Below are 138,740 nucleotides of genomic sequence, written 5' to 3' on the forward strand. Positions count from 1 at the left end.
AGCACGTGGCACTGGTAGCAATCCTGAGATTACTATCTTGGAGGTCCTATTTTTTAAATTTACCTCCTAACCGCCTATATTCAGCTTTTAGGACCTCATCCTGTTTTTTTTTTACCTATATCGTTGGTACCTATATGCACCACAATTGGCTGTTCACCCTCCCCTTCCAAAATGTTCTGCAGCCGCTCAGACATACTTGACCCTTGCACCAGGAAGGCAACATACCATCCTGGAGTCACGTTTGCGGCCGCAGAAATGCCTATCTATTCCCCTTACAATAGAATCCCTTATTACTATAGCTCTCCCACTCTTTTTCCTCCCGTCCAGTGCAGCAGAACCACCCACGGTGCCAGGAAATTGGCTGCTGCTGCCTTCCCCTGATAAGCCATCCTCCCCAACAATATCCAAAGTGGTATATCTGTTTGAGAGGGGGATGGTCACAGGGGACCCCTGCACTACCTGCTTGCGCCTACTACTCTGCCTGGTGGTCACCCATTCTCTTCCTGCCTGTGCAGCCTTTACCTGCGGTGTGACCAACTCCCTAAACGTGCTATCCACGATGTCCTCAGCATCGCGAATGCTCCAGTATGTATCCACTCGCAGCTCCAGCGCCGCAATGCGGTCTGTCAGTAGCTGCAGCTGGATACACTTCCCGCACACATGGTTATCAGGGACACAGGAAGTGTCAGAAGAATTACAGACACCCTATGAACTCCGCTGCCACGCTCTTTATATCACCGCCACCGCTGCTGTGGGGCCTACCTGCTCCACCACCTCGCTTTATATCACCGCCGCCGCTCCTCACAGGTCCGCCGCCACTGTGGGGCCTACCTGTGCCTCGGATAATAGATACATAGAAGATAGGAGCAGGAGTTGGCCATTCGGCCCCTCGAGTACTTGAAGGAAAGAAATTTGCAGGGTTACGGGGAAAGGGCAGGGAGTGGGACTCACTTAAGTGGTCTTGCAGAGAGCCGGCACGGGCTCACAGGCCGAATGGACTCCTTCTGTGCTGTAACCATTCTATAAAATATTAGAAAGTTTGTTCCACAGAAGCACGAGGTTTATCTGCTTTTATTGATGAATTTAAAAAGTCTCTATTAAAACCTGAGCCACTGTGTTGTGAGCCAAAGAGCCTTGTGTCCAATGAGGGGAATAAAGGCCCACAGCCTCCCCTGGCCCCGGGCCCTGAACAAGGGACTGGAGAAACTCGCTGCCCTGCGGATCAGACAATCAGCCGGCGCTAGTCCCGCCCCTCGGGCTCCCCGATTGGTTGGAGGACCCGCCGCCGGCTCACTCCTCCAGCCCCGCCCCGCTCACTCCCTATTGGTCGGAAGCTCCCATCAATCAGGCCGCGGGCCCGGGTCACGTGTCCCCGAGGAGATCACGTGCTCCGTCCAACTGACTGCGCTCGGTCCGGGGCCTCGCGGACTCTCGGGTTTTTCTATTTCTCTTTATTCTCTCCCGATCCACCCCTCCCCCCCCATGCCGTGCGATTCTCCACCCAATCGGAGCGGAGAAAACTGACTTTGCATCACCGATCGCGACTCTGGAACCGACACCAAGGCCTTTCCCCGGAATGGCCCGCGCCAACTCCATCCGGCAGGATCCGAGTGCGCAGGCGCAGCTCTGAATCGGGGAGGGGGGTTGGTGTCCTCTGGGCATGCGCAGTTATTACCCTTGGTGACCGGGAGGGGTCGCTGTGCCAGACTCGGCCCAAACCGCCGCTCCCTGTGCGCATGCGCGGACTATCGTCTGTCAATCAACCATCAGCCAGAAGAGGGCACTGGTGAGACCAGTGAAGGAAGAAAGACTTGCATTTCTATAGCGCCTTTCACCACCACCGGACATCCCAAAGCTCTTTACAGCCAATGAAGTAGAGTCACTGTTGTAATGTAGGAAACGCAGCAGCCAATTAGCGCACAGCAAGCTCCCACAAACAGCAATCTGATAATGACCAGATAATCTATGTTTTTTGTTATGTTGATTGAGGGATAAACACATTGGCTAGGACACCAGGGATAACTCCCCTGCTCTTATTCAAATAGTGCCATAGGAACATTGACGTCCACCTGAGAGAGCAGACGGGGCCTCAGTTTAACGTCTCCGCCAAAAAACAGCACCTCCGACAGTGCCGCACTCCCTCACCACCGCACTCCCTCAGCACCGCACTCCCTCAGCACTGCACTGGAGTGTCAGACTGGATTTATGTGCTCAAGTATCTGGAGTGGGACTTGAACCCACAACTTTCTGACTCAGAGGCGAGAGTGCTACCCACTGAGCCACTGGCTAACACTAAAGAACAAGCAGTTCTGACAAAAGGTCATCGACCTGAAACGTTAACTCTGTTTCTGTCTCCACAGATGCTGCCTGACCTGCTGAATATTTGCAGCATTTTCTGTTTTTGTTAAAGAAACGAGGGAGTGATTGCTGACAGGAAGAATGTTGGGTCGTCCTGCGCATGCGCACCTCCCTGGCGGCTGAGGCGAAACAATGACTCGCCCCCACCTGAGCCGCGCACGCGTACCAGATGTTGCGGCTCCGAATGCGCGCCCGATGTTCCAACCGCGGGGTTTTGTGCGCTGAGCATGCGCATTGCGGACCGATCGGGACGGGCGATTGTGGAGCAGGAGGGAGAGCGCGGGGGCCATGAGCACAGGCGCGGGACTCAGTCAACAGAGGGCTTTCTGCAGCGCCGGGGGCTTGTGGGTATTACAGCCGCCATTACTGCTGATCCTTTCAACCAACCTGTACAGCAGCTGTTGCCTGAAAATCAGCTTCACTGCCCCTAGGTTCGGAAAGGGGAAAATTAAACAACAGTTTGCCTCTGATCCTTTTCTGAGCTTGACTTACAGGGTTATAGAAGTGGAGCAGTTACAGGCAGGAAGCTCAGACCAAACATCACGTCAAGATCTGACAGTCGCTCGATTCATCAGGACCTGAATATCATCGGCCTTTGCACATGGAAGGAGAAAGCAGCGATGACAAACCGCACACGTGTTCAGTGTGCAGACATGGATTCAGCCGATCGCCTGACCTGGTGAGACACGTGCACCGTCACACCGGGGAGAAACCGGGTAAAGGTGGGGACAGTGGGAAGGGAGTCAGTTCCCCGTCTGCATTGGAAGTTCAACGGCGCAGTCACACCAGGGACAGTCCATTCACCTGCTCCGTGTGTGGAAAGGGATTTGTTTGTTCATCCCACCTGCAAACACACCAGCGAGTTCACACTGGGGAGAGACCATTTCAATGTCCTGACTGTGGGAAGAGCTTTAAAAGCCCCGGGCATCTGAAGCGACACCAGCTTGTTCACACTGATGAGGCCGTTTACAGGTTCTGACTGTGGGAAGAGCTTTAAAAGCCCCGGGGATCTGAAGGGACACCAGTGCCTCCACACTGTGGAGAGGCCGTTCACCTGCTCCGTGTGTGGGAAGGGATTCTTGCAGTCCTCCACCCTGCTGACACACCAGCTTGTTCACACGGATGAAAGGCCATTTAAATGTTCTCACTGTGGGAAGAGCTTTCAATTTCCCCGGGAGCTCAAGCAACACCAGCGAGTTCACACTGGGGAGAGACCGTTCACTTGCTTCGTGTGTGTGGGAAGGGATTCACTCAGTCATCCACCCTGCAGACACACCAGCTTGTTCACACTGACGAGAGACCCTTTAAATGTTCTGACTGTGGGAAGAGCTTTAAAAGCTCCTGGGAGCTGAAGAGACACCAACACCTACACACTGGGGAGAGGCCGTTCACCTGCTCCGTGTGTGGGAAGGGATTCGCTCGGTCCTCCAACCTGCTGGCCCATCAGCGAGTTCACACTGGAGAGAACCCCTTTAAATGTTCTGGCTGTGGGAAAAGCTTTAAAAGCCCTGGGGAGCTGAAGAGACACCGGCTCCTACATGCTGGGGAGAGGCCGTTCACCTGATCCGTGTGTGTGGGAAGGGATTCGCTCGGTCCTCCAACCTGCTGATACACCAGCAAGTTCACACTGGAGAGAACCCCTTTAAATGTTCTGGCTGTGGGAAAAGCTTTAAAAGCTCCAGGGAGCTGAAGAGACATCGGCTCCTATACACTGGTGAGAGTCCGTTCACCTGCTCCATGTGGGGGAAGGGATTCACTCAGTCATCCACCCTCCTGTCACATCAGCTTGTTCACACTGACGAGAGACCCTTTAAATGTTCTGACTTGTGGGAAGAGCTTTAAAAGCTCTAAGAACCTTAAGAGACACCAGCGTGTTCACACTGATCATAGAATCTAACAGCACAGGTGGTGGTGATTCAACCCATCGTGTCTGTGCCGGCTCTTTGAAAGAGCTGTCCAATTTAGTCCCACACCCCAGCTTTATCCCCAGAACTCTGCAAACTAGTCCTCTTCAAGGACATGTCCAATTACTGTTTGAAAGTTCCTGTGGAACCTGATTCCAGCATCCTTTCAGATGGTGCGTTCCAGATCTTAACAACCCTCTGTGTGAAAACAATTCTCCGCATTTCCCTCTAGTTCTTTTAGCAACTATTTTAAATCTGTGACCTTTGGTTACCGACCCACTTGCCAGAGTGAACAGTTTCTCCCTACTTGCTCGATCAAAATCCCTCATCATTTTGAACACCTCTATTAGGTCTCCTCTTAACCTTCTCTGCTCTAAGGGGAACAATCCCAGCTTCTCCAATCTCTCCACATAACTGAAGTCCCTCATCCACGGTACCATCCTGGTCAACCTCCTCTGCACCCTCTCCAAGGCCTTGACATCCTTCCTAAAGCGTGGTGCCCAGAACTGTACACAAGACTCCAGTTGAGGCCAAAACCCTGCAGCTGTACAAAACCCTGGTTAGACCACACCTGGAGCACTGTGAGCAGTTCTGGGCACCACACCTTAGGAAGGATATATTGGCCTTGGAGGGAGTGCAGCGTGGGTTTACCAGAACGATACCTGGACTTCAAGGGTTAAGTTACGAGGAGAGATTACACAAATTAGGGTTGTATTCCCTGGAATTTAGAAGATTAAGGTGTGATCTGATTGAAGTTTTCAGGATATTAAGGGAAACAGATAGGGTAGATAGAGAGAAACTATTTCCGCTGGTTGGGGATTCTAGGACTGGGGGCATAGTCTAAAAATTAGAGCCAGACCTTTCAGGAGTGAAATTAGGAAACACTTCTACACACAAAGGGTGGTAGAAGTTTGGAACTCTCTTCCACAAACGGCAATTGATGCGAGATCAATTGTTAATTTTCAATCTGAGATTGATAGGTTTCTGTTACCCAAAGGTATTAAGGGATATGGGCCAAAGGCGGGTGTATGGAGTTAGATTGCAGATCAGCCATGATCTCATTGAAAGGCAGAACAGGCTCGAAGGGCTGAATGGCCTCCTCCTGTCCTGATACAAAGATGGGTGGGAAAGCAAGTTGTGCAGAGGACTCAAAGAACCTGCAAAGGGATATAGACAGGATAAGTGAGTGGGCAAACATTTGGCAGATGGAGTATAATGTGGGAAAGTGCGAGGTTATACACTTTGGCAGGAAAAATAAAAAAACAAATTATTTAAATGGAGAGAGATTACAAAATGCTACAGTTCAGAGGGACCTGGGGGTCCTTGTGTATGAAACACAAAAAGTTACCGTGCAGGTACAGCAAGTAATCAAAAAGGCAAATGGGATGTCGGCCTTTATTTCAAGTGGGTTGGAGTATAAAAGCAGGGAAGTCCTGCTACAACTGTACAGGGTATTGGTGAGACCACACCTGGAGTACTGCGTACAGTTTTGGTCTCCTTATTTAAGGAAGGATATACTTGCATTGGAGGCAGTTCAGAGACGATTCACGAGGTTGATTCCAGAGATGAGGGGTTAACTTATGAAGAAAGGTTGAGCAGGTTGGGCCTATGCTCATTGGAATTTAGAAGAATGAGAGGTGATCTTATTGAAACATATAAGATACTGAGGGGGCTCGACAAGGTAGATGCAGAGAGGATGTTTCCCCTCGTGGGGAAATCTAGAACGCAGGGGCACAGATTTAGATGAAAGGGTCGCCCTTTTAGAACTGAGATGAGGAGGAATTTCTTCTCTCAGAGGGTCGTAAATCTGTGGAATTCTCTGCCGCAGAGAGCTGTGCAGGCTGGGTCATTAAATACATTTAAGGTGGAGATAGGCAGATTTTTGCAAGATATGGGAGTGAAGGGTTCTGGGGAGCGGGCAGGGAAGTGGCTTTGAGCCCAAGATCAGCCATGATCTTATTGAATGGCGGAACAGGCTCGAGGGGCTGAATGGCCTCCTCCTGTCCTATGTTCCTAACTAGTGATTTGTAAAGGTTTAGTGTAACTTCCTTGTTTTTGTATTCAATGGCCCTATTTACAAAGCCAAGTATCCCATACGTTTTCTGAAACCTCACCAACTTGCCGTGGCACTTTCAAAGATTTGTGAATATGGACCCCCAGGTCCCTGTGCTCTTGCACCCCCTCAAAATAGTCCCATTTAGATTATACGGCCTCTCCCTGTTGTTTCTCCCAAAGTGCATCACTTCACACTTATCCTCATTTAATTTCATCTGCCTTGTGTCTGCTCATTTCACAGTCTGTCTCTGTCCTCCTGAAGTCTGCTACTACTATGCTCACTATTTACTACGTTGCCAAGTTTTGTATCATCTGCAAACTTTGAAATTGTACACCTATACCCAAGTCCAGGTCAGTTATATATACAGGTAGACTATCCTTTATCCGAAAACCTCAGGATCAGCCGAGTTTCGGATAAAGGAGAATTTCGGATTTCGGAAGGTGGGTCGGCGGGGGTCCGCGGGGGGTCGTGCGCACGACTTACGCTGACACTCAGTGTAAGTCAGTCGGGGTCGGCGGGGGTCGGGGCCGGCGGTTGGTTTCCTTTTAATCTAGCATTCTGACACACTGAGTATATGACTTGCCCGTGGTCCTGGAGATCTGGTTTAAATGTAAAATCTTTGTGGAAGGTGGATCCTATTAGTCTTGAGCTTTGGAGTGCACGTCATGCCTGACGTGAGAAATTGACTGTCCGAGAGGCCGTGGTGCATTCAAAACTGTACGCTGATCTTGCAAATTCTTGTCCTCATCACAAACAGTGTTAGAGATGAAAAGTGATTGGAGTAACCCAGGTGACTCAGTGAGTAAATACATTTCTGCAAAGGATCTGAGATTAGTGGGGTTGCATAATCCGCAAAATTCAAAATCAGAACACCAAGTCCTGCTGGCGGTTGTCGGGGCTGGCGGGGTCGGCGGTTGTCGGGGCCGGCGGGGTCCGCGGGGGGGTCGGCGGTTGTCGGGGCTGGCGGGGTCGGCGGTTGTCGGGGCCGGCGGGGGGGTCGGCGGTTGTCGGGGCTGGCGGGGTCGTCGGCGGTTGTCGGGGCCGGCGGGGTCCGCGGGGGGTCGGCGGTTGTCGGGGCCGGCGGGGTTGTCGGGGCCGGCGGGGGGTCGTGCGCACGACTTACCCTTTATCCGAACCCCTCTAAAAACCGAAGGTTTTTTCGTTCAGCGTAAGTCGTACGCACGACTTACGCTGAACGAAAAAACCTTCGGTTTTTAGAGGGTTTCGGTTTTCGGAAGTCCAGATAAAGGGTAGTCTACCTGTATAACAAGAAAAGCAACGGTCCTAATCCTGACCCCTGGGGGAACCCACTGCATACTTCCCTCCAGTCAGAAAAACATCCCTCAGCACTGCTCACTGCCTCCTCTCCCTTAGCCAATTAGCAGGAGTGGGCCATTCGGCCCCTCGAGCCTGCTCCACCATTCAATAAGATCATGGCTGATCATCGATCTCCATATCCCTTGATTCCCCCAGAGTCCAACAATCTAATCTATTTCAGCCTTGAATATACTCAAAGACTCAGCATTCACAGCCCTCTGGGGCAGAGAATTCCAAAGATTCACAACCCTCTGAGTGAAGAAATTCTGCCTCATCTCGGTCTTAAATGGCCAATCCCTTATCCTGAGACTGTGACCCCTAGTTCTAGACACTCCAGCCAGGGGAAACAACCTCTCAGCATCTACCCTGTCAATCCCCTTCAGAATCTTACATGTTTCAATGAGATCACCTCTCATTCTTCTAAACTCCAGAGAGTATCGGCCCATTCTACACAATCTCTCATCATAGGACAGCCCTCTCATCCCAGGAATCAATCTAGTGAACCTTCGTTGCACCGCCTCCAAGGCAAGTATATCCTTCCTTAGATAAGGAGACCAAAACTGTGCCCAGTACTCCAGGTGTGGTCTCACAAAGGCCCTGTACAATTGGAGCAAGACTTCCTTACTCTTATACTCCAACCCCCTTGCAATAAAGGCCAACATGCCACTTGCCTTCCTTATTGCTTGCTGTACCTGCACGCTAGCTTTCTGTGTTTCTTGCACGAGGACACCCAAATCTCTCTGAACACCAACATTTAAAAGTTTCTCACCATTTAAAAAAGATTCTGTTTTTCTATTCTTCCTACCAAAGTGAATAACCTCACATTTCCCCACATTACACTCCATCTGCCACCTTACTGCCCACTCACTGAGTCTATCTATATCCCTTTGCAGACTCTGTGTTCTCCTCACAGCTTACTGTCCCTCCTAGCTTTGTATCATCAGCAAACTTGGATACATTACACTCGGTCCCTTCATCTAGGTCATTAATGTAGATTGTAAATAGCTGAGGCTCCAACACTGATCCTTGCGGCACCCAACTAGTTACAGCCTGCCAACCTGAAAAAGGTTCGTTTATCCCTACTCTCTGTTTTCTGTCTGTTAACCAATCCTCTATCCATGCTACTATATTACCCCCAACCCCGTGAGCCCTAATCTTGTGTAATAATATTTTATGTGGCACCTTGTCGAATGCCTTTTGTAAATCCAAATATACTACATCCACTGGTTCCCCTTTATCTACCCTGCTCGTTACATCCTCAAATAACTCTAATAAATTTGTCAAACACCATTTCCCTTTCATAAAACCATGTTGACTCAGCCTGACCATGTTATGATTTTCTAAGTGCCCTGATACAACTTCCGTAACAATGGATTCCAGCATTTTCCCAACGACTGATGTCAGGCTAACTGGCCTGTCGTTCCCTGTTTGTTCTCTCCCTCCTTTCTTGAATAGCGGTGTTACATTTGCGACCTTCCAATCCGCTGGGACCGTTCTGGAATCTCAGGAATTTTGGAAGATCAAAACCAATGCATCCACTGTCTCTTCAGCGACCTCTTTTAGAACCCTAGGATGTAGGCCGTCAGGTCCAGGGGATTTGTCGGCTTTTAGTACCATTAGTTTCTCCAGTACTTTACATTAAGTTCCTCACCCTCATTAAACCCTCGGTTCCCCACCATCTTTGGTATGCTTTTGTGTCTTCTACTGTGAAGACAGATACAAAATATTTGTTTTAACGTTTCTGCCATTTCCTTATTCCCCATAATAATTTTTCCTGTCTCTCCCTCTAAGGGACCAACGTTGTCAGCTATAGCTCAGTTGGCAGCTCATTATCAAGATGTTGTAAATGTTCTTAATGTTCAATAAAGTATATTTATTAAAAAAAGTTGGTAGCTCACTCGCCTCTGAGTCAGAAGGTTGTGGGTTCAAGTCCCACTCCAGGGACTCGAGCACATAAAGCTAGGCTGACACTCCTGTGCAGTGCTGAGGGAGTGCTGCACTGTCGGAGGGGCCGCCTTTCTGATGAGACGTTAAACCGAGGCCCCGTCTGCCCTCTCAGGTGGATGTAAAAGATCCCATGGCGCTATTTCGAAGGAGAGTAGGGAAGTTATCCCGGAGTCCTGGCCAATATTTATCCCACAACCAACATAACAAAAGCAGATTATCTGGTCATTATCACATTGCTGTTTGTGGCAGCTTGCTGTGCGCTGCCACATTTCCCACATTACAACAGTGACTCCACTTCAAAAAGTACTTCATCTATATCTATCTATATATAAAAGAGCTCTTCTGTCTGTCTGTCTGTCTGTCCATTCTCTATGCGTTCGAAAGTTATAGCGCGTACCTATACGCGCGTCACATCAGAAGAAAGCTTACGATTACGGACCGGTCATAGGCGTATTTACGTTTCGGCCGGACAAAAATTGTGCCCGCGGTATCCAAAAAACGTTCAAAATTCCGCTCATTAGCATCTCTTTATCCGCTCATTAGCGATAGAGTGACGTCGAGGTCGACCAATCATACGCCGGGTTCCTGGCGCGTGCGGGCGGGCCCTCCTACAGTCGAGTGATGGGATGATTGACCAATCCTACGCTTCGGTGACCTGATGGTCGACCAATCGGTGCGTGTGTGGGCGGGCCTTATCGTTCTGAACTGAGGTGTCAGCCATCTTGATTCCATTCTTTTTCCCCGCTTTCTGCGTTTTTCTTTTCAAACCTACATTTCCAGCAAAAAAAAAAAAATCGCTTTTATTAAATTGTTTTTTTAAAAATTTCATTCATTTGTAAATATTTTGCTCTAACCTGAAGATTCTTTTTCCTACCTTTCTCCGTTTTTGTAAGGCCTCAGAACCTAGGCCTCAAAGCCTGGGCCTCTCCTGCCCAGCCACGCCCGAGCTAGGTAACTGTCCCACGGCTTCTGCTAAGCTCCCCCTGGCCCCTGCCGCCCCCCCGTCGTCACGTTACCCGGGCAACGGCGTCAGCCACGAGGGTCACGGGACATACACAGGGTGCGCGCGCAGCAGGAGCAGCTGAGACGCGGCGTCTCTCTCTGTTCCCCGCTCGGCTCGGGCGGGGGGGGGGCGGGGCTCTCGGGAGTGCGGATCTCGGGCGGGGGCTTGGAGAGCGGGAAGGGTACCCCCGGCAACCAGGCCCGCCGGCTGTCTCTCACAGCCGCAATCGGCGGTCTTGAAACCAGCTCGGGAGGGCGGGGCTCCAGAGAGCGGAGAGGGCGGGGCACCGGAGGAGCGGGAGGGGCGGGGGCTTGGGGAGGGCAGGGGGCAGGGGGCAGGGCGGGCTGGGGCGGGGGGCTGGCTGGGGGGGGCGGGGGGGGCAGGACATCGGGAGATCGCGGGGGTGGGACATCGGGGGGGGGCGGGACATCGGGAGATCGGGGGGGCGGGGCTCGCGACATCGGGGGACGGGAGATTGGGGGGCGGGACATCGGGGGATCAGGGGGCAGGGCTCGGGGACTCCCCCCTCTCCTCCTCCCCCCCCTCCACTCCCCCTCCCTTCTCCCCCCCTCCACTCCCCCTCCCTTCTCCCCCCCTTCTTGCCCCCCTCCCCCCACCCCCATTGCCCCCCTTTCCCCCCCCCTTCTTGCCCCCCTCACCCCTAATTCCCTCCACCCCCATTGCCCCCCTCCCCTCCCCCCCCTTACCTCCCCCCTCCCCACCTCCCCCCTTACCTCCCCCCTCCCCACCTCCCCCCTCTAGTCGCTCTCTCTCTTCCCCCCCGTCGCTCTCTCTTCCCCCCCCGTCGCTCTCTCTCTTCCCCCCCCGTCGCTCTCTCTCTTCCCCACCGAGTCGCCCTCTCTTCCCCCCCAGTCGCTCGCTCTCTTCCCCCCCAGTCGCTCTCTCTCTTCCCCCCAGTCGCGCTTTCTCTTCCCCCCCAGTCGCGCTCTCTCTTCCCCCCCAGTCGCGCTCTCTCTTCCCCCCCAGTCGCGCTCTCTCTTCCCCCCCCCCCCCCGAGTCGCTCTCTCTTCCCCCCCGAGTCGCTCTCTCTCTTCCCCCCCCGAGTCGCTCTCTCTCTTCCCCCACAGTCGCTCTCTCTCTTCCCCCCACAGTCGCTCTCTCTCTTCCCCCCAGTCGCTCTATCTCCTTCCCCCAGTCGCTCTATCTCTTCCCCCAGTCGCTCTCTCTCTTCCCCCCCAGTCGCCTTCTCTCTTCCCCCCCAGTCGCCCTCTCTCTTCCCCCCCAGTCGCCCTCTCTCTTCCCCCCAGTCGCCCTCTCTCTTCCCCCCCAGTCGCCCTCTCTCTTCCCCCCCCAGTCGCCCTCTCTCTTCCCCCCCAGTCGCCCTCTCTCTCTTCCCCCCCAGTCGCCCTCTCTCTCTTCCCCCCCCGTCGCTCTCTCTCTCTTCCCCCAGTCGCTCTCTCTCTCTTCCCCCCAGTCGCTCTCTCTCTCTCTCTCTTCCCCCCCAGTCGCTCTCTCTCTCTCTTCCCCCCAGTCGCTCTCTCTCTCTTCCCCCCAAGTCGCTCTCTCTCTCTTTCCCCCCAAGTCGCTCTCTCTCTCTTCCCCCCAGTCGCTCTCTCTCTCTTCCCCCCAGTCGCGCTCCTCTCTCTTCCCCCCCAGTCACTCTCTCTCTTCCCCCCAAGTCGCTCTCTCTTCCCCCCAAGTCGCTCTCTCTCTTCCCCCAGTCGCTCTCTCTCTTCCCCCCCCCACTCGCTCTCTCCCTTCCCCCCCAGTCGCTCTCTCCCTTCCCCCCCAGTCGCTCTCTCCTTCCAACAACAACATGCCCTCGAAAAAAGCCTCGGCACCGCCGGGCACTCCAGCTAGTTGACTATAAAGTGCTTTGAGACGTGTGCTGGTCGTGAATGGCGCTATATAAATGCAAGTCTTTCTTTACTTATGCTACTCTCTTCCTCTTTGATACTTCTGTTTTAATTTTTAAACATTTAAGAAATTATTGCAGTGACAAAGGCTGTCTCTGAAACTGCAGGAAATTTGTCTTTAAATAAGCTTTTTTTAAATTATTATTTTTAAAATTTGCCAGGCCCGCAGTCTGCGGCCCCTCCCAGATTCCAGCCCCAGCTCTGTGCTGACTGTGGCCCCTCTCCCAGATTCCAGCCCCAGCTCTGTGCTGACTGCGGCCCCTCTCCCAGATTCCAGCCCCAGCTCTGTGCTGACTGCGGCCCCTCTCCCAGATTCCAGCCCCAGCTCTGTGCTGACTGCGGCCCCTCTCCCAGATTCCAGCCCCAGCTCTGTGCTGACTGAGCTGCTCTCACCTGGGGACAGCGCGTCACAATCGGCCCCAGCGCACCTGAGCGGGAGAGGGGGCCCCGCCCCCTTGCCGCGCCAGCATTGGTGGGCGGACCCGGGCCGCCCTCTTCCTATTGGTCAGAGCTCCCGTCAGTCACAGGCCGGCCTCCATCTTCCTCTGATGACGTCACAATCGGGCCCCCAGCCTCAGCCGCCGGGTAGAAAGGTCCCGCCCCCTAGCCCCGCCGCCATTGATTGGAGGACCAGGCCGCCCAGTTCAGTCCTCCCAGCTCAGCCCTCTTCCTATTGGTCAGCGCTCCCGTCAGTCACAATCACCTTACTCCGGCTCACTCCGCCACAGCGCGCGGCTGAATCCGCTCCGTTCGGTTGTCCATGGAGGCCCCGCCCGCCCCGACTCTCAGGTTTGGTTTTCTCGTATTTTACTTTATAATCTCACTCTCCGCTCCCCCCTCACCTCGATTTAAATCGATTCCCAAACACTTTACTTTATCCGGCCGCTGATTCCGCCTCTTCCCGGGCCCGGCCTTCCGTCTGCTGTCTGCAGTCCCCCGCGCAGGCGCACTGGCTGTCTGGTTTTCTGTGGGGCCGAATGAGCATGCGCGGCCCCGCCCCTCCACATTTTAAAGGGACACCCAACCACCCCTCCACATTTAAAGGGACACCCACCCCCCTCCCACATTTAAAAGGACACCCACCCCCCTCCACATTTAAAGGACACCCACCCCCTCACATTTAAAAGGACACCCACCCCCTCCACATTAAAGGGAGAACCACTCCCTCCACATTTAAAGGGACTCCCTCCCCCCTCTCGTGCGTTCTTCTGATTAAAGGGACAGCGACAATTCCCCCGGCCACCGCACCTTAGCAAGGATGTGAAAGACCTTGAGAGCGGGAAGAGGTTTACGCACTCATCCGATCATGGCTGATCATCCAAATTCAGTACCCGGTCCCCCTGCTTTCTCCCCATACCCCTTGATCCCTTTAGCTTAAGAAATATATCCAACTCCTTCATGAATATATTAATGAAGTGGCCTCCACTGCCTTCTGTGGTGGAGAATGCCACAGGTTCACCACTCTCTGGGTGAAGAAATTCCTCCTCATTTCTGTCCTAAATGGCCTACCCTTTATCCTTAGACTGTGTCCCCTGGTTCTGGACTCCCCGACCACCGGAACATCCTTCCTGCATCTAGTTTGTCCAGTCCTGTCAGAATTTTATAAGTTTCAATGAGATCACCTCTCATTCTTCTAAACTCCAGTGAGTTACAAGTCCAATCGACCCAATCTCTCCTCATACGTCATTCCTGCCATCCCAGGTATCAGCCTGGTTAATCTTCGCTGAACTCCTTCCATGGCAAGAACATCCTTCCTCAGATAAGGCGACCAAAACTGCACACAATACTCAAGATGTGGTCTCACCAAGGCCCTTTACAACTGCAGCAAGACACCCTTGTTCCTGTACTCAAAACCTCTCGCTACGAAGGCCAACATACCATTTGCCTTCTTAACTGCCTGCTGCACCTGCATGCTTACCCTTCAGCGACTGGTGCACAAGGACACCCAGGTCTCGTTGCACTTCCCCTTCTCCCAATCTATTGCCATTTAGATAATAATCTGCCTTCCTGTTTTTGACACCAAAGTGGATAACCTCACATTTTATCCACATTATATTGCATCTGCCATGTTTCTGACCAATCACCCAACATGTCCAAATCATCCTGGAGTTTCTCGACATCCTCCTCACAGCACACACGCCCACCCAGCTTTGTGTCGTCTGCAAATTGGAGATATTACATCTAGTTCCCTTGTCCAGATCATTTATATATATGTGAATAGCTGGGGTCCTAGGACCGATCCTTGCGGTACCCCACTAGTCACTGCCTGCCATTCGGAAAAAGACCCGTTTATTCCAACTCTTTGCTTTCTGTCTGCAAACAGTTCTCTATCCAAGTCAATACCTTGCCCCCAATCCCATGTGCCTTAACTTTACACGCTAATCTCTTATGCGGGACCTTATCGAAGGCCTTCTGAAAGTCCAGATACACCACATCCACTGGTTCTCCCTTATCTATTTTACCAGTTACATCCTCAAAAAATTCCAGTAGATTAGTCAAGCAGGATTTACCTTTTGTGAATCCATGTTGATTTTGTCCGATCCTGTCACTGTTTTCCAAGTGCTCTGCTATTACATTTTTATATCGGACTCCAGCATTTTCCCCACTACCGATGTCAGGCTAACCGGTCTGTAATTCCCGTTTTCTCTCTACCACCTTTTTTGAATAGTGGGGTAACATTAGCTACCCTCCAATCCATGGGTACTGTTCCAGATTCCATCGAATGTTGGAAGATGATCAGCAATGCATCTACTATTTCTAGGGCCACTTCCTTAAGTACCCTAGGATGTAGATTATCAGGCCCTGGGATTTATCGGCCTTCAGTCCCATCAGTTTCCCTAACACCATTTCCCTACAAATACCGATTTCTTTCAGTTCCACCCTTTCATTCGACCCTATGTTCCCCGGCATCTCTGGGAGGTTATTTGTGTCCTCCTTTGTGAAGACAGAACCAAAATATGTATTTAGTTGGTCTGCCATTTCTTTGTTCCCCATTATAAATTCCCCTGATTCTGACTGCAAGGGACCTACGCTTGACTTCACCAATCCTTTTCTCTTCACATATCTATAAAAGCTTTTACAGTCAGTTTTTATGTTCCCTGAAAGCTTACTCTCATATTCTATTTTCCCCTTCTAATTAATCTCTTTGTCCTCCTTTGTTGAATCCTAAACTGCTCCCAATCCTCAGGTCTATTGCTTTTTCTGGCCAATTTATATGTCCTCTCCTTGGATCTTATGCTATCCCTAATTTCCCTTGTTAGCCACAGTTAAGTCACCCTTTTTGTTTTATTTTTATGCCAAACTGGGATGAACAACTTCTGTAGTTCATCCATGCGGTCTTTGAATGTTTGCCATTGCTATCCACCATCAACCCTTTGAGTGCCATTCCCCAGTCAATCCTACCCAACTCGCTCCTCAGACCATCGTAGTTTCCTTTATTTAAATTGAGGACCCTAGTCTCTGAGTCAACTACTTCATTCTCCATCTTAATGAAGAATTCGATCATATTATGACCCAAGGGGCCTCGTACAACAAGATTGCTAATAATCCTTTCTCTTCACATAATACCCAGTGTAAGAAGGCAGTTGAGGCCAATTCGTTAAATATATTCAAGAAAGTGGTTGGATATATTCTTAAGGCTAAAGGGATCAAGGGGTATGGGGAGAAAGCAGGGACCGGTACTGAGTTTGATGATCAGCCATGATTGCATTGAATGGCGGAGCCGGCTCGAGGGGCCGAATGGCCTACTCCTGCTCCTATCTTCTATGTTTCTAAAATAGACTTTGCTTGCTTTGCTGACTCAGCAAACCTCATTTGCTTTGCTGTTTTTTGGCTGACTAAATAAAAGGTTTTTTTTTGGCTGCATGCAGGTATTTAATTGAGTTAGTTGATGCTTGCTGTCAGTCCTGGCCCTGGTCCCGCCCCTTCCTGCACCTCATTGGCTGACACCGCTGTCAATCGACACCACGAGGGGATTGACAGTTGACAATTGATAGAAGCGCCTGCCCGCGCTTGTGATTGGTGCAGGGGAAGGCCAGTGGGCGTGTCCGGCCCCCCCCGGGCCCACGTGGGGGAGTCAAAGGCTGGCTGGAGCGCATGCGCAAGTCCCCTGGCACCGTTGGGAAGCTTTTCAAAAAAAAAAAATTTCCCCAAACAAACTGAAAACACTCATTAATTGCCCGAACCCTCCTCCCCTCTAAAGTGCGATTATTATTATTCTTGGTTTTCCTCATTTGTGCGGCGTGTCTTTTTTTTACCCTTGCGGTGGCGTGCGCCGATCCAACCGACCCCTGGGCGTTGCGTGCTGGCGTCAGCTCGTAAGCGGTGGGGGATATGGATTGATTGACGCGAGGCACCCACCAATCAGAAGCACGGAAAACTCTGGGAGGACCGGACGGGCTGACAGTCCTCCAACCAGTGGCAGCGCGGGAGGAGGGGGGCGGGACCTCGGTGGGCTGCAGGCCGCTTCCTGCTTTCATTTCCTATTATTTTATTTCCTTTCCAGTTGAAAAAGGGTTCAACCCGAAACGTCATTCTAATTTCTCTCCCCGGATGTTGCCTGGCCTGCTGAGTTTTTCCAGCATTTTCTGTTGTTGTTTCCTGCTTTCATTGTCTGCAGGAGCTGTTAAAGGGGAGGAGGCGGAGGAGAGTGGAAAAAAAACCCAGCTTGTGAGTGTTTATTCCTTTGCATTACCTTTATTGCAAGGCTATTCATCAATTGCATTCATTTAAAAATAAGTGAACCTTTTCTCTTTTTGACTTTTATCCAAAACAAAGAGCCCTGGTGCTGTGAACATTTTGGTGGGCAGCCACTTTAAGGGACAAAGACCAGCATTCTTCCTCCTCTCTCTCTCTCTCTCTTTTTCTCTTTCTCTCGTGAGTATTTGTGGTGGGTGAGGGGTGAGTCAAAGGGGACTGCGGCCCCTTTCAACAAAAAAAATTGCTTGGCCATTTAAAGGGGAATGGGTGCCCCCCAGGTATTTAAAGGGGCAGTGCCTCTTTCTTTCTGTATCATGTAAGAGCAGGGAGGTTCTGCTTGAACTGTACAAAACACCAGTTAGGCCACTGGCTAGAGTGCTGCGTGCAGTTCTGCTCGCCCCATTGCAGGAAAGATGTGACTGCTCGAGACAGGCGATTTACGAGGAGGTTGCCAGGACTAGAGAATTTCAGCTACAAGGAAAGATTGAATACATAGAAACATAGAAGATAATCTACATCCTAGGGTACTTAAGGACATGGCCCTAGAAATAGTAAATGCATAGCTGGTCATCTTCCAAAATTCGATAGACTCTGGAACAGTACCCATGGATTGGTGGGTTGCTAATGTTACACCACTGTTCAAAAAGGGTGGTGGAGAGAAAAGCGGGGAATTATAGACCGGTAAGCCTGACATCGGTGGTGGGGATAATGCTAGAGTCCATTATAAAAGATGTAATAGCAGAGCACTTGGAAAACAGTGACCGGATCGGACAAAGTCAACATGGATTTACAAAAGGTAAATCGTGCTTGACTAATCTACTGGAAATTTTTGAGGATGTAACTGTTAAAATAGATAAGGGAGAACCAGTGGATGTGGTGTATTTGGATTTTCAAAAGGCTTTCGATAAGGTCCCACATAGATTAGCGTGTAAAGTTAAGGCACATGGGATTGGGGGCAAGGTATTGACTTGGATGGAGAACTAGTTGGCAGACAGGAAGCAAAGAGTTGGAATAAACGGGTCTTTTTCCGAGTGGCAGGCAGTGACTAGTTGGGTACAGCAGGGATCGGTCCTTGGATCCCAGCTATTCACAATATATATTAATGATCTCGACGAGGGAACTAGATGTATTATCTCCAAGTTTGCAGATGACACAAAGCTGGGTGGCATGTGTGCTGTGAGGAGGATGCCGAGAAACTCCAGTGTGATTTGGACAGGTTGGGTGACTGGGCAGAAGCATGGCAGATGCAATATAATGTGGATAAATGCGAGGTTATCCACTTTGGTGTCAAAAACAGGAAGGCAGATTATTATCTGAATGGCAATAGATTGGGAGAAGGGGAAGTGCAACGAGACCTGGGTGTCCTTGTGCACCAGTCACTGAAGGTAAGCATGCAGGTGCAGCAGGCGGTTAAGAAGGCAAATGGTATGTTGGCCTTCGTAGCGAGAGTATTTGAGTACAGGAACAAGGATGTCTTGCTACAGTTGTACAGGGCCTTGGTGAGACCACACCTTGAGTATTGTGTGCAGTTTTGGTCGCTTTATCTGAGGAAGGATGTTCTTGCCATGGAAGGAGTGCAGCGAAGATTCACCAGGCTGATACCTGGGATGGCAGGAATGACGTATGAGGAGAGATTGGGTCGATTGGGCTTGTACTCGCTGGAGTTTAGAAGAATGAGAGGGGATCTCATTGAAACTTATAAAATTCTAACAGGACTAGACAGACTAGATGCAGACAGGATGTTCCCGATGGTCGGGGAGTCCAGAAGCAGGGGTCACAGTCTAAGGATACGGGGTAAGCCATTTAGGACAGAGATGAGGAGGAATTTCTTCACCCAGAGAAAGGTGAACCTGTGGAATTCTCTACCACAGAAGGCAGTAGAGGCCAATTCATTAAATATATTCAAGAAGGAGTTGGATATATTTCTTCAGGCTAAAGGGATCAAGGGATCTGGGGAGAAGGCAGGGACAGGGTACTGAATTTGGATGATCAACCATGATCTCGTTGAATGGCGGAGCAGACTCGAGGGGCCGAATGGCCTACTCCTGCTCCTACCTTCTATGTTTCCATGTGTCCCCAGGTATTTAAAGGGGCAGTGCCTCTCTCTTTCTGTATCATGTAAGAGCAGGGAGATTCTGCTTGAACTGCACAAAAACACCAGTTAGGCCACCGCGTGCAGTTCTGGTCGTCCCCATTGCAGGAAAGATGTGACTGCACGAGACTGGAGATTTACGAGGATGTTGCCAGGACTGGAGAATTTCAGCTGCAAGGAAAGATTGAATACATAGAAACATAGAAGATAGGAGTAGGCCATTCGGCCCCTCGAGCCTGCACCGCCATTCAGTGAGATCATGGCTGATCATCCAAACTCAGTACCCTGTCCCTGCCTTCTCCCATACCCCTTGATCCCTTTAGCCTGAAGAAATATATCCAACTCCTTCTTGAATATATTTAATGAATTGGCCTCAACTGCCTTCTGTGGTAGAGAATTCCACAGTTTCACCACTCTCTGGGTGAAGAAATTCCTCCTCATCTCTGTCCTAAATGGCTTACCCCTTATCCTTAGACTGTGACCCCTGGTTCTGGACTCCCCGACCATCGGGAACATCCTTCCTGCATCTAGTCTGTCTAGTCCTGTTAGAATTTTATAAGTTTCAATGAGATCCCCTCTCATTCTTCTAAACTCCAGTGAGTACAAGCCCAATCGACCCAATCTCTCCTCATACATCATTCCTGCCATCCCAGGTATCAGTCTGGTGAATCTTCGCTGCACTCCCTCCATGGCAAGAACATCCTTGGCAACCAAAACTGCACACAATACTCAAGGTGTGGTCTCACCAAGGCCCTGCACAACTGCAGCAAGACCTCCTTGTTCCTGTACTCGAACCCTCTCGCTACGAAAGCCAACATACCATTTGCCTTCTTAACCGCCTACTGCACCTGCATGCTTACCTTCAGCGACTGGTGCACAATAACACCCAGGTCTCTTTGCACTTCCCCTTCTCCCAATCTATTGCCATTCAGATAATAATCTGCCTTCCTGTTTTTGCCACCAAAGTGGATAACCTCGCATTTATCCACGTTATATTGCATCTGCCATGCATCTACACAATCGCCCAACCAGTCCAAATCATACTGGAGTTTCTCGGCATCCTCCTCACAGCACACAAGCCCACCCAGCTTTGTGACATCTGCAAACTTGGAAATATGACATCTAGTTCCCTCGTCTAGATCATTTATATATATTGTGAATAGCTGGGGTCCTAGCACCGATCCCTGCGATATCGCTCTATAATTCTTTAAAATAGGCTTTGCTGACTCGGCAAACCTCATTTGCTTTGCTGTTTTTTGGCTGACGAAATAAAAGCTTTTTTTGGCTGCATGCAGGTATTTAATTGAGTTAGTTCAGGCTTGCTGTCAGTCCTGGCCCTGGTCCCGCCCCTTCCTGCACCTCATTGGCTGACACTCGACACCACGAGGGGGAAGGGAGGGTGATTGACAGGGGACGACTGATAGAAGAACCCGCGCGCTGTGATTGGTGCAGGGGAAGGCAAGTGGGCGTGTCCGTCCCCGGGCCCACGTGGGGGAGTCAAAGGCTGGCTGGAGCGCATGCGCAGCTCGCCTCGCACCGTTGGAAAGCTTTTCAAATTATTTTTTTTGCAAAACAAATTGAAAACACACATTAATTCCCCCAACCTCCTCCCCTCTAAAGTGTGATTATTATTATTCTTGTTTTTCCTCATTTGTGTGGGGTGTCTTTTTGTTACCTTGCGGTGGTGTGCACCGATCCAACCGACCCCTGGGCGTTGCGTGCTGGCGTCAGCGCGTAATCGGAGGGGGGTGATTGACGCGAGGCGCCCGCCAATCAGGAGCGCGGAAAACGCTGGGAGGACCGGGCGGGCTGACGGTCCTCCAACCAATGGCGGGAGGGAGGAGGGCGGGACCTCGGTAGGCTGCAGGCTGTTTTCCTGCTTTCATTGTCTGAAGGAGCTGTTAAAGGGGAGGGTGGGAAAAAAACAAGCTGAACGCCAACTCTCCGACACCTGCTCCTACCTCCACCTGGACCATGACCCCACTACCGAACATCAAACCACCGTTTCCAAGACTGTCACTGACCTCATCTCCTCTGGAGATCTTCCCCCCGCTGCCACCAACCTCATAGTTCCCCAACCCCGCACAGCCCGCTTCTACCTCCTTCCCAAGATCCACAAACAGGACTGCCCTGGTAGACCCATCGTTTCAGCCTGTTCTTGCCCCACGGAACTTATCTCTTCCTATCTCGACTCTATCTTTTCTCCCCTTGTCCAGTCTCTTCCCACCTACATCCGCGACTCTTCGGACGCCCTCCGCCACTTTAACAGTTTCCAGTTTCCTGGCCCCAACCGCTTCCTTTTCACCATGGACGTACAATCCCTCTACACCTCCATCCCCCACCCGGATGGCCTGAGGGCACTCCGCTTCTTCCTTGAACAGAGGCTCGTCCAGTCCCCATCCACCACCACCCTCCTCCGCTTGGCTGAACTTGTTCTCACATTGAACAACTTCTCCTTTAACTCCACTCATTTCCTCCAAATCAAAGGTGTTGCCATGGGTACCCGCATGGGTCCTAGCTATGCCTGCCTTTTCGTGGGCTATGTGGAACAATCTTTGTTCCAGTCCTACTCGGGTCCCCTCCCTCACCTCTTTTTCCGATACATTGATGACTGTATTGGTGCCGTTTCCTGCTCTCGCCCCGAACTTGACAATTTCATTCACTTTGCCTCCAATTTCCACCCTTCCCTCACCTTCACATGGTCCATCTCTGACTCTTCCCTTCCCTTCCTCGACTTCTCCGTCTCCATCTCTGGGGATAGGTTATCGACCAATATTTACTACAAGCCCACTGACTCCCACAGCTACCTGGACTACACTTCCTCCCACCCCGCTTCCTGTAAGGACTCTATTCCATTCTCCCAGTTTCTCCGCCTCCGCCGTATCTGCTCCGACGATGCCACCTTCCACACCAGTGCTTCAGACATGTCTTCCTTTTTCCGCAACCGAGGATTCCCCTCTACCGTGGTTGACACCGCCCTCGACCGTGTCAGTTCTATCTCCCGCACCTCTGCCCTCACCCCTGCCCCTCCCTCCCGGAACCACGATAGGGTTCCCCTTGTCCTCACCTTTCACCCCACCAGCCTCCACATTCAACGGATCATCCTCCGGCATTTCCGTTACCTCCAAAGTGATCCCACCACCAAACGTATCTTCCCCTCCCCTCCCCTTTCAGCATTCCGCAGGGACCGCTCTCTCCGAGACACCCTAGTCCACTCCTCTATCACCCCAAACAGCCCTTCCCCTTCGCCTGGCACCTTCCCGTGCAAGCGGAGGAGATGTAACACCTGCCCCTATACCTCCCCCCTCCCCACTGTCCAGGGCCCCAAACACCCCTTCCAGGTGAAACAGCGATTTACTTGTACTTCTCGCAATCTAGTATACTGTATTCGCTGCTCACGATGCGGTCTCCTCTACATTGGGGAGACCAAACGCAGATTGGGTGACCGCTTTGCGGAACACCTCCGTTCAGTCCGTAAGGGTGACCCCGAGCTTCCGGTCGCCTGTCATTTCAATTCACCGCTCCATTCCCACTCGGACCTCACCGTCCTTGGCCTCTTGTACTGTTCCACGGAAGCTCAACGTAAACTCGAGGAACAGCACCTCATCTTCCGATTAGGCACTCTGCAGCCTTCCGGTCTCAATATTGAGTTCAACAATTTCAGATCATAACCTCGGCCCCTATTTCATTTTCACTTATATTTTTCCACTCCTTTCCTTCCCCCCCCCCCCCTTTCCTTTTGTTTCTCTCTCACACCTGGCAGCTATCTTTTACCCTGCCAGTACACTTTACACCTAATCACAGCCTATTACCATCTCGTCTAGCTTCTAATCTCTTTTACTTCTTTTGGTTCTTTTATTCTTTTGTCCGATCGCAGCCCTGCCTTCGATCTAGTTCCTTTTCTCTCCAGTTTTGAAGAAGGGTCAAACCCGAAACGTCAACTCAAATTTCTCTCCACGGATGTTGCCTGACTTGCTGAGTTTTTCCAGCATTTTCTGTTGTTATTTCGGATTTACAACATCTGCAGTATTTTGCTATCAAGCTTGAGTGTTTATTCCTTTGCATTACCTTTATTGCAAGGCTATTCATCAATTGCATTGATTTAAAAATAAGTGAACCTTTTCTCTTTTTGATTTTTATCCAGAACAAAGAGCCCTGGTGCTGTGAACATTTTGGTGGGCAGCCACTTTTAAAAGGGACAAAGACCAGCATTCTTCCTCCTCTCTCTCGTGAGTATTTGTGGTGGGTGAGGGGTGGGGGGGAGTCAAAGGCGACTGCGGCCCCTTTTCAAAAAAAAAAAAAAAAAAAAAATTGCTTGGTCATTTAAAGGGGAATGGGTGCCCCCCAGGTATTTAAAGGGGCAATGCCTCTCTCTTTCTGTATCATGTAAGAGCAGGGAGATTCTGCTTGAACTTTACAAAAACACCAGTTAGGCCACCGCGTGCAGTTCTGGTCGTCTCATTGCAGGAAAGATGTGACTGCTCAAGACGGGAGATTTACGAGGATGTTGCCAGGACTAGAGAATTTCAGCTACAAGGAAAGATTGAATACATAGAAACATAGAAGATAGGAGCAGGAGTAGGCCATTTGGCCCCTCGAGCCTGTTCCGCCATTCAATGAGATCATGGCTGATCATCCAAATTCAGTACCCTGTCCCTGCCTCCTTCCCTTAAGAAATATATTAGTACAGGAGTAAAGAAGTCTTACTCCAATTATATAGGGCCTTGGTGAGACCACACCTGGAGTACTGTGTACAATTTTGGTCTCCTTACCTAAGGAAGGATATACTTGCCATAGAGGGAGTTCAATGCAATGAAGGTTCACGAGATTGATTCCTGGGATGGCGGGACTGTCGTAGGAGAAGGGATTGAGTAAACTAGGCCTGTATTCTCTTCAATTCAGAAGAATGAGAGGGGACCACATTGAAACATACAAAATTATTACAGGGCTTGATAGGGTGGATGCTGGGAGAATGTTCCCCCTGGCTGGGGAGTCTAGAACCAGGGGTCACAGTCTAAGGATAAGGGGTAAGCCATTTAGGACAGAAATGAGGAGGAATTTCTTCACCCAGAGAGTGGTGAACCTGTGGAATTCTCTTCCACAGAAGGCAGTGGAGGCCAATTCAGTAAATATATTCAAGAATGAGTTAGATATATTTCTTAAGGCTAAAGGGATCAAGGAATATGGGGAGAAGGCAGGGACAGGGTACTGAGTTTGGATGATCAGCCATGATCTTATTGAATGGCGGAGCAGGTTAGAGGGGCCGAATGGCCTACTGCTCCTATCTTCTATGTTTCTATGTCTTAAAGGCGGATAGCGAGGCGGAGAGGTTCAGGGAGGGAATTACAGAGCTTAGGGCCGAGGCAACAGAAGACACGGCCACTGATGGTGCAGCGATTATAATCAGGGATGCTCAAGAGGGCAGAATTGCAGGAGCGCAGATGTCTCGGGGGGGGGAGGAGGTTGTTTTCTTTGGAATCGAGGAGGCTGAGGGGAGACCTGATTGAGGTGTATAAAATTCTGAGGGGCCGAGATAGGAAGGACCTATTTCCCTTGGCAGAGGGGTCCACAACCAGGGGGTGTAGATTTAAAGTAATTGGTCAGAGCTTTAGAGGGGAGTTGAGGAGAAATGTTTTCACCCAGAGGGTGGTGGGGGTCTGGAACTCACTGCCTGACAGGGTGGTAGAGGCAGAAACTCTCATCACATTTTAAAAAGTACTTGGATGTGCACTTGAAGTGCCGTAACCTACAAGGCCACGGAGCAAGTGCTGGAAAGTGGGATTAGTGTGGATAGCACTTAATCGGCCGGCACGGACAAGATGGGCCGAATGGCCTCCTTCTGTGTCATAATTTTTCTATGATTCTATTGCGGGCGGCGGGTGGTTGTGAGGCTGAAGGGAATAACTAAGATAGGGAGGGGCGAGGCCAGGGAGGGATTTGAAAACAAGGATGAGAATTTTGAAATCGAAGCATTGCTTAACCGGGAGCCAATGTAGGTCAGAAAGCACAGGGGTGATGGGTGAACGGGACTTGGCGTTGAGTTATGACACGGGTAGTTTTGGATCACCTCAAGTTTACATCGGGTAGAATGTGGGAGGCCAGCCAGGAGTGCGTTGGAATAGTCGAGTCTAGAGGTAAGAAAGGCCCGGCTGAGGGTTTCAGCAGCGGATGAGCTGAGGCAGGGGTGGAAGACGGGCGATGTTACCGAGGTGGAAATAGGCGGTCTTTGTTATGCTGCAGATATGTGTTCGGAAGCTCATTTCAGGGTCAGATATAACAGCGAGGTTGTGAACAGTGTGGTTAAGCCTCAGACAGATGTTAGGGAGAGGGATGGAGTTAGTGGCTAGGGAACGGAGTTTGTGGCAGGGACTGAAAACAATTGCTTTAGTCTTCCCAATATTTAATTGGAGAAAATTTCTGCTCACCCAGAACCGGATTAGAGATTGTGGAGGGGTCGAGAGAATTGGTGGTGAGGTAGAGCTGGGTGTTGTCAGCGTGCATGTGGAAACTGAGGCTGTGTTTTCAGATGATGTCACCAAGGGGCAGCATTTAGATGAGAAATAGGAGGGGCCCAAGGATAGATCCTTGGGGGGACACCAGAGGTAACGATGCGGGAGCGGGAAGAGAAGCCATTGCAGGTGATTCTGTGGCTACGATTAGATAGATAAGAATGGAACCAGGCGAGTGCAGTCCCACCCAGCTGGACAACAGTGGAGAGGCGTTGGGAGAAGGATGGAGTGGTCAACCGTGTCAAAGGCTGCAGACAAGTCAGGAAGGACGAGGAGAGTTAGTTTACCTTTGTCACAGTCACAAAGGATGTCATTTGATGAGACTTGTTTTGACTTCAGGACCAAGTCACTGAGGTGGATTGGGCTGTTTCTGGCCCGCTGGTTATTGTGGGCATGGCTGGACACCAGTGGGACCGGCTCTACCCTGTTGGTTCTTTGAGACAAAATTAGCCAAAAAAAAACCCTTCCCCACTTACCCTTTCTACACTCCTTTTACAGGGTTTTAGAAGTGGAGCATTTACAGACAGGAAGTTCAAACCAAACATCACGTCAAGATCTGACAGAGTCGCTCGATTCATCAGGACCTGATTCAGTCGCTCCTCCAATCTGCTGGAACACCCGTGAGTTCACACTGGGGAGAGAACTTTTAAATGTTCTGAAAGAGCTTCAAAATCTACAAATACCTGAAGCGGGGAGAAACCCCGGTCCCGTGTGTGGGCAGGGATTCACTCAGCCATCCGCTCCAATGATACACCAGCAAGTTCACACTAGGGAGAGACCTTTAACCCACTCCGTGTGTGGGCAGGGATTAATTGCACCCTCCGTGCTGCTGAGACACCAGCTTATCCACACCAATGAGAGACCGTTGACCTGCTCCGTGTTTTTGAAGCGATTCTCTCATTCTGCCACCCTCCTGAGACACCAGCTTGTTCACATTAAATGTTCTGACTGTGGGAAGAGATTTAAAAGGTCCCAGGATCTGAAGAGACACCAGCTGGAGAGAGCAGGAGAGATTCTGTTCACCTGCTCCGTGTGTGGGAAGAGATTCACTCGGTCCTCGAATCTGCTGGCACACCAGCGAGTTCACACTGGGGAGAGGCCGGTGAAACATTACGACTGTGGGAAAAGCTTTCAAATGTTCCAGGAGCTGAAGAGACAGCAGCTGGAGAGAGCAGGAAAGAGGCCATTCACCTGCTCCGTGTGTGGGAAGGGATTCACTCGGTCATCCCACCTGCTGACACACCAGCGAGTTCACACTGGGGAGAGACCATTTAAATGTTCTGACTGTGGGAAGAGCTTTAACAGCTCTGGGAATCTGAAGCAACACCAGCGAGTTCACACCGATGAGAGACCATTTACATGTTCTGTCTGTGGGATGAGCTTTAACAGCTCTGGGAATCTGAAGCAACACCAGCGAGTTCACACCGATGAGAGACCATTTACATGTTCTGTCTGTGGGAAGAGCTTTAACACCTCTGGGAATCTGAAGCAACACCAGCGAGTTCACACCGATGAGAGACTGTTTACATGTTCTGTCTGTGGGATGAGCTTTAAAACCTCTGAGGATCTGAAGCGACATCAGCAAGTTCACTCCGATCAGAGACCATTTACATGTTCGGTGTGTGGGATGAGCTTTAAGAGCTCCACGAATCTGAACAGACACCAGCAAGTTCACACCGGGGAGAGACCATTCACCTGCTCCGTGTGTGGGAAGGGATTCACTTCGTCCTCAAATCTGCTGGCACACCAGCAAGTTCACACTGGGGAGAGGCCGGTGAAACATTCCAACTGTGGGAAAAGTTTTCAAATGTTCCAGGAGCTGAAGGGACAGCAGCTGGAGAGAGCAGGAAAGAGGCCATTCACCTGCTCCGTGTGTGGGAAGGGATTCACTCGGTCATCCCACCTGCTGACACACCAGCGAGTTCACACTGGGGAGAGACCATTTAAATGTTCTGACTGTGGGAAGAGCTTTAACACCTCTGGGAATCTGAAGCAACACCAGCGAGTTCACACCGATGAGAGACCGTTTACATGTTCTGTCTGTGGGATGAGCTTTAACAGCTCTGGGAATCTGAAGCAACACCAGCGAGTTCACACCAATGAGAGACCATTTAAATGTTCTGCCTGTGGGATGAGCTTTAAAACCTCTGAGGATCTGAAGCGACATCAGCAAGTTCACTCCGATCAGAGACCATTTAAATGTTCGGTGTGTGGGATGAGCTTTAAAACCTCTGAGGATCTGAAGCGACATCAGCAAGTTCACTCCGATCAGAGACCATTTACATGTTCGGTGTGTGGGATGAGCTTTAAGAGCTCCAGGAACCTGAACGGACACCAGCGAGTTCACACCGGGGAGAGACCATTCACCTGCTCCGTGTGTGGGAAGGGATTCACTCTGTCCTCAAATCTGCTGGCACACCAGCAAGCTCACACTGGGGAGAGGCCGGTGAAACATTCCAACTGTGGGAAAAGTTTTCAAATGTTCCAGGAGCTGAAGGGACAGCAGCTGGAGAGAGCAGGAAAGAGGCCATTCACCTGCTCTCTGTGTGCGAAGGGATTCACTCTGTCATCGCACCTACTGACACACCAGCGAATTCACATTGTTCTGTAGCGCAGAGCCCTGTAGACAGCTGGGGTGACATGAACGTGGAATGGATGAATGTTTTATAAATTCTTGTACTGCTGTTTAATCTTTAAGACTGTTGTGCTGATGATTCTCCTCTTTTGACAGTTCATGGTGTTATATAGAATGTACAGCACAGAAACAGGCCATTCGGCCCAACTGGTCCATGCCAGTGTTTATGCTCCACACCCACCCTACTTCAATTAACCTGATCAACATCTCCTCCCACTCCTTTCTCCCTTGAGTGTCTTCCCCATAAATCCATCGATGCTGTTCACCTCAACAACCCCTTGTGGTAGCGAGTTCCCCATTCTCACCATTCTCTGGGTCAAGAAGTTTCTCCTGAATTCCCTCCTGGATTTCTTAGTGACTTTTATATTTATAGCCACATAAATATTATGAGATTCTGTTAAGCTGACCAGTACGTTGTTGTACTTTGTCTTTTTCCGATGAATGAAACATTATTGAGCCCCTGTACCCAAGTTATGGGATGAAGTGCCAGACAAGAAAAGACACAACGTCTGGGTGTGAATCTAATAATAACCTCATGGACCGTATAGGTGTGATAACCAGACGGGCTTGTGGTTATAGTCTGGTCACAGATGGACTAAATTCCCTGAATTAGCAGGAGTTCAGGAGGCAGTCAACAGACGGGTCCAAACAATCCCATTTCCTGAGCGGTAACCAAGCTTGTGTATAAGAACAGGCCACTTAAGCCGTTGTCAGTTGGAACAGACTCGAGAAGATCGCGCGCGAATCCACTGTACTTCTATTCTCCAGATTGAGGGAATTATCACCCGATCTGTGTTATGCAGCGCTCTTAATAAAGCCTGGAGAGACAATTTGTGTTCTTCTGAGCTTGATTATCTGGTATCCGAAACCCTGGGACTCCCGATCATTAGAGTCAACCTCAGTGTGTGGAAAGGGATTCCCTGATGTATCCCACCCGCTGACACACCAGAGTGTCCACATTGTGACTGTGGTGGGTCGATTCCACTGTTTCCCATGCCTTTAATCACATCCAGGACTGAACCATGTTAATTCAGGCAACTGGGGCTTGTTAATGTTAAGAGCCCCCAATAACTGGACTGGATTTAAAGATTATTCCCTGTTCTCTCAATACTCATGTGCAGAGAGAAGCTGATGTTATAGAATCATAGAGCACAGTAGGATGCCTTTCGGCCCATCGTGCTGGTGCCGGCTCTCTGAAAGAGCGATGCAATTAGTCCCACTGCCCTGCTCTTTCCCCACAGCCCTGCAAATTTCTGCCTTTAGTATATATCCAATTCCCTTTTGAAAGTTACTATTGAATCTGCTTCCACCTCCCATTCAGGCAGTGCATTCCAGATATCACAATTCGCTGTGTAAAAAAAGTCTCCTCATTTCCTCTCTAGATTCTTTTGCCAATGATCTGAAATCTGTGTCCTCTCGTTACCGACCCTCCTGCCAGTGACAACAGCTTCTCCTTGTTTGCTCGATCAAAACCCCTCATAATTTTGAGCACCTCGATCACAGCTCCACTTAACCATCTCTGCTCCAAGTTATATTGCCATTGTTTTGTGAATTGTTGCTGTGATCGAGGTGCTGGATGTCCGTGCCTGGGGAATGGGACATTCTATCCTCGTGAGCACCAAGTGTCAGCATCCAGTAATCTCTGGTCAGGCACTGTCTTTTTAAACTGCCTCACCTGAGCTTTTTGACTCCCTGATTTCATTATTAAACACCTCAGAGTTTTTGCAGACTGACCAAGGCTGAACAGATAAATAGAAACATAGAAGATAGGAGCAGGAGTAGGCCATTCGGCCCCTCGAGCCTGCTTCACCATTCAATGAGATCATGGCTGATCATCCAAATTCAGTACCCTGTCCCTGCCTTCTCCCCATACCTCTTGATCCCTTTAGCCTTAAGAAATATATCCAACTCTTTCTTGAATATATTTAATGAATTGGCCTCTACTGCCTTCTGTGGTAGAGAATTCCACAGGTTCACCACTCTCTGGGTGAAGAAATTCCTCCTCATTTCTGTCCTAAATGGCTTACCCCTTATCCTTAGACTGTGACCCCTGGTTCTGGGCACCCTGACCATCGGGAACATCCTGCGTCCAGTCCTGTCAGAATTTTATAAGTTTCAATGAGATCCCCTCTCATTCTTCTGAACTCCAGCGAGTATAAGCCCAATCGACCCAATCTCTCCTCATATGTCATTCCTGCCATCCCAGGTATCAGCCTGGTGAACCTTCGCTGAACTCCTTCCATGGCAAGAACATCCTTCCTCAGATAAGGTGACCAAAACTGCACACAATACTCAAGATGTGGTCTCACCAAGGCCCTGTACAACTGCAGCAAGACATCCTTGTTCCTGTACTCAAACCCTCTCGCTGCGAAGGCCAACATACCATTTTGCCTTCTAAACCGCCTGCTGCACCTGCATGCTTACCTTCAGCGACTGGTGCACAAGGACACCCAGGTCTCATTGCATTTCCCCTTCTCCCAATCTATTGCCATTCAGATAATCTGCCTTCCTGTTTTTGCCACCAAAGTGGATAACCTCGCATTTATCCATGTTATATTGCATCTGCCATGCTCCTGCCCAATCACCCAACCTGTCCAAATCATCCTGGAGTTTCTCGGCATCCTCCTCACAGCACACATGCCCACCCAGCTTTGTGTCATCTGCAAACTTGGAGATATTACATCTAGTTCCCTTGTCAAGATCATTAATATGTATTGTGAATAGCTGGGGTCCAAGGATCGATCCCTGCAGTACCCCACTAGTCACTGCCTGCCACTCAGAAAAAGGCCTGTTTATTCCAGCTCTTTGCTTTCTGTCTGCCAACCAGTTCTCTCTCCAAGTCAATACTTTGCCCTCAATCCCATGTGCCTTAACTTTACTCGCTAATCTCTTATACGGGACCTTATCGAAAGCCTTCTGAAAGTCCAAAAGCACCACATTCACTGGTTCTCCCTTATCTATTTTACCAGTTACATCCTCAAAAAATTCCAGTAGATTAGTCAAGCACGACTTACCTTTTGTAAATCCATGTTGACTTTGTCCGATCCTGTCACTGTTTTCCAAGTGCTCTGCTATTACATCTTTTATAATGGACTCTAGCATTTTCCCCACTACCAATGTCAGGCTTACTGGTCTGTAATTCCCCGTTTTCTCTCTACCACCTTTTTTGAATAGTGGGGTAACATTAGCTGCCCTCCAGTCCATGGGTACTGTTCCAGATTCCATCGAATGTTGGAAGATGATCAGCAATGCATCTACTATTTCTAGGGCCACTCTCTTAAGTACCCTAGGATATAAATTATCAGGTCCTGGGGATTTATCGGCCTTAAATCCTGTCAATTTCTCTAACACCATTTCCCTACAAATACTGATTTCTTTCAGTTCCTCCCTTTCATCAGACCCTATGTTCCCCGACATCTCTGGGAGGTTATTTGTGTCCTCCTTTGTGAAGACCGAAGCAGAATATGTATTTAATTGGTCTGCCATTTCTTTGTTCCCCATTATAAATTCCTCTGATTCTGACTGCAAAGGACCTACGCTTGACTTCACCAATCTTTTTCTCTTCACATATCTATAAATGCTTTTATGTTCACTGCAAGCTTACTCTCATATTCTATTTTCCCCTTCTTAATTAATCCACTTGTCCTCCTTTGTTGAATCCTAAACTGCTCCCAATCCTCAGGTTTACTGCTTTTTCTGGCCAATTTATATGTCCTCTCCTTGGATCTTATGCTATCCCTAATTTCCCTTGTTTGCCACGGTTGAGTCACCTTTCTTGTTTTATTTTTATGCCAAACTGGGATGAACAAATTCTGTAGTTCATTCATGCGGTCTTTGAATGTTTGCCATTGCCTATCCACCGTCAACCCTTTGAGTGACATTCGCCAATCAATCCTACCCAACTCGCGCCTCAGACCATTGTAGTTTCCTTTATTTAAATTCTGGACCCTAGTCTCAGAGTCAGCTACTTCATTCTCCATCTTCTAACATATTATGATCGCTCCGACCCAAGGGGCCTCGTACAACAAGATTGCTAATTAATCCTTTCTCATTACATAATACACAGTCTAAGATGGCCTGATCTCTGGTTGGTTCCTCGACATATTGGCCCAGGAAACCATCCCGTTAACACTCCAGGAATTCCTCCTCCACAGTATTGTTACTAATTTGGTTAGCCCAATCTATATGTAGATTAAAGTCACCCATGATGACTGCTGTGCCCTCATTGCATGCTTCTCTAATTTCCCTTTTAATGCCATTCGCATTACTGTTCGGAGGTTTATATACCACTCCCACTAACGTTTTCTGCCCCTTGGTATTTCTCAGTTCTGCCCACACAGATTGCACATCATCAGAGCTAATATCCTTCCTTACAATTGTGTTAATCCCTTCTTTAACCAGCAATGCTACCCCACCTCCCTTTTTTGCCTATCTTTCCTGAATATTGAATACCCCTGGATGTTGAGTTCCCAGCCTTGGCCACCCTGGAGCCATGTTTCCATTATTCCAATCAAATCATATTGGTTTACCTCTATTTGCGCAGCTAATTCATCCACCTTATTACGAATGCTCCTCGCATTAAGACACAAAGCCTTCAGGCTTGTGTTTTTATCACTCTTAGACCTATTGGAATTATTATTTACTGTGGCCATGTTTGATTTAAACCGTTGATTTCTCTGACTGCCACTTTTATTTTTCTCCTTTCTATCTTTTGCTTTTATACTTGTTTCCCTTTCCACTGTCTCCCTGCTCAGGTTCCCAACCCCCTGCCATTTCAGTTTAAACCCTACCCTGTGAGGTATTACATTTTGGTAGGAAGAATGGGGAGGTCACTTATCACTGGGAGGGTGCGAGTCGAAGTGGGGTAGAGGAACAAAGGGATCTCGGAGTACAAATACACAAATTACTAAAAGTTGCGACACCGGTTAGCAAGGCCATAAAAAAAGCAAACCAAGCACTAGGTTTTATTTCGCGAGGTATAGAATTGAAAAGTAGTGAAGTTATGCTAAACCTGTATCGAACCTTGGTTAGACCACACAGGGAGTACTGCGTACAGTTCTGGTTGCCATATTATAAAAAGGATATAGAGGCACTGGAGAGGGTGCAGAGAAGATTTACAAGGATGATACCAGAAATGCGAGGGTATACATATCAGGAAAGGATAAACAGGCTGGGTCTCTTTTTTCTCTTGAAAGAAGGCTGAGGGGTGACCTAATAGAGGTCTTTAAAATTATGAAAAATGTTGATAGAGTGGATACAGAAAGAATGTTTCCACTTGTGGGGAAGAGCATAACTAGAGGCCTCAATATAAGATAGTCACCAAGAAATCCAATAGGGAATTCAGAAGAAACTTCTTTACCCAAAGAGTGGTGAGAATGTGGAACTCGCTGCCACAGGGAGTGGTTGAAGCGAATAGTATCGATGCATTTAAGGGGAGGCTAGACAAGTATATGAGGGAGAAGGGAATCGAGGGTTATGCTGATAGATTTAGATGAGGAAAGGCGGGAGGAGGCTCGAGTGGAGCATAAACACCGGCATGGACTGGTTGGGCCGAATGGCCTGTTTCTGTGCCGTATATCCGATGTAATCCTATGTCAAGCATCCCAGCTGGCTTAGCTCCAGGCACTTTAGCTCAGTGGGCCGCACTCTCACCTCTGAGTCAGAAGGTCGTGGGTTCAAGTCCCAGTCCAGAGACTTGAGCATAAAAATCTACGCTGACAGTGCAGCACTCTCTCAGTACTGGAGTGTCAGAGGTGCCGTCTTTCGGATGAGACGTTAAACCGAGGCCCCCGTCTGCTCTTTCAGGTGGATGTAAAAGATCCCGTGGCACTACATTGAAGAAGAGCAGGGGAGTTCTCCCCGGTGTCCTGAGGCCAATATTTATCCCTCAATCAACATCACTGAAATAGATTATCTGGTCATTGTCACATTGCTGTTTGTGGGAGCTTGCTGTTGCGCCAATTGGCTGCCGCGTTTCTCACATTACAACAGTGACTACACTTCAGAAGTACTTCATTGGCTGTAAAGCGCTCTGGGACGTCCTGAGGTTGTGAAAGGCGCTATATAAATGCAAGTCTTTCTTTCTCAGCAAGAGGGCGAGTGTCAGTGGTTGGAGGGAGGAGCTCAGTGTTGTCACTGGGTGGACACAGACAGATTGAAGCTAAAAGACAGAGAATGCTGAAGTTTGGAATGATAACACCCAAAGTCAGGAGATGAGCCCTTTGCCTAGATAAGGGAGGTGGTTGCTAAGAGACCCACAGACCTAATAACACTGCAAACTGCTCAGGCAGCAGACTTGTTGCAACATGTGAGGTCACGAGTGAGTTGGTGCCCAGACAACAGAGCCTTGGGCATTCCTGAGAGAGACAAACTGGTTCTGTAACCGGGAGAACAGGTTGAGGGAGTCACCCTACGTGGGACGGCTCGCCTGAGGTGTTAACACAGAGTCAGCTTGGGAATGGGATGATCAATGAATCATAGAAATTTACAGCACAGAAGGAGGCCATTCGGCCCATCTTGTCCGTGCCTGCCAACAAAGAGCTATCCTCCCTAATCCCACTTCCCAGCACTTGGTCCGTAGCCTTGTAGGTTACAGCACTTCAAGTGCATATCCAAGTACTTTTTAAATGTGATGAGGGTTTCTGCCTCTCCCACCCTTTCAGGCAGTGAGTTCCAGACCCCCACCACCCTCTGGGTGAAAAACATTTCTCCTCAAATCCCCTCTAAGCTTCCGACCAATTACTTTAAATCTATGCCCCCTGATTATTGACCCTTCTGCTAAGGGAAATAAGTCCTTCCTATGCACTCTATCTAGGCCCCTCATAATTTTATACACCTCAATTAGGTCTCTCCTCAGCCTCCTCCGTTCCAAAGAAAACAACCCCAGCCATCTCTGCTTATATATAAAATTCCCCAAACCAGGCAACATCCTCATAAATCTCCTCTGCACCCTCTCTAGTGCAATCAGATCCTTCCTGTACTGTGGTGACCAGAACTGCATGCAGTACTCTAGCAGCAGCCTAACTAAAATTTTATACAGTTCAAGCAAAACCTCCCTGCTCTTATATTCTATGCCTCGGCTAATAAAGGCAAGTATCCCGTATGCCATCTTAACCACCTTATCTACCTGTCCTGCGACCTTCAGGGATCTGTGGACATGCACCCCAAGGTCCCTCTGATCCTCTGCACTTCTCAGTGTCCTACCATTTATAGTGTATTCCCTTGCCTTGTTAGTCCTCCCCAAATGCATTACCTCACACTTGTCCGGATTGAATTCCATTTGCCACTGTTCTGCCCACCTGACCAGTCCATTGATATCTTCCTGCAGTCTGTAGCTTTCTTCTTCAGTATCAACCACACAGCCAACTTTTGCATCATCTGCAAACTTCTTAATCATACTTCCTACATTCAAGTGCAAATCATTGATTTATACCACAAAAAGCAAAGGACCCAGTATTGAGCCCTGTGGAACCCCACTGGAAACAGCCTTCCAGTCACAAAAACACCCTTCTGTAGGAGTCTACGTACTCCTAGCAAAAAATACTGCACTCGGAGAGGTTCAACAGAAAAGGTTTAATTGTTGAGGCTGCATGCTGAACACAAAATGGAGTCCGAGACCACACAAAGTACAACTGCCTTTCATCAGTGCACAGCTTCGAATCCTCCTCCCCTGCTCTGGGCTTAACTATATGCAGACCGAGTTTCTTAAAGGTGTGATGCTTCTTAAAGGCATGACGCCTGATTTATAGTCTACGGACCGGAAAGCGGGTTGTGTCCGTTCTGTGATCGGTACGCCACACTTCGACCATTACCCTTTGTTTCCTGCCTCTGAGCTAATTTTGGATCCAACTTGCCACTTTGCATTGGATCCCATGGGCTTTTACTTTCATGACCAATCTACCATGCGGGACCTTATCAAAAGCCTTGCTAAAATCCATATAGACTACATCAAACACACTACCCTCGTCGACCCTCCTTCTTACCTCCTCAAAAAATGCAATCAGGTTTGCCAGACACGACCTCCCCTTAACAAATCCATGCTGTCTGTCCCTGATTATTCTAAATGAAGATTTATCCTGTCCCTCAGAATTCTTTCCAATAATTTTCCCACCACCGAGGTTAGGCTGACTGGCCTGTAATTACTCAGTCTATCCCTTTCTCCCTTTTTAATCAATGGTACCACGTTAGCAGTCCTCCAGCACCACACCTGTAGCCACAGAGGATTGGAAAATGATGGTCAGAGCCTCTGCTATTTCCTCTCTTACTTATCTTAACAGTCTGGGATACATTTCACCCGGCCCTGGGGATTGAACCACTTTCAAAGATGCTAAACCCTTTAATACTTCCTCTTTCACTATGTTTATTTCATCTAATATTTCACACCCTCCTCCCTGATCGCAATGTCTGCATTGACCCTTTTGTGAAAACAGAGGTAAAGTATTCATTAATATATATAGATGATGTGAGGTTAGTGTGCCCTTACCCCTGTATATTATTCAATCAGTGATTGTCCCTTTGCCAGGCCCGCTGCCTGCGGCCCCTCTCCCAGATTCCAGCCCCAGCTCTGTGCTGACTGAGCTGCCCTCACCTGGGGACAGCACGTCACAATCGGCCCCAGCACACCTGAGCTAGAGAGAAGGCTCCGCCCCCTTGCCGCACCACCATTGGTTGGAGGGCTCGCCACCAGTCAGCTCCGCCTGCGCTCTTCCTATTGGTCAGAGCTCCTGTCAGTCACAGGCCCCGCGATCACGTGCCGCGGTTCACTCCACCACCTCGCAAAACTCACTTTCCCTTACTGATTGCGGCTCTTCACCAACACCGACTTTACAACGAAAGCCCCGTGCGGCAGCCTGGAGCCCAGGGGCCCAGCGTGCAGGCGCAGGCGTGGGGTAGGATGATTGACAGGGGCCCAGGGTGTGTGCTGAGCATGCGTGGTGTGGGCCGGGCGCCTGTGGAGCAGGAGAGGGCAGGGCCATGGGGCGTATGCGCGGGGTCAGCCACAACTCAGCGCGGCGGCCGGAGCTGATGAGAGACACAAGAACATAAGACGTAGGAGCAGGAGTAGGTCATTTCGCCCCTCGAGCCTGCTCCGCCATTCAATAAGATCGTGGCTGATCTGATCTTGACTTCAACTCCACTTATCTGCCCGCTCCCCATAACCCTTGACTCCCTTATCGTTCAAAAATCTGTCTATCTCCACCTTAAACACATTCAATGACCCAGCCTCCACAGCTCTCTGGGGAAGAGAATTCCAAAGGTCAGAGACTGGGTATCCTGTGGCAAGTGTCTCACCTCCTGACTCCCCAAAGCCTTTCCACCATTTACAAGGCACAAGTCAGGAGTGTGATAGGATACTCTCCACTTGCCTGGATGAGAGCAGCTCCAACAACACTCAAGAAGCTCGACACCATCCAGGACAAAGCAGCCCGCCTGATTGGCACCCCATCCACCACCTTAAATATTCACTCCCTCCACCACCGGCGCGCCGTGGCTGCAGTGTGTTCCATCTACAAGATGCACTGCAGCAACTCGCCAATACTTCTTTGGCAGCACCTCCCAAGCCCGTGACCTCTACCACTTAGAAGGACAAGGGCAGCAGGCACATGGGAACACCACCACCTGTGAGTTCCACTCCAAGGTACACACCATCCTGACTTGGAAATATATCGCCGTTCCTTCATTGTCACTGGGTCAAAATCCTGGAACTTCCTCCCCAACGGCACTCTGGGAGTACCTTCACCACAAGGATTGCAGCGGTTCAAGAAGGCAGCTCACCATCACCTGCTCAAGGGCAATTGGGGATGGGCAATAAATGCTGGCCTTGCCAGCGATGCCCACATCCCATGAATGAATAAAAAATGTGTTTGATGGGACAGTGTAGAGGGAGCTGTATTCTGTATCTGTATTCTGTATCTCACCCCTGCTGTACCTGTCCTGGGAGTGTTTAATGGGACAGTGCGGAGGGAGTCTTAATCTGTATCTAACCCATGCTGATCATCCACTTAATTTATGAAATATAATAATAAACTACAACAATTTAACCTCATCTTCTAACCCTTTCTAAAATTGTGCTAGTTGCCCATGCGCTGAGTGTATCCGAGCATTGCTCCAATGGACGCCGCGCGGCTCATCCCGGTGTCTGAAATCACAGGAATCAACTTTCATTGATTTTCTCCTCCTGTTGCTTGCTCTAAATGTATCTCTGCGCTCCTCAGCCGGCCGAGACAATGGCGGTGGTTGTTACCCAGAACGCTCCACGAGGAAGAATAGGCCCTATCAATGCTGCAGGGGCCTGGTGCGCAGGCGCGGGGTGGGCGGGGTGGGTCCCGCACGTGCGCAGTCAGTGCCACCAGTCGGGTGATGGCGGCGGAAGGCAGACAGAAGATTCCGGAGCGGGGAGGCGGTGTTGGGGTGCAGGGTGTTGTGTCTGTGTGTTGGTAGAGACACAGAAGACAGGAGTTGGTTTCATAGGTGTTTACTAAACAAAGTCTGGTGGGGAACTAACTGATACAACACAATATACAGGCTTTTATAGCCCGAGTGGCCATTACCAGCATTACAGTACACATGGGGCTCTTAAAGGCACATACACTACAATTCCTCCCCTTTTAGCCAACCAGTACATAATATTTTAAGTAATTATTAATTACATGTTACAAGAAAAATAATCTACACATTGCTGCAGTTAATTAATTATAAGTCAGTCTCTCTGGAGGCTTCCTGACTCGGTCCGGATAACGCCTCGGTGGTGTAATAGATTCTGGTGGTGTAGTAGGTTCTTTTGGCAAGGCTGATTCGGCTTGAATGCCAGTGTCGGGTTCATCGGGTTCCAGTATCACCGGATCGGAGGTAGATATGGGTATCTCTACTTCATCGTTAGGCGTATAGAGTTGTGGTGTATGTTGTCCCTTTTCGGATGACTCTATGATTTGGTCAGCATGGTGCCTTATTATGCTTTCTCCGATGTCCACGGTATACATCAGCGGTCCTAGTCGTGTGCAGATAGTTCCAGGCTGCCATTTCTCGATACGGTAGTCCCGGGCCAAAACTTGTTGACCTATCTGGAAGGTTCTAGTTGGCTTTTCATTCATGCCTTGAAATTGCTGGTTCTCCACGTCCCTTCTGATGTTGGGCTTGATCAAATCCAGCTGGCATCTTAGGCTTCTATTGAAGAACATCATGGCGGGAGTTTGGTTTGTAACCATATGTGTTGCATTCCTGTATGCGAACAAGAAGTTATCCACCTTGTGCTGAAGTTTTATGTCTTCATTACCCATGGCCTTTATGGCCTTCTTGAAGGTCTGGACAAACCTTTCAGCCAATCCATTGGTGGCGGGATGGTATGGGGCGGACGTGTAGTGCTTAACCCCATTGTTTTTTAAGAACTTCCTGAATTCTTCGGACACAAATTGCAGTCCATTATCAGAACAGATCTGTTCCGGCAGCCCATTCCTGGCAAATATGGTCCTTAATTTACATATTGATTGGACTACCCAAATTAGTAAAAATTCTGAGGAGGAGGAATTCCTGGAATGTTTTCGGGACGGTTATCTGGACCAATATGTCGAGGAGCCGACTCGAGATCAGGCCATTTTAGACTGGGTATTGTGCAATGAGAAGGGACTTATCAGCAATCTTCTTGTACGAGGCCCCTTGGGTCAGAGCGATCATAATATGATCGAGCTCTCAGTCGAGATGGAGAGTGAGGAAATTGAATCAGAGACTAAGGTCCAGAACTTAAATAAAGGGAATTAGGAGGGTATGAGACGGGAATTGGGTAAGATTGATTGGGTGGTGTTTCTGGGGGGATTGACAGTGGATAGACAATGGCAAGCATTCAAAGATAGAATGGAAGAATTCCAGAACATGTTTATACCGGTTTGGCATAAAAATAAACCTAAAAAGGTGACTCAACCGTGGATAACGAGGGAAATTAGGGACAGCATAAAATCAAAAAAAAGGGCATATCAACTGGCAAAAAAAAGCACCAGACTGGAAGATTGGGGGCAGTACAGGATACAGCAAAAGAGGACAAAGGGATTAATCAGGAAGGGGAAAATAGAATACGAAAGTAAACTTGCAGCAAACATAAAGACAGACTGCAAAAGCTTTTATCGGTATATCAGGAGGAAAAGACTGGTAAAATCCCAAGTCGGTCCCTTGCAGTCCGATTCGGGAGAATATATAATGGAGAATAAGGAAATGGCAGACCAATTAAACTCATACTTTGGTTCTGTATTCACAAAGGAGGACACAAATAACCTCCCAGGAATATCGGCAAACATAGGGACTAATGAGAGGGAGGAGCTGACAGAAATTAGTATCTCTAGGGATATGGTGTTGGGTAAGTTGAGGGGACTGAAGGCCGACAAATCCCCGGGGCCTGATAAACTACATCCTAGGGTACTTAAGGAGGTGGCCCTGGAGATAGCAGATGCTCTAAGGATCATCTTCCGGAACTCCATTGACTCGGGAACAGTACCTGTGGATTGGAGGGTAGCTAATGTTACCCCAATATTTAAAAAGGGGGGTAGAGAGAAAGCAGGGAATTATAGACCAGTAAGCCTTACATCGGTTGTGGGCAAAATGCTAGAGTCCATTATTAAGGATAAAATAGCGGAGCACTTGACAAATGGGGAAAGGATCGGACAGAGTCAACATGGATTTACAAAGGGTAAATCGTGTTTGACTAATCTGCTGGAATTTTTTGAGGAAGTAACTGGTAAAATAGATGGGGGAGAGCCAGTGGATGTGGTGTACCTTGACTTCCAGAAAGCCTTCGATAAGGTTCCACACAAAAGATTATCATGCAAAATTAAGGCTCATGGGATTGGGGGCAAAGTATTAACATGGATAGAGAACTGGCTGGCGGATAGAAAACAGAGAGTTGGAATAAACGGCTCGTTTTCGGAGTGGCAGGCAGTGACCAGCGGGGTGCCGCAAGGATCTGTCCTGGGACCCCAGCTGTTCACAATATATATAAATGATCTGGATCAGGGAATTGGATGCAATATTTCCAAATTCGCTGACGACACTAAACTAGGAGGAGGGGTGGGCTCTGATGAGGATGTCAGGAGGCTACAGTGCGATTTGGACAGGTTGGGGGAATGGGCGGATATGTGGCAGATGCACTATAATGTGGATAAATGCGAGGTTATCCACTTTGGGGGTAAAAACAGGAGGGTAGATTATTATCTAAATGGCAATAGATTGGGAGATGGGGAAGTGCAGAGGGACCTGGGTGTTCTTGTGCACCAGTCACTGAAGGAGAGCATGCAGGTGCAACAGGCGATTAAGAAGGCAAATGGTATGTTGGCCTTCATATCAAGGGGGTTCGAGTATAGGAATAGGGATACCTTACTACAGCTGTACAAGGTGCTGGTGAGACCGCATCTGGAGTATTGTGTACAGTTTTGGTCGCCCCATCTGCGGAAGGATGTTCTTGCCATGGAAAGAGTGCAACGGCGATTCACCAGGCTGATACCTGGAATGGCGGGAATGACCTACGAAGAGAGATTAAATAGTTTGGGCTTGTACTCACTGGAGTTTAGAAGATTGAGAGGGGATCTCATCGAAACATATAAAATTATGGCAGGCCTGGACAGGCTGAATTCAGAGAGAATGTTTCCAATGGCCGGGGAGCACAGAACCAGGGGCCACAGTCTAAAAATAGCGGGCAAATCATTTAAAACAGAGATGAGGAAGAATTTCTTCACTCAAAGAGTGGTGAGCCTGTGGAATTCCCTGCCACAGAGGGCTGTGAAGGCTAATTCAATAAATATTTTCAAGAGAGAATTGGATATATTTCTGAAGGCTAAGGGGATTAAGGGTTACGGAGAAAAGGCGGGGACGGGGTACTGAACTGGTAAGATCAGCTATGATCTCAGACGAAGATCAGCCATGATCTCATTGAATGGCGGAGCAGGCTCGAAGGGCCGAATGGCCTACTCCTGTTCCTATCTCTATGTTTCTATGTAATACTGTGATGGTTTTTTCCGTGGTGGTGGAGGACATCTTTATTACCTCCAGCCACTTGGAGTGTGCATCAACCGCGATTAAGAACATTGAGTCCATAAATGGACCAGCAAAGTCGATGTGTACCCTTTGCCAGGGAGATGAGGGCCACTCCCATGGATGTAGAGGGGGTTGGGGTGGAGCGTTTTGGACCTTCTGGCATCCTAGGCAGCTCTTGGTCATTTCTTCGATGTCTCCATCGATACCTGGCCACCATACAAATGCCCTGGCTAGGTTCTGCATTTTCACTCCACCCAGATGCCCCTCGTGAAGCTCCTTTAGAACTTTATCCTGGAGTTTGGGTGGAATCACCACTCTGGATCCACACATCAAGGTTCCTCGGCACACTGACAGCTGTTCTCTTCTTTGCGAGAATGCTGGCAACAGTGGTTCGCCATGTGCTGGCCATCCCTTCACTGTTAAATCGTAGACTCGTGAGAGAGTTGGGTCATTTCTAGTTTCCCTTTCAATGGTAGAATTTGTTACTCGTAGACATTCGACTATGGTAGAGTGGAAAATCTCCACTGGGTCTACGGTAGGTGCTTCTTCTACCGTTGGCAATGGTAGGCACGATAACCCGTCAGCATTCCCATGCTGTTTTGATCCTTTGTATTCTATGTTGTATTGGTGTGCCCCTAGAAAAGGGGACCACCTCTGTAGCCTTTGCGCTGTCATAATGGGAACACCCTTTTTAGGGTTGAATATGGAGATGAGGGGCTGATGGTCAGTCAACAAGGTAAATTTTTGTCCGTGTAGGTAATGGTTGAATTTCTTCACTCCCCACACCAGGCTGAGTGCTTCCCTGTCGATTTGGGCATAGTTACGCTCAGCTGAGTTCAATGAGCGTGACACAAAAGCTATCGGCCGTTCTGAGCCATCAGGGAATTTATGCGATAATACTGCTCCTACGCTGTAAGGGGATGCATCGCATGCCAGTCTGATTGGCAGTGATGGGTTGTAATGAGCCAAAACTTCTTTGGACGTGATTAAGTCTTTGCACTTATGGAAGGCACGTTTACAGTCTTCGCTCCATTTCCAAATTACTCCTGTTTGTAGCAGTTCATTAAGAGGGTGTAGAAGAGTTGATAATTTCGGTAAAAATTTATGATAGTAACTTATTAATCCCAGGAACGACCTTAATTGTGAAACATTTTCAGGTGCTGGGGCTTTTATGACCGCTTCAATTTTTTCAGGTGACTTATGCAACCCTTCCTTATTAATTATGTGGCCACAGTATGATATTTGATTTTGGAAAAATTCGCACTTGTTGCGATTTGCTCGTAGGCCCCGTTCTCTCAGCCTAGTGAGCACCTGTTCCAAATTGGCAAGGTGCTCGTTGTCGTTTTCTCCTGTTACAAGGATGTCGTCTAGGTAGCATTGAGTCCCCGGAATCCCTTGGAGGACTTGCTCCATAGCTCTTTGCCAGATAGCTGGAGCGGATGCTACTCCGAAAACCAGTCGATTGTACTGGTACAGACCTTTGTGTGTATTTATCGTGAGATATTTTTTAGAGGCCTCTTCAACCTCCATCTCTAGATATGCCTGTGCCAAGTCAATTTTGGTCAAACGTTTCCCTCCGGATAGTGAGGCAAAAATATCTTCTATCCTCGGAAGAGGATACTGTACCGTGTGAAGGACCGGGTTTACAGTCACCTTGAAGTCACCACAGATGCGAATTTTTCTCTGTTCTTCAGATTTATCATTATCCAATGCTTTCTTCATGACTGGAACGATGGGTGTTGCCCACTCGCTCCAATCTATTTTGGATAATACGCCTGCCTTTTCCAAATTCTCCAGCTCTGCCTCGACTGCTGGATGAATTGCGTATGGCACTGGTCTTGCCTTAAAAAACTTGGGAATTGCTGCATCTTCCACTTTTATTGAGGCGGTGATGCCTTTTAAGGTTCCTAGTTTCTCTTGAAACACTTCTTTGGCGTTGGCCAAGATGTCTTTTAATCGTTCAGGTATGACGTCATCATCGTTTTTGTTCTTACTGGTCACCGTCAGTGCCTGAATGGAGTGCCAGTCTAAACGTATTTTCCTGGTCCATTCACGCCCCAACAGCGGTGGACCACCATCTTGTAGAATGTATAAATACAACTTTTGTATTTCTTTGCCGTTGTATACAACAGGCACCCTTACTTTTCCTTTGGGGTATACTTTCTGCCCCGTATATGTTTTCAAGATAATGGATGTGTCTTTTAAAGGTATATGCGGAAATAGCTGCTCGTAATCCCGTCAATTTATGACGGTCAGAGCTGATCCTGTATCTAGCTTCATTTTAACTGGGGACCCTGCTATCGTGAGGGTAACCCAAATGATCTGGTAATCATCTTTGGCAATTACATTATGTAACTTGAGACAGCTTAGTCTCTTGTTTTCGGAGTCGCTATCGCTCTTCTGGTCTTCGGAGCTACTGTCCGTCATCATTTGTACCTTTCTGTACTTTTCTTTATTGATTTTTTTTTTCCTGTCTGTGGATTTTTTTTGTCCAGACCGGCATACCCGTGCAATGTGTCCAATCTTTCCGCATTGCTTGCATGCTTTGTCCCTGAACCAGCAGTCCCTCTGGCCATGGGTGGATCTGCCGCAGCGATAACATCTCTCAAAACCATGTGTCATTTCATGGGTGCCGAAGTCCTGTGTCTTTTGTTGTATCTCTGCAGCTCCTCTTGCAGCTGCTTCATATGATACAGCCATACTGAAAGCCTTGTCCAGTGTTAAATCTTTTTCAGAAAGCAGCCTTTTCTGTGTTCCTTCACTTAAGAGACCGCAGACGAATTTGTCTCGAAGATAATCTGCTAGTCCTGCCCCGAATTGGCAGTGTTTTGATAGCTTTCTTAATTCGGTGAGGTAATCAGCGTTACTTTCATTCTTGTGTTGATTTCTCTTGAAGAATTTGAATCTTCCGCTATCAGCAGCGGTGTTGGGTTTAAGTGCTCCTGTAGGGTATCAACAATTTCTTTAAAATTCTTGTCCTTTGGTTTGGCTGGAGTGATTAAATTTCGTAACAGCCCGTATGTATTAGCGCCCATTAGATTTAGTATTACTGAAGCTTTTTTTTCATCTTCTATTCAATTTGCGGTGCAATATACCTCCACTCTTTCCACATATGTGGTCCAATCCTCTATCTCGTTATCAAAAGCAGCAATATTGCCAGACTTAGGCATCCTAGAAAAAAAATGGCGCTTCCCGTGCTTTTCTTTCTTTTCTGCAGAAAAGATATGGCACTTCCCCGCCGCTGCTGTCGATGACAACGCTGTTTCCCGCGGTTTCCGTTCTTTTTATTTATTTATTTACAGTTGGAGACTCGTTCCTGCCGGACTCTCTCTCTAGGTCTGAACGCCGACCTGCTAGCAGCGCCGGCTGTCTTCCGAGTGCTCCCTCCCCGTCTGTTACTGCTTGCCTCCGCTTTCGCTGCTTGGTCCAGCTGTAGAGCCAGTCGCTGGAGCCCCAGCCCGACGCCCAGGAAGGATTATTGCAGTACCTGCCACCAGCTTGGCTAGCTGGTGAAACTACAGCTTTTTCTTTTTCTTGATTTTTCTTCAACTTTGGACGCCAGAGGAATCGATGTCCTTGAGGTGCTGCCGAATTGCAGGTAAGTCCATTTCCAATTCATCGCCACTGTTGTGTCTGTGTGTTGATAGAGACACTGAAGACAGGAGTTGGTTTCATAGGTGTTTACTAAACAAAGTCTGGAGGGGAACTAACTGATACAACACAATATACAGGCTTATATAGCCCGAGTGGCCATTACCGGCATTACAGTACACATGAGGCTCTTAAAGGCACATACACTACACAGGGGAGCAATGGAACCGGCGGGGAGGTTTTATAAACACCCGGTGTAGGCCTCAAGCCCCCGAATAAGTACCTACGGTTCCCACGTTTGCCACGAGTGGGGCAGCGGCTGCGGGACTTTCTCCCGGTGACAGGCCCGGCTCAACGGCCGCCATCTTGAGAGGCCGAGTATGCAGTGGGGTGCATGCGCGGCCCCCTTGGGCCAGGGAGCAGGAGGAGCGAATGTTGTCAATTTCTGTCCTGGACTCTCAGTGATGGCTTTTGTAAATTCCTTTCACAGACTGTGAGATGGGCGGGATTGACAGACGGGGAAACTCAAACCAAACATCACATCAAGAGCTGAGAGAGTCACTCCATTCATCAGGACCTGAAATTCATCGGCCTTTTGAGTGTGGAAGGAGAAATGTTTGGGAGGTAAGTAGCACTGAGTCCAGTTCTACGGAGTATTGCTTCTACAGAGTACTGAACTCGGGAATTGGGTGAGTGAGTGAATTCGGTGAGGTGGAGGTAAGAGGTGCTGCTTGATACATTAAAAAATATAGAAACAACTAGGGTTTAATTAGGACTGTAGGCTAAGTTACAGTAAAGACCTAATGCATATAACTACATTTAATAAATTAAACAAGGTTATTACCAAGATTAAAAATTATTGATAGACAATTGAGTATTTCAAAACTTGAAAACCTAATTAGTTAAATAAAATACAATAGAGATGGCAGGGCAAGTGATGTGTTGCATAGAGTCATAGAGGCACAGAAGGAGGTCATTCAGCCCATCGAGTCTGTGCCGGCTCTCTGTAGAGCAATCCAGTCAGTCCCATTCCCCCGCTCTATCCCCGTAGCCCTGCAAGTTTATTTCCCTCAAGTGCCTAGCCAGTCTCCCCTTGAAAACATTGAGTGTCTCCACTTCCACCACTTCTGTCGGCAGCGAGTTCCAGGTCATCCCCACTCACTCTGTAAATAGTTTTCCCTCACATCCACCCTGTATCTCTTGCCCAAAATCTTAAATCTGTGTCTCCTAGTCCTTGTACCATCAACTAGTGGGAACAGCCTTTCCCCGTCTAGCCTATCCAAACCTGTCATAATCTTATACACCTCTGTCAAATCACACCTCAATTTCCTTTGCCCTAACGAAAACAAATCCAGCTTCTCCAACCTGTCCTTGTAGCTAAGATCCCCCATCCCTGGAACCATTCTGGTAAATCTCCTCTGCACCCTCTCAAGGGCGTTCACATCCTTCCTAAAGTGTGGTGACCAGAAGTGTCTGCAACTCGAGGAACTTCGGCTCAGAGTTAGAGTCATAGAGTTATACTGCACAGAAAGGGGCCCTTCGGCCCATCATGTCCGTGCCGGCCATCAAGCCCTATCTATTCTAATCCCATTTTCCAGCACTTGGTCCATAGCCTTGTATGCTATGGTGTTTCAAGTGCTCATCTAAATGCTTCTTGAATGTTATGAGGGTTCCTGCCTCTACCACCCTTTCCGGCAGTGAGTTCCAGATTCCAACCATCCTCTGGGTGAAAAAGTTTTTCCTCAAATCCCCTCTAAACCTCCTGCCCCTTACCTTGAAACTATGCCCCCTGGTTATTGACCCCTCTACTAAGGGGAAAAGTTCCTTTCTATCTACGCTATCTATGCCCCTCACAAATTTGTACACCTCAATCAGGTCCCCCCTCAGCCTTCTATGCTCTAAGGAAAACAACCCCAGCCTGTCCAGTCTCTCTTCATAGCTGAAGCGCTCCATCCCAGGTAACACCCTGGTGAATCTCCTCTGCACCCTCTCCAATGCAATCACATCCTTCCTATGGTGTGGCAACCAGAACTGCACACAGCATTCCAGCTGTAGCCTAACTAGCGTTTTGTACAGCTCCATCATAACCTCCCTGCTCTTATATTCTATGCCCCGGCTAATGAAGGCAAGTATCCCATATGCCTTCTTAACCACCTTATCTACTTGTCCTGCTGCCTTCAGGGATCTATGTACATGCACACCAAGGTCCCTCTGATCCTCTGTCCTTCCTAGGATCCTACCATTCATTGTGTATTGCCTTGCCTTGTTAGTCCTCCCAAAATGCATCACCTCACACTTTTCAGGGTCAAAGTCCATTTGCCACTGTTGGGCCCATCTGACCAACCCGTCTATATCGTCCTGTAGCCTGAGGCTTCCCTCCTTGCTATTTACCACTCTAATTTTCATATCATCTGCGAACTTACTGATCATACCTCCTACATTCATATCTAAATCATTAATGTACACTGCAAACAGCAAGGGACCCAGCACCGATCCCTGTGGTACACCACTGGACACAGGCTTCCAGTCACAAAAACAACCTTCGACCATCACCCTCTGCCCCCTGCCACTAAGCCAATTTTGGATCCAATGTGCCAAATTGCCCTGGATCCCATGGGCTCTTACATTCTTGACCAGTCTCCCATGCAGGACTTTGTCAAAAGCCTTACTGAAGCCCATATAGACTACATCAACTGCACTACCCTCATCCACACACCTAGTCACCCCCTTGAAAAATTCAGTCAAATTGGTTAGACATTATCTCCCCCTGACAAAGCCATGCTGACTATCCTTGATTAATCCTTGCCTGTCCAAGTGGAGACTAATTCTGTCCCTCAGAATTTTTTCCAATAATTTCCCTACCACTAATGTTAGGCTCACTGGCTTGTAATTATCTGGTTTATTCCTACTACCCTTCTTGAATAATGGTACTATGTTAGCTGTCCTCCAGTCCTCTGGCACCTCCCCTGTGGCCAGAGAGGTTCTGAAAATTTGTGTCAGAGCCCCTGCAATCTCCTCCCTTGCCTCACACAGCAGCTTGGGATACGTTTCATCTGGGCCTGGGGATTTATCTACTTTTAAGCCTGCTAAAACCGCTAGCTCCTCCTCCCTCTCAATACTAATTTGTTCAAGTATATCAGAATCCCACTGCCTGATTTCTATGCCTACATCGTCCTTCTCCATAGTGAACACAGAGGCAAAGTATTCATTTAAAACCTCACCCACATCTTCTGGCTCTACACACAGATTGCCACTTTGGTCCCTAATGGTCCCTGGTTATCCTCTTGCCCTTAATATACTTATAAAACACCTTGGGATTTTCCTTTATTTTGCCCGCCAGTGTTTTTTCATGCCCCCTCTTTGCTCTCCTAATTTCTTTTTTAAGTACCCCCCCTGCACTTTCTATACTCCTCTAGAGCTTCCACTGTTTTTAGTCCTTTGCATCTGCCAAAAGCCTCCTTTTTTTTTCTAATCCATTCTTGTATATCTCTTGATATCCAGGGTTCCCTGTGCTTGTTGGTCCCACCCTTGACCTTTACGGGAACATGTTGGCATTATACTCTCTCTATTTCCTTTCTGAAAGACTCCCACTGCTCTGATGTGGATTTTCCTTCAAGTAGCTTATCCCAATCCACTTTGGCCAGATCCTGCCTTACTGCATATAGTTTTGGTCTCCTTATTTAAGGAAGGATATACTTGCATTGGAGACAGTTCAGAGAAGGTTCAGTAGGTTAATTCTGGAGATGAAAGGGTTGTCTTATGAGGAAAGGTTGAGCAGGTTGGGCCTATACTCATTGGAGTTTAGAAGAATGAGAGGTGATCTTATTGAAACATGCAAGATTCTGAAGTGGCTTGACAGGGTAGATGCTGAGAGGATGTTTCCCCTCTTGGGGGAATCTAGAACTAGGGGGCATAATTTCAAAATAAGGGGGCACCCTTTTAAATCGGAAATGAGGAGGAATTTCTTCTCTCAGAGGGTCGTGAATCTTTGGAATTCTTTTCCCCAGAGAGCTGTGGAGGCTGGGTCATTGAGTGTGTTTAAGGTGGAAACAGACAGATTTTTTAACGATAAGGGAGTCAAGGGTTCTGGGGAGCGGGCAGGGAAGTGGAGTTGAGGCCAAGATCAGATCAGCCATGATCTTAATGAATGGCGGAGCAGGCTCAAAGGGCCACATGACCTACTCCTGCTCCTACATCTTACGTTCTTATGTTCTTATGAACTCATATTTCTTAGCATGAAATTTAATTTGACATCTACCCACCCCATATACAAACCTGTGTATTCACACTGAAGTCAATTACAGTCCTCTTCACAGGTGGCCATGCTCCCTATTTCAGCCTCATCTGGTGAATTTGACCTTGTGCCCCATAAACACAAGCCCAGCTCATTCAGTTATATTGAGAAGAGCAATGGTGCCAACACTGACCCTGGGGGACACCGCTGTTTACATCCCTCCAGTCTGAAGAACATCCATTAACCACTACTCTCTGTTTTCTGCCCTTTACCCAACTTCCTATCCCCGCTGCCCCCTCCCTTTAATACCGTGAGCCTTAATTTGATCAACAAGCCTCCTGTCCGGCACCTTATCAAACACCTTTTGACAATCCATCTACACAACATCCACTGCATTTCCTCCCTCACTACACTGTGTTATTTCCTGAAATAATCCCTGCTGTCTGTCCTGAATGAATCCATTTCACTACCAAATGTTGCAATGTTTGCTCCACACCACAGGGTTTCATCTGTTAAAAGCCACAACAGAAAGGGCCAGTTTTCTCCTGGAGTTTGAGAGAAATCAGGTTTGAAAATTATGCAGAGTTTCAGCCAATGAGGGAGCTCCAGGCTGAGCCCCGTCCACTGGGTGCCGCAAGCCCTGCCCCTCACACACTCTGATTGGTTGGAGGACTCGCCACCCGCTCGGTCCTCCAGCCCCACCCCGCTCTTTCTATTGGTCCGGAGCCCCCGTCAATCACCCGGGTAGTGTGAGCTGAGCATGTGCGGGTGGCGGTGGCGACTGTGGGTGAAGCAGCAGGTGAGAGATGGGTGGAGGGAGGATGCAAAACAGGACTAATGCTGCCGAGCTCAGCGCTCCATGTCTCTCCAGTGGCTGAAGGGTCTGTAACCCTGTCAGGGGGCGCCCCTGCCACAGGACTCAATATCCACCCCCTCCACCAGTGGTGCACTGTGTCTGTAGTATGTATGGTCTACAAGATGACCACGGCCAGGCCGTGTAGAGTCAAGGGCCAGGCAGCAGAATGGATGGAAAGATCGCAACAAACGTCCCTTAACTCCAACCCTCTGATTTCTGTTTTCTAGCCAGCTTTTCATCCATTCTGCTGCCTGGCCCTTGACTCCACACGGCCTGACCTTGGTCATCTTGTCAATCTTACAAACTGTTTTTGGATAGCAAGCTGGTCACAAAACAGAAAACAGAGAGTAGGGGTTGGGAGTAGCTACTCAGACTGGCAAAAGGTGGGAAGTGGTGTTCCACAGGGATTGGTGCTGGGATCACTGTTGTTCATAAATGATTTGGACTCAGGAATCAGAAGTACAATTTCAAAGTTTGTCGATAACACCAAATTGGGAGGTAGAGTTAATACTGAGGAAGACAAAATGCAAGAAGACATTAATAAATTTCAGAATGGGTGTGTAATTGGCAAATGAATTTCACTGTAGATCAGTGTGAGGTGGTGTGTTAATGAATTTCACTATAGGTTAGTGTGAGGTGGTGTGTTAATGAATTTCACTATAGATCAGTATGAGGTGGTGTGTTAAAGAATGTCACTATAGATCAGTGTGAAGTGGTGTGTTAATGAATTTCACTATAGATCAGTGAGGTGGTGTGTTAATGAATTTCACTATAGATCAGTGAGGTGGTGTGTTAATGAATTTCACTGTAGATCAGTGTGAGGGTGTGTTAATGAATTTCGCTATAGATCAGTGTGAGGTGGTGTGTTAATGAATTTCACTGTAGATCAGTGTGAGGTGGTGTGTCAATGAATTTCACTATAGATCAGTGTGAGGTAGTGTGTTAATGAATTTCACTGTAGACCAGTGTGAGGTGGTGTGTTAATGAATTTCACTATAGATCAGTGTGAGGTGGTGTGTTAATGAATTTCACTATAGATCAGTGTGAGGTGGTGTGTTTATGAATTTCACTACAGATCAGTGTGAGGCAGTGTGTCAATGAATTTCACTATAGATCAGTGAGAGGTGGTGTGTTAATGAATTTCACTATAGATCAGTGTGAGGCGGTGTGTTAATGAATTTCATTATAGATCAGTGTGAGGCATTGTGTTAATGAATGTCACTATAGATCAGTGTGAGGCGGTGTGTTAATGAATTTCACTATAGATCAGTGTGAGGTGGTGTGTTAATGAATTTCACTATAGATCAGTGTGAGGTGGTGTGTTAATGAATTTCACTGTAGATCAGTGTGAAGTGGTGTGTTAATGAATTTCACTATAGATCAGTGAGGTGGTGTGTTAATGAATTTCACTATAGATCAGTGATGTGGTGTGTTAATGAATTTCACTGTAGATCAGTGTGAGGGTGTGTTAATGAATTTCACTATAGATCAGTGTGAGGTGGTGTGTTAATGAATTTCACTGTAGATCAGTGTGAGGTGGTGTGTCAATGAATTTCACTATAGATCAGTGTGAGGTAGTGTGTTAATGAATTTCACGATAGATCAGGGTGAGGTGGTATGTTATTAATTTCACTATAGATCAGTGTGAGGTGGTGTGTTAATGAATTTCACTGTAGACCAGTGTGAGGTGGTGTGTTAATGAATTTCACTATAGATCAGTGAGAGGCGGTGTGTCAATGAATTTCACTATAGATCAGTGTGAGGTGGTGTGTTAATGAATTTCACTGTAGATCAGTGTGAGGCGGTGTGTTAATGAATTTCACTATAGATCAGTGTGAGGCGGTGTGTTAATGAATGTCACTATAGATCAGTGTGATGCGGTGTGTTAATGAATTTCACTATAGATCAGTGTGAGGCGGTGTGTTAATGAATTTCACTATAGATCAGTGTGAGGTGGTGTGTGTAGTGTCCGTGTGTAGATAAAGACACTGAAGACAGGAGTTCGTTCATAGGTATTTACTAAGCAAGTCTGGGGTGGGGGGGTTTCTAAAGGATATACACAATACACAGGCTTATATAGCCCAAGTGGCAATTACCGGCATTACGCACACCTGGGGCTCTTAAAGGCACATACACCATAATTGCTCTTAAAGGCACATACACCACAATTCCTCCCCTTCTAGCTAACTGGTACATCATATTTTAAGTAATTATTAATTACATGTTATATGCAAAATAATATACATTGCTGTATTAATTAATTATAAGTTAGTCTCTCAGAAGGCTTCCTGACTCGGTCCGGATAACGCCTCGGGGGTGTAGTAGTTTCTGGTGGTGTAGTAGGTTCTTCTGGCAAGGCTGATTCGGCTTGAAGGCCAGTGTTGGGTTCATCGGGCTCCAGTATCACCGGATCGGAGGTAGATATGGGTATCTCTACTTCATCGTTAGATGTATAGAGTGGTGGTGTAGGTTGTCCCTTTTCGGATGACTTGATGATTTGGTCAGCATGGCGCCTTATTATGCTGTCTCCGATGTCCACGGTATACATCAGTGGTCCTAATCGTGTGCAGATAGTTCCAGGCTGCCATTTCTCGGTACGGTAGTCCCGGGCCAAAACCAGTTGGCCTATCTGGAAGGCCCTAGTTGGCCTTTCATTCATGCCCTGAAACTGCCGGTTCTCCACGTCCCTTCGGATGTTGGGCTTGACCAAATCCAGCCGGCATCTTAGGTTTCTATTGTAGAACATCATGGCGGGAGTTTGGTTAGTAACCATATGCGTTGCATTCGTATATGCAAATAAGAAGTTATCCACCTTGTGCTGAAGTTTTATGTCTTCATTACCCATGGCCTTTATGGCCTTCTTGAAGGTCTGGACAAACCTTTCAGCCAATCCATTGGTGGCGGGATGGTATGGGGCGGACGTGTAGTGTTTTACCCCATTGTTCTTTAAGAACTTTCTGAATTCTTCGGACACAAATTGCGGTCCATTATCAGAACATATCTGCTCCGGCAGCCCATTCCTGGCAAATATGGTCCTTAATACTGTGATGGTTTTTTCCGTGGTGGTGGAGGACATCTTTATTACCTCCGACCACTTGGAGTGTGCATCAACTGCGATTAAGAACATTGAGTCCATAAATGGACCAGCAAAGTCGATGTGCACCCTTTGCCAGGGAGATGAGGGCCACTCCCATGGATGTAGAGGGGCCTGTGGCGGAGCATTTTGGACCTTCTGGCATCCTAGGCAGCTCTTGGTCATGTCTTCGATGTCTCCATTGATACCTGGCCACCATACAAACGCCCTAGCTAGGTTCTTCATTTTCACTCCACCCAGATGCCCCTCGTGAAGCTCCTTTAGCACTTTATCCTGGAGTTTGGGTGGAATCACCACTCTGGATCCACACATCAAGATTCCTCGGCACACTGACAGCTGTTCTCTTCTTTGCGAGAATGCTGGCAACAGTGGTTCGCCATGTGCTGGCCATCCCTTCACTGTTAAATCGTAGACCCGTGAGAGAGTAGGGTCATTTCTTGTCTCCCTTTCAATGGCAGAATTTGTCACCGGTAGACATTCCACTATGGTAGAGTGGAATATCTCTACTGGGTCTACTGTAGGTGCCTCTTCTATCGTTGGCAACGGTAGGCGTGATAAACCGTCAGCATTCCCATGCTGTTTTGACCCTTTGTATTCAATGTTATATTGGTGTGCCCCTAGAAAAAGGGACCACCTCTGTAGTCTTTGTGCCGTCATAGTGGGGACACCTTTTTTAGGGTTGAATATGGAGATGAGGGGTTGATGGTCAGTCAGCAAGGTAAATTTTTGTCCGTGTAGGTAATGGTTGAATTTCTTCACTCCCCATACCAGGCTGAGTGCTTCCCTGTCTATCTGGGCATAGTTACGCTCAGCTGAGTTCAATGAGCGTGATGCAAAAGCTATCGGCCGTTCCGAGCCATCAGGGAATCTATGGGACAATACTGCTCCTATGCCGTAAGGGGATGCATCGCACGCCAGTCTGATTGGTAGTGATGGGTTGTAATGAGCCAAAATTTTCTCGGATGTGATTAAGTCTTTACATTTATGGAAGGCACGTTTACAGTCTTCGTTCCATTTCCAAATCACTCCTGTCTGTAGAAGATCATTAAGAGGGTGTAGAATAGTTGATAAGTTCGGTAAAAATTTATGATAGTAATTTATTAATCCCAGGAATGACCTTAATTGTGAAACATTTTCAGGTGCTGGGGCTTTTATAACTGCTTCAATTTTTTCAGGTGACTTATGCAACCCTTCCTTATTAATTATGTGGCCACAATATGATATCTGATTTTGGAAAAATTCGCACTTGGGGCGATTTGCTCGTAGGCCCCGTTCTTTCAGCCTAGTGAGCACCTGCTCCAAATTGGCAAGGTGCTCGTTGTCGTTTTCTCCTGTTATAAGGATGTCGTCTAGGTAGCTGACCTGTTTGCCGCGCCGGCCGTCTCTCGAGTGCACCCTTCCAGTCCGTTATTGCTTGCCTCCGATTTCGCTGCCTGTCTCAGCTGTAGTGCCCGCCGCTGGAGCTCCAGCCTGACGCCCAGGAAGGATTAGCGCAGTACCTGTCACCAGCTTGGCCAGCTGGTGAAACCACAGTTTCTCTTACTTCCTTGAGTCTTCTGGACGCTGGAGGAATCGATGTCCTTGAGGTGCTGCCAAATTGCAGGTAAGTCCGTTTCCACTTCGTCGCCACTGTAGTGTCCGTGTGTAGATAAAGACACTGAAGACAGGAGTTCGTTCATAGGTATTTACTAAGCAAGTCTGGGAGGGGGTTTCTAAAGGATATACACAATACACAGGCTTATATAGCCCAAGTGGCAATTACCGGCATTACACACACCTGGGGCACTTAAAGGCACATACACCATAATTGCTCTTAAAGGCACATACACCATAGTGTGTTAATGAATTTCACTATAGATCAGTGTGAGGTGGTGTGTTAATGAATTTCACTATAGATCAGTGTGAGGTGGTGTGTTAATGAATTTCACTATAGATCAGTGTGAGGTGGTGTGTTAATGAATTTCACTGTAGATCAGTGTGAGGTTGTGTGTTTTGTTGGGAAGAATAAGGAGGCCACTCACTACTTGGACAAGGGGGTGAAATTGGGTTGCTTTGTGCCTCCCGCGATATTCAGCGGGAGGTTAGTGGCAGAGGTAATCGGTAGCTCCCCGCAGCACTGCACCGCCGGCAATGACGTCATCGCCACGCACAGCACCCCGGCTGCAACCTTGGGTTGCGACCCCTGAGCTATCGCCGGCCGATATGTCCGACAGGGTCAGGGGTCGCTTCTGCAGCTGCGGCTACGCCAGTTAAAGGGCAGGTGTAGGGCGGTAACTTTTTATTTTGGCTGACTGCCAGCACCTGCCCCCTTCCCCTTTCTTCTTCGGGATGTTGGGCGCGATCGCACAGCCCGGCGCTCCTCTTGATCCGCCACCCCACTCCCCGGTGGTCCAGCAGTGCCCCGGTGTGCACAGTGCTAGGCTCCTCCCCGTTAATCAGGGAGGGAGGTCTGCTATGACGCGGTGCTATGTGCTGACGGGCATGGCGCTGTTACACGAAGTGCCATGAAATTCACTGGTAGCACTTCAAGAGGGAGGGGAGTGCTTCCAGTAGCACCCTGCCTCCTGCCTGGGGCGCTACCACTGAATTTAATGCACAGGGCGCTAACATTTTCGGGGGGCTAAAATTAGCCCCGGTGACATTAGTGACCCAAAGGGGGTGCCACCGAATTTCCCCCTAAGAGTCTAAATGGGCTGGAGGAGCAGAGGGATCCAGGGATACAGATACACAAATCACTAAAAGTCGCGACACACGTTAATAAGGCCATTAAAAAAAAAAGCACTGGGGTACATTCCTAAAGGAGCCGTCTGTTCCGTGCCTAGGAGCTCTGAACCATGGCAGAGAGCGGCTGGTACACGATTATCACATGCCTCGAGATTAACCCTCATTGGGACTTTGCTGTCAGTGAAGAGGGACATGAAAGACCAAAGTGCCGTTTGCCCCTCTCAGTGTGGTCCTGAAGGACTGTGTCCAGGCTGGAGTTCTGTTCCCGTCGTACGATCCTCCCCCAGATTGCAGTTGACCTCCAGCCAGGTGATGCTAAACACTCAGGTGGGAAAGACAAAAATCTACAACAATGTGTTTAAAAGAAAGTTGATTTATTGAACATAATATCCAGAATATTAAACTCCAGCCCAGTTCCCGGAGTTATTAACATCAGCAGAAACAATCCCCAACTGTCAGAATGAACATGGTTCAGTCCTGGATGTGATTAACAGCAGCAACAACAGAAACCACCCCCTGCAGTCACTTGTGAACTCGCTGGTGTGTCAGCAGGTTGGATGACTGAGTGAATCCCTTACACGGAGCAGGTGAACGGTCTCTCCCCGGTGTGAACTCGCTGGTGTGTCAGCAGGGTGGATGACCGATTGAATCCCTTCCCACACACGGAGCACGTGAATGGCCTCTCCCCAGTGTGAGTGCGCTGGTGTACAGTGAGGTCAGATGATCGCCTGAACCCAGTCCCACAGTGAGAGCACCTGAAAGGTCTCTCGTCAGTGTGAACTCGCTGGTGTCTCAGCAGGTGGGATGACTCAGTGAATCCCTTCCCACACACGGAGCAGGTGAACGGCCTCTCCCCAGTGTGAGTGCGCTGGTGTATAGTGAGCTCAGATGACTGCCTGAACCCAGTCCCGCAGTGAGAGCACCTGAGCGGTCTCCCGTCAGTGTGAACACGTTGATGGCATGTCAGTTCCCAGGAACTTTTATAGCACTTCCCACAGTCCGAGCATTTAAAAGGTCTCTCGTCAGTGTGAACTCGCTGGTGTCTCAGCAGCTTGGATGACAGATGGAATCCCTTCCCACACTCAGAGCAGGTGAATGGCCTCTCCCCAGTGTGAACTCGCTGGTGTGTCAGTAGGGTGCCTGACTGAGTGAATCCCTTCCCACACACAGCGCAGGTAAACGGTCTCTCCCCAGTGTGAGTGTGCTGGTGTGTCTGAAGGTCAGATGACTGAGTGAATCCCTTCCCACACTCAGAGCAGGTGAATGGCCTCTCGCCAGTGTGAACTCGCTGGTGTCTCAGTAGGGTGGCTGACTGAGTGAATCCCTTCCCACACACAGCGCAGGTAAATGGCCTCGCCCCGGTGTGAACTCGCTGGTGTCTCAGTAGGGTGACTGACTGAGTGAATCCCTTCCCACACTCAGAGCAGGTGAATGGCCTCTCCCCGGTGTGAATGCGCTTGTGTCTCGATAGGCCAGAGGGTTGGCTGAAGCCTCGTCCACACACAGAACACGTGTATGGTTTCTCCCCGCTGTAAACGGTGCTTTTTGCTTCCATGTTCAGAGGCCGATGATACTCAGATCCGATGAGTTGAGTGACTCTGTCAGATCTTGAAGTGATGTTTGGTTTGAGTTTCCTGTCTGCAAATCGTCCCCTTCCAGTGCCCTGTAAAATTAATTTAAAACAGGGAGCGTGAGAGGCAACCCACTAGAAAACAAAGGCAGGTTGTGAAATTGAGCTCAATGAATCTGGTCAATTGTGAGGCCGGCACTAGAAAAAAGTGATCATGAAAGCTGCCGGATTGTCATAAAAACCCAACTGGTTCACTAATGCCCTTCAGGGAAGGGAATCCGCCACCTGGTCTGGGCCTACACACAACTCTGGCCTCTATGGGAGGAGAGAGAGAGAGAGGTGGGAGGGGGCGAAGGAAAGGAACTTTATACATCTGCAACTCGACCAGAACTTTGAACCTCCAAAACCCGCAACCTCCACCACCTAGAAGGACAAGGGCAGCTGTTGTATGGGAGCACCATCACCTCCAAGTTCCCCTCCATGTCACACACCATCCTGACTTAGACATATTCATCATTACTGGGTCAAAATCCTGGAACTCCTTACCGAACAATGTGGGAGTACCTTCACCACACGGACTGCAGCAGTTCAAGAAGGCGACTCACCACCCCCTTCTCAATTGGCAACTGGGAATTGGCAATATTTGCTGCTCTTGCGAGTGACACCCACATTGCAAGAATGAATTAAAACAAATCTGTATATGTAAAATGGATTAAAAGCCTGTACAGAAATACTTCTTCCGAAAACAATACTCTTTTACATTGTGCGGACAGTGTCTGTGTAACAACCTAATCTCCCCCAAAATCCACCTCCCTTGACAGTCTCACATTGGAAATTGTTGGGTCCTCCTGGGCTCAGAAGTACTGGGGGTTAAACCCAGCAGCTTCTCTACAATCTCCACTCCAGCTCAAACTGAAGCAACAAAAAGACCTACACAGGCGGCCAGGGACCTACCTTCCGCCAGCCTGCAATAAAACTCTTCCCGACAGCTGCTGACTAATGGCGGCCGCAGCACCCACAATTCCCCGCGCCCCAGAAACCGCTCTATCCAATGCACTGATTTACCCGCTGAGATTGTGCATGCTCCCCGGGGCCGCGGGCCATTCTGGGAGCCTGGCTCCTGTCCTTTTCCCGAGTTGGACTCAGTGGAACCGGCTGAAGAAACCGGGAAGCGGCGGCTCGGATGGGGGAGGCGCTGCACCCTGGGTTTCCTGGTGTCGGGGCCCTGGCTGCACGTCCGCCGGGCCCAGCTGCTCTGATTCTGATCGAGTTTTTTGATGAGGTAACAGAGAGGGTTGATTGATGAGGGGAATGCGGTTGACATGGTGTACATGGATTTCCAAAAGGCGTTCGACAAGTGCCACATAATAGGCTTGCCAGCAAAGTTGAAGGCCATGGAATAAAAGGGACAGTGGCAGCATGGATACGAAATTGGCAAAGTGACAGAAAACAGAGAGTAGTGGCGAACGGTTGTTTTTCCAGACTGGAGGAAGGTACACAGTGGTGTTCCCCAGGGGTCGGTACTAGGACCACTGCTTTTCTTGATATATATTAATGATTTAGACTTGGGTGTACAGGGCAGTTTCAAAATTTGTAGATGACACAAAACTTGGAAGTATAGTGAACAGTGAGGAGGATAGTGATAGACTTCAAGAGGACATAGACAGGCTGGTGGAGTGGACGGACACATGGGAGATGAAATTTAACGCAGAAAAGTGCGAACTGATATATTCTGGTAGGAAGAATGAGGAGAGGCAATATAAACTAAAGGGTATAAGTCTAAAATGTGTGCATGAACAGAGAGACCTGGGGGTATGTGTGCACAAATCATTGAAGGAGGCAGGGCAGGTTGAGCAAGTGGTTAAAAAAGCATGCGGGATCCTGGGCTTTATAAATAGAGGCATAGAGTCCAAAAGCAAGGAGGTTATGATGAACCTTTATAATACACTGGTTCGGCCTCAACTGGAGTATTGTGTCCAATTCTGGGCCCTGCACTTTATGAAGGATGTGAAGGCCTTAGAGATGGTGCAGAAAAGATTTACAAGAATGGTTCCAGGGATGAGGGACTTCAGTTACGTGGATGGACTGGAGAAACTGAGGTGGTTCTCCTTAGAGCAGAGAAGGTAGAGAGGAGATTTGATAGAGGTGTTCAAAATCACGAGGGGTCAGGAGAGAGTAGATAGAGAGAAACTGTTTGGTGGAAGGGTCGAGATCCAGAGGACACAGATTTAAGGTGATTGGCAGAAGAACCAAAGGCGACATGAGGAAAAACTTTTTTACTCAGCGAGTGGTTAGGATCTGGAATGCACTGCCTGAAAGGGTGGTGGAGGCAGATTCAATCACAGCTTTCAAAAGGGAATTGGATAAGTATCTGAAGTAAAGAAATTTGCAGGGTTACGGGGAAAGGGCGGGGAGTGGGACTAGCTGAAGTGGTCTTGCAGAGAGCCGGCACGGGCTCGACGGGCCGAATGGCCTCCTTCTGTGCTGTAACCATTCTGTGATTCTATAAAATATTAGAAAGTTTGTTCCACAGAAGCACGAGGTTTATCTGCTTTTATTGATGAATTTAAAAAGTCTCTATTAAAACCTGAGCCAGTGTGTTGTGAGCCAAAGAGCCTTGTGTCCAATGAGGGGAATAAAGGCCCACAGCCTCCCCTGGCCCCGGGCCCTGAACAAGGGACTGGAGAAACTCGCTGCCCTGCGGATCAGACAATCTACCGGCGCTAGTCCCGCCCCTCGGACTCCCCGATTGGTAGGAGGACCCATCGCCGGCTCGCTCCTCCAGCTCCGCCCCACTCACTCCCTATTGGTCGGAAGCTCCCGTCAATCAGGCCCTGGGCTGGGTCACGTGTCCCCGAGATCACGTGCTCCGTCCAACTGACGCCGCTCAGTCCCGGACCTCGCGGACTCTCAGGTTTTCTATTTCTCTTTATTCTCTCCCGATCCACCCCTCCCCCCCCCACCCCGCGCGATTCTCCACCCAATCGGAGCGGAGAAAGCTCACTTTGCGTCACCGATCGCGACTCTGGACCCGACACCAAGGCCTTTCCCCGGAATGGCCCACGCCGACTCCATCCGGCAGGATCTGAGTGCGCAGACGCAGCTCCGAGTGTGGGAGGGTGTTTGGTGTCCTCTGGGCATGCGCGGTTGTTGCCCTTGGTGACCGGGAGGGGTCACTGTGCCCGACTCTGTCCAAACCGTCGCTCCCTGTGCGCATGCGCGGACTATCGTCTGTCAATCAACCATCAGCCAGAAGAGGTCGCTGGAGAGACCAGTGAAGAAAGACTTGCATTTCTATAGCGCCTTTCACCACCACCGGACGTCCCAAAGTGCTTTACAGCCAATGAAGTACTTTTGAAGTGTAGTCACTGTTGTAATGTAGGAAATGCGGCAGTCAAATAGCACACAGCAAGCTCCCACAAACAGCAATGTGATAATGACCAGATAACCTATCTTTTTGTTAACTCTGTTTCTCTCTCTACGGATGCTGCCTGGCCTGCTGAGTGTTTCCAGCATTTCCTGTTGTTATTTCAGATTTCCAGCATCCACAGTATTTTGCTATTATCCTTTTGTTACATTGATTGAGGGATAAACATTGGCTAGGACACCGGGGATATTTCCCCTGCTCTTTCCCACATTACAACAGTGACTACACCTCAAAAGTACTTCATTGGCTGTAAAGCACTTCAAGACGTCTGCTGGTCATGAAAGCACGATATAAATGCAAGTCTTTCTTTCTCAAAATAGTGTCATGGGATCTTTTACATCCACCTGAGAGAGCAGACAGGGCCTCAGTTTAATGTCTCATCCGAAAGACGCCACCGCTGACAGTGCCTCAGTACTGCACTGGAGTGTCAGCCTGAATTTTTGTGCTCAAGTCTCTGGAGTGGGACTTGAACCCACAACCTTATGCCTCAGAGGCAAGAGTGCTACCATAGAGTCATAGATTTATACAGCACAGAAAGGGGCCCTTCGGCCCATCGTGTCCGCGCCGGCCATCAAGCCCTGTCTATTCTAATCCCATTTTCCAGCACTTGGTCCGTAGCCTTGTATGCTATGGCGTTTCAAGTGCTCATCTAAATGCTTTTTGAATGTTGTGAGGATTTAATGCCTCTACCACCCTTTCAGGCAGTGAGTTCCAGATTCCAACCACCCTCTGGGTGAAAAAGCTTTTCCTCAAATCCCCTCTAAACCTCCTGCCCCTTACCTTGAAACTATGCCCCCTGGTTATTGACCCCTCTACTAAGGGGAGAAGTTCCTTTCTATCTACCCTATCTATGCCCCTCATAATTTGTACACCTCAATCAGGTCCCCCCTCAGCCTTTTCTGCTCTAAGGAAAACAACCCCAGCCTGTCCAGTCTCTCTTCATAGCTGAAACGCTCCAGCCCAGGTAACATCCTGGTGAATCTCCTCTGCACCCTCTCCAATGCAATCACATCCTTCCTATAGTGTGGCAACCAGAACTGCACACAGTATTCCAGCTGTGGCCTAACTAGCGTTTTGTACAGCTCCATCATAACCTTCCTGCTCTTGCCTTCATTAGCCAAGGCACAGAATATAAGTATCCCATATGCCTTCTTAACCACCTTATCCAGCTGTCCTGCTGCCCTCAGGGATCTATGTACATGCACACCAAGGTCCCTCTGATCCTCTGTCCTTCCTAGGGTTCTACCATTCATTGTGTATTCCCTTGTTAGTCCTCCCAAAATGCATCACCTCACACTTTTCAGGGATAAATTCCATTTGCCACTGTGCTGCCCATCTAACCAACCCGTCTATATTCTCCTGTAGCCTGAGGCTTCCCTCCTCGCTATTTACCACTCCACCAATTTTCGTGTCATCTGCGAACTTACTGATCATACCTCCTACATTCATATCTAAATCATTAATGTACACTACAAACAGCAAAGGACCCAGACCCTGTGGTACACCACTGGACACAGGCTTCCAGTCACAAAAACAACCTTCGACCATCACCCTCTGCCTCCTGCCACTAAGCCAATTTAGGATCCAATGTGCCAAATTGCCCTGGATCCCATGGGCTCTTACCTGCTTGAGCAGTCTCCCATGTGGGACTTTGTCAAAAGCCTTACTGAAGTCCATGTAGACTACATCAACTGGACTGCCCTCATCCACACACCTAGTCACCCCCATCGAAAAATTCAATCAAATTGGTTAGACATGATCTCCCCCTGACAAAGCCATGCTGACTATCCTTGATTAATCCTTGCCTCTCCAAGTGGAGACTAATTCTGTACCTCAGAATTTTTTCCAATAATTTCCCTACCACTGATGTTTGGCTCACTGGCCTGTAATTCCCTGGTTTATCCCTACTACTACCCTTCTTGAATAATGGTGCTACATTAGCTGTTCTCCAGTCCTCTGGCACCTCCCCTGTGGCCAGAGAGGTTCTGAAAATTTGTGTCAGAGCCCCTGCAATCTCCTCCCTTGCCTCACACAGCAGGCTGGGATACATCTCGTCTGGGCCTGGGAGTTTATCCACTTTTAAGCCCGCTAAAACCACTAGTACCTCCTCCCTCTCAATACTAATTTGTTCAAGTATATCACAATCCCCCTGCCTGATTTATATGCCTGCATCGTCCTTCTCCATAGTGAACACAGTTGCAAAATATTAATTTAAAACCTCACCTACATCTCCTGGCTCTACACACAGATTGCCACTTTGGTCCCTAATGGGCTCTACTCTTTCCCTGGTTATCCTCTTGCCCTTAATATACAAATAAAACACCTTGGGATTTTCCTTTATTTTGCCCGCCAGTGTTTTTTCATGACCCTTCTTCGTTCTCCTAATTTCTTTTTTAAGAACCCCCCTGCACTTTCTATACTCCTCCAGTGCTTCCACTATTTTTAGTCCTTTGTATCTGCCAAAAGCCTTCCTTTTTTTCCTAATCCATTTTTGTATATCCCTTGACATCCAGGGTTCCCTGGGCTTGTTTGTCCCACCCTTGACCTTTACGGGAACATGTTGGCATTGTACTCTCTCTATTTCCTTTCTGAAAGACTCCGACTGCTCTGATGTGGATTTTCCTACAAGTAGCTGATCCCAGTCCACTTTGGCCAGATCCTGCCTTATCATATTAAAATCGGCCTTACCCAATTTAGAACCTTTATTTCCGGTCCATCTTTGTCCTTTTCCATAACTACTTTAAATCTCACCGAATTATGGTCACTGTCACCAAAATGCTCTCCTACTAACGCTTCTACCACTTGCCCTGCTACATTCCCTCGAATTAGGTCCAGTACCGCCCCCTCTCTTGTAGGACTTTCTACATGTTGGCTGAAAAAGCTCTCCTGGATGCACTTTAAGAATTCCACACCCTCTAAGCCTTTCACACTCTGACTATCCCAGTTAATATTGGGGAAGTTGAAATCCCCAACAATTATTACCCTATTATTTCTACACTTCTGAGATTTGCCTACATATCTGTTCCTCTATCTCCCCGTTACTGTTTGGGGGCTTATAGTACAATCCCAGCAAATTGCTTGCCCCCTTTTTGGTTTTAAGTTCTACCCATATGGCCTCATTAGAGGAGCCTGCTAAGGTATCATCCCTCCTTACAGCAATAATTGACTCTTTGATTAATATTACTAACATGATTTTTGGTCAACTCTTGGAGTATTCCCATTTAATAATTCTCCGGGAGAAGGAGTCGCTTCACTTGCACCGGTTCCTGTGGCCTGATCACCTTCCCCAGGAGCAGGGCCTTGACCCTGACTATGTTCGCTTGAACCGGTTCCTTGGGCCTGAGCACCTTCCCCAGGAGCAGGGCCTTAATTCTGGGGGTGTTTTATTGCAACGCTTGGTTTACTTGAGAAGAGCCCCATCAGGGCGAGCGAGGGAGGGTCGGGGGGGCGAGAGCGGGAGGGTCGGGGGGGCGAGTGTGGGAGGGTCGGGGGGGCGAGTGTGGGAGGGTCGGGGGGTGAGCGTGGGAGGGTCGGGGGGTGAGCGCGGGAGGGTCGGGGGTGAGCGCGGGAGGGTCGGGGGGCGAGCGTGGGAGGGTCAGGGGGGCGAGTGCGGGAGGGTCGGGGGGTGAGTGCGGGAGGGTCGGGGGGCGAGCGTGGGAGGGTCAGGGGGGCGAGTGCGGGAGGGTCAGGGGGCGAGCGTGGGAGGGTCGGTGTGGCGAGTGCGGGAGAGTCGGGGGGCGAGCGTGGGAGGGTCAGGGGGGCGAGTGCGGGAGGGTCGTGAGGGCGAGCGTGGGAGGGTCGGGAGGGCGAGCGTGGGGGGGTCGATGGGCGAGCGCGGGAGGGTCGGGAGGGCGAGTGCGGGAGAGTCGGGGGGCGAGCGTGGGAGGGTCAGGGGCGAGCGTGGGAGGGTCAGGGGGGCGAGTGCGGGAGAGTCGGGGGGCGAGCGTGGGAGGGTCGGGGGGCGAGCGTGGGAGGGTCAGGGGGGCGAGTGCGGGAGGGTCGTGAGGGCGAGCGTGGAAGGGTCGGGAGGGCGAGCGTGGGGGGGTCGGTGGGCGAGCGCGGGAGGGCGAGTGCGGGAGAGTCGGGGGGCGAGCGTGGGAGGGTCAGGGGGCGAGCGTGGGAGGGTCAGGGGGGCGAGTGCGGGAGGCGAGTGCGGGAGGGTCGGGGGGCGAGTGCGTGAGAGTCGGGGGGAGCGTGGGAGGGTCGGGGGGCGAGCGCGGGAGGGTCGGGGGAGCGTGGGAGGGTCGGGGGGCGAGTGCGGGAGAGTCGGGGGCGCGCGGGAGGGTCGGGAGGGTGAGCGTGGGAGGGTCGGGAGGGTGAGCGTGAGAGGGTCGGGAGGGCGAGTGCGGGAGAGTCAGGGGGGCGCGCGGGAGGGTCGGGGGCGAGTGCGGGAGGGTCGGGAGGGCGAGTGTGGGAGGGTCGGGGGGAGCGTGGGAGGGTCGGGGGGCGAGTGCGGGAGGGTCGGGGGGAGCGTGGGAGGGTCGGGGGGCGAGTGCGGGAGGGTCGGGAGGGCGAGTGCGGGAGAGTCAGGGGGGCGCGCGGGAGGGTCGGGGGGAGCGCGGGAGGGTGAGCGTGGGAGGGTCGGGAGGGCGAGTGCGGGAGAGTCGGGGGCGCGCGGGAGGGTCGGGAGGGCGAGCGCGGGAGGGTCTGGGGGCGAGCGCGGGAGGGTCGGGGTGGCGAGCGCGGGAGGGTCGGGAGGGCGAGCGCGGGAGGGTCGGGGGGGCGAGCGCGGGAGGGTCGGGGGGGGCGAGCGCGGGAGGGTCGGGGGCGAGCACGGGAGGGTCGGGGGGCGAGCGCGGGAGGGTCGGGGGGGAGCGCGGGAGGGTGAGCGCGGGAGGGTCGGGGGCGAGCGCGGGAGGGTCGGGGGGCGAGCGCGGGAGGGTCGGGGGGCGAGCGCGGGAGGGCCGGGGGGCGAGCGCGGGAGGGCCGGGGGGCGAGTGCGTGAGGGTCGGGAGGGCGAGTGCGGGAGAGTCCGGGGGGCGCGCGGGAGGGTCGGGGGGAGCGTGGGAGGGTCGGGGGGGGTGAGCGTGGGGGGGGGGGGTGAGCGCGGGAGGGTCGGGGGGCGAGCGCGGGAGGGTCGGGGGGGCGAGCGCGGGAGGGTCGGGGGGGCGAGCGCGGGAGGGTCCGGGGGCGAGCGCGGGAGGGTCGGGGGGGCGAGCGCGGGAGGGTCGGGGGGGGCGAGCGCGGGAGGGTCGGGGGGGGCGAGCGCGGGAGGGTCGGGGGGGGCGAGCGCGGGAGGGTCGGGGGGGGCGAGCGCGGGAGGGTCGGGGGGGCGAGCGCGGGAGGGTCGGGGGGCGAGCGCGGGAGGGTCGGGGGGGCGAGCGCGAGAGGGTCGGGGGGGCGAGCGCGGGAGGGTCGGGGGGGCGAGCGCGGGAGGGTCGGGGGGGCGAGCGCGGGAGGGTCGGGGGGGCGAGCGCGGGAGGGTCGGGGGGGCGAGCGCGGGAGGGTCGGGGGGGCGAGCGCGGGAGGGTCGGGGGGGGCGAGCGCGGGAGGGTCGGGGGGGCGAGCGCGGGAGGGTCGGGGGGGGCGAGCGCGGGAGGGTCGGGGGGGCGAGAGCGGGAGGGTCGGGGGGGCGAGCGCGGGAGGGTCGGGGGGGCGAGCGCGGGAGGGTCGGGGGGCGAGCGCGGGAGAGTCGGGAGGGCGAGCGCGGGAGGGTCGGCGGGCGAGCGCGGGAGGGTCGGGGGGCGAGCGCGGGAGGGTCGGGGGGCGAGCGCGGGAGGGTCGGGAGGGCAAGCGCGGGAGGGTCGGCGGGCGAGCGCGGGAGGGTCGGGGGGCGAGCGCGGGAGGGGTCGGGGGGGGCGAGCGTGGGAGGGTCGGGGGGGTGAGTGCGGGAGGGTCGGGGGGAGCGTGGGAGGGTCGGGGGGGCGAGTGCGGGAGGGTCGGGGGGAGCGCGGGAGGGTCCGGGGGCGAGCGCGGGAGGGTCGGGGGACGAGCGTGGGAGGGTCCGGGGGGCGAGCGCGGGAGGGTCCGGGGGGGCGAGCGCGGGAGGGTCGGGGGGCGAGCGCGGGAGGGTCGGTGGGAGCGTGGGAGGGTCGCGGGGGCGAGCGCGGGAGGGTCGGGGGGCGAGCGCGGGAGGGTCGGGGGGCGAGTGCGGGTCGGGGGGGCGAGTGCGGGAGGGCGAGTGCGGGAGGGTCGGGGGGGCGAGTGCGGGAGGGTCGGGGGGGCGAGTGCGGGAGGTCGGGGGGCGAGTGCGGGAGGGTCGGGAGGGCGAGTGCGGGAGGGTCGGGGGGGGCGAGTGCGGGAGGGTCGGGAGGGCGAGCGCGGGAGGGTCGGGGGGCGAGCGCGGGAGGGTCGGGGGGGGCGAGCGCGGGAGGGTCGGGGGGGGCGAGCGTGGGAGGGTCGGGGGGGCGAGCGTGGGAGGGTCGGGGGGTGAGTGCGGGAGGGTCGGGAGGGCGAGCGCGGGAGGGTCGGGAGGGCGAGCGCGGGAGGTTCCGGGGGCGAGTGCGGGAGGGTCGGGGGGAGCGTGGGAGGGTCGGGGGGGCGAGTGCGGGAGGGTCGGGGGGCGAGCGCGGGGGGGTCGGGGGCGAGCGCGGGAGGGTCGGGGGGCGAGTGCGGGGGGGTCGGGGGCGAGTGCGGGAGGGTCGGGGGCGAGTGCGAGGGGGTCGGGGGCGAGTGCGGGAGGGTCGGGGGCGAGTGCGGGGGGGGTCGGGGGCGAGTGCGGGAAGGTCAAAGGCGAGTGCGGGAAGGTCAAAGGACGAGTGCGGGAGGGTCAGGGGGCGCGTGCGGGAGAGTCGGGGGGCCGACCGCGGGAGGGTCGGGGGGCGAGCGCGGGAAGGTCAAAGGACGAGTGCGGGAGGGTCAGGGGGCGCGTGCGGGAGATTCGGGGGGCCGACCGCGGGAGGGTCGGGGGGCGAGTGCGGGAGCGTCCATCTCCAGGACCAGTGTGTATCTGAGTCAATGGGACTCTCTCTGACCTTTCTCCCCGGTCCATCTCCAGGACCACTGTGTATCTGAGTCAATGGGACTTTATCTGACCTTGCTCCCCAGTCGATCTCTGGAAGCTCTTGAATCAGAAGGGTTCTCTCCGGTTGGTGCTCACAATCCTGTGCTGGTTCACCTGCTGTTGTTCCTCAGTCTACAATCCCTGTTTACTTCGAGCTGAGCACCTTCCTCAATCACACATCATTCACCGGGAGATCTAATTGTGGCAAAGCAGAAAATAAGAACAATATTGAGAGCCTGAAATAATGTAATGTAGATTTTAATCTGCTTACTAATAATTCAATTTCAAGCCGAGTATTAGTTTGATTTTGTCCCTTTCCTCAGATCCCCAGTTCGAGGGCTGTCTGCTTAGTTTGGAGATTTTCCTCACTGTAAATTTCCGGCCTCCTGAGACTCCCCCATTTTCACTGCTCTGGCGGAAATGCGCCATTTTCTGTGCGGAGTTACTTACCGGAGCGGTGACCCTGTGACCCTCCCTCGCTGTGATCTAAACTCGGGGCGGAGCAGCCGCTGGTGGGCGGGTGCTGAATGGAGCCGAATTCTCTCAGTCAGAGAGCGGGCCCTGTAACCCGGGCAACCAGCCTGTTTTTGACCCTCACTCACAGATCAACCCGCGCCGCGCGGCACTGCGCCTGCGCGTGAGAGAGAGAGAGAGAGAAAGGGAGCAGCACTGCGCCTGCGCGGGAGAGAAAAGGGAGCTGCACGGCGCCTGCGCAGTAGAGGGAGCGAAAGGGAGCGGCACTGCGCCTGCGCGGAACAGAGTAAGGGAGCCACACTGCGCCTGTGCGGGAGTGCAAGGAGCGGCATTGCGCCTGCGCGGGAAACAAAGGGAGCGGCTCTGCGCCTGCGCGGGAGAGAGCAAGGAAGCGGCACTGCGCCTGCGCGGAAGAGCGACGTCGCAGAAATGCATCAGTATCGCTCCCAGTGGTGGGAGGACTACATCGGATATTAATATGTTCCGATGTTGTCCTCCCAGCACTGGGAGCGATACTGATGCGTTCCTGCGACATCGCTCTTCCGCGCAGGCGCAGTGCCGCTTCCTTTCTCTATCCCGCGCAGGCGCCGTGCCGCACCACTTCCCTCCCGCGCAGGCGCAGTGTCGCTCCCTTTCTCTCTCCCGCGCAGGCGCAGTGCCGCTCCCTTACACTCCCGCGCAGGCGCAGTGCCGCTCCGCTCCCTTGTACCGCGCAAGCGCAGTGCCGGGCGGCGCGGGTTGATCGGAGTGAGGGTCAGAAACAGGCTGGTTGCCCGGGTTACAGGGCCCGCTCTGTGCCTGTGGGAACTCGGATCCATTCAGCACCCGGCCCGACAGCGGCTTCTCAGCCCCGAGTTTTGATCACAGCGAGGGAGGGTCACAGGGTCACCGCTCCGGTTAGTAACTCCGCACAGAAAATGGCGCATTTCCGCCCAGAGCAGTGAAAATGGGGGAGTCTCAGAAGGCCGGAAATTTACAGTGAGGAAAATCTCCAAACTAAGCACACAGCCCTCGAACTGGTGATCTGCGGAAAGGGACAAAATCAAACAAATACTCGGCCTTGAAATTGAATTGTTAGTAAGCAGATTAAAAGTCTACATTACATTATTTCACGCTTTCAATATTGTTCTTATTTTCTGCTCTGCCACAATTAGATGTCCCGGTGAATGATGGTGTGATTGAGGAAGGTGCTCAGCTCGAAGTAAACAGGGATTGTAGACTGAGGAACAACAGCAGGTGAACCAGCACAGGATTGTGAGTACCAACCGGAGAGAACCCTTCCGATTCAAAGAGCTTCCAGAGATCGACTGGGGAAAAAGGTAAGAGAGAGTCCCATTGACTTAGATACACACCAGTCCTGGAGATAGACTGGGGAGAAAGGTCAGAGAAAGTCCCGTTGACTCAGATACACACTGGTCCTGGAGATGGACTGGGGAGAAAGGTCAGAGAGAGTCCCATTGACTCAGATACACACTGGTCCTGGACATAGACTGGGGAGAAAGGTCAGAGAGAGTCCCATTGACTCAGATAAACATTGGTCCTGGAGATGGACTGGGGAGAAAGGTAAGCGAGAGTCCCATTGACTCAGATACACACTGGTCCTGGAGATGGACTGGGGAGAAAGGTCAGAGAGGGTCCCATTGACTCAGATACACAGTGGTCCTGGAGATGGACTGGGGAGAAAGATCAGTGAGGGTCCCATTGACTCAGATACACACTGGTCCTGGAGATGGACTGGGGAGAAAGGTCAGAGAGAGTCCCATTGACTCAGATACACACTGGTCCTAGAGATGGACTGGGGAGAAAGATCAGAGAGAGTCCCATTGACTCAGATACACACTGGTCCTGGAGATGGACTGGGGAGAAAGGTCAGAGAGAGTCCCATTGACACAGATACACATTGGTCCTGGAGATGGACTGGGGAGAAAGGTAAGCGAGAGTCCCATTGACTCAGATACACACTGGTCCTGGAGATGGACTGGGGAGAAAGGTCAGAGAGGGTCCCATTGACTCAGATACACAGTGGTCCTGGAGATGGACTGGGGAGAAAGATCAGTGAGGGTCCCATTGACTCAGATACACACTGGTCCTGGAGATGGACTGGGGAGAAAGGTCAGAGAGAGTCCCATTGACTCAGATACACACTGGTCCTAGAGATGGACTGGGGAGAAAGATCAGAGAGAGTCCCATTGACTCAGATACACACTGGTCCTGGAGATGGACTGGGGAGAAAGGTCAGAGAGAGTCCCATTGACACAGATACACACTGGTCCTGGAGATGGACTGGGGAGAAAGGTCTGAGTCCCATTGACGTAGATACACACTGGTCCTGGAGATAGACTGGTGAGAAAGGTCAGAGAGAGTCCCATTGACTCAGATACACACTGGTCCTGGTGATGGACTGGGGAGAAAGGTCAGAGAGAATCCCATTGACTCAGATACACACTGGTCCTGGAGATGGACTGGGGAGAAAGGTCAGAGAGAGTCCCATTGACTCAGATACACAATGGTCCTAGAGATGGACCCTCCCGCACTCGCCCCGTGACCCTCCCGCACTCGCCCCCTGACCCTCCCGCACTCGCCCTGATGGGGCCCTTCTCAAGTAAACCAAGCGGTGCAATAAAACTCCCCCAGAATCAAGGCCCTGCTCCTGGCGAAGGTGATCAGGCCCCAAGAAGCAGTACAAGTGAAGCGACTCCTTCTCCCGGAGATTTATTAAACGTGAATACTCAAGAGTTGACTGAAAATCAGGTTAGTAATATTAATCAAGGAGTCAATTTCTGCTGTAAGGAGGGATGATTCCTTAGCAGGTTCCTCTAATGAGGCCATATGGGTAGAACTTAAAGACAAAAATGGGGAAAGCACTTTACTGGGAGTGTACTATAGGCACCCAAACAGTAAGGGGGAGATAGAGGAACAGATATGTAGGCAAATCTCAGAGAAGTGTAGAAATAATAGGGTGATAATTGTTGGGGATTTCAACTTCCCCAATATTAACTGGGATAGTCAGAGTGTGAAAGGCTTAGAGGGTGTGGAATTCTTAAAGTGCATCCAGGAGAGCTTTTTCAGCCAACATGTAGAAAGTCCAACAAGAGAGGGGGCGGTTCTGGACCTAATTCGAGGGAATGTAGCAGGGCAAGTGGTAGAAGAGTTAGTAGGAGAGCATTTTGGTGACAGTGACCATAATTCGGTGAGATTTAAAGTAGTTATGGAAAAGGACAAAGATGGACCGGAAATAAAGGTCCTAAATTGGGGGAAGGTCGATTTAAATATGATAAGGCAGGATCTGGCCAAAGTGGACTGGGATCAGTTACTTGTAGGAAAATCCACATCAGAGCAGTGGGAGTCTTTCAGAAAGGAAATAGAGAGAGTACAACGCCAACATGTTCCTGTAAAGGTCAAGGGTGGGACCAACAAGCCCAGGCAACCCTGGATGTCAAGGGACATACAAGAATGGTTTAGGAAAAAAAGCGAGGCTTTTGGCCGATACAAAGGACTAAAAACAGTGGAAGCCCTAGAGGAGCATAGAAAGTGCAGCGGGGTACTTAAAAAAAAAAAAGAAAAGAAATTAGGAGAACGAAGAGGGGTGATGAAAAAACACTGCCAGGCAAAATAAAGGAAAATCCCAAGGTGTTTTATTAGTATATTAAGGGCAAGAGGATAACCAGGGAAAGAGTAGAGCCCATTAGGGACCAAAGTGGCATTCTGTGTGTAGAGCCAGAAGATGTAGGTGAGGTTTTAAATTAATATTTTGCATCTGTGTTCACTATGGAGAAGGACGATGCAGGCATAGAAATCAGGCAGGGGGATTGTGATATACTTGAACAAATTAGTATTGAGAGGGAGGAGGTACTAGTGGTTTTAGCGGGCTTAAAAGTGGATAAACTCCCAGGCCCAGACGAGATGTATCCCAGCCTGCTGTGTGAGGCAAGGGAGGAGATTGCAGGGGCTCTGACACAAATTTTCAGAACCTCTCTGGCCACAGGGGAGGTGCCAGAGGACTGGAGAACAGCTAATGTAGCACCATTATTCAAGAAGGGTAGTAGTAGGGATAAACCAGGGAATTACAGGCCAGTGAGACGAACATCAGTGGTAGGGAAATTATTGGAAAAAATTCTGAGGGACAGAATTAGTCTCCACTTGGAGAGGCAAGGATTAATCAAGGATAGTCAGCATGGCTTTGTCAGGGGGAGATCATGTCTAACCAATTTGATTGAATTTTTCGATGGGGGTGACTAGGTGTGTGGATGAGGGCAGTCCAGTTGATGTAGTCTACATGGACTTCAGCAAGGCTTTTGACAAAGTCCCACATGGGAGACTGGTCAAGAAGGTAAGAGCCCATGGAATCCAGGGCAATTTGGCACATTGGATCCAAAATTGGCTTAGTGGCAGGAGGCAGAGGGTGATGGTCGAAGGTTGTTTTTGTGACTGGAAGCCTGTGTCCAGTGGTGTACCACAGGGTCTGGGTCCTTTGCTGTTTGTAGTGTACATTAATGATTTAGATATGAATGTAGGAGGTATGATCAGTAAGTTCGCAGATGACATGAAAATTGGTGGAGTGGTAAATAGCGAGGAGGGAAGCCTCAGGCTACAGGAGAATATAGACGGGTTGGTTAGATGGGCAGCACAGTGGCAAATGTAATTTAACCCTGAAAAGTGTGAGGTGATGCATTTTGGGAGGACTAACAAGGGAATACACAATGAATGGTAGAACCCTAGGAAGGACAGAGGATCAGAGGGACCTTGGTGTGCATGTACATAGATCCCTGAGGGCAGCAGGACAGCTAGATAAGGTGGTTAAGAAGGCATATGGGATACTTGCCTTCATTAGCCGAGGCATAGAATATAAGAGCAGGGAGGTTATGATGGAGCTGTACAAAACGCTAGTTAGGCCACAGCTGGAATACTGTGTGCAGTTCTGGTTGCCACACTATAGGAAGGATGTGATTGCATTGGAGAGGGTGCAGAGGAGATTCACCGGGGTGTTACCTGGGCTGGAGCGCTTCAGCTATGAAGAGAGACTGGACAGGCTGGAGTTGTTTTCCTTAGAGCAGAGAAGGCTGAGGGGGGACCTGATTGAGGCGTACAAAATTATGAGGGGCATAGAGAGTGTAGGAATCGACCGATCCCCTACTAAAGCACTGAGGTCGAGTCAGTTCGATAAATAAACTAAGTTTAATTAAAACTTGAGAACAGAACAAAGGCATGCAGGAGCAACAGTAAACAGGTCTTTTTACTTGCTGGTTTCACGAGGTCTGAAGAGGGAACCTCCCCCTCTCTGACGTCATGACGTCATCACGTTTCCCGCCGTTCAGGGCATCACGTGACCAATGTGATGACGTCATCGCGTTGATTCTGGGACTTCTCCAGACAAGCTATTTACATGCAGGCAACAACATAGGTGCTATAGCACTCTGTTAAAGACAGTTATACGTTTGTACAGGAGCCCCTTGGTGGCTTTGCCACAATAGGGTAGATAGAAAAGAACTTTTCCCCTTAGTAGAGGGGTCAATAACCAGGGGGCATAGTTTCAAGGTAAGGGGCAGGAGGTTTAGAGGGGATTTGAGGAAAAGTTTTTTCACCCAGAGGGTGGTTGGAATCTGGAACTCACTGCCTGAAAGGGTGGTAGAGGCATTAAATCCTCACAACATTCAAGAAGCATTTAGATGAGCACTTGAAACGCCATAGCATACAAGGCTACGGACCAAGTGCTGGAAAATGGGATTAGAATAGACAGGGCTTGATGGCCGGCGCGGACACGATGGGCCGAAGGGCCACTTTCTATGCGTCTTTCGGATGAGACATTAAACTGAGGCCCTGTCTGCTCTCTCAGGTGGATGTAAAAGATCCCATGACACTATTTTGAGAAAGAAAGACTTGCATTTATACAGTGCTTTCATGACCAGCAGACGTCTTGAAGTGCTTTACAGCCAATGAAGTACTTTTGAGGTGTAGTCACTGTTGTAATGTGGGAAAGAGCAGGGGAAATATCCCTGGTGTCCTAGCCAATGTTTATCCCTCAATCAATGTAACAAAAGGATAATAGCAAAATACTGTGGATGCTGGAAATCTGAAATAACAACAGGAAATGCTGGAAACACTCAGCAGGCCAGGCAACATCCGTAGAGAGAGAAACAGAGTTAACAAAAAGATAGATTATCTGGTCATTATCACATTGCTGTTTGTGGGAGCTTGCTGTGCGCTATTTGACTGCCGCATTTCCTACATGACAACAGTGGCTACACTGCAAAGGTACTTCATTGGCTGTAAAGCACTTTGGGACGTCCGGTGGTGGTGAAAGGCGCTATAGAAATGCAAGTCTTTTTTCACTGGTCTCACCAGCGACCTCTTCTGGCTGATGGTTGATTGAGAGCCGAGAGTCCGCGCATGCGCACACGGAGCGGTGGTTTGGGCCGAGTCCGGCACAGCGACCCCTCCCGGTCACCAAGGGTAATAACCGCGCATGCCCAGAGGACACCAACCCCCTCCCCCACTCGGAGCTGCACCTGCGCACTCGGATCCTGCCGGACGGAGTCGGCGCGGGGCATTCCGGGGAAAGGCCTTGCTGTCGGTTCCAGAGTCGCGATCGGTGACGCAAAGTGAGTTTTATCCGCTCTGATTGGGTGGAGAATCACGTGGGGTGGGGGTGAGGAATGGATCGGGAGAGAATAAAGAGAAATAGAAAAACCTGAGAGTCTGCGAGGCCCCGGACCGAGCGGCGGCAGTTGGACGGAGCACGTGATCTCCTCGGGGACACGTGACCCGGGCCCAGGTCTTGATTGACGGGAGCTTCCAACCATAAGAACATAAGAAATAGGAGCAGGAGTAGGCCAATCGGCCCCTCGAGCCTGCTCCGCCATTCAATAAGATCATGGCTGATCTGATCCTAACCGCCAATCCACTATCACAGAACCATCTCCTGAATCTAACAGAATTAGACACACGAAATAGGAGCAGGATCAGGCTACACGGCCCCTGGGCCCGCTCCGCTACCCACAGGGCCATGACCGATCTGGACCTAGACTCATGTCCAAATTCCTGCCTGCTCCCCGTAACCCTTAATTCCCTTTACTTCTAGGAAACTGTCTATTTCTGTTTTAAATTTATGTAATGATGTAGCTTCTACAGCTTTTTGGGGCAGCATATTCCATGGACCTACCACCCTCTGAGTGAAGTAGTTCCTCCTCATCTCAGTTTTGAAAGAGCAGCCCCTTATTCTAAGACTATGCCCCCTAGTTCTAGTTTCACCCATCATCGGGAACATCCTCCCCGCATCCACCCGATCCAACCCCTTCACAATCTTATATGTTTCAATAAGATCACCTCTCATTCTTCTGAACTCCAATGAGTAGAGTCCCAATCTACTCAGCCTCTCCTCATATGTCCATCCCCTCATCCCCGGGATTAACCGAGTGAACCTTCTTTGTACTGACTTGAGAGCAAGTATGTCCTTTCTTAAGTATGGACACCAAAACTGTACGCAGTATTCCAGGTGCGGTCTCACCAATACCTTGTACAACTGAAGCAATACCTCCCTATTTTTATATTCTATCCCCCTAGCAATGAAAGCCAACATTCCATTGGCCTTCTTAATCACTTGCTGCACCTGCATACTAACCTTTTGAATTTCGTGCACCAGGACCCCCAGATCCCTTTGTACTTCAGTACTTTCCAGTTTCTTGCCATTAAGATAATAACTTGCTCTACGATTTTTCCTGCCTCACACTTTCCAGTATTGTATTCCATCTGCCAAATCTCTGCCCACTTACTTAGCTTGTCTATGTCCCCTTGCAATAGGGAGCGAGCTGGCGGCGGGTCCTCCAACCAATCGGGGAGCCCGAGGGGCGGGACTGGCGCCGGCTGATTGTCTGATCCGCAGGACAGCGAGTTTCTCCAGTCCCTTGTTCAGGGCCCGGGGCCAGGGGAGGCTGTGGGCCTTTATTCCCCTCATTGGACACAAGGCTCTTTGGCTCACAACACACTGGCTCAGGTTTTAATAGAGACTTTTTAAATTCATCAATAAAAGCAGATAAATCCTGTGCTTCTGTGGAACAAACTTTCTAATATTTTATAGAATCAGAGAATGGTTACAGCACAGAAGGAGGCCATTCGGCCCGTCGAGCCCATGCCGGCTCTCTGCAAGACCACTTCAGCTAGTCCCACTCCCCGCCCTTTCCCCGTAAACCTGCAAATTTCTTTACTTCAGATACTTATCCAATTCCCAATTGAAAGCGGTGATTGAATCTGCCTCCACCAGCCTTTCAGGCAGTGCATTCCAGATCCTAACCACTCGCTGCGTAAAAAAGTTTTTCCTCATGTTGCCTTTGGTTCTTCTGCCAATCACCTTAAATCTGTGTCCTCTGGTACCCGACCCTTCCGCCAATTGGAACAGCTTCTCTCTATCTGCTATGTCCAGACACCTCATGATTTTGAACTCCTCTGTCAAATCTCCTCCCAACCTTCTCTGCTCTAAGGAGAACAACCTCAGCTTCTCCAGTCTATCCACGTAACTGAAGTCCCTCATCCTTGGAACCATTCTTGTAAATCTTTTCGACACCCTCTCTGAGGCCTTCACATCCTTCCTAAAGTGCGGTGCCCAGAATTGGACACAATACTCCAGTTGAGGCCGAACCAGTGTTTTATAAAGGTTCACCATAACCTCCTTGCTTTTGGACTCTATGCCTCTATTTATTAAGCCCAGGATCCCGTATGCTTTTTTAACCATTTTCTCAACCTGCCCTGCCACCTTCAATGATTTGTGCACACATACCCCCAGGTCTCTCTGTTCATGCACACACTTTAGACTTATACCCTTTAGTTTATATTGCCTCTCCTCATTCTTCCTACCAAAATATATCAGTTTGCACTTTTCTGCGTTAAATTTGATCTCCCATGTGTCCGCCCATTCCACCAGCCTGTCTATGTCCTCTTGAAGTCTATCACTATCCTCCTCACTGTTCACTATACTTCCAAGTTTTGTGTCATCTGCATATTTTGAAACTGTGCCCTGTACACCCAACTCCAAGTCATTAATATCTATATATATAAAACAGTATGTCTCTGTCTCTCTGTCTGTCTTTCTGTCTGTCCGGCTATACAATCAAAAGTTATAGAGCGTACCTACACATATGTTATATCAAAAGAAAGCTCATCATTAGGGGCCTCTCATGGGTGTATTTAAATTTTGGTTGGACAAAAATTGTGCCGACGGTATCCAAAAAACATTCAAAATTCCGCTCATTATCCGCTCATTAGCATCGAGTGACGTGAAGGTTGACCAATCGTACAGTCGAGCGACCCGACGGTCGACCAATCGCTGCGTCACGGGGGTGGGTTCATTGCGTGTGCGGGCGGGCCATCCTAGAGTCGAGTGACGTGACCATTGACCAATCCTACAGTTCAGTGACCTGATGGTTGACCAATCGGTGTGTGTGTGGGCGGGACTAATCATTCTGAGTTCAGGTGAGTGGCCGCCATCTTGATTCCAAACTCTTCATTTCTTTTTCCCGCTTTCTGCGTCTTTATTTTCAAATGTACATTTCCAGCAAAAAAAAATTGCTTTTATTAAATAGTTTAAAAAAAAAGATAATTCATTTGCAAATATTTTCTCTAACCTGATTCTTTTTCCTACCTTTACCCGTTTTTGTAGGCCTCGAAGCCTGGGCCTCTCCTGCCCAGCCACGCCCGAGCTAGGTAATTGTCCCACGGCTTGTGGCAAGCTCCTTCCCCCCTCATCCCCCCCAGTCTCCCCCGTCACGTTACCCGGGGCAACGGCGTCGGCTGCGAGGGACACGGGACAGGCACAGGGTGCACGCGCAGCAGGCGACACACACAAGCCCGAGGCACAGAGCGCAGGAAGCCAGCAGGTGAGATGCGGCATCTCTCTCTCTCTTCCCTGCTCGGCAGTCTTGAAGCCGGCTCGGGCGGGGGGGGAGGGGCTCGGGAGGGGGGGAAGGGTTACCCCAGCAACCGGGCCGGGCCCTCACAGCCTCAAGCCGGCTCACGCCCGTTCCCGGGGCTTGGCTCCAGCCGCAATCGGCGGCCTTGAAGCCGGCTCGGGCGGGGGGGGGTGGCGGTGCTCGGGAAGGGGGGGAAGGGTTACCCCGGCAACCGGGCCTGGCCCTCACAGCCTCAAGCCGGTTCACGCCCGTTCCCGGGGCTTGGCTCCAGCCGCAATCGGCGGTCTTGAAATGGGTCGGGGCTCGGGAGGGCGGGGCTCGGGAGGGCGGAGGGTGGGGCTCGGAAGGGGGAGAAGGGTTACCCCGGCAACTGGGCCCGGCCGTCTCTCACAGCCTCCAGCTGGCTCACGCCCGCTCCCGGGGCTTGGCTCTGTGGTAAACCACTGTTATACCTGTCTGTATGTGTATGTGTGTTCCACTAGGTACAGGTCTGGACATGCCTCGGCTGACTCCTCCCACTATTCCAGGTATATAAGTGACTACCTCCCAGTCCCTTAGTATTCTGGACGGGTCGACCACTCGAGACAAGACCTTCATTCTTTAGTTAATAAAAGCCTGATTGTTACTCGCTCAACCTCAGTCTTTTGAGTAATTGATGGCGCATCAATTTTATTAACTAAATTTTTATAATGGAGAAGATCCTCACACCAGCATGCCTGGACCTGGACAGTCGGGAAGCGGACGTTTCCACCAAGTTTGCTCACTGGCTCATGTGCTTCGAGACATTCCTGACTGCCTCCACTGCGGTCACAATGGATGCGGACAAACTGTCTGTCCTGATCTCCAAGGTGAACCACTGAGTGTACTCAGTCATCCAGGACGCGACTTCGTACACAGATGCCCTCCAGCTCCTCAAGACCCAGTACGCGCGCCCTGTGAACGAAGTGTACGCCAGGCACCTCCTGGGGAGTCGCAAGCAACAACCTGGGGAATCGACTGAGGAATACCTCCAAGCACTGTCCGTGCTTGGCCGGGCCTGTGGGTGTAAGGCGGTAACGCCCGCTAAGTACACGGAGGAACTGATCCGGGATGCCTTCGTAGCGGGCCACAGGTCCAACTACACCCGACAGCGTCTGCTGGAGCAGAGCGACCTCAACCTCAACAAAGCCTCGAAAATCGCACTAACGCTGGACGCAGCCTACCGGGGCATGGATGCCTACTCCTCTGCACCGTGGACGCCGCGGGGAACGACAACCTGGGACACGGTAGGACAGCCCCATAGCACTGTGCCACCCCAGCCACAGCCCAACAACGGCCCAACTACCGCAGCAGTGTCCCAAAGCCAGACAACAGTATCCCAAGGCCAGAAATGCTACTTCTGTGGCCAGGCCAAACACCCCAGAGCGCGCTGCCCGGTGAAGAATGCGACCTGCTCGGGCTGCGGGAAAAAGGGACACTACGCCAGCGTCTGCAAGGCCAAAGCCACCCCGAACGCCAGCAGCGCCGCGTGTGGGCCGGGCGAGCCGCCATCTTGGGCCCCCAACAGCGCCCCGTGCGGGCCGCCATCTTGGGCCTCCCCAGCCATGTGTGAACCACTGCAGCAGCAGCCATCCTGGACGACTCCAGCCACATGGGAATCATGGACGCCGCCATCTTGGACACCAACCGGGACGCAGCAGACCGCCAACCCCCCCCCAATCTGATACCCACAGCGACACACCGACCCCTACGCTGGCCTCTGTTACGCTGGACCAAACGAGACCGCACCAACTAGCTCGGTCCAAAATGGACGTTAAGGTAAACGGCTGTGCAATAAACTGCCTTTTTGACTCTGGGAGCACAGAGAGCTTCATCCACCCCGACACGGTGCGGCGTTGCTCTCTCCCAGTCCTGCCTGCGCACCAGCGGATTTCTATGGCCTCCGAGTCCCAGTCAGCGGACATTGGCGGCTACTGCATGGTGACACTAGTAGTAGACGGGACTGTATTCAATAATTTTAAACTCCTGGTCCTGCCCGACCTCTGCGCTGCCGTCCTACTGGGGTTGGATTTCCAGTGCCACCTCAAAAGCGTTACGATGGCGTACGGTGGCCCCCTTCCCCCACTCACAGTCCGCAGCCAGCAGCCTCCAAATTGCCCGCCGCGCACCAGATGCAACCTCTCCACACTCAGAGTCCCACCCCCCCCCCCACTGTTTGCTAACCTCACCCCCGACTGTAAGCCCATCGCCACAAAGAGCAGGCGATACAGTGCCGGGGACAGGGTTTTCATCAAAACTGAAGTGGAGCGACTCCTGAAGGAGGGGATTATTGAGGGCAGCTCCAGGTTGTGGTCGTTAAGACCGGCGAGAAACAACGCCTGGTCATCGACTACAACCAAACAATAAACCGCTACACCCTGCTGGACGCCTACCCACTCCCCCGCATAACTGACATGGTCAACCAGATCGCGCAGTACCGCGTCTTTTTGACCATTGACCTGAAATCAGCATACCACCAGCTCCCCATCCGCCCTGAAGACCGCCAGTATACTGCTTTTGAGGCAAACGGCCGCCTCTATCACTTCCTTAGGGTTCCCTTCGGCGTTACCAACGGGGTCTCCGTCTTCCAAAGGGAGATGGACCGGATGGTCGATCAAAACGCGCTGCAGGCCACTTTCCCTTACCGAGACAATGTGACCATCTGCGGCCAGGACTTGCAGGACCATGACGCAAACCTCGAGAAATTCCTCCGCACCGCCCAACTCCTGAACCTGACATATAACAAGGAGAAGTGCATATTCCGCACAGTCCGCCTCGCCATCCTTGGCTGTGTTGTGGAACACGGGGTCATCGGTCCCGACCCGGACCGGATGCGTCCCCTTATGGAACTCCCACTGCCTAAAAGCCCTGAAGAGGTGCCTAGGGTTTTTTTCCTACTACGCTCAGTGGGTCCCCTACTATGCAGACAAAGCCCGTCCGCTGATCAAATCCACCTCTTTTCCCCTGATGGCAGAGGCCCGCTCGGCCTTCCACCGCATCAAGGAGGACATTGCCAAAGCCACCATGCACGCAGTGGACGAATCCATCCCCTTCCAGGTGGAAAGCGATACGTCCGACTTCGCTCTGGCCGCCACCCTTAATCAGGCGGGGAGACCTGTGGCATTCTTCTCACGAACCCTCCAGGGCCCGGAGACCAGACACTCCGCGGTCGAGAAGGAGGCCCAGGCCATTGTGGAGGCTGTGCGTCATTGGAGGCACTACCTGGCCGGAAAACGATTTACCCTGCTCACTGACCAGCGTTCAGTTGCTTTTATGTTCAACAACAAGCAGAGGGGCAAAATCAAAAATGACAAGATCTTGAGGTGGAGAATCGAACTTTCCACCTACAACTACGAGATCTTGTACCAGCCTGGGAAGCTCAATGAACCCCCAGATGCCCTATTGCGTGGCACCTGCGCCAGCGTGCAGATCGATAGGCTGAGGGCCCTCCACAATGACCTCTGCCACCCGGGGGTCACCAGGTTCTTCCACTTCATCGAGGCCCGCAACCTGCCTTACTCCATCGAGGAGGTCAGGACCATGACCAAGAACTGCCAAGTCTGCGCTGAGTGCAAACCGCACTTTTATAGACCAGAGCCCACCTGATAAAAGCCACTCGCCCTTTCGAACGCCTGAGCGTCGATTTTAAAGGGCCTCTCCCCTCCTCCGACCGCAATGTGTACTTCCTCAACATCATTGACGAGTACTCCCGTTTCCCGTTCGCTATCCCCTGCTCGGACATGACCAGTGCCACGGTCATTAAATCTCTGAACAGCCTCTTCACCCTGTTCGGTTTCCCCAGCTATATCCATAGCGACCGGGGCTCATCGTTTATGAGTGACGAACTCCGCCAGTACCTGCTCGCTAGGGGTATAGCCACAAGCAGGACAACCAGTTACAACCCCCGGGGGAACGGACAGGTGGAAAGAGAGAATGCGACAGTTTGGAAGGCCGCCCTACTAGCCTTAAAGTCTAGGGGCCTTCCGACCTCCCGCTGGCAGGAGGTGCTCCCCGATGCGCTCCACTCGATTCGGTCACTGCTCTGCACTGCCACCAATGCCACCCCTCACGAGAAAATGTTTGTCTTCCCAAGGAAGTCCACATCGGGGACATCGTTACCCGCCATGGCTGACGTCCCCAGGGCCGGTACTACTGAGAAGACACGTGAGGGCCAATAAAACGGACCCCCTGGTCGAGAGGGTCGACCTCCTCCACGCCAACCCCCAGTATGCTTACATTGCGTACCCGGACGGGTGGGAGGACACAGTCTCCATACGAGACCTCGCACCCTCGGGGACCGCTGTAGGGCAGGAGGACACAGTCTCCATACGGGACCTCGCACCCTCGGGGACCGCTGTAACCCACTACCCATTACCACCCCCCGCCCCACGACCCAATATGCAACCCCAGCAGCCGGCTCGCCTTGGACCGTCACCCACGAGGACTACACTCCAGGGCCCCAGCCTACACGGGACGCGACGCCGGAAGCTCCACCACCCCTGCCATCGCCACGTCGATCACAGCGGCAGACAGGACCTCCGGAGAGACTCCAATACACAAACTTTTAAATACACTTCACCCCGCCGGACTCATTTTTAAACAAGGGGTGAATGTGGTAAACCACTGTTATACCTGTCTGTATGTGTATGTGTATTCCACTAGGTACAGGTCTGGACATGCCTCGGCTGACTCCTCCCACTAGTCCAGGTATATAAGTGACTACCTCCCAGTCCCTTAGTATTCTGGACGGGTCGACCACTCGAGACAAGACCTTCATTCTTTAGTTAATAAAAGCCTGATTGTTACTCGCTCAACCTTAGTCTTTTGTGTAATTGATGGCGCATCAGGCTCCATTTGCGGCCGCGGGCCACTCGCCCTCCTTTCCTCTGTCTCTCTCTCCTCCCCCACTTCCCTCTCCCCCTCTCGCCACCCCCTCCCCCTCTCCCCCCTCTCCCCCTTCCCTCTCCCGCTCCCTCCCCCTCCCTCTCGCTCCCTCCCCCCCCTCTCCCCCCTCCTCTCCCGCCTCTCGCCTCTCCCCTCCCCTCTCGCCTCTCCCCCCTCTCGCCTCCACTCTCCCCCTCTCTCTCTCCCCCCCTTTCTCCCCCCTGCCTCCCTCTCTCTCTCCCCTGCCTCACCCTCTCTCTCTCCCACTCTCTGCCCCCTCCCTCCCCTCTCTCTCTCCGCCCTCCCTCCCCCTCTCCGCCCTCCCTCCCCCTCTCCGCCCTCCCTCCCCCTCTCCACCCCTCCCTCCCCCTCTCTCCCTCCCCCTCTCTCCCTCCCCCTCCCTCCCTCCCCCTCCCTCTCTCCCCCCTCCCCCCCTCCTTCCCCCTCTCTCTCTCCCCCCCGCCCTCCCCCCTCTCTTTCCCCTCCCTCCCCCTCTTTCTCTGCCCCCTCCCTCCCCTTCTTTCTCTGCCCCCCTCCCTCCCTCTCTTTCTCTGCCCCTCCCTCTCTTTCTCTGCCCCCTCCCTCTCTTTCTCTGCCCCCTCCCTCTTTCTCGGCCCCCTCCCTCCCCCTCTCTCCCCCTCTCTGTCTGCCCCCTCCCTCCCCCTCTCTCTCTCTGCCCCCTCCCTCCCCCTCTCTCTCTCTGCCCCCTCCCTCACCCTCTCTCTGCCCCCTCCCTCACCCTCTCTCTCTCTGCCCCCTCCCTCACCCTCTCTCTCTCTGCCCCCTCCCTCACCCTCTCTCTGCCCCCTCCCTCACCCTCTCTCCCCAGTCTCTCTCTATCCCCCCCAGTCTCTCTCTATCCCCCCCAGTCTCTCTCTATCCCCCCCAGTCTCTCTCTATCCCCCCCAGTCTCTCTCTATCCCCCCCAGTCTCTCTCTATCCCCCCCAGTCTCCCTCTATCCCCCCCAGTCTCCCTCTATCCCCCCCAGTCTCCCTCTATCCCCCCAGTCGCTCTCTCTCTTCCCCCCCAGTCGCTCTCTCTCTTCCCCCCCCAGTCGCTCTCTCTCTTCCCCCCGGTCGCTCTCTCTCTTCCCCCCCGGTCGCTCTCTCTCTTCCCCCCCGGTCGCTCTCTCTCTTCCCCCCCGGTCGCGCTGTCCCTTCCCCCCCGGTCGTGCTGTCTCTTCCCCCCCGGTCGCGCTGTCTCTTCCCCCCCGGTCGCGCTGTCTCTTCCCCCCCGGTCGCGCTGTCTCTTTCCCCCCCGGTCGCGCTGTCTCTTTCCCCCCCGGTCGCGCTCTCTCTTCCCCCCCCGGTCGCGCTCTCTCTTCCCCCCCCGGTCGCGCTCTCTCTTTCCCCCCCCGGTCGCGCTCTCTCTTCCCCCCCCGGTCGCGCTCTCTCTTCCCCCCCCGGTCGCGCTCTCTCTTCCCCCCCCGGTCGCGCTCTCTCTCCCCCCCCCCGGTCGCGCTCTCTCTTCCCCCCCGGTCGCGCTCTCTCTTTCCCCCCCGGTCGCGCTCTCTCTTCCCCCCCCGGTCGCGCTCTCTCTTCCCCCCCCAGTCGCGCTCTCTCTTCCCCCCCCGGTCGCGCTCTCTCTTCCCCCCCGGTCGCGCTCTCTCTTCCCCCCCCCGGTCGCGCTCTCTCTTCCCCCCCGGTCGCGCGCTCTCCCTCTTCCAACAACAACATGCCCTCAAAAGACCCTCGGGACCGCCGGGCACTTCAAGTATATATCAAGAAAAGCAGTGGTCCTAGTACCGACCCCTGGTGAACACCACTGTATACCTTCCTCCAGTCTGAAAAACAGCCGTTCACCACTACTCTCTGTTTTCTGTCACTTAGCCAATATCATATCCATGCTGCGACTGTCCCTTTTATTCCATGGCCTTCAACTTTGCTGGCAAGCCTATTATGTGGCTTTTTGTCGAACGCCTTTTGGAAATCCATGTACACCACGATAACCGAATTGCCCTCATCAACCCTCTCTGTTACCTCATCAAAAAACTCAATCAGAATCAGAGCAGCCGGGCCCGGTGGACGTGCGGCCAGGGCCCTGGCACCAGGAAACCCAGGGTGCAGCGCCTCCCCCATCCGAGCTGCCGCTTCCTGGTTTCTTCAGCTGGTTCCACCGAGTCCGATTCGGGACAAAGGACAAAGGCTAGGCTCCCAGAATGGCCCGCGGCCCCGGGGAGCATGCGCACTCTCAGCGGGGAAATCAGCGTGTTGGATAGTGTGGATTCTGGGGCGCGGTGAACTGTGGGTGCTGCGGCCGCCATTAGTCAGCAGCTGTCGGGAAGTGTTTTATTGCAGGCTGACGGAAGGTAGGTTCCTGGCCGTCTGTGTAGGTGTTTTTGTTGCTTCAGTTTGAGCTGGAGTGGAGATGGAGGAGAAGCTGCTGGGTTTAAACCCCAGTACTTCTGAGCCCAGGAGGATCCAACAATTTCCAATGTGAGACTGTCAAGGGAGGTGGATTCTGGGGGAGATTGGGTTGTTAAACAGCCACTGTCCCTACTATGTAAAAGAGTATTGTTTTAGGAATAAGCATTTCTGTAGAGGCTTTTAATCCAGTTTACATCTGCAGATTTGTTTTAATTCATTCTTGGGATGTGGGCGTTGTAATAATAATAAATAACTTCCGGAGGAAGTTATGTGCACATCACTTCCTGTGAACTGTGAACTCTGTGCATACATCACTTCCTGTACATACGTCACTTCCTGTGTTTGGACTAGTATAAATACTGAACTGCTCAGTATAGTAAAAGGGCTTCTCCTAGAGGCATGGTGAAGACCGCTCTTGTACATAGTATAATTATAAGTTGTTTAAAGCTTACTTTAAAGTTCCTTGATGTGTGAGACTTTTTATTACATCAATTTAAACAACTTAGTATTTACACTCACAAATACTAGACCTTCGGACAAACTCGGAGTTAAGGATCCAGGGAACCACCCATCATGGAAAACATCCTTAAACCTACTCGTCTGGACTTGGACCCAAACACACCAGCAGCTGGCAGGGTATGGAAGCATTGGTACCGTACTTTTGAGAATTTTCTTGATGAATGTAAAGCGAATGCTTCTACTAAACTGAGGATACTTATCAACTATGTGACCCCAACAGTGTTTGAATATGTTGATGAATGGGATAATTACGATGAGGTGATCCGGGCACTTAAAAAACTATATGCCAAGACCGCAAATGAGGTCTATGCTAGACATCTACTGGCCACAGCCCGACAAGGGCCAGGGGAATCGATTAACGAATTCCTTCAAGAACTTCGCAGGCTCAGCGTAGATTGTAACTTTCAGGCAGCCTCGGCTGAGCTGTACCGCGAAGAAATGATTCATGATGCTTTCATCTGCGGGATTGCCTCTCCATTTATACGCCAGCGTCTGCTAGAAAGTAAAACACTTGAGCTACAAAAGGCTTTTGACCTGGCTTGTTCTCTGGATTTGGCAAAGAAAAATGCAGACCTCTATCAGCTGCCCAGATCTCGACCTGCTGCTGTAACTGCAACCAGACGATTCAAGTGGTCTCAGATGAACCCTATCATGGAGGAATCTAATCCTGATGATAATTCTGATGAAGAAGAGGAGGATGACCCCACTTTAGCAGCCTCTTGGCAATCTAGGAAGGAATGCTTCTTTTGTGGAGATTCTTTTCACCCTAGGAAATTCTGCCCTGCTCGCAATGCGATCTGCAGTCATTGCGATAAAAAGGGACACTTTGCAAAAGTTTGCCAATCAAGAGCCTCTGCGAGGGCCTATCCAGCTAAGGCCTACCGAACTGCCCCAATTAGGGCCTATCAAGATGCTCCGGCTAGGACCTATCAAGCTTCCTCTCGAGCTCTCTCCCGAAGAAGCAGACCTAGAGTTTCAGCCACTCTCTGTGCAACCACACCAATTACAGCTGCTTGCCCACAGAACCTGTTTCATGCAGCTACAAAAGTTTCAGTTAATGGGCATACCTTAGATGCCTTAATTGACTCAGGAAGTACTGATAGTTTCATTAGAGAACCGATTGTTGCGAAATTGAAACTACATATCTTCCCATCGGACCAGGCAATTGCGATGGCTCAGTCATCACTTAATACCAGAATCTCCAGCTTTTGTATTATTGATATGACATTTAATGGTCGCATGTATCCCTCCACCCGACTTTCGGTGCTCAAGGACTTATGTAGTGATCTCATCTTAGGGCTGGATTTTCAAAAACAGCATAAGAAACTCACCATTGAGTTCAGCGGATCCAAACCTGGACTTACTATTTCTAATATACTGTCTAAATTACCATTTTGTGCATTATCAGCAGCTTCACTTGATGAACCCTCATTATTTGCCAGTATTCCTCCTCGATGCAAACCAATAATAACGAAATCGCGGCGCTTTAGTCAGGAAGACCAATCTTTTATTGAGGCTGAAATCTCTCGACTTTTAGCAGAGGATATCATCGAACAATGTTCGTCGCCCTGGCGGGCTCAAATCGTCATCGTCAAGAACCCTCTAAAACCTCACAAACAACGACTATGCATTGATTATTCGCAAACCATCAATCAATATACTGACTTGGACGCCTACCCATTGCCATGCATTGATGATATGGTTAATAAACTAGCCGAATACAAAGTGTTCTCAACTTACGATTTGAAAAGTGCCTATCATCAGGTACCCTTGAAGGTCTCAGATAAGCAGTACACAGCCTTTGAGGCTAATGGACGGCTGTACCAATTTCGTCGCCTCCCATTCGGGGTTACTAATGGAGTGGCTGTCTTCCAACGGGCAATGGATGGCCTGGTTCAGCAGGAAAACTTAAGGGACACTTTTCCCTATCTTGATAACATTGCTATTGCAGGTCACGATCAACAGGAACACGACGCCAACCTCCAAAAATTTCGGGATGCTCTCCCTCACCGTAACTTAACTTTGAATGAATCTAAATCTGTTGAGTCTCAACCGACCATCAACATCCTTGGCTACTGCGTAGGCAATGGTATCATTAAGCCAGACCCAGAAAGACTTCGCCCGCTCCAAGAGCTCCCGTCACCTAAGAATCCGGCTTCTTTACGTCGGGCTCTCGGTCTGTTTGCATACTACGCTAAATGGATTCCTCATTTTTCAGACAAAATCCAACCCTTGCTGCATGCTAGATCATTTCCATTGGAAACAGCGGCTGTTGCAGCCTTTAACCTTCTCAAAAAACAGTTGGAGAAAGCGGCTTTTCACTCCATCGATGAGAATCTCCCTTTCATAGTCGAATGTGATGCCTCGGAGGTGGTGATCTCGGCTACTCTAAATCAGGAAGGTCGTCCTGTAGCATTTATGTCCAGGACCTTACAAGGTGCCGAGCTACATTATCCTCCGGTTGAGAAGGAAGCCACAGCCATCATAGAGGCGGTACGGAAGTGGAACCATTTCCTAGCTCGCCAGCACTTTACATTAATCACGGACCAGCGATCAGTCGCCTTCATGCTCGATAATCGAAAACGAACCAAAATTAAGAATAATAAAATACAGCTTTGGAGGATGGAACTGGCCTCTTTTGGTTACACCATTCACTATCGACCTGGCAAGGAGAATGTGGCCCCGGATACCCTCACACGAGCATTCTGCTCCACTATGTCGTTCTCTACTCTCATAGATGTCCATAATGGATTGTGTCATCCTGGCGTTACATAGAGATAGGAACAGGAGTAGGCCATTCGGCCCTTCGAGCCTGCTCCGCCATTCAATGAGATCATGGCTGATCTTCGTCTGAGATCATAGCTGATCTTACCAGTTCAGTACCCCGTCCCCGCCTTTTCTCCGTAACCCTTAATCCCCTTAGCCTTCAGAAATATATCCAATTCTCTCTTGAAAATATTTATTGAATTAGCCTTCACAGCCCTCTGTGGCAGGGAATTCCACAGGCTCACCACTCTTTGAGTGAAGAAATTCTTCCTCATCTCTGTTTTAAATGATTTGCCCGCTATTTTTAGACTGTGGCCCCTGGTTCTGTGCTCCCCTGCCATTGGAAACATTCTCTCTGAATTCAGCCTGTCCAGGCCTGCCATAATTTTATATGTTTCGATGAGATCCCCTCTCAATCTTCTAAACTCCAGTGAGTACAAGCCCAAACTATTCAATCTCTCCTCGTAGGTCATTCCCGCCATTCCAGGTATCAGCCTGGTGAATCGCCGCTGCACTCTTTCCATGGCAAGAACATCCTTCCGCAGATGGGGCGACCAAAACTGTACACAATACTCCAGATGCGGTCTCACCAGCACCTTGTACAGCTGTAGTAAGGTATCCCTATTCCTATACTCGAACCCCCTTGATATGAAGGCCAACATACCATTTGCCTTAATCGCCTGTTGCACCTGCATGCTCTCCTTCAGTGACTGGTGCACAAGAACACCCAGGTCCCTCTGCACTTCCCCATCTCCCAATCTATTGCCATTTAGATAATAATCCACCCTCCTGTTTTTACCCCCAAAGTGGATAACCTCGCATTTATCCACATTATAGTGCATCTGCCACGTATCCGCCCATTCCCCCAACCTGTCCAAATCGCACTGTAGCCTCCTGACATCCTCATCAGAGCCCACCCCTCCTCCTAGTTTAGTGTCGTCAGCGAATTTGGAAATATTGCATCCAATTCCCTGATCCAGATCATTTATATATATTGTGAACAGCTGGGGTCCCAGGACAGATCCTTGCGGCACCCCGCTGGTCACTGCCTGCCACTCCGAAAACGAGCCGTTTATTCCAACTCTCTGTTTTCTATCCGCCAGCCAGTTCTCTATCCACGTTAATACTTTGCCCCCAATCCCATGAGCCTTAATTTTGCATGATAATCTTTTGTGTGGAACCTTATCGAAGGCTTTCTGGAAGTCAAGGTACACCACATCCACTGGTTCTCCCCCATCTATTTTACCAGTTACTTCCTCAAAAAATTCCAGCAGATTAGTCAAACACGATTTACCCTTTGTAAATCCATGTTGACTCTGTCCGATCCTTTCCCCATTTGTCAAGTGCTCCGCTATTTTATCCTTAATAATGGACTCTAGCATTTTGCCCACAACCGATGTAAGGCTTACTGGTCTATAATTCCCTGCTTTCTCTCTACCCCCCTTTTTAAATATTGGGGTAACATTAGCTACCCTCCAATCCACGGGTACTGTTCCCGAGTCAATGGAGTTCCGGAAGATGATCCTTAGAGCATCTGCTATCTCCAGGGCCACCTCCTTAAGTACCCTAGGATGTAGTTTATCAGGCCCCGGGGATTTGTCGGCCTTCAGTCCCCTCAACTTACCTTACGCGCATGCTACATTTCGTACGATCATGGAATCTCCCTTTTTCTACTGGAGATGTAAAGAAAATGTGCTCAGAATGCCGGCTTTGTGCTGAATTAAAACCTCAGTTCTTCCGCCCCTCAGATGGTATGCTCATACACGCAACCCAACCGATGCAACGACTTAGCATCGATTTTAAGGGCCCAGTGCCCTCTTCAACTCGGAACACATACTTACTCACCATGATTGATGAATATTCACATTTTCCGTTTGCTTTCCCCTGCTCCAATATGCTGGCGTCCACAGTAATCTGCTGCCTTGAGCAAGTATTTTCTCTCTGTGGCATGGCGGCTTACATTCACTCGGATCGGGGTCCATCCTTTATGTCAAGGGAACTCAAGGACTACCTCTCAGAACGGGGAATTGCTACAAGCAAAACGACGCCATATCATCCCATCGGAAATGGACAGGTAGAGAGGTATAATGGTATCATCTGGAATTCCGTACATCTTGCTTTAAGATCTCCGGGCCTACCAAACCAGCAATGGGAAGCAGTGCTTCCGGATGCATTGCACTCTATACAGTCCCTTCTTTCTACAGCCACAAATACTACACCTCATGAGCGGTTCTTTGGATTCCAGCGTCGCTCATCTTATGGGACATCCCTCCCGTCATGGCTAACTACTCCTGGACCTGTACTACTCCGAAGATACGTTCGGACGTCTAAAAATGACCCTCTCGTAGACGAGGTTGAACTAACCGATGCCAACCCCACCTATGCATACATACGATATCCCGACGGCCGAGAATCTACCGTATCATTACGGGATCTGGCTCCCTGCCCACCAGGACCTAGTGGGACATCAAGTGATGGTATTTTACCAGGAGCCTCTTGGAACCTACCGGGTACCCCTCTCCAGGATCCTGATCTGACACCAACTAGCTTGGTGCCGGTAGAACCCCATACTCAAAGTTGCGACCCTCCCAGTACCGCGCACCAAAGTACTGATCTGCCACGGACCAGCTCTGCACCTCCCTCTGAACAGAGACAGACCGACTCTGCACCTATTGGGGCTCGTACACGAAGCCATGATCTCCCCGACCCTTCACAGGGTAATCCAGGCCACACAGACTCTGACCAATGGCCAACAGCATGTAAGCGAACCAGTGACCCTCTACGACGGGAACCCAAACGGGTGCGACTTTTCCTCGTTCGGCAGCTGCGGAATAAAAGGAAGACCACAGCCTTCTAATCTCGCAGGAGGGAAGAATGTAATAATAATAAATAACTTCCAGAGGAAGTTATGTGCACGTCACTTCCTGTGAACTGTGAACTCTGTGCATACATCACTTCCTGTGCATACGTCACTTCCTGTGTTTGGACTAGTATAAATACTGAACTGCTCAGTATAGTAAAAGGGCTTCTCCTAGAGGCACGGTGAAGACCGCTCTTGTACATAGTATAATTATAAGTTGTTTAAAGCTTACTTTAAAGTTCCTTGACGTGTGAGACTTTTTATTACATCAGGCATCGCTCGCAAGTCCAGAATATGTTGCCAATCCCATCTTCCCGTTGAGAAGGTGATGGTGGGCCGCCTTCTTGAACCACTGCAGTCCGTGTGGTGAAGGTACTCCCACAATGCTGTTGTGTAAGGAGTTCCAGGATTTTCACCCAGTGATGATGTAGCAATGGCGATGTATGTCCAAGTCAGGATGGTGTGTGACTGGGAGAACTTGGAGGTGATGGTGCTCCCATGCACCTTCTGCCTTTGTCCTTCTAGGTGCTGGAGGTTGTGGGTTTTGGAGGTTCTGTCAAAGTTCTGGTCGAGTTGCAGATGTATAAAGTCCATCTCCTTCGCCCCCTCCCACTCCCACCTCTCTCTCCTCCCATAGAGGCCAGAGGCCCAGACCAGGTGGCAGATTCCCTTCACTGAGGGACATTAGTGAACCAGTGGGATTTTATGACAATCCGGCAGCTTTCATAGTCACTTTTTTCTAGTGCCGGCCCCACAAATGACCAGATTCATTGAGCTCAATTTCACAACCTGCCTCTTTAGTGGGTTCTCTCTCACGCTCCCTGTTTTAAATTTATTTTACAGGGTGTTTGAAGGGGAGGATTTGCAGACGGGAAACTCAAACCACACATCACGTCAAGATCTGACAGTCACTCGATTCATCAGGAACTGAATATCATCGGCCTTTGAATATGGAAGCAAAAAGCACTGTTCACAGCGGGGAGAAACCATATATGTGTTCTGTGTGTGGACGCGGCTTCAGCCAACCCTCTGGCCTATCGAAACACAAGCGCTTTCACACCGGGGCGAGGCCATTCACCTGCCCTGAGTGTGGGAAGGGATTCACTCAGTCATCTGACCTTAAGACACACCAGCGAGTTCACACTGGGGAGAGGCCATTCACCTGCTCTGAGTGTGGGAAGGGATTCACTAATTCATCCCACCTGCGTACACACCAGCGAGTTCACACTGGGGAGCGGCCGTTCACCTGCCCTGAGTGTGGGAAGGGATTCACTAATTCATCCCACCTGCTGACACACAAGCGAGTTCACACTGGGGAGAGGCCGTTCACCTGCTCTGAGTGTGGGAAGGGATTCACCAATTCATCCCACCTGCTGACACACCAGCGAGTTCACACTGATGAGAGACCTTTTAAATGCTCGGACTGTGGGAAGTGCTATAAAGGTTCCGGGGAACTGATACGCCATCAACGTGTTCACACTGGGGAGAGACCGTTCAGGTGCTCGCACTGCGGGACTGGGTTTAGGCAGTCATCTGACCTCACAGTACACCAGCGAGTTCACACTGGGGAGAGGCCGTTCACCTGCCCTGAGTGTGGAGAGGGATTCACTCAGTCATCCCACCTGCTGAGACACCAGCGAGTTCACACTGACGAGAGACCGTTCAGGTGCTCTCACTGCGGGACTGGGTTTAGGCAGTCATCTGACCTCACTGTACACCAGCGCACTCACACTGGGGAGAGGCTGTTCACCTGCCCTGAGTGTGGGAAGGGATTCACTCAGTCATCCCACCTGCTGAGACACCAGCGAGTTCACAAGTGACAGCAGGGTTTGGATTCTGTTGTTGCTGCTGTTAATCACATCCAGGACTGAACCATGTTCATTCTGACAGGTGGGGGTTGTTTCTGCTGATGTTACTAACTCCGGGAACTGGGCTGGAGTTTAATATTCTGGATATATGTCAAATAAATCAACTTTGTTTTAAACACATTGTTGTAGATTTTAGTCTTTCCCACCTGCGTGTTTAGCATCACCTGGCTGGAGCTCAGAAAGGACAATCTGGGAGAGGATCTAATGGTGGGAACAGAACTCCATCCTGGACACAGTCCTTTAGGGCCACACTGAGAGGGGCAAACAGCACTTTGGTCTTTCTTGTCTCTCTTCACTGACAGCAAAGTTGCCGTGCGCGTTAATCTCGAGGTGTGTGAGAAATGTGTCCCAGCCGCTCTCTGCCATGTTTCAGAGCTCCAAGGCACGGAACAGAAGGCTCCTTTAGGAATGTACCCCAGTGCTTTTTTTTAAATGGCCTTATTAACCTGTGTTGCTACTTTTAGTGATTTGTGTATCTGGATCCCTCTGCTCCTCCAACCCATTTAGACTCTTAGGGGGAAATTCAGTGGCGCCCCCTTTGGGTCACTAACGTCACCGGGGCTAACTTTAGCGCCCTGAAAAAGTTAGCGCCCCTGTGCATTAAATTCATTGGTTGCGCCCCAGGCAGGAGGCAGGGTGCTACTGGAAGTGCTCCCCTCCCTCTTGAGGCGCTACCAGTGAATTTCACGGCGCTTCGTGTAACAGCGCCATGCCCGTCAGCACATAGCACCATGCCATAGCAGACCTCCCTCCCTGATTAAAGGGGAGGGGCACAGCACTGCGCACACCTGGGCCCTGCAGGACCACCGGGGAGTGGGGTGTCGGATCAAGAGGAGCGCCGGGCTGTGCGATTGCGGCCGACACCCCGAAGAAGAAAGGGGTAGGGGGCAGGTGCTGGCAGTCGGCCAAAATAAAACGTTGCCGCCCGACACCTGCCCTCTAAGTGGCATCGCCGCGGCTGCAGAAACGACCCCTGACCCTGTCGGACATATCGTCCGGTGATAGGTCAGGGGTCGTAACCCAAGGTTGCAGCCGGGGTGCTGCGCTTGGTGATGATGTCATTGCCGGCAGTGCAGTGCCGTGGGGAGCAACCGACTACCTACGCCACTAACATCCTGCTGAATATCGCGGGAGGCACAAAGCAACCCAATTTCACCCCCTTGTCCAAATAGTGAGTGGCCTCCTTATTCTTCCCACCAAAACACACCACCTCACACTGACCTATAGTGAAATTCATTAACACACCACCTCACACTGATCTATAGTGATATTCATTAACACACCACCTCACACTGATCTATAGTGAAATTTATTAACACACCACCTCACACTGATCTATAGTGAAATTCATTAACACACCGCCTCACACTGATCTATAGTGCATTCATTAACACACCAACTCACACTGATCTACAGTGACATTCATTAACACACCACCTCACACTGATCTATCGTGACATTCATTAACACACCACCTTACACTGATCTACAGTGAAATTCATTAACACACCACCTCACACTGATATATCATGAAATTCATTAACACACCACCTCACACTGATCTATAGTGAAATTCATTAACACAGCACCTCACACTGATCTACAGTGAAATTCATTTGCCAATTACATGCCCATTCTGAAATTTATTAATGTCTTCTTGCATTTTGTCTTCCTCAGTATTAACTCTACCTCCCAATTTGGTGTTATCGACAAACTTTGAAATTGTTCTTCTGATTCACGCGTCCAAATCGTTTATGTAAATAGTGAACAATAGTGATCCCAGCGCCGATCCCTGTGGAACACCACTTCCCACCTTTTGCCAGTCTGAGTAGCTATTCTTAACCCCTACTCTCTCTTTTCTGTTTTGTGACCAGCTTGCTATCCATAACAATATGTAAGATCGACAAGATGACCAAGGTCAGGCTGTGTGGAGTGAAGGGCCAGGCAGCAGAATGGATGGAAAGCTGGCTACAAAACAGAAATCAGAGGGTTGGAGTTAAGGGAAGTTTGTAGCGATCTTTCCATCCATTCTGCTGCCTGGCCCTTGACTCCACATGGCCTGACCGTGGTCATCTTGTAGACCGTACATACTGCAGACACAGTGCACCAGTGGTGGAGGGGGTGGATATTGAGTCCTGTGGCAGGGGCGCTGATGAAGTGGATTTCTCTGTCCGTGAGTTTTGAGGCATCACTAGTTGCGTTTTTCACCTCTTTCCACCTTTAAAAACAACCTTGCTGCCAGTTTATTAAAGCCATTAACAGCCGCTCGGGTGGGACACACCAATAAATGAGGCCTTGTTTCCCTCAGAATGACAGGCCTGAACCCGAGTTAGAAAACATTTAGTAATTAAACCAGACTGGGCGGGGCCTGAGGTGCGAGCTAGTAACAGAAAATTGGTGGCCAGGGCTGAGGATCTGGGGACTCGGGTTTCTGTGTCATTTATTGATTAATTTTGTTTATTGCCCAATCTCAATCAGACTGGCAGGTCATCTTGCTGTCTGATGGAGGCGAGTGTCCCCAATGGAGGGCTCTCTGCGCGGGAGTCCTTCCCAGCACCATTGGGGATCTGGGGTGGAGACTGTTGCAGGGAGCTGTCGTGTGCAACAGCTTCTAAGATCCTTTCCAGACTCTAAGGCCAGATGTGTTTTCTGTGGCCTAGAGGAGTACACGGGCCGTGTATATATTCAGTGTGAGAGTTTGCAGCTCATGTGTAGTTACCTGAAGGGGCTGCTCCTCAACTCTTGGTTACACTTTAGCCCCACGCTCCTAATCTTTGCCTGCCCGCCCAGTGCAGAGGGGGGGTGGGTAAGTCAGAGGATCTTCTGCTGGACCTGCTCTTGGGCCTGGTGAAAACAGCAATTTGTAGGTCCAGGATGGGCGGGGCCCATGGGGTGAAGTCACTCTGGCTGCCTCCCTCTCTCCCATGGTCTTGTCCGTGCCTGGGTGGCCCTGGAGAGGGGGCAGGTGGTGTTTTGACCGGTACGCTTGATGCCTTCCGTGACCGGTGCGCGCCTCAGATTACAGAGGGTATGATTAAGAAGATTGCAGATGATACTAAAATCAGCTGTGTGGTTAATACTGAAGAAGGAAGCTGTAGACTGCAGGAAGATATTAATACATTGGTCAGGTGGGCAGAACAGTGGCAAATGGAATTCAATCTGGGGAAGCGTGAGGATGTGGCGTTGGGGAAACACTGTGTGTATGTAGATAAACCTGTATAATCCCCTTTTAACTGCTGTATTCCCCTCCCCCCGCAAGACAGTTGCAAGCTGAGAGGAATAAGGCATGTTCAGACTTGCCTGCTGCTGAGAGAAGGAAAACCAATCAGGTTCCAGCAGGTGACCAATCCGTGAGTCATCACAGGCTCGCGGGCTTTACGAATTCAGTACTGTATTGTGAGAGTTGGAGTAAAGACCTATTTCTTGTAGCTCGCTGTGTTGCCTATTTCTTTACGCGGGAGACTGTAGTCTCCCACATTGGTGACCCCGAATGTCGGCGGCCGAAGCCCCCGACCCACGTAGCCCTACAGAGGCCAGCAACAACCCGACGGCAACAGCAGCAGCCCGATGTCGGCCGGTGCCGCGTCCTTGAAGCTCCCCACCTTCTGGGAACACCAAGCACCAGCTTGATTCGTGCACACGGAGGCCCAATTCACCCTTCGCAGAGTTCAAGATGATGAAGAAAGGTACCTCCATGTAGTCTCAGCACTAGCAAGCTCCACCGCCGCCGAAGTTCTCGACCTGCTGGGGAACCCACCACAGACCGGCAAGTACTCAACCATTAAGGGCCGCTTGCTGCAGGCTTACGGCCTGTCCAGGGAGGAGAGGGCCCGTAGGCTTCTTTCACTACCAGGCCTCGGCAACTCTACCCCGACCCAGTTGATGAGCCGGATGCTTGCGCTCCTGGGCTCTGAACCGCAGTGCTTCTTGTTTCGGGCCCTTTTCCTCAGCCTGCTTCCTCAGCAGGTACAGACTGCCCTCGTGGGGTCCCCGATCACGGACTGCGTACAACTGGCAGCCGCCGCGGACAAAGTCTTCGCCATCGCCCAACTCGGCTCTGCAGCCGCGAGGCTCCCCGACACCACCGAGCGCGCGCCGCCACGCCAGGCTGCACAACTATGCTACTACCACGCACGTTTCGGCCACAAGGCCCAACGCTGCAGAGCACCCTGCTCTTTCAATCAAACCAAGATGGCCGCCCGGCCCAACGCGCTAGCCCCGCACCGCCGTCTAGGCCCGCTCGACTGCACCCCCGCCGCCACGATGGCCATCGGCACCACAGGTAAACTGTTGTACATATCCGACTCCCTTTCAGGGTGCAGATTCCTTTGGGACACCGGAGCCCAATGCAGCATAATTCCTGCCTCCCAGCTCGACATCCAGGCAGGCTGCAGCAGCCCACCCCTTGTGGCGGCAAATGGCGCAGCCATCACTACTTTTGGAAAGCGACGGGCCGAGATTTGTTTCAACGGCCAGCGATTTACGTGGGATTTCGTGACGGCCTTGGTGGCACATCCCTTGCTGGGCGCCGATTTTCTTTGCGCCCTCGGACTCCTGGTTGACGTCCGCGACAGGCGCCTGATCGACGCAGCAACTTTCACTTCACTGGCCTGCCAGCAGAGCAACAGCCCGGCCCTCGTCGGGTCCTGCCCTGTCCCGGCGGATGACGACTACACCCGCCTACTCGCAGATTTCCCGAGGCTCACACAACCGACCTTCTCAGCCGCGGCAGCCAAGCATGGTGTCGAGCACCATATTGCCACTACGGGACCACCAGTGTTCGCCTGAGCCAGACGCCTGGACCCAGCCAAGATGGCGGTGGCCAAGGAAGAATTCACCACGATGGAGAAACTGGGCATCATCCGCCGCTCGAACACCCCTGGTCATCCCCCCTCCACATTGTGCCCAAGCCGGGCAGTGGCTGGCGCCCCTGTGGCGACTACAGATGGCTCAACGACGCCACCACGCCCGATAGATACCCCATTCCGCACATCCAAGACTTCTCGGCACACCTAGCAGGAAAGTCCGTCTTTTCCAAGGTCGACCTGATTTGCGGTTACCATCAGGTCCCCGTCCACCACGCAGATGTCCAGAAGACGGCGGTCATCACCCCCTTCGGACTGTTCGAGTTCTTGCGCATGCCCTTCGGGCTCAAGAACGCCGCACAGGCCTTCCAACGGCTCATGGATTTCGTCCTATGGGACCTGAGCTTCCTGTTTGTCTATCTGGACGATATCCTCGTGGCCAGCACCAGCAAGGCCGAGCACATTGCGCATTTGCGCTCTCTTTTCCAGCGCCTCAGCCAACATGGGCTAATCATCAACCCGGCCAAATGCCAGTTCGGAGCAGCCCAAATTGACTTTCTCGGCCACAGAATCTCGCCAAGGGGAGCCATTCCCCTACCTTCCAAGGTGCAGGCGGTGGCGGACTTTCCCCAGCCCACCTCGGTCAAGGCGCTGCAGGAATTTTTGGGGATGGTCAATTTCTATCACCGTTTCGTGCCCAAGGCCACCTCACTCATGCACCCCCTCTACGAAGCCACCAGGGGCAAAACGGGCAAAGAGCAACTCACCTGGTCCAGCGAGATGGCAACAGCCTTCCACCAGACCAAAAGCGCCTTGGCCAATGCCACACTACTGGCCCACCCCATCCCGGGCGCCATGACCGCCCTCACCATGGATGCCTCGGATTACGCCGTCGGCGCTGTCCAGCAACAGTGGGTCGAAGGTGCGTGGCAGCCACTGGCATTTTTCAGCCGACAGCTGCGCAAGAATGAGCAGGCCTACAGCACGTTCGACAGAGAGCTCCTGGCCCTGTTCCTGGCAATCCGGCACTTCCGTTTCCTCCTGGAAGGCCAGCCGTTCACCGCATTCGTGGACCACAAGCTGCTCACTTTCACCATGGCCAAAGTAACCGAACCCTGGTCCACGCGCCAACAACGCCAACTCAACTTCATCTCGGAGTTCACCACGGACATCCGCCACGTCGCCGGCAAGGACAATTTGGTGGCCGACTGCCTCTCGAGACCCTCGCTCCATGCAATGCACCTGGGCATCAACTACGCCAGCATGGCGAGAGACCAGGCCGCCGACACGGAGATCCAGGCCCTCAGGACATCAACCACCAGCCTCACTCTGGCCGACATCCACTTCCACGCAGCCGGCACAACCCTCCTGTGCGACGTCTCAGTCACCTCGCCTAGGCGGGTCGTCCCATCCGCCTGGCGCAAGCGAATTTTCAACATCATCCACGGCCTCTCACATCCAGGGATGCGTGCGTCTCAGAAACTCATGTCCACCAAGTTCGTCTGGCCTGGACTCCACAAGGATGTGAGAGACTGGACCAACACATGCGTGGCGTGTCAGCGCGCTAAGGTCCAACAGCACACCAAGGTGCCATTGGAGTGTTTCCCGGTGCCCGAGAGGCGTTTCGACCACGTCAATCTGGTAGGCCCCTTGCCGCCGTCGCACGGTTTCACACACCTGCTCACGATCGTCGACCGCACCACCAGATGGCCCGAGGCATTTCCCCTCACCTCCACGACCACGACCGACGTCGTGCGAGCATTCGTCTTGACATGGGTGGCCCGGTTCGGCGTGCCTACCGACATACCCTCGGACAGAGGCCCCCAGTTCACCTCCCACTTGTGGAATGCCATCACCGCCGGCCTCGGCACCAAGTTGCACAGGACAACAGCCTACCACCTGCAGGCCAACGGGCTTTGCGAGCGCTTTCATCGTTCCTTGAAAGCCTCCCTCCGCGACAGCCTGGCCGACACCAGCTGGATCGACAAACTACCCTGGGTCCTCCTGGGATTGCGCACCGTGCCCAAAGAGGACCTCCGCACCTCTGCGGCCGAGATGGTCTACGGCCAACCGCTCAGAGTACCAGGTGACTCCCTCCCCCTGACAACGGAGCCGTGGTCGGCCGCCAGACAGCTTTCCCTGCACCAGGACATGGCCCAGCAATTCTGTCCAGTGCCCACTTTGCAACACGGCCCGCAGCCGTCCTGCATGCCTCGGGACTTACGACATGTGGACTTCATCTTCGTGCGCCAGGACGCGCACAGAGGCCCGCTGCAGGCACCATACACCGGCCCCTTCTCAGTATTGGAGACGGGGGACAAAGCTTTTCTTATCGACGTCGGCGGGAAGCCGGACCTTGTTTCAGTAGACCGCCTCAAACCGGCGCACCTGGACCTCAGCTTCCCGTTTCGTCCGGCTCTTCCCCCATGGTGGGGCAGACCTCCCGCGTTGGCGGCGGCCCCACAAGAGGACCAAGACACGCCAGAACCTTACTTCCCGGCCGCCGCCCCACCTTCACCGGCAGCCCGTCCAGCCAGCCCACCGGCAGACCAGCCGCCAGACCAGCCGACGAACCAACCAGCCGACCTCCCAGACAGCCCTCCTCACATGCCAGATTGCTACTACAGCCGCTACGGCCGTTTGGTCAAACCTCCGCAGAGACTGACTTTTACAGTTAACGAGGATTCTGGGGGGGCGTATGTGGCGTTGCCACATTGGGGAAACACTGTGTGTATGTAGATAAACCTGTATAATCCCCTTTTAACTGCTGTATTCCCCTCCCCCCGCAAGACAGTTGCAAGCTGAGAGGAATAAGGCATGTTCAGACTTGCCTGCTGCTGAGAGAAGGAAAACCAATCAGGTTCCAGCAGGTGACCAATCCGTGAGTCATCACAGGCTCACGGGCTTTACGAATTCAGTACTGTATTGTGAGAATTGGAGTAAAGACCTATTTCTTGTAGCTCGCTGTGTTGCCTATTTCTTTACGCGGGAGACTGTAGTCTCCCACAAGGTAATGCATTTGGGGAGGACTAACAAGGAAAGGGAATACACATTAAATGTTAGGACACTGATTAGTGTAGAGGAACAAAGGGACCTTGGAGTGCATGTCCACAGATCCCTGAAGGCAGCAGGCCAGGTAGATAAGGTGGTTAAGAAGGTGTACGGAATGCTTGCCTTTATTAGCCATGGCATAGAATACAAGAGCAGGGGGGTTATGCTATAACTGTATAAAACACGAGTTAGGCCTCAGCTAGAGTACTGCGTGCAGTTCTGGTCACCACATTACAGGAAAGATGTGATTGCACTAGAGAGGGTACAGAGGAGATTTACAAGGATGTTGCCGGGAGTAGAGAATCTTAGCTCTGAGGAAAGACTGGATAGGCTGGGTCTGTTTTCCTTGGAACAGTGGAGGCTGAGGGGAGACCTTATTGAGGTGTATAAATTTATGAGGGGCATAGATAAAGTGGATAGAAAGGATCTATTTCCCTTAGCAGAGGGGTCAAAAACCAGCGGGCACAGATTTAAAGTAATTGGGGGAAGGTTTAGAAGGGATTTGAGGGGAAATGTCTTCACCCAGAGGGTTGTGGGGGTCTGGAACTCACTGCCTGAAAGGGTGGTAGAGGCAGGAACCCTAACCACATTTAAAAAGTACTTGGATGTGCACTTGGGATGCTTTACCCTGCAGGGCTATGGACCAAGAGCTGGGAAGTGAGATTAGGCTGGATCGCTCTTTGTTGGCTGGTGCGGACACGATGGGCTGAAATGGCCTTCTTCCGTGCTGTAACTTTCTATGATTCTAAGTGGCAATAATCGATCCTCACAATCACATTATGATTGAATTATTATTTGTGAGTGTCGCTGTATTGTACAGTTATTATTCATAGAATAGATTCATAGAGACTTACAGCACAGAAGGAGGCCATTCGGCCCATCGTGCCTGTGCCGGCTCTTTGAAAGAGTCGTCGTGTTTAGTCCCACATCCTCACTTTTTGTCCGTAACCCTGTCAGTTGCTCAAGTTCCCGTCCAACTCTGCTTTACAATTATTAACGGAATCAGCTTCCACCATCTTTTCAGGTCGAGTGTTCCAGATCCCCACAACTCTGAGTGGAAACATTTCTCCTCATCTCTCCTCTTGATCTTTTGCCAGTATTTTTGAATCTTTGATCTCGAGTTATTGACCCACTCACCAGAGCGAATGTTTCTTTCCCAATTTATTCTATCAAAATCGCTCACCATCTTGAAAACCTCTATTAAATCACCTCTGAACCTTCTCTGTTCCAAGGAGGACAGTCCGAACTTAGAACATAAGAAGTAGGAGCAGGAGTCGGCCATACGGCCCCTCGGGCCTGCTCCGCCATTCAACAGGATCATGGCTGATCCAAACTTAGACTCACGTCCACTTCCCTGCCCGCTCCCCGTAACCCCTAATTCCCTTATCAGCTAGGAAACTGTCTATCTCCGTTTTAAATTTATTTAATGTCGCAGCTTCCACAACTCTCTGAGGTAGCAAATTCCATAGATTTACTACCCTCTGAGTGAAGAAGTTTCTCCTCATCTCAGTTTTGAAAGGGCAGCCCCTTATTCTAAGATTATGCCCCCTAGTTCTAGTCTCACCCATCAGTGGAAACATCCTCCCCGCATCCACCCGATCAAGCCCCCTCACAATCTTATATGTTTCGATAAGATCGCCTCTCATTCTTCTGAATTCCAATGAGTAGAGGCCCAACCTACTCAACCTTTCCTCATAAGCCAACTCCCTCATCTTCGGAATCAACCGAGTGAACCTTCTCTGAACTGCCTTGAGAGCAAGTATATCTTTTCTTAAATATGGAAACCAAAACTGTACGCAGTATTCCAGGTGTGGCCTCACCAGTCTGTCAATATGCTTCTATTATGATCTCTTGATCTGTGGCCATAAAAACCTTCAGTCTCAGCCCTTATTATAGAACAATAGATGGAGTATATTCTTTGTGGCTTACACAGTACTGCTTGAGCAATTTGGACTTCTGCTTAAAGCCCAAATCATAAGGCAGTAGAATGTACCAGGACAACCCGACCGGATTATTAATTTCAATTAATTTTATTACTTTTCCAACCACTCCTCATAACTGAAGTCCCTCATCCCGGGTAACATCCTGGTAAACCTCCTCTGGGCCCTTTCTAAGGCCTTTACACCTTTCCTCAAGTGTGGGGCCCAGACTTGTCCACAACACTCCAGCTGAGGCCTAACCTGTGATTTATGAAGTTCCAGCATCATCTCTTTGCTTTTATATTCTATTCCTCTGTTTATAAACCCAAGTAACCAGTTATTGGTTGTTTAATATCTGGGGGGCACTGGGGCACTTGCCTTCATGGGTTTTGCTCCCGTCTGGTGTCACTGGGGCAACTCAGAGTCACCCCTACAGGTGGTGAAAAATGGTCCAATCTCATTCGGATGGCAAAGATGAGGAGAAATGTTTTCACTCAGAGAGTTGTTGGGATCGGGAACGCTCAGGGAGCGGGTTAATGAACCCCGGGATCCCTGATAGCCAGCCAGGATCTTGTGCTGCTGCTGTGCCAGAAGAGAAGAGAGGAGAGGAGAGGTCTCTCTCTCTCTCTGTGTCCAGGAGGAGAGACCACATCTGTTGCTGCTGCAGCTACTATTGGGGTGTCAGAGGAGAGGAGAGGACAGGAGACTAGACCAGAGCTAACAACAAAGGGAAGCCATCCCATCATTGTTTCCCCAACTGGTCTCCATTACAGGAGAGGGAGAGAGGGGAGAGAAACGAACATCCTACATCTGTTCAGAAGGAGGGACAGCCATTGGAAAACTTCTACAGGTGGGTGTTTCATGGTGCACTCTCATAAAGACTTTGTATTTAAGTGGGGGGAGGAAAGAAGAAGGAGAAGAAAACATCTAGGGGTGTGTGTGGCTCTTTTAAAAACAGGGCAACACACACCACTAGCAAACACCCCTCCCTATTGCTTGACCTGGGAGAGCTGGAGCTGCCCAGGCAAAGTCATCATTTAATTATCACATCGTTAAGACCTGGTGATGGATTGAGCCTGGGCATCTCCAGCTTTATTTTCCCAGGTGAAGACATCTTCTCCCCCCACAAGAAGACCATCAATAGATACTTATTTTTCAGAGAGTGCACCCCTGCGAGCACCCACCCACCATCTTGAGTGGAGACCCAGCCCCTGCGGCCTCCCTCCTTCCCACCCCCCCTTTCTCTCTCTCTTTGTCTCTCTCTAAAGAGGCACCTCATATCCATTAATTGCCCGTTGAGCAGAGGGGAGAAGGCCCCTCTCCCAATTTAATCAACAAGGGGAGAGGTGTGCCTTCACTTTTTAAGCTCCTTCTGCTCAGGGAAAACAATCACTGAGGCCATTAAGATCGCCAGGCCTGTGACTTGGGTGGGTGTAGCCCTTTATAATAAGCACCCCACGATGGCGACCACATCATCGCCGGTGATGGGGCCAGCAAGGTCACACGCAAGTGTGGCAGCCACGGCCATGGCTGCTCCCGTTGCTTCTGCTGCCCTGTCACCATTCCGCCTCATCACTAAAAAACACGGGGTGAAGAGCTACACTCACCCCAACATGACTATCGAGGCATGTGTGAAGGCCATGGCTGAGGTTGTCGGCCCTTCAGCCATCGTCACCGCCTCAAAAATGTATGGCAAGGCTGTGTTCTTCCTGGCATCGGAGCGGGCATTGTCCCTGGCCGTAACCAAGGGGCTCACCGTGGGTGCGACCATCCTGCCGGTGGATCCTCTCAAGGCCACCGTGCAGAGGATCCTCTTATCAAACGTCCCGCCCTTTGTTTCGGCTGAGCTCCTCCCCCACCTACGTCAACTGGGGGAGGTGAGGTCGGGGATCACACCGATCCCGCTCGGATGCAGGGAGGCCAGCCTCCGGCACGTCTTCTCCTTTCGGCACCAGCTTTTTGTTCAGCTGGTGTGGGAGGAGGACACCGAGGGCTCTTTTATTGTGTGCCACGAGGGGGCTGCCTTCCGCGTCTTTTGGACGTCAGCCGGTGTGCGGTGCCACGCCTGTAAGGAGGTGGGCCACGTACGAAAGAACTGCCCCGCCTCCAAGGCCACCAGAACATCTGAGGCGGCCAAGGCTGGTGCCGCCACCGCTCCCCCCCCCGATTCTGTCCGCGCGTCCTCAACATCTGATGCGCGGTCGACGTCAGAGGCCAACGCCATCACAGCCCCCGGCGGGGGGGAGGGAGAGTGTCCGAGCGAAGGGAAGGTGCAGAAGAAGATGAAGCACCTTAGGGCAGGTCTCCTCGGTGAGCACGCGGATACGGATGATCTGCTGGAACTTACGCCCACATACCTTGCGCTGGTGGCGGCGGAGTCTCGGAGTTTGGGGGGCCTCGTGCCCGGGCCCCTGATCGCAACTGCTGAGGCGGAAGAATTAAGACCTGCGACCGGACTCGGGCTCGAGGGACCCGAGCAACCCGCTCGATGGGAGGGAGCGGAGGAGGAGGCCTCGGTGGGTATGGAGGTCTCCAGCCTTCATGTCTCTCCATAACAAAAAGGAGGTGCGAGTCCCTGGGAGAGGACCATGAGAGACAATGTCCCTCCTCATGGAGGGAATCGTCGCCCGCCGTGCGTGCTGCGCCCCCCCCTACTATTACCATCATCTATATTCGGCAGGAGTTGCCTGTCCCTCGGGAGGGTACGACAGATGAGTCTGTTTCGCCTGTGCCTCCCGGGGATGGGGAAGAGACCCTGCGCATTGGGGGGGGACCGTGGATCTACCCGTGGAGGAAATAACAAAAGAACCATTACATCTCGCCATGTTGGGTGCCCTGGAGACTGAGGTGGACGAGGCCAGTGAGGCTGAGCTCACCCAGGACAGTCTGGACCATTCCCAGGCGCTGCTCGACATGGCCGAGGAATGTATTCAAGCTCCCCAATCCGCTGGGTCAGTGGCTGATGGTGGTGAGGGGGAAGACCCCCTGACTCCGTCTCCGATGTTGTCGCCGGGGATGTTGGGGAAAATGGGGATAGTGTACTCCCCGGTTTCCCCACGCACCCCGGTGCCTGGGGTGGAGAGGGACCCCGAACCGCCACCGCCTCCTGACCCGGCACCTCTGGAGGAGCCCAGGGAGGAATCCTCTGCCGCCAATCCTGGGGGTGGGATCGAGACAGAGGCGGGTCTGGCTGATGACGACCTCCCGGAGGAGGACGGGGACCCGGCGGAGAGCACCGAGGATGAGTCAGACTCCGTCGCCAGTGAGGCAGCGGATATCCTCGTGCCCCCTCCGGGACCCCCTCATCCCTGTTGTGGAACTCCGGGACTTTCTGGCTACGTGCCGGGGTTGCCCTGGCAAAATCCGGATGGCCCTAGACAGATGGTCAGATCTGGTGCTGCTCGTCGGCTCCGTCCGTGCCGCTGTCAAATCCATGGGTGCGGACGAGGGCGCGGGGCTGTACGAGCAGCATCGGATCAACAAGTTCCTCGCTGGGCTGTTGATGGAGTGGTGGTCGACTATCAGCCGCTCTCCCTCCTCCCGTTAGGTTAAGTAGAGGTTGCACTATGCTCTTGTCATGAAGATAACCATAGCCAGCCTCAACATCAACGGCAGCAGAGATGCGCGCCGTAGATTTAATAACTTCCCGGTCCTCCGGGACGGGAGGTATGCGGTGTGCTTCCTGCAAGAAACCCACACTGTTCCAGAGGACGAGGCCACGTGGTTCCTGGAGTGGCAAGGAGGGGTCAGCATGAGTCACCTCTCCAACTATTCCAGCGGGGTGGCTATCTTGCTGGCCCCGCATTTTCAGCCGGAGATCTTGGGGGTCAAGGAGTACGTGCCGGGCCGCTTGCTCCAGGTCACCGTTCGCCTGGGGGGCGTGCCACTCCATCTAGTGAACGTGTACGCCCCCGTGGCCAGTGCGCAGCAAGTGCACTTCTTTGAAGAAGTGTCCGCTCTTCTGGGCTCCATCGACGTCGGTGAGTGCGTCATCCTCGGGGGGCATTTTAACTGCACCCTCGAGGCGAGGGACCGTTCGGGTCCCCTGTACGGCCTGGCAGCGATGGAGAAGTTGAGGGACCTGGTCGGGTCCTTCGACTTGGTGGACGTCTGGTGAAATCTCCATCCCAACCCCAGCGCCTTCACTTACGTGAGGTCTGGAGGAGGAAGGTCCAGAATGGACCGCCTTTACATTTCCCGGGCGTACGTCTCCTGCATTCCGGCGGTTTCCATGCGGCCGGTGCCAGGCATGGACCACCACCTGGTGTGGTGGAGCTCATTCAGTTATGCGCACAGGGGTGTCCGCGTCCTGGCATTTTAACAACCTGCTGCTGCAGGATGAGCGGTTCCAGGATTCATTTCGTCGGTTCTGGGCCGACTGGAGAAGGAAGCGGAGGGGCTTCCCCTCCTTGAGGCTATGGTGTGACGTGGGCAAGGCTCACGTCCATCTATTCTGTCAGGAGTACGCGAAGGGGTTGACCAAGAGGCGGGAGGCCCAGGTTGGGCGGTTGGAGAGGGAGGTGCTCGACCTGGAGTCCCGTCTCGGTCAAGTCGTCAATGACCTGGCCCTACGGAAGGTGTACGAAGAGAAGATGGGCGTGCTGAAGGACCTACAGCTCGTTGGGTCCCGAGGCATGTATGTGAGGTCGCGGATCCAGATCCTCCGGGACCTGGACCGCGGCTCCCCCTTCTTCTACTCGTTGGAAAAAAGACGGGGGTCTGTAAGCAGCTCTTGGGGCTGCTGGCCGACGACGGATCTCTGGTCTCGGATCCAGAGGGGATCAACGTGGAGACCCGGGCCTATTATGGGGCTCTGTTCTCTCTGGATCTGTCCAGCGGCGATGTGCACAGAGTTTTGTGGGAGGTCCTGTTGATGGTCGGCCCGGAGGGCGCCGAAAAATAGGACGCTCCGCTAAGCTTGGTGGAGCTGACTGGTGCCCTCAGCCAGCTCTCGAGGGGAAAGTCCCCGGGGCTGGACGGGCTGACCGTGGAGTTCCACAGGGCGTTCTGGGACGTCCTGGTGTTGACTACGCGCGGGTCCTGGGGGAAAGTCTGGTGACTGGGGAGATGCCCCTCTTGTGGCGCAGGGCAGTCATTGTCCTGCTGCCTAAGAGGGGCGATCTCTGCCTTTTAAAAAACTGATGCCCGGTCTCCCCCTTTCCACGGATTATAACATTTTTGCCAAGGCCATGTCTGCCCGTCACGGCACCGTGCTGGCCCACATAATCCACCCCGACCAGTCCTACACGGTCCCGGGCCAGACTATCCATGGTAACATCCATCTGGTCTGGGACCCGGTCCACCATTCCCAGAGGGCTGGTCTGTCGGTCGCCTTCCTTTCCCTGGATCAGGAGAAGGCGTTCGACAGGGTGGATCATGAGTATCTCTTCAGGACTCTGCGCGCATTCAGGTTTGGGACGCATTTCGTCACCCAGATCCGACTTCTGTACGCCGCCACGGAGTGTGTGATAAAAGTTAACGGGTCTTTGATGGTGCCCCTTTGCTTCGGGAGGGGGGTGCGTCAGGGATGCCCCATGTCCGGTCAGTTATATGCCGTCTGCGTGGAGCCTTTCCTGCGCCTCTTGCAGAAGAGGTTGACGGGACTGGCTCTGCAAGGGCAGGCGTGGAAGTTGTCCTCTCGGCTTACGCCAATGACGTGCTCCTCATGGTCACGGATCCCGCTGACTTGCGGAGGATGTGAGAATGCCAGCAGATTTACTCGGATGCACCCTCCGCCAGGATCAACTGGGAGAAATGTTCCAGACTCCTGGTGGGCCAGTGGCGGGTGGATTCCCTGCTGGAGGAGTTCAGGCCCTTCGCCTGGAGCACCACGCACCTCCTCTACTTGGGAGTCTACCTCAGCCCCACCGAGGACGCCTGGCCGGCGAACTGGCAAGAGCTGGAGGCCAAAGTCACCGCTCGCCTAGGACGCTGGACAGGACTGCTCCAAGTGTTGTCCTACAGGGGTCGAGCGCTGGTCATAAACCAGCTGGTGGCCGCCATTTTGTGGTACCGGTTGGTCACTTTGATCCCGCCCCCTGCATTTGTCGCCAAGATGCAGAAGAAGCTCATTGACTTCTTCTGGGACAAAGGGAAGCACTGGGTCTCTGCTGCGGTTCTGAGTCTCCCGCATAGGGAGGGCGGTCAGGCGCTGGCGTGCCTTTGCACCCGGGCGGCGACTTTCCGTCTTCGGACCCTGCAGAGATACCTGTACGTCGAGAATCCTCCTCGATGGTGTGCGCTGGCGACGTATTTCTTCCGCCAGCTGCACGGCCTCAACTATGATACGCAGCTCCTGTTTGTGGAATTGGGCCGTACGCATGCCTACCTGCGGGAGTTGCCTGTCTTCTACGAGGAACTGCTATGGGTCTGGAACAGCATCGCCTCCAGGTGGAGTTCTCCCCCGTCAGGAGTGGCGGCTCTCCTTCAGGAGCCGCTGCTCAGGAATCCGCACCTCCGTGACCGCTGGATCGGGCGGCTGGCGGAGGGCAGGGCTGTGCCTGGTAAGGTGACCAGGGTCGGGGACCTGCTCGATGGCGGAGGAGCGGGCTGGATGGTGCCGGAGGAGCTGGCGCGGCGCCTGTCCTGGGCCAATGTCCGGCTCGCGGCCAAAGCCATCGAGACGCTGAAAGCGGCGCTGGGCCCCGACTCCAATAGGTGTATCGAGGAGGCTCAGGCACGTGGGGCGATCCCGTCCGAACTGACCCCTGTTCGGACGGAATTCCTCATCGGCCCACGGCCCTGAAACCCCTCTCGGGAACCAGCGCCTCACAACTTGAGCCATCTCGGGGAAATGCCCTCTGTGCCGTTTAGTTCTGCGCGGAGGGGTTTCCTGTACCGGCTGCTCCTGCACACTCTCCAATTTGCCATCTCCGCCTGCTGTCCAGATACGCCTTGGCGTGCCATCTTGCCGTCCGGCGGAGGCGGAGGTCCCCAATGGGGGGCGCTCTATGCGGGAATCCTCCCTTTATCTGTTGGGGACTTGGCCTGGAGGGTGTTGCATGGAGCAGTCCCGTGCAATAAGATTTTAAGTAAGTTCATGGACTCGCAGGCCTCTTGCTATTTTTGCGGCCTAGAGGAGTCCGTGTTCCATGTTTATGTGGAATGAGAGGGGTTGCAGCCCCTGTTCCATTTTTTGAAGGGGCTGCTCCTCGATTTTTGGCTGCACTTCAGTCCCACGCTCCTGATCTACGGCCACCCGGTGCAGAGGAGAGAGGGCGGGTCGGGGGACCTCCTTGTTGGACTGTTCCTGGGCCTGGCAAAGATGGCCATAAACAGGTCCAGGTAGCGGGTGGTCGAGGGGGTTCAGCCCAATTGCCTGCCTCTCTTCCGCGGCTATGTTCATGCCCGGGTGGCCCTGGAGATGGAGCACGCGGTGTCTGCCGGCATGCTTGAGGCCTTCCGAGACCGGTGGGTGCTGTGGGGACTGGAGTGCATCATCATTCTGGCCAATGTGATTGTAATTTAATTTGATCAGTTTTTAAAATTAATCCAGTGTTTTTAAGCTTCTTTACAGTCCACTTGTTCGGTCGGGAGAGTGAGAGACTCCGCTCAGCGATGCAGAGAGCCCTGCAGATGGAGAAGGATGTCGACCAGTGTCTGCTGGATCTGCACAAACTCTCCACTGGGAGCACCGATCCTCAACTGTGTGAATTCCTGGAGACCCACTATCTGGATGAACAAGTGAAGATGATCAAGAAACTTGGAGATCACATCATTAACTTGATGTGGCATGAGGCCTTGTGACTTTGTACAAAGAGCCGAGACTTGAGCTCTGTGAATGTCATAAAAAAAAAAAATTATATAAATAAATAAATAAACTGCGGGTAGGCTGCGCTGCAGGGTTTATTAAGTTGGAGAACGGTCTCAGGCCTGAATGAGATCCAGCGGCTGAATGTGTTCCGCCGGATGGCAGCGGTGAGGCTTTTTCTTGGTGACAGGCCCGGGTTACACGCCGCCATCTTGGTGAAGGAAAGACAGGCCGGTTCTACCTGCAGCAGGGCGCATGTGTGGCCATCTTGGTACAGGAACAAAGAGTGGACAGGGCTTCAGGGTCCCAGTGACCAAGAGGGACAATCATTGACTTATTGAGTTTATTCTCACTCTGCACACAGCGGGTGGAGCACTGAAGGTTTCAGGGTCCCAGTGACCAGGAGAGACAATCATTGACTCATGATTTTATTCTCACTCTGCACACAGCAGGTGTAGAACTGAACCCAACCAGAGTAGAGGGAGGGGGAAAACTGGGAGTGGAGGAAAGAAATGTTGGAGATGGTGCGATGGGTTTGGATTTCAGCACTGGGAGGAGGGAGAGTGTGTGGGACGGGGATTTACAGCTTTGGGGTTAAAATGTGTTATTTTGGTCATATTTCTAGATTTGCCATTTTCTGCCCACAGGGCAATCACAGTGCACTGACCAACACCTCAGCTTGTCAGAATAGGACAGGTGGAACCGAGCCAGAGGCAGCTCTGGGACTTCATCTTCTGAGCATTCGGTTGGGAAAGAAGAATTCCATTGTTAATTGGGCCCTGGCGAGCACTGACCCCCCTCCCACAATTTTAATATTTTGATGCATCTGTCTATTTATATACTAGGAATGTTTTAATTACTTTCACAGCAAAATGCATTTATTATTAAACCTCCACAGAAACAACTGTGGTAACAATTGAATAAAACTCAGAGAGTTGTCGGGATCTGGAACGCTCGACCTGAAAAGGTCATGAGCTGATTCCATCAATGATTTTAAAAGGGAGTTGGGCGGGTACTTGAGGATGAGGATCTCACATGGTTATGGACAACAAGCAGGGATGTGGGACGAAGCATGAGTGCTCTTTCTAAGAGACAGCACAGGCACGATGGGCCGAATGGCCTCCTTCGTGCTGTACTTTTCAATGATTCGATGAAAACTAACAGAACCAAACAAAGAAATTATCTTCCTTGGTTATTGATCATTTCACTAAATTTCAACAGAGTTCTCTATACACCAACAACTTACCTTTATATAGAGCTTTTAAAACATCTCAAGGCACTTTACAGTAGGGTAATAAGACAATAATCGACACACATATTTTGTTTGTGGTCCAGTGCACTGACACAAAGATCCTTCACAACTATAACAATTTTATTGCAGTTGCTGTGAAGGCTGCGCTCACTCTGCTCGTACACCTGGTCTCCAAAGGAGGCAAAACAGGACTAATGCTTCCGAGCTCAGCTCTTTTTGATCAGAAAATATCAACTGTTTTGCCTCGCCAGGAAATGCACAAAAGAGGCAGCAGTGCTCATTGGCTGCCCAGGGAAGTCCTATTTAGATTAAATTCCTTCACCCAGAGGGTGCTGAGATTGTGGAACTTGCTGCCACAGGGAATAGTTGAGGCGAAGAGCATGGATGTATTTAAGGGGAAGCTGGATAAACACATGGGAGAAAGGAATAGAAGGAGATGCTGATAGGGTGAGATGAAGAGAGATGGGAGGAGGCTCGTGTGGAGCATAAACACCACATGGACCAGTTGGGCCGATTGGCCTGTTTCTGTGCTGTACAATCTGTGTAATTCTATGTAATAAGAGAGGAGAGAATGTTCCATAGAAACTAGAATTATCTGTTCCGAATTTTAATCCTGAACTTACAGTGATGTCTTTTGTAAACTGCTTTTACAGGGAAATATCATCGGCCTTTGAATGTGGAAGGGGAAATGTTTGCCTGTTCTGTCTGTGGGAAAAGATTTCAAAGATCGGTGTGACTGGAAAAGCACCGAGACACACACACCCGAGTGAGAGTGTTCCAGTGCACTGACTGTGGAAAGAGCTTTAACCAGTTACACAGTCTGAACAAGCATCGCACCGTTCACAGCGGGGAGAAACCGTACACGTGTTGTGTGTGGATGAGGCTTCAACCGATTGTCCAACCTGGAGAGACACAAGGACACCCACACCACGGAGAAACTGTGGGAATGTGGGGACTGTGGGAAGGGATTTAGCTCCCCGTCCCGGCTGGAAACTCATCGATGCAGTCACACTGGGGAGAGGCCGTTCACCTGCTCCAAGTGTGGGAAGGGATTTAGTCAGTCATCCCACCTTCTGACACACCAGCGACTTCACACTGAGGAGAGACCATTCAGTTGCTCTCACTGTGGGAAGAGGTTCAGGCAGTCATCTCACCTCATTGAGCACCAGTGCATTCACACTGGGGAGAGACTGTTCACCTGCCCTGTGTGTGAGAAGGGATTAACTAATTCATCCACCCTGCTGATACACCAGCACATTCACACTGCAGAGAGGCCGTTCACCTGCCCCGTGTGTGAGAAGGGATTCACTAATTCCTCTGACCTTCTGAGACACCAGCGCATTCACACTGCAGAGAGGCCATTCAACTGCTCCGTGTGTGGGAAGGGATTCAATCAGTCATCCAACCTGCTGACACACCAGCGAGTTCACACCGGGGAGAGGCCGTTCACCTGCTCAGTGTGTGAGAAGGGATTCAATCAGTCATCCAACCTGCTGAGACACCAGCAAGTTCACAAGTGACTGCAGAGGTTCGATTCTGCTGTTATTGCTGCTGTTAATCACATCCAGGACTGAACCATGTTCATTCTGACAGTTGGGGTTTGTTTCTGCTGATGTTAATAACCCCTATAACTGGGCTGGATTTTAATATTCTGGATATATAGCTGATTGAGTTGTCGGGGCTGCAGTGTCCCTTTAAGTACTGCTGTCTGATCTTTCCCCTTAATTTCTGATGAGTGTTCCTGAAATATTTTACAATAAACTAATGAACTTTTACTTCAATCGTATATTAATCTTTGCTATAAAATTTACAATTCATTGTCTGAAAGATTCCATTGATTATCATCTCCAATTAGAAAGTGCTGATTAATCCTCGCTGACAACTCTTACTGACTTGCACATTACACACAGTGGCACCTCCATTATCCACCAGAAAGAATGGGAATGGGAATTGGTGGAGAATCGAGACTCCCCAAATGTTGCCCCTCCCGTCTGGTACAGCAATCCCCTCAGCACGGGAATAGAGACAAGTCCAGTTATTGTGACGGGATGAGTTAAAGGTATTTACTCAGACGGGCGGAAGGTGGGAAGTGGTGTTCCACGGGGATTGGTGCTGGGACCACTGTTGTTCACCATTTACATAAATGATTTGGACTTGGGAATCAGAAGTACAATTTCAAAATTTGCTGATGACACTAAATTGGGGGGTGTAGTTAATACTGAGGAAGACTGCGATAGCATCCTTGTAGAATTATTCAGTTGTGTTCAGTAAATAGCAGCATCTTTTAATTTGCTTTGACTGATCACATCACTATATAGTTATGTGAAAAACAGAAATCATTAAAAGCTCCCAATTTCAGAATTGTTAGATTCAAACTCAACTTCTTCCAAGTACAATCTAACATTTCAAAAATTGTAATGGATGTAGGCGAGATATTAGGACTGTTGTCTAACACAATCCAAACATAGTGACACACAGACAGATGGGCAGGTGTAGCTTCACAGCGAATCCTTTCAAGCCTCACTAAAAAGTGGCAGACTGGCACTCCATTGTTCACAAATGGAGTTGTGATCTTTGTAAATTAAGAAATGGAAATGTGTCAAAGAGTTGATTAACAGAGTGGGACATCATCTTCCTTTGATTTCTATTTCTGACACCAGGCAACAGAAAAAGGTCATTACAACACGACATAAACAGACTGTTCAGGTGTGAGACATCAGACTTCAGAACAACACGTCTGCCAGCTCTGGCCACAAACCCCAGTACAGTCAACCTTTCAGCAGCTGCAGCCCTGATTAAATAACTAGTAGTTTAACATGTCTAGTAGAGCTTTTGTATCAAAATAGAAGAAATGTATTTGTGACACACACACAATTAATAATTCAATCACAATGTGATCATGAGGATCGATTATCGCCTCTTGATACCTTCCGTGCCCACCGGTCGAGGAAGGAATCAAGTGAACCGGTGGACACCACCTGCTCCCTCTCCAGGGCCACCCGGGCAGGGACAAGACCATGGGAGAGAAGCAGGCAGTCAGAGTGACCCCCCATGGGCCCCACCCATCCTGGACCTACAAATTGCTGTTTTCGCCAGGCCCAAGAGCAGGTCCAGGAGAAGATCCTCCCATTTACCCAACCCCCCTCCGCACCGGGCGGCCAAAGATTACGAGTGTGGGGCTAAAGTGTAACCAAGAGTTGAGGAGCAGCCCCTTCAGGTAACTACACAGGGGCTGCAACCTGTCACACTGAATATATACACGGCCCGTGGACTCCTCTAGGCCGCAAAAACACATCTGGCCTTGGAGTCCGGAAAGGAGCTTAAACTGTTGCACACGACAGCTCCCTGCAACAGTCTCCACCCCAGATCCCCAATGGTGCTGGGAAGGACTCCCGCATAGAGAGCCCTCCACTGGGGAACCTCGCCTCCGTCAGACAGCAAGATGACCCGCCAGTCTGATTGAGATTGGGCAATAAACTAATCAATAAATGATACAGAAACCCAAGTCCCCGGGTCCTCAGCCCTGGTGTGAAGTATGCTGGCCACCAATTTTCCGTTACTAACTCGCACCTCAGGCCCCGCCCAGTCTGGTTTAATTACTAAATGTTTTCTAACTCGGGTTCAGGCCTGTCATTCTGAGGGAAACAAGGCCTCATTTATTACTGTGTCCCACCCGAGCGGCTGTTAATGGCTTTAATAAACTGGCAGCAAGGTTTTATTTAAAGGTGGAAAGAGATGAAAAACACCACTAGCGATGCCTCAAAACTCGCGGACAGAGAAATCCACTTCATCAGCGCCCCTGCCACAGGACTCAATATTCACCCCCTCCACCACTGGTGCACTGTGTCTGCAGTATGTACGGTCTACAAGATGGCCACGGTCAGGCCGTGTGGAGTCAAGGGCCAGGCAGCAGAATGGATGGAAAGATCACTACAAACTTCCCTTAACTCCAATCCTCTGATTTCTGTTTTGTAGTCATCTTTCCATCCATTCTGCTGCCTGGCCCTTCCCTCCACACGGCCTGACCTGGGTCATCTTGTCGATCTTACATACTGTTATGGATAGCAAGCTGGTCACAAAACAGAAAACAGAGAGTAGGGGTTAAGAATAGCTACTCAGACTGGCAAAAGGTGGGAAGTGGTGTTCCACAGGGATCGGCGCTGGGATCACTATTGTTCACCATTTACATAAACGATTTGGACGCGTGAATCAGAAGAACAATTTCTAAGTTTGTCGATAACACCAAATTGGGAGGTAGAGTTAATACTGAGGAAGACAAAATGCAAGAAGACATTAATAAATTTCAGAATGGGCGTGTAATTGGCAAATGAATTTCACTGTAGATCAGTGTGAGGTGCTGTGTTAATGAATTTCACTATAGATCAGTGTGAGGGGGTGTGTTTTGGTGGGAAGGATAAGGAGGCCACTCACTACTTGGACAAGGGGGTAAAATTGGGTTGCTTTGTGCCTCCTGCGATATTCAGCGGGAGATTAGCGGCGGAGCTAGTCGGTTGCTCCCCACGGCACTGCACCGCCGGCAATGACGTCATCGCCACGTGCAGCACCCCGGCTGCAACCTTGGGTTGCGACCCCTGACCTATCGCCGGACGATATGACCGACAGGGTCAGGGGTCGTTTCTGCAGCCGCGGCGACGCCACTTAAAGGGCAGGTGTCGGGCGGCAACTTTTTATTTTGGCCAACTGCCAGCACCTGCCCCCTTCCCCTTTCTTCTTTGGGGTGTCGGCCGTGATCGCACAGCCCGGCGCTCCTCTTGATCCGACACCCCACTCCCTGATGGTCCAGCAGGGCCCCGGTGTGCGCAGTGCTAGGCCCCTCCCCTTTAATCAGGGAGGGAGGTCTGCTATGACACGGTGCTTTGTGCCGATGGGCGTGGTGCTGTTACATGAAGAGCCGTGAAATTCACTGGTAGCGCCTCAAGACGGAGGGGAGCACTTCCAGTAGCACCCTGCCTCCTGCTTGGGGCGCTACCGCTGAATTTAATGCGCAGGGGCGCTAACTCTTTCGGGGCGCTAAAATTAGCCACGGTGACGTTAGCCACCCAAAGGGGGCGCCACCGAATTTCCCCCTAAGAGTCTAAATGGGCTGGAGGAGCAGAGGGATCCAGGGATACAGATACACAAATCACTAAAAGTAGCAACACAGGTTAATAAGGCCATTAAAAAAAAGCACTGGGGTACATTCCTAAAGGAGCCTTCTGTTCCGTGCCTAGGAGCTCTGAACCATGGCAGAGAGCGGCTGGGACACATTTCTCACACGCCTTGAGATTAACCCGCACGGCAACTTTGCTGTCACTGAAGTGAGACAACAAAGACCAAAGTGCCGTTTGCCCCTCTCAGTGTGGCCCTGAAGGACTGTGTCCAGACTGAAGTTCTGTTCCCGTTGTACGATCCTCCCCCAGATTGTCCTTTCTGAGCTCCAGCCAGGTGATGCTGAACACTCAGGTGGGAAAGACGAAAATCTACAACAATGTGTTTAAAACAAAGTTGATTTATTGGACATATATCCAGAATATTAAACTCCAGCCCAGTTCCCGGAGTTATTAACATCAGCAGAAACAATCCCCACCTGTCAGAATGAACATGGTTCAGTCCTGGATGTGATTAACAGCAGCAACAACAGCAGAATCCAACCCCTGCAGTCACTTGTGAACTCGCTGGTGTGTCAGGAGGTAGGATGAGCGAGTGAATCCCTTCCTACACACGGAGCAGGTAAATGGCCTCTCCCCGGTGTGAACGCGCTGATGTGTCAGCAGGTTGGATGAGCGAGTAAATCCCTTCCCACACTCAGAGCAGGTGAACGGCCTCTCCCCAGTGTGAATTCGCTGGTGTGTCAGCAGATTGGATAAATTAGTGAATCCCTTCCCACACTCAGAGCAGGTGAATGGCCTCTCCCCGGTGTGAGTGCGCTGGTGTGTCAGGAGGGGGTATGACTGAGTGAATCCCTTCCCACACTCAGGGCAGGTGAACGGCCTCTCCCCAGTGTGAACTCGCTGGTGTATCAGCAGGGCGGATGAACGAGTGAATCCCTTCCCACACATGGAGCAGGTGAATGGCCTCTCCCCAGTGTGAGTGCGCTGGTGTATAGTGAGATCAGATGATCGCCTGAACCCAGTCCCGCAGTGCGAGCAACTGAACGGTCTCTCGTCAGTGTGAACACGTTGATGGCACATCAGTTCCCCGGAACTTTTAAAGCAATTCCCACAGTTCGAGCAGTTAAAAGGCCTCTCATCAGTGTGAACTCGCTGGTGTCTCAGCAGGTTGGATGACTTAGTGAATCCCTTCCCACACTCAGAGCAGGTGAACGGCCTCGCCCCGGTGTGAACTCGCTGGTGTATCAGCAGGTTGGATGACTGAGTGTATCCCTTCCCACACTCAGAGCAGGTGAACGGCCTCTCCCCGGTGTGAACATGCTGGTGTATCAGCAGGTTGGATGACCGAGTGAATCCCTTCCCACACTCAGAGCAGGTGAATGGCCTCTCCCTGCTGTGAGTGCGCTGGTGTGTCAGGAGGTGGGATGACTGAGTGAAACCCTGCCCATACTCAGGGCAGGTGAACGGCCTCGCCCCGGTGTGAACTCGCTGGTGTATCAGCAGGTTGGATGACTGAGTGTATCCCTTCCCACACTCAGAGCAGGTGAACGGCCTCTCCCCGGTGTGAACATGCTGGTGTATCAGCAGGTTGGATGACCGAGTGAATCCCTTCCCACACTCAGAGCAGGTGAATGGCCTCTCCCTGCTGTGAGTGCGCTGGTGTGTCAGGAGGTGGGATGACTGAGTGAAACCCTTCCCATACTCAGGGCAGGTGAACGGCCTCTCCCCGGTGTGAATGCATTTGTGTCTCGATAGGCCAGAGGGTCGGCTGAAGCCTTGTCCACACACAGAACACGGGTACGGTTTCTCCCCGCTGTGAACAGTGCTTTTTGCTTCCATGTTCAGAGGCCAATGATATTCAGATCCAATGAGTCGAGTGACTGTCAGATCTTGACGAGATGTTTGGTTTGAGTTTCCTGTCTGCAAATCCTCCCCTTCCAGTGCCCTGTAAAATTAATTTAAAACAGGGAGCGTGAGAGACAACCCACAAGAAAACAAAGGCAGGTTGTGAAATTGAGCTCAGTGAATCTGGTCATTTGTGGGGCCGGCACTAGAAAAAAGTGACCATGAAAGCTGCCGGATTGTCATAAAAATCCAACTGGTTCACTAATGTCCTTCAGGGAAGGGAATCCACCACCTGGTCTGGGCCTACACAAGACTCTGGCCTCTATGGGAGGAGAGCGAGAGCGAGAGAGGTGGGTGTGGGAGGGGGAGGGTGCGAAGGAAAGGAACTTTATACATCTGCAACTCGACCAGAACTTTGATAGAACATCCCAAACCCGCGACCTCCACCACCTAGAAGGACAAGGGCAGCTGTTGTACGGGAGCACCATCACCTCCAATTTTCCCTCCAATTCACACACCATCCTGACTCAGATCACAGAATCAGAGAAACCCCACAGTGCAGATAGAGGCCATTTCGGCCCATCGAGCCTGCACCGAAACATATCCCACCCGATCCCCGTAACCCCTACACCAACACATATCGTACTCTATCCCCGTAACCCCACGTATTTAATCCCCCTAACACTAAGGGTCAATTTATCATAGCCAATCGACCTAACCTGCACATCTTTGGACTGTGGGAGGAAACCGGAGCACCCGGAGAAAACCCACGCAAACACGGGGAGAATGTGCAAACTCCACACAGACAGTCACCCGAGGCTGGATTCGAACCCGGGTCCCTGGCGCTGTGAGGCAACAGTGCTAACCACTATGCCACCGTGCTGCGATATATTCATCGTTGCTGGGTCATAATCCTGGAACTCCTTATCGAACAACATTGTGGGAATACCTTCACCACGGACTGCAGTAGTTCAAGAAGGTGACTCACCACCCCCTTCTCAACGGGAAACTGGGGATTGGCAATACAGGAAACTTTCGTTTAAACGGAGGTTAAATATCCGGAATGCTCTATCCACCGACAAAATTCAGGCGTCGGTTCAGATAACTTTTTCTTACTTTTAGCTGCTTTTTTTCTCCATTTGTGGCTCTGCAAGCGTCTAGCTGAAGCTGTTGCTTAGCTACAGAGACGCTTGCAAGCTGCGCCGACTGTTTTGAAGCTGTTGCTAAGCAACAGGGTTTGTTGCTTCAGACGGAGCGCAGAAGCTCCGTATCTTTTAACTATAGCGCTCGTTTCTCCGGCAGTGTTGATCGACCGGCACCAGCTCGGTCCCGTCAGTGCCGGATACCAGAAAGTTTCCTGTACTTGCTGCTCTTGCTAGCTACGCCCACATCGCAAGAATGAATTAAAACAAATCTGTAGATGTAAACTGGATTAAAAGCCTGTACAGAAATACTTGTTCCTAAAACAATACTCTTTTACATTGTACGGACACTGTCTGTGTAACAACCTAATCTCCCCTAGAATCCACCTCCCTTGACAGTCTCACATTGGAAATTGTTGGGTCCTCCTGGGCTCAGAAGTACTGGGGGTTAAACCCAGCAGCTTCTCCTCCATCTCCACTCCAGCTCAAACTGAAGCATAGAAACATAGTAGGAGCAGGAGTAGGCTATTCGGCCCCTCGAGCCTGCTCTGCCATTCAATGCGATCATGGCTGATCATCCAAATTCAGTACCCGGTCCCCGCTTTCTCCCCATACCCCTTGATCCCTTTAGCTTTAAGAAATATATCCAACTCCTTCTTGAATATATTTAATGTATTGGCCTCTACTGCCTTCTGTGGTAGAGAATTCCACAGGTTCACCACTCTCTGGGTGAAGAAATTCCTCCTCATCTCTGTCCTAAATGGCTTACCCCGTAACCTTAGACTGTGACCCCTGGTTCTCGACTCACCGACCATCGGGAACATCCTTCCTGCATCTAGTCTGTCCAGTCCTGTCAGAATTTTATAAGTTTCAATGAGATCCCCTCTCATTCTTCTAAACTCCAGCGAGTACAAGCCCAAGCGTCCCAATCTCTCCTCATACATCATTCCTGCCATCCCAGGTATCAGCCTGGTGAATCTTCGTTGAACTCCTTCCACGGCAAGAACATCCTTCCTCAGATAAGGCGACCAAAACTGCACACAATACTCAAGATGTGGTCTCACCAAGGCCCTGTACAACTGCAGCAAGACATCCTTGTTCCTGTAGTCAAATCCTCGTGCTACGAAGGCCAACATACCATTTGCCTTCTTAACCGCCTGCTGCACCTGCATGCTTACCTTCAGCGACTAGTGCACAAGGACACCCAGGTCACGTTGAATTTCCCCTTCTCCCAATCTATTGCCATTCAGATAATAATCTGCCTTCCTGTTTCTGCCACCAAAGTGGATAACCTCACATTTATCCACATTATATTGCATCTGCCATGCTTCTGCCCAATCACCCAACCTGTCCAAATCATCCTGTAGTTTCTCGGCATCCTCCTCACAGCACTAACGCCCACCCAGCTTTGTGTCAGCTGCAAATTTGTAGATATTACATCTAGTTCCCTTGTCTAGATCATCAATATATATTGTGAATAGCTGGGGTCCAAGGACCGATCCCTGTGGTACCCCACTAGTCACTGCCTGCCACTCGGAAAAAGGCCCATTTATTCCAACTCTTTGCTTTCTGGCTGCCAACCAGTTCTCTATCCAAGCCAATACCTCGCCCCCAATCCCAGGTGCCTTAACTTTACACGCTAATCTCTTATGCGGGACCTTATCGAAAGCCTTCTGAAAGTCCAAATACACAACATCCACTGGTTCTCCCTTATCTATTTCACTAGTTACATCCTCAACAATGAAGCAACAAAAAGACCTACACAGGCGGCCAGGGACCTACCTTCCGTCAGCCTGCAATAAAACTCTTCCCCACAGCCTCTGACTAATGGCGGCCGCAGCACGTCTGCCGGGCCCGGCCGCTCTGATTCTGATTGAGTATTTTGATGAGGTAACAGAGAGGGTTGATGAGGGCAATGCGGTTAACGTGGTGTACATGGATTTCCGAAAGGCGTTCGACAAGTGCCACATAATAGGCTTACCAGCAAAGTTGAAGCCCATGGAATAAAAGGGACAGTGGCAGCCTGGATACGAAATTGGCAAAGTGACAGAAAACAGAGATTAGTGGTGAACGGTTGTTTTTCGGACAGGAGGAAGGTACACAATGGTGTTCGCCAGGGGTTGGTACTAGGACCACTGCTTTACTTGATATATATTAATGACTTAGACTTGGGTGTACAGGGCACAATTTCAAAATATGCAGATGATACAAAACTTGGAAGTAAAGTGAACAGTGAGGAGGATAGTGATAGATTTCAAGAAGACAGACAGGCTGGTGGAATGGGCGGGCACGTGGCAGATGAAATTTAACGCAGAAAAGTGCGAAGTGATACATTTTGGTAGGAAGAGCCAAGTGAGGCAATATAAACTAAAGGGTACAATTGTAAAGTGTGTGCATGAACAGAGAGACCTGGGGGTATGTGTGCACAAATCGTTGAAGGTGGCAGGGCAGGTTGAGAAAATGGTTAAAAAAGCATACGGGATCCTGGGCTTAATAAATAGAGGCATAGAGTCCAAAAGCAAGGAGGTTATGATGAACCTTTATAAAACACTGGTTCGGCCTCAACTGGAGTATTGTGTCCAATTCTGGGCCCCGCACTTTAGGAAGGATGTGAAGGCCTTAGAGAAATTGCAGAAAAGATTTACAAGAATGGTTCCAGTGATAAGGGATGAGGGACTTCAGTTATGTGGATAGACTCGAGAAGCTGGGGTGGTTCTCCTTAGAGCACAGAAGATAGAGAGGAGATTTGATAGAGGTGTTCAAAATCATGAGGGGTCTGGACAGAGTAGAAACTGTTCCCATTGGCGGAAGGGTCGAGAACCAGAGGACACAGATTGAAAGTGATTGGCAGAAGAAGCAAAGGCGACATGAGGAAATTGTTTTGATGCAGCGAGTGGTTAGGATCTGGAATGCACTGCCTGAGAGGGTGGTGGAGGCAGATTCAATCACGGCTTTCAAAAGGCAATTACATAGAAACATAGAAGATAGGAGCAGGAGTAGGCCATTCGGCCCCTCGAGCCTGCTCCGCCATTCAATGAGATCATGGCTGATCATCCAAATTCAGTACCCTGTCCCTCCCTTCTCCCCATATCCCTTGATCCCTTTAGCCTTAAGAAATATATCCAACTCTTTCTTGAATATATTTAATGAATTGGCCTCTACTGCCTTCTGTGGTAGAGAATTCCACAGGTTCACCACTCTCTGGGTGAAGAAATTCCTCCTCATCTCTGTCCTAAATGGCTTACCCCTTATCCTTACACTGTGAGCCCTGGTTCTGGACTCCCCGGCTATCGGGAACATCCTTCCTGCATCTAGTCTGTCTAGTCCTGTTAGAATTTTATAAGTTTCAATGAGATCCCCTCTTCTTCTTCTAAACTCCAGCGAGTATAAGCCCAATCGACCCAATCTCTCCTCATACGTCATTTCTGCCATCCCAGGTATCAGTCTGGTGAATCTTCGCTGCACTCCCTCCATGGCAAGAACATCCTTCCTCAGATAAGGCAACCAAAACTGCACACAATACTCACGATGTGGTCTCACCAAGGCCCTGTACAACTGCAGCAAGACATCCTTGTTCCTGTACTCGAACCCTCTCACTACGAAGGCCAACTGACCATTTGCCTTCTTAACCGCCTGCTGCACCTGCATGCTTACCTTCAGCGGCTGGTGCACAAGGACACCCAGGTCTCGTGGCACTTCCCTTTCTCCCAATCTATTGCCATTCAGATAATAATCTGCCTTCCTGTTTTTGCCACCAAAGTGGATAACCTCGCATTTATCCACATTATACTGCAATCTGCCATGCTTCTGCCCAATCACCCAACCTGCCCAAATCATACTGGAGTTTCTTGGCATCCTCCTCACAGCACACACGCCCACCCAGCTTCGTATCGTCTGCAAACTTGGAGATATTACATCTAGTTCCCTCGTCTAGATGATTTATATATATTGTGAATAGCTGGGGTCCTAGGACCGATCACTGCTTGCCACTCAGATAAAAGACCCGTTTATTCCAACTCTTTGCTTCCTGTCTGCCAACCAGTTCTCTATCCATGTCAGTACCTTGCCACCAATCCCATGTGCCTTAACTTTACACGCTAATCTCTTATACGGGACCTTATCGAAAGCCTTCTGAAAGTGCAAATACACCACATCCACTGGTTCTCCCTTATCTATTTTACCAGTTACATCCTCAAAAAATTCCAGTAGATTAGTCAAGCACGATTTACCTTTTGTAAATCCATGTTGGCTTTGTCCGATCCGGTCACTGTTTTCCAAGTGCTCTGCTATTACATCTTTTATAATGGACTCCAGCATTTTCCCCACTACCGATGTCAGGCTTACCGGTCTGTAATTCCCCGTTTTGTCTCTACCACCTTTTTTGAACAGTGGGGTAACATTAGCTACCCTCCAATCCATGGGTACTGTTCCAGAGTCTATCGAATTTTGGAAGATGATCAGAAATGCATCTACTATTTCTAGGGCCACTTCCTTAAGTACCCTAGGATGTAGATTATCTTCTATGTTTCTATGTATTAAGAACATAAGAAATAGGAGCAGGAGTAGGCCAATCGGCCCCTCGAGCCTGCTCCGCCATTCAATAAGATCATGGCTGATCTGATCCTAACCGCCAATCCACTATCACAGAACCATCTCCTGAATCTAACAGAATTAGACACACGAAATAGGAGCAGGATCAGGCTACACGGCCCCTGGGCCTGCTCCACTACCCACAGGGCCATGACCGATCCGAACCTAGACTCATGTCCAAATTCCTGCCCGCTCCCCATAACCCTTAATTCCCTTTACTTCTAGGAAACTGTCTATTTCTGTTTTAAATTTATGTAATGACGTAGCTTCTACAGCTTTTTGGGGCAGCATATTCCATGGACCTACCACCCTCTGAGTGAAGTAGTTCCTCCTCATCTCAGTTTTGAAAGAGCAGCCCCTTATTCTAAGACTATGCCCCCTAGTTCTAGTTTCACCCATCATCGGGAACATCTTCACCACATCCACCCGATCCAACCCCTTCACAATCTTATATGTTTCAATAAGATCGCCTCTCATTCTTCTGAACTCCAATGAGGAGAGTCCCAATCTACTCAACCTCTCCTCATATGTCCATCCCCTCATCCCCGGGATTAACCGAGTGAACCTTCTTTGTACTGACTCGAGAGCAAGTATGTCCTTTCTTAAGTATGGACACCAAAACTGTACGCAGTATTCCAGGTGCGGTCTCACCAATACCTTGTACAACTGAAGCAATACCTCCCTATTTTTATATTCTATCCCCCTAGCAATGAAAGCCAACATTCCATTGGCCTTCTTAATCACTTGCTGCACCTGCATACTAACCTTTTGAGTTTCGTGCACCAGGACCCCCAGATCCCTTTGTACTTATGTACTTTCCAGTTTCTTGCCATTAAGATAATAACTTGCTCTATGATTTTTCCTGCCAATGTGCATAACCTCACACTTTCCAGTATTGTATTCCATCTGCCAAATCTCTGCCCACTTACTTAGCCTGTCTATGTCCCCTTACAGGTTTTTTATGTCCTCCTAACTCACTACTTTCCCTCCCATCTTAGTATCATCTGCAAACTTTGATATGTTACACTCGGTCCCCTCCTCCAAATCGTTAATATAGATTGTAAAGAGTTGGGGACCCAGCACTGACCCCTGCGGAACACCACTAGTTACTGATTGCCAGTCTGAGAATGAACCATTTATCCCAACCCTCTGCCTTTCTGTTAGATAGCCAATCCTCTATCCATGCCAGAATATTACCCCCAATCCCGTGATTTTTTATCTTAAGCAATAATCTTTTGTGTGGCACCTTGTCAAATGCCTTTTGGAAGTCTAAATACACTACGTCCACTGGTTCCCCTTTATCCACCCTATATGTTACTTCCTCAAAGAACTCCAGCAAATTTGTCAAACATGACTTCCCCTTCATAAAACCATGCCGACTTTGTCCTATTAAATTATGATTATCCAAATGTTCTGTTACTGTCTCCTTAATAATGGACTCCAAAATTTTACCTACCACAGATGTTAGGCTAACCGGTCTATAGTTTCCAGCCTTCTGTCTACTGCCCTTTTTAAATAAGGGTGTTACATTAGCAGTTTTCCAGTCTGCCGGGACCTTTGCCGAGTCCAGGGAGTTTTGGAAAATTATTACCAATGCATCCACAATCCCTACCGCCACTTCCCTCAAGACCCTAGGATGTAAGCCATCAGGTCCAGGTGATTTATCCGCCTTGAGTCCCATTATTTTACCAAGTACCACTTCCTTAGTGATTTTGATCGTGTTTAGCTCCTCCCCCCCTTTAGCCCCCTGTTTGTCCAGTGTTGGGATATTCTTAGTGTCTTCTACTGTAAAGACTGATATAAAATATTCATTCAGTGTTTTTGCCACCTCCATATTTCCCACCGTTAATTTCCCGGTCTCATCCTCTAAGGGACCAACATTTACTTTAGCCACCCTTTTTCTTTTTATATAACTATAAAAACTCTTACTATCTGTTTTTATATTTTTTGCTAATTTACTTTCATAATCTATCTTCCCTTTCTTAATCAATCTTTTTGTTAGCTGAAATTCTCTAGTCCTGGCTACATCTTTGTAAATGTGCTATCTCGAGCAGTCACATCTTTCCTGCAATGGGGCGAGCAGAACTACACGCAGCACTCTAGCCAGTGGCCTAACTGGTGTTTTGTACAGTTCAAGCAGAACCTCCCTGCTCTTACATGATACAGAAAGAGAGAGGCACTGCCCCTTTAAATACCCGGGGGGCACCCATTCCCCTTTAAATGGCCAAGCAATTTTTTTTGTTGAAAAGGGGCCGCAGTCCCCTTTGACTCACCCCCCACCCTCTCACCCACCACAAATACTCACAAGAGAGAGAGGGAAGAATGCTGGTCTTTGTCCCTTTAAAAGTGGCTGCCCACCAAAATGTTCACAGCACCAGGGCTCTTTGTTCTGGATAAAAGTGAAAAAGAGAAAAGGTTCACTTATTTTTAAATCAATGCAACTGATGACTAGCCTTGCAATAAAGGTAATGCAAAGGAATAAACACTCACAAGCTGGGGTTTTTCCACCCTCCTCCTCCTCCCTTTAACAGCTCCTGCAGACAATGAAAGCAGGAAAGCGGCCTGCAGCCCACCGAGGTCCCGCCCCCCTCCCTCGCCGCCATTGGTTGAAGTCTGTCAGCCCGCGCGGTCCGCCCAGCGTTTTCCGCGCTCCTGATTGGCGGGCGCGTTGCGTCAATCAAACACCCCTCCGATTACGCGCTGACGCATGCACGCAACGCCCAGGGGGGTCGGTTGGATCGGCGCACGCAGCCCACCGAGGTCCCGCCCCCCTCCCGCGCCGCCATTGGTTGGAGGACCGTCAGCCCGCCCGGTCCTCCGAGCGTTTTCCGCGCTACCTGATTGGTGGGCGCCTCGCGTCAATCACACCACCTCCCCCGATTACGCGCTGACGCCAGCACGCAACGCCCAGGGGTCGGTTGGATCGGCGCACGCCACCGCAAGGTAAAAAAAGACACGCTGCACAAATGAGGAAAAACAAGAATAATAATAATCGCAGTTTAGAGGGGAGGAGGTTTGGGGGAATTAATGAGTGTTTTCAATTTGTTTCGGAAATAAAAACATTTTGAAAAGCTGCCCAACGGTGCGAGGCGGGCTGCGCATGCGCTCCAGCCAGCCTTTGACACCCCCACGTGGGCCAGCGGGCCGGACACGCCCACTTGTCTTCCCCTGCACCAATCACAGCGCGGGCAGGCGCCCCTAGTTTGTGTAATCTCTCCTCATAACTTAACCCTTGAAGGCTTTGAAAGAGCTCTCCAATTAATCCCACTCCCCTCATATCCCTGCAAATTTTTCCCCTTAAAAGTATCGATTCAATTCTCTTTTGAAAGTTACTATTGAATCTGCTTCCACCGCCCTTTCAGGCAGCGCATTCCAGATCACAACAACTCGCTGTGTAAAAAACTGTTTCCTCATGTCACCTCTGGTTCTTTTACCGATTATCTTCAATCTGTGTCCTCTGGTTACCGACCCTCCTGCCGCTGGAAACAGTTTCTCTTTATTTACTCTATCCAAACCCTTCATGATTTTGAACGCCTCTATTAAATCTCTCCTTACCCTTCTGCTCTAAGGATAACAATCCCAGCTTCTCCAGTTTTTCCACATAACTGAAGTCCCTCATCCCTGGAACCATCCTGGTAAATCTCCTCTGCACCCTCTCCAAGGCCTTGACATCCTTCCTAAAGTGTGGTTCCCAGAATTGGACACAATACTCCAGCTGGTGCCTAACCAGTGATTTTAAGGGTTTAAGAACATAAGAAACAGGAGCAGGAGTCGGCCCTTCGAGCCTGCTCCGCCATTCAATGAGATCATGGCTGATCTTCTGTCTCAACTCCATTCACCGGCCCTATCGCCGTATCCCTTGATGCCCTTACTAGTCAGAAATCTATCGACTTCTGTTTTGAATATACCCAATGACTGAGCCTCCACAGCCCTCTGGGGTAGAGAATTCCAAAGAGTCACCGCCCTCTGTGTGAAGAAATGTCTTCTCACCTCAGTCCTGAATGGCCTACCCTTTATCCTGAGGCTGTAGCCCCTGGTTCTACACTCCCCAGCCAAGGGAAACATTCTCCCAGCATCCACCCTATCAAGCCCTGTAATAACTGTGTATGCTTCAATGAGATCCCCTCTCATTCTTCTGAATTCAAGAGAATACAGGCCTAGTTTACTCAATCTCTTCTCATACGACAGTCCCGCCATCCCAGGAATCAATCTCGTGAACTTTCGTTGCACTCCCTCTATGGCAAGTATATCCTTCCTTAGGTAAGGAGACCCAAATTGTACACAGTACTCCAGGTGTGGTCTCACCAAGGCCCTATATAATTGGAGTAAGACTTCTTTACTCCTGTACTCAAATCCTCTTGTAATGAAGGCCAGCATACCATTTGCCTTCCTAATGGCTTGCTGCACCTGCACATTCACTTTCAGTGACTAATGTACAAGGACACCCAGGTCCCTTTGAGCATCTGCATTCCCCAATCTTTCACCATTTAGGAAATATTCTGCCTTTCTGTCTTTTCTACCAAAGTGGATAACTTCAAATTTATCCACATTATATTCCATCTGCCATGTTCTCGCCCACTCACTGAGCCTGTCGAGATCCCCTTGAAGCCTCTTCACATCCTCTTCACAACTGACACTGCCACCTAGCTTTGTATCAGCAGCAAATTTGGAAATGTTACATTTAGTCCCCTCATCCAAATCATTGATATAGATTGTGAATAGCTGGGGCCCAAGCACTGATCCTTGCGATACCCCACTAGTCACGGCCTGCCATCCTGAAAAAGATCCGTTTATCCCTACTCTTTGTTTTCTGTCTGTTAACCAGTTCTCAATCCATGCTAGTATATTACCCCCAATTCCATGTGCCCTAATTTTGTTCACCAACCTCTTGTGTGGGACCTTATCGAAGGCCTTCTGAAAATCCAGATACACCACATCTACCAGTTCCCCTTTGTCTATTCCACTAGTTACATCCTCAAAGAACTCCAATAGGTTTGTCAAACAGGATTTCCCTTTCATAAATCCAGGTTGACTCTGCCCAATCTTACTATTAGTTTCTAAGTGCCCAGTTATTGCATCCTTTATAATAGATTCCAGCATTTTCCCAACTACTGATGTGAGGCTAACAGGTCTGTAGTTCCCCCTCTCCCTCCTTTCTTAAATAGCAGGGTTACATTTGCTATCCTCCAATCTGCAGGAACCATTCCAGAAGCTATAGAATTTTGGAAGATGACAACCAATGCGTCCACTATCCCAATGGCCACCTCTTTCAAAACCCTAGGATGTAGGTCACCCGGTTCTTGGGATTTATCGACTTTTAGTCCCATTAATTTTGCTAGTACTGTTTTATTACAAATAATAATTTCTTTAAGTTCCTCATTCTCACCACACCCTTGGTTTTCTCGTATTTCTGGGAGGTTTTTTGTGTCTTCCTCCATGAAGACAGAAACAAAGTCTTTATTTAATTTCTCTGCCATTTCCTCATTCCACATTATAAATTCTCCCGTCTCTGACTGTAAAGGACCTACATTTACCTTCGCCAGTCTTTTCCTTTTCACATACCTATAGAAGCTTTTACAATCCGTTTTTATATTTTCGCTAGTTTGTGCTCATAATCCATTTTCCCTTTTATCAGTTTCTTGGTCCCCCTTCGCTGATTTCTAAAAAGATCCCAATCCTCAGGCTGACCGCTTTTTCTGGCAACTTTTAAGCTTCCTCCTTTGACTTAATACTCACTTTAATTTCTTTTAGCCATGGTTGGATCACTTTTCCTTTTGAGTTTTTATGCCCTCGAGGAATATATGTTTGTTGCAAATTATGCATTATTTCCTCGAATGTTAGCCATTGTATGTCCACCTTCATACCTTTTAGTGTAGTCTCCCAATCTACCATGGCCAACTTGTCCCTCATACCCTTGTAGTTTCCTCTGTTTAGATTGAAGACCTTAGTTTCAGATTGGACTACATCACTCTCAAACTTAATGTAAAATTACATAGAAACATAGAAGATAGGAGCAGGAGTAGGCCATTGGGCCCCCCGAGCCTGCTCCACCATTCAATGAGATTGTGGCTGATCATCCAAGTTCAGTACCCTGTTCCTGCCTTCTCCCCATATCCCTTGATCCCTTTAGCCTTAAGAAATATATCCAACTCCTTCTTGAATATATTTAATGAATTGGTCTCTACTGCCTTCTGTGGTAGAGAATTCCACAGGTTCACCACTCTCTGGGTGAAGAAATTCCTCCTCATCTCTGTCCTAAATGGCTTACCCCTTATCCTTAGACTGTGACCCCTGGTTCTGGACTCCCCGACCATCGGGAACATCCTTCCTGCATCTAGTCTGTCTAGTCCTGTTAGAATTTTATAAGTTTCAATGAAATCCCCTCTCATTCTTCTAAACTCCAGCGAGTACAAGCCCAATCGACCCAATCTCTCCTCATACATCATTCCTGCCATCCCAGGTATCAGCCTGGTGAATCTTCGCTGCACTTCCTCCATGGCAAGAACATCCTTCCTCAGATAAGGTGATCAAAACTGCACACAATACTCAAGGTGTGGTCTCACCAAGGCCCTGTACAACTGCAGCAAGACATCCTTGTTCCTGTACTCGAACCCTCTCGCTACGAAGGCCAACATACCTTTTGCTTTCTTAACCGCTTGCTGCACCTGCATGCTTACCTTCAGCGACTGGTGCACAAGGACACCCAGGTCTCGTTGCACGTCCCCTTCTCCCAATCTATTGCCATTCAGATAATAAGCTGCCTTCCTGTTTTTGCCACCAAAGTGGATAACCTCACATTTATCCACATTATACTGTATCTGCCATGCTTCTGCCCAATCACCCAACCTGTCCAAATCATACTGGAGTTTCTCAGCATACTCCACACAGCACACACGCCCATCCAGCTTTGTGTCGTCTGCAAACTTGGAGATATTACATCTAGTTCCCTCATCTAGATCATTTATATATATTGTGAATAGCTGGGGTCCTAGGACCGATCCCTGCGGTACCCCACTAGTCACTGCCTGCCACTCGGAAAAAGAACCGTTTATTCCAACTCTTTGTGTCAGCCTAGATTACATGCTCAAATCTCCAGAGTGGGACTCAAACCCACGACCTTCTGACTCTAGAGGTGAGAGTGTCGCCCACTGAGCTGAGGCTGACCCCTCTTAAACTCCAGCCTAGTTACTGGGGTTATTATCAGCGTCTTCAAACCGCCCCACGCCCCCTCAACCCCGTAATTGCCATTATTAACACAGATCAGTCCTTCATGTGATTAACAGCAGAATGGGACCAGTGCGCTCAGGTGTGAACTCACTGGTGCCTCAGCAGGTCAGATGGATAGCTGAATCCCTTTTCACACACTGAGCAGGGGAACGGCCTCTTCCCGGTGTGGGTGAACTGGTGTTTCAGAAGATCGGATGAGTGCGTAAACCTCTTCCCGCAGTGAGAGCAGCTGAACGGCCTCTCCCCAGAGTGGATGCGTCGATGCATCTTCAGGCCCTTGGAGCATTTGAAACTCTTGTCACAGTCGGAACATTTAAACGGCCTCTCGTCAGTGTGAACCAGCTGGTGTTCCCGCAGAGAGGAGGGACGAGTGAATCTTTTCCCGCACTCGGAGCAGGAGAACGGCCTCTCCTCAGTGTGAACCAGCTGGTGTTCCCGCAGAGAGGAGGGACGAGTGAAACCTTTCCCGCACTCGGAGCAGGAGAACAGCCTCTCGTCAGTGTGAACCAGCTGGTGTTCCTGCAGAGAGGAGGGACGAGTGAAACTTTTCCCGCACACGGAGCAGGTGAACGGCCTCTCCCCGGTGTGCAGTCGCTGGTGTCTCACCAGGTTCGACGACTTACCAAACCTCTTTCCGCAGTGAGAGCAGCTGAATGGCCTCTCCCCGGTGTGAATGCGTTGATGCTCGTTCAGATACTCGGTGCTTTTAAACCTCTTCTCACAGTCAGGGCACTTACAGGGTCTCTCGTCAGTATGAACTCGCTGGTGCACCCGCAGAGAGTAAGAATGGCTGAATCCATTCTCGCACACGGAGCAAGTGAACGGGCTCTCCCCAGTGTGAGCTCGCTGGTGTATCAGCAGGGTGGAGGAGAGAGTGAATCCCTTCCCACACACGGAGCAGGTGAACGCCCTCTCCCTGGTGTGTACTCGCTGGTGTGCCCGCAGGGAGCCTAAATGAGTGCATCCCTTCCCACACACGGAGCAGGTGAACGGCCATTTCAAGGAGTGACTGCATTGATGAGTCTCCAGCCGGAGAGGCAACTGAATACCTTCCCGCATTCCCGACATTTGCACGGACTCTCCTCACTTTGGTTACACTTGTGCCTCCCCAGGCTGCTCATTCGGTTGAATCCACGTCCACACACAAGACACGTGTGCAGTTTGTTCGCACTCTGATTGCTGCTTTCCGCTTCCATATGTCGATGATATTCAGGTCCTGATGAATCGAGTGACTCTGTCAGATCTTCGTGTGAAGTTTGCGTTAAGCTGCCCGTCTGCAATTCCTCCCCTTGCAAGAGATGGTAAAACAGCTTTATATAAGTAATTAATTAATGTAAATACAGGAGAGAAAATAAAGAAAGACTGGCATTTATATAGCGCCTTTCACAACCAACGGTTTTACAGCCAATGAAGTACTTTTTGAAGTGTAATCGCTGTTGTAATGTAGGAAACACTGCAGCCAATTTGCATGATAAATAATGGCCAGGACACCGGGGATAACTCTCCTGCCCTTCTTCGAAATAGTGGGATCTTTTATGTCCACCTGAATGTCTCATCCGAAAGACGGCCCTCTGACAGTGTGGCGCTCCCTCAGTACTGACCCTTCAACAGTGCGGTGCTCCCTCAGTACTGTCCCTCCGACAGTGCGGCGCTCCTTCGACACTGCCCCGGAGCGTCAGCCTAGATTTATGTGCTCGAGTCCCTGGATTAGGGACGTTGAACCCACAACTTTCTGACTCAGGGTGCTACCAACTGGCTGGCTCTCAAGGTCTTTCACATCCTTGCTAAGGTGCGGTGGCCGGGGGAATTGTCACTGCCCCTTTAATCAGAAGAACACACGAGAGGGGGGAGGGAGACCCTTTAAATGTGGAGGGGTTGGGTGTCCCTTTAAATGTGGAGGAGGTGGGTGTCCCTTTAAATGTGGAGGGGGTGGGTGTCCCTTTAAATGTGGAGGGGGTGGGTGTCCCTTTAAATGTGGAGGGGGTGGGTGTCCCTTTAAATGTGGAGGGGGTGGGTGTCCCTTTAAATGTGGAGGGGGTGGGTGTCCCTTTAAATGTGGAGGGGGTGGGTGTCCCTTTAAATGTGGAGGGGGTGGGTGTCCCTTTAAATGTGGAGGGGGTGGGTGTCCCTTTAAATGTGGAGGGGGGTGGGTGTCCCTTTCAATGTGGAAGGGGTGGGTGTCCCTTTAAATGTGGAGGGGGTGGGTGTCCCTTTCAATGTGGAAGGGCTGGGTGTCCCTTTCAATGTGGAAGGGGTGGGTGTCCCTTTAAATGTGGAAGGGGCGGGTGTCCCTTTCAATGTGGAAGGGCTGGGTGTCCCTTTCAATGCGGAAGGGGTGGGTGTCCCTTTCAATGTGGAAGGGGTGGGTGTCCCTTTCAATGTGGAAGGGGTGGGTGTCCCTTTCAATGTGGAAGGGGTGGGTGTCCCTTTCAATGTGGAGGGGCTGGGTGTCCATTTCAATGTGGAAGGGGTGGGTGTCCCTTTCAATGTGGAGGGGCTGGGTGTCCATTTCAATGTGGAAGGGGTGGGTGTCCCTTTAAATGTGGAGGGGGTGGGTATCCCTTTAAATGTGGAGGAGGTGGGTGTCCCTTTCATTGTGGAAGGGGTGGGTGTCCCTTTCAATGTGGAAGGGGTGGGTGTCCCTTTCAATGTGGAGGGGGTGGGTGTCCCTTTAAATGTGGAGGAGGTGGGTGTCCCTTTAAACGTGGAGGGGAGTGGGTGTCCCTTTAAACGTGGAAGGGGTGGGTGTCCCTTTAAATGTGGAGGAGGTGGGTGTCCCTTTAAACGTGGAGGGGGGTGGGTGTCCCTTTCAATGTGGAGGGGGCGGGTGTCCCTTTCAATGTGGAGGGGGCGGGTGTCCCTTTCAATGTGGAGGGGGCGGGTGTCCCTTTCAATGTGGAGGGGGTGGGTGTCCCTTTCAATGTGGAGGGGGCGGGTGTCCCTTTCAATGTGGAGGGGGGTGGGTGTCCCTTTCAATGTGGAGGGGGCGGGGGTCCCTTTCAATGTGGAGGGTGTCCCTTTCAATGTGGAGGGGGCGGGGGTCCCTTTCAATGTGGAGGGTGTCCCTTTCAATGTGGAGGGGGCGGGGGTCCCTTTCAATGTGGAGGGTGTCCCTTTCAATGTGGAGGGGGCGGGGGTCCTTTTCAATGTGGAGGGGGCGGGTGTCCCTTTCAATGTGGAAGGGGCGGGTGTCCCTTTCAATGTGGAAGGGGCTGGGTGTCCATTTCAATGTGGAGGGGGCGGGTGTCCCTTTCAATGTGGAAGGGGTGGGTGTCCCTTTCAATGTGGAAGGGGCGGGTGTCCCTTTCAATGTGGAGGGGCTGGGTGTCCATTTCAATGTGGAAGGGGTGGGTGTCCCTTTAAATGTGGAGGGGGTGGGTATCCCTTTAAATGTGGAGGAGGTGGGTGTCCCTTTCATTGTGGAAGGGGTGGGTGTCCCTTTCAATGTGGAAGGGGTGGGTGTCCCTTTCAATGTGGAAGGGGTGGGTGTCCCTTTCAATGTGGAGGGGGTGGGTGTCCCTTTAAATGTGGAGGAGGTGGGTGTCCCTTTAAACGTGGAGGGGAGTGGGTGTCCCTTTAAACGTGGAAGGGGTGGGTGTCCCTTTAAATGTGGAGGAGGTGGGTGTCCCTTTAAACGTGGAGGGGGGTGGGTGTCCCTTTCAATGTGGAGGGGGTGGGTGTCCCTTTCAATGTGGAGGGGGCGGGTGTCCCTTTCAATGTGGAGGGGGCGGGTGTACCTTTCAATGTGGAGGGGGCGGGTGTCCCTTTCAATGTGGAGGGGGCGGGGGTCCCTTTCAATGTGGAGGGTGTCCCTTTCAATGTGGAGGGGGCGGGTGTCCCTTTAAATGTGGAGGGGGTGGGTATCCCTTTAAATGTGGAGGAGGTGGGTGTCCCTTTCATTGTGGAAGGGGTGGGTGTCCCTTTCAATGTGGAAGGGGTGGGTGTCCCTTTCAATGTGGAAGGGGTGGGTGTCCCTTTCAATGTGGAGGGGGTGGGTGTCCCTTTAAATGTGGAGGAGGTGGGTGTCCCTTTAAACGTGGAGGGGAGTGGGTGTCCCTTTAAACGTGGAAGGGGTGGGTGTCCCTTTAAATGTGGAGGAGGTGGGTGTCCCTTTAAACGTGGAGGGGGGTGGGTGTCCCTTTCAATGTGGAGGGGGCGGGTGTCCCTTTCAATGTGGAAGGGGCGGGTGTCCCTTTCAATGTGGAGGGGGCGGGTGTCCCTTTCAATGTGGACGGGGCGGGTGTCCCTTTCAATGTGGAGGGGGCGGTTGTCCCTTTCAATGTGGAGGGGGCGGGTGTCCCTTTCAATGTGGAGGGGGCGGGTGTCCCTTTCAATGTGGAGGGGGTGGGTGTCCCTTTCAATGTGGAGGGGGCGGGGGTCCCTTTCAATGTGGAGGGTGTCCCTTTCAATGTGGAGGGGGCGGGTGTCCCTTTCAATGTGGAGGGGGCGGGTGTCCCTTTCAATGTGGAGGGGGTGGGTGTCCCTTTCAATGTGGAGGGAGCGGGGGTCCCTTTCAATGTGGAGGGGGTGGGTGTCCCTTTCAATGTGGAGGGGGCGGGGGTCCCTTTCAATGTGGAGGGGGCGGGGGTCCCTTTCAATGTGGAGGGGGCGGGGGTCCCTTTCAATGTGGAGGGGGGCGGGTGTCCCTTTCAATGTGGAGGGGGCGGGGGTCCCTTTCAATGTGGAAGGGGCGGGCGTCCCTTTCAATGTGGAGGGGGCGGGTGTCCATTTCAATGTGGAGCGGGTGGGTGTCCCTTTCAATGTTGGGGGGGCGGGGGTCCGTTTCAATGTGGAGGGGGCGGGTGTCCCTTTCAATGTGGAGGGGGCGGGTGTCCCTTTCAATGTGGAGGGGGCGGGTGTCCCTTTCAATGTGGAGGGGGCGGGGGTCCCTTTCAATGTGGAGGGGGCGGGTGTCCCTTTCAATGTGGAGGGGGCAGGTGTCCCTTTCAATGTGGAGGGGGCGGTTGTCCCGTTCAATGTTGGGGGGGCGGGGGTCCGTTTCAATGTGGAGGGGGCGGGTGTCCCTTTCTATGTTGGGGGGGCGGGGGTCCGTTTCAATGTGGAGGGGGCGGGTGTCCCTTTCAATGTGGAGGGGGCGGGTGTCCCTTTCAATGTGGAGGGGGCGGGGGTCCCTTTCAACGTGGAGGGGGGCGGGGGTCCCTTTCAAAGTGGAGGGGGCGGGTGTCCCTTTCAACGTGGAGGGGGCGGGTGTCCCTTTCAACGTGGAGCGGGCGGTGTCCCTTTCAACGTGGAGGGGGCGGGTGTCCCTTTCAATGTGGAGGGGGCGGGTGTCCCTTTCAATGTGGAGGGGGCGGGTGTCCCTTTCAATGTGGAGGGGGCGGGTGTCCCTTTCAATGTGGAGGGGGCGGGTGTCCCTTTCAATGTGGAGGGGGCGGGTGTCCCTTTCAATGTGGAGGGGGCGGGTGTCCCTTTCAATGTGGAGGGGGGCGGGTGTCCCTTTCAATGTGGAGGGGGCGGGTGTCCCTTTCAATGTGGAGGGGGGCGGGTGTCCCTTTCAACGTGGAGGGGGGCGGGTGTCCCTTTC

General features: G+C 51.1%; 5 protein-coding genes across 7 annotated transcripts in view; 2 read left to right on the forward strand and 3 right to left on the reverse strand.

The window, feature by feature from the left end:
* The window catches only part of LOC147091579 (uncharacterized), a 17,023-nt gene extending 6,682 nt beyond the window's left edge, over positions 1-10,341 (reverse strand). The window contains exon 1 of the mRNA XM_085976815.1: positions 10,041-10,341. Within this exon, the coding sequence (XP_085832941.1) occupies positions 10,041-10,106 (66 nt within the window). The 5' untranslated portion in view covers positions 10,107-10,341. The remainder of the gene's footprint in view (positions 1-10,040) is intronic.
* A 46,924-nt stretch (positions 10,342-57,265) lies between these two features.
* On the reverse strand, positions 57,266-120,330 carry LOC147091580 (uncharacterized). Its single transcript, XM_085976821.1, has 2 exons — positions 118,945-120,330; positions 57,266-58,437 (listed from the first exon to the last, which is right to left on the reverse strand). Exons 1-2 carry the CDS (start codon positions 120,228-120,230, stop codon positions 57,483-57,485), a joined length of 2,241 nt encoding a protein of 746 aa, XP_085832947.1. The 5' UTR covers positions 120,231-120,330; the 3' UTR covers positions 57,266-57,482.
* Positions 70,009-94,619, forward strand: LOC147091581 (uncharacterized). Of its 3 annotated transcripts, none has more exons than XM_085976818.1 (4): positions 70,009-70,395; positions 70,477-70,641; positions 78,972-79,188; positions 93,479-94,619. In XM_085976818.1, the coding sequence occupies exon 4, from the start codon at positions 93,586-93,588 to the stop codon at positions 94,453-94,455; it is 870 nt and encodes a 289-aa protein (XP_085832944.1). In that variant the 5' UTR covers positions 70,009-70,395; positions 70,477-70,641; positions 78,972-79,188; positions 93,479-93,585; the 3' UTR covers positions 94,456-94,619. The 3 variants fall into 3 exon arrangements, with proteins under 3 accessions (XP_085832944.1, XP_085832945.1, XP_085832946.1); XM_085976819.1 differs by having other exon boundaries at positions 70,009-70,218; XM_085976820.1 differs by lacking the exon at positions 78,972-79,188.
* Positions 107,102-117,032, forward strand: LOC147091582 (uncharacterized). The gene is made up of 3 exons (XM_085976451.1): positions 107,102-107,204; positions 114,163-114,788; positions 117,006-117,032. The coding sequence occupies exons 1-3, from the start codon at positions 107,102-107,104 to the stop codon at positions 117,030-117,032; spliced, it is 756 nt and encodes a 251-aa protein (XP_085832577.1).
* A 7,950-nt stretch (positions 120,331-128,280) lies between the features above and the next one.
* On the reverse strand, positions 128,281-134,482 carry LOC147091583 (uncharacterized). Its single transcript, XM_085976816.1, has 2 exons — positions 133,287-134,482; positions 128,281-128,357 (listed from the first exon to the last, which is right to left on the reverse strand). The coding sequence occupies exons 1-2, from the start codon at positions 134,261-134,263 to the stop codon at positions 128,309-128,311; spliced, it is 1,026 nt and encodes a 341-aa protein (XP_085832942.1). The 5' UTR covers positions 134,264-134,482; the 3' UTR covers positions 128,281-128,308.
* Between the last annotated feature and the right edge of the window lie 4,258 nt (positions 134,483-138,740).

This window comes from Somniosus microcephalus, unplaced genomic scaffold, assembly GCF_052327205.1.
Source record: "Somniosus microcephalus isolate GS21.2 unplaced genomic scaffold, FLI_Smic_1.0 unresolved_chr3, whole genome shotgun sequence".
Classification (NCBI taxonomy): domain Eukaryota; kingdom Metazoa; phylum Chordata; class Chondrichthyes; order Squaliformes; family Somniosidae; genus Somniosus; species Somniosus microcephalus.

Coding starts and splice junctions, on each gene's coding strand:
- LOC147091583 (XM_085976816.1), bottom strand. CDS start 134,263: ATGTCGGGAATGCGGGAAGGTATTCAGTTGCCTCTCCGGCTGGAGACT. Junction 128,358..133,286: donor TCTGACCTGCTGAGGCACCA/GTGAGTTCACAC, acceptor ACTTTTATCCAG/AACAAAGAGCCCTGGTGCTG.
- LOC147091580 (XM_085976821.1), bottom strand. CDS start 120,230: ATGGAAGCAAAAAGCACTGTTCACAGCGGGGAGAAACCGTACCCGTGT. Junction 58,438..118,944: donor ACACACCAGCGAGTTCACAA/GTGACTGCAGGG, acceptor CACCGTTTACAG/CGGGGAGAAACCATACACGT.
- LOC147091582 (XM_085976451.1), top strand. CDS start 107,102: ATGTTGGGTGCCCTGGAGACTGAGGTGGACGAGGCCAGTGAGGCTGAG. Junction 107,205..114,162: donor GCTCGACATGGCCGAGGAAT/GTATTCAAGCTC, acceptor TGTGTGGATGAG/GCTTCAACCGATTGTCCAAC. Junction 114,789..117,005: donor ACCTGCTGAGACACCAGCAA/GTTCACAAGTGA, acceptor TTTTATTTAAAG/GTGGAAAGAGATGAAAAACA.
- LOC147091581 (XM_085976818.1), top strand. CDS start 93,586: ATGGAAGCAAAAAGCACTGTTCACAGCGGGGAGAAACCATATATGTGT.